Here is a 144,179-nt window from a genome sequence, read left to right as displayed (position 1 = left end):
AACTTGCCTGGCAGATTTTGTGTGCTGTCTGATTTCCTCATTCTTGGTGTTTAATCTGTCATATCAGAACGTCTGGCTTAGCACACGGTCGGTACCGTCTCGAGGAGTTGGAAGGATGGCGGGTGAAGCCAGCAGACGGTGCAGCCCCCAGCGAGACGAGTCACAGGGATCCCCACCTGCTGTCAAGCCTGATAGGGACGAGGGGGGCGAGTTTTCGGCCAGACGTTTTGGAGGAGGAGGGTTGATGGACGGCTGCCTGCTGATAGCAGACACTGGTTGGATCATTGGCATTCAGTACAATGCCCTCCTTTGGGTAAAAATGATAGAAGTAGGATATCTCTGTGCAGGATCGTTGGCTGATTACCCCAGTGTAATTGCCAAGCAATCCTAATTGCATTTGTTCTTTAATCCAAAATGTTCTTAACCAAGTCACTCTTTAAAGTAAAAGTATTTGTTTCATTGCTGCTCTAAAAATAGGTAATTCTCTTTTCCCTTGCTCTTTTTAAACTAGTTGAGCAATACCTTGACTCTGTTTTAAAGCCCTTTTGCCAAGTTTTTGTCTTAAGCACCAGTGACAAGAATATGAAAGGAATTAGAAAATTATTATGGGATTAAGACAGAATCTTGCTCATACACAAAAGACATGTTGATTCCTTGTCCTCCAAAGAGAGCAGTATAGGTTCTGCAATTAAATCTGATGTAGCCAAATATAAAAGGAGCTCATGTGCAGCAATGTATGTGGTAGGTAGGAAGTTATGCATGGAACAAGCTTTGATTAAAGAAAAAAAACCACATGCACCCCAGAACCCCCAAAACAATCTTTAAAGGAATAGCCAAAAATCTCCTTCAGTTTTCAGTGAACTGAAGAAAAAGTATTCTTCACCTATATTTGTGAAGAAATGGTTATTTCTCTCTGTGGTAAATAGGAAAAGTGAGTATGCTTCGGACTTACTGATTTTATAATGGTTTGGTTTTGTCTCTCTTTCTCATCAGCAAAGAGATGTTTTGCTGCATGGGTGGACATTTTTCTAATTCCGTAATAATTTCCCATATAGGGTAAAATTAGATGGGATACAAAAATGATTTCTTTGATACGTCTTTGAGAGTTATCCCCCACATCCAATTTTCAGCAAATAGAAATGCCCCCTTCCATAGCCTCTTCCTTGTAACCACAGATATGTCCACAGTTTTCATAACAATGCCATGTACATGAGAAGGAAACTTTTTTTTGTGGAAAATTACATACAGCGCTCTGGATTACTGTTTGTTACAAAATCTGGCCAAAAAAATAATTACTTTAAAGCTCTACTGAGTGGACTTTCAGCTATTTGAAACTCCCAGTTAACTGACGGTCAGTCTTAAACCATGAACTCTAAGCTTAGTGCTTGCAAACCATAAAGTTAATGTCAATGGGAATCTTGCATCACTGAGGACTTCAGGATGTGGCCGTGTGCATTACTCTGTTGCTTATTCCAGTTCCTGTTTTCTTCTCCCTTTGAAAGTCCTGTTTGAAGTTGCTTCTTAATCTCCTAAGTTGTTGACTTGAAAGTGCGTATCAGCCCTCTTAAGTATGAGTCACACCAGCCCTCAGTCATCAGTATTGTCCAGAAATGTAATGTTTCCCTTCTCATCTCTTCTTACCCCCTTAACCAAGGGCAGCTATGATTCATACTGTAAAAGGGCTTGATTTGCATTTGATATGAGTCAACAACTAATTCAAGATCAAGAAACAGCATCAAACAGGCCTTACAAAAAGGGAAGGAAGCTTTCTTGTTTACCGTGGCTGAATCAAAAGTAGAGGCATAGACATAATACTTGAAAAATCAAAAGGTAGATTACACTGTTTTGAAAACCCCTTCACACAGATACTGCACATGTTTGAAGATATTAATGTATGTTAAAATACACTATGTTCCAAGCAAATCAAAATGTTGTTTCTTTCTTAAACATCCCTGCTGAGGAAACATTTCTGCTTTTTTTCCTTTACAGAAATCTTTGTGCTAGACGCTTTACAGTTGAGCAAAAGAAGATGAAAACAATCTCCCATAAGAAATCCTTTCAGGAATGCACTTAAAGTGTGCAAATCTCATCTTTATTTTCGACATAAGTAATTATATGCTTACCTGCTATTGATGTCTGTAAGCTTTAATCGCCTCTTCAAAGTTAAGCACATTTATAAATTGTTTTCCTCCATTGAGGTCTAAATGCACAGAATGGGACAGGGATCTAGGGAGCGGTCAAGACAGGCCAAATGGCTACAATAAATCCATAGTTCCCTGCTTGCAAATCTAGAAATTTACTTCAGGGATCTTGAACTACTACCATTGATCAATTCTGGATGAGTAATACAGCTGGCACCGTAATGCACCCCGTGGTTTCAGGGCCGTTTTCCTTGGTGCAAATTAATATATGCACCATGAATCTTGTGTGTCTTTTACCCTCACTTTTTCAAAACTCACTTTGCCCAGAAGATGACTTGCTTTTTTAAATCGCCTTGAAAGAAGATGCTGGAGGAGATGGCAAGGGAAATTTTAAATAATATAGTAAAGGAATTAGTATGTCTGTTTTACTTCTGCCTGTCTCTTAATATCCAGCCTCTGTTGCTTCCCTTTTCCCACCTGCTATCATCACGGTTGTCTGCCTGAACTGTAAGGTCTGTGAGGCTCGTCTTGTGTCTTTAGGTGGTGGCCAACAAATCACTTGGCATTTTCAATATAAGCTAATGACTGCTCAAAGGAAGAGTTCAGGAGAAAGGGAGATGGATCCCTGATCAAAATCAGGTCGCTTACATTAATAGCTGTAAACTAAGTAGACAAAATAAGGTGTCAGACCTCACCGAGGACTTTCATTTCTCCATGAAGGAGGGGAAAAGATATAAGTGACAACGCAGCAAATTCTGCATAGCTCTCCCTCAGGCTCTGAGTTGGTGCTCCTTTGCTTGTAGCTCTCCACAATGTTTTGTTCAGTCCCTTAAGCCACTGTTGGCTGATCCCCTCTCTCTTTTCTAGTCTGCTCTGGTTTGGATCTCTAAGTCTCAGAATGTTTGTCTTTCCTCTTTCTTTTGTGCAGGTTTAAGGTGGGCACTATTTTTGTGGACTTTCTCAGTAATCTCCTCAGAGAAATCAATAAACTTGTTTTACAGGAAACAAGTGATTTTTATACCTGCATTTGCTGCCAAATACCTTGCGTGTGCTATTTTGTGACTACAAAGACTTTAAGTCATGTGATATACTGTCACAGTATGTCTTTTGCTTCAATTTGTGTCAATATATTTATAAAAATTTACAAAAATGCATTAATAGCCTCATTGGTTCTTCAAGGCAGGTAACTTCTATGCAAATGGAGATTTTATATGTGAGATCACATATTGCATCATTCCATACTCTAATGGTGATATTTCTGGAAATTAGGAATAATAATCCACATCCAAAATATGAATAGTTATTCAACTATGTACATAAACCTATATGCATCAAATATGGCCTATAGGTCTAACCTAGTTTAAAATTACAATCAGAGTTTCTTTTTTCCCCTCAGTGTCTGAATGTTCCTATTTTTGACATTTGTTGTGGTGGTGTTGGGGTTTTTTTTCCCCCTTTATCTGCATTAATTCTGAGGCAAATACCAAGTGTTTTTAACCAGTCTTCTTCATTCCTGGTGTCCACACATCTCTCATGTACTCACTTTTGTATTTCCTACATTAAAATTTTACACACTACCGATCTAGAACCTTTGAGCAAAGTACCATCTGCAACGTAAATTTCTCCTCCAAAGCTGTTAAAGTAGGTTTACTTTCAGAAGGCCAACCAGCCTTAATCACTGGTATTGCCTTTTGCAAAGTCTCATTTTTGCATTACGGTCTGTTGCAGTGACAGACCGCATCCTGTCTGAGACCAAGAAAATTTTCTTGAGCCTATTTACATGAACAACATCAGACTCTGGTGTTTGTACTACCTCTCTTTTATTGAAAGCTCAGACAGCATGTCTGCTGACACAAGGTCTTTTCCAGGTTTATATTCTAGCTATAAATCATCCATCTGCAATTGAAAGAATAACCTTTTCAAGGAAAGTTGTGTTTGTGAAACCATTTTCTCCACCATTGTCGTAAGTGGTTTGCAGTCTGCTTCTGCAAATGAGGAACTGGATTTTTGTGCATGCATAAGCACCGGAGACTTTTCATTTTCCTGTCAGTATTCACTGGTATTCAGCTTAAGTTGGGTTTCCTGCGGCATTAACTACAGTCTCTGGTGATTCCTGTTGTTGCAAAAATGTTGTTGCGAGGCCTCACATAGTGGGCTCAGTTGACAACTTTGTATAGCAATTACCATTAGAAGATCAAAGGAAGGACGTCTTCTTTATAAACTGTTCTTAGGCTAATTGTTATGATTTGCATCTTTCATACATTATCCATTTTTTGCAGATAAAAGTTTTTAGATCAACAGTTATGGCAGTCAGATTGGATAGAATTTTTTCAGCCAAATTTATCATTCCTGTGTACTTTCCTTCTCTGTAAGCAGAGAAATATGGATAACCATCTACAACCCGCCCAAGGCCTAGCAGGGCCCCTAGATCAGTCCTGGTTTTCCTACATAAGTTAATTATTCACCCCTACATTTACATTGCCATCTGTTAAACTCCAAGCTTACACTGCTGGCTCCATGTCCGTGATACCATTCCATTCTTTAAACTTACAGCAAAATACCATCAGTAAACTTCAGTATCTTCCCATGCTTGGATATCCTTTTGTGAAATGATATAGGTGCAGAGCATTGCCTAAAAGTTACGGTAAAGCGCTGTGTTCAGCAGGCATGAATTAAAATTTCACAGACATGAATTCTCTTTCTAAAGAAATTTTCTACAACCCAGTTGAAGTACTTAGGGTAAGGTGAGAGGGAAAGTGGCAAAATACATTTATTAAGAAACATCTTTCCTGGTAGATACATGGAGTTCTGCACACAGTCACTGGCTTGACCCCTTAGGAGGTAGGTGTAGGTAGCGAGTTTCCCCTTTCTCTTCTGGAGCTGGTAAAGGCCCCTTCTAAAGGTGCATCAGTGCTCTCTGCTAGATTCAGAGCAGTAAGTCTAATTTCTTCCTTAAGTTTTCATCTAAGTACACTTCTAAGTATGTGTTGGCGCACATATAACAGGGAAATTGAGTTCTGTTAACTTTATTTTATATTCCGTTGATAGCTTTTCTATGCCATTAAAAACATCTGAGAATATATTTTCTACCTTCTAATGACTTCTGTCCTCCTACTGTATTCACGTTCTTAACAACCTAATATCTGTCATTTTCACCCCTTGAGTAAGTACTCCCTTTCCTGAAAATGTTTTATAAGAAAACAATTATAAATGTTATTTCTTCAAGATTTTGTTATACTTTCACATGGAGTTCATATCCACACCTAACGGTTTGATTTCACTCTAGTGTCATCAAAGAAAGCTTTTATCAATTCTTTTTCCTATAAATAGGTTTTCTTTTCAAAACCATTTCTGTAACTTCAGCTAACTAGTAGCCTGTACACACTCTCTGGGTGTGAGAATAACTTATACACTGAAGTCTAACCTATAAAACCATGATATTTCAGTTACTGGTTGTAGGCATATAGGAAGAGTCCCACAACATTTTCCTCTCTTTTTCTTTTCACAGTACGGACATTCACACTCTGTTTCTTTTTGTGCTGGGGTTTGACTATGTCAAAGCCTTGCTAAAGCCAAGATACACAACATGCATTGCCTTCCCTAACTGGCCTTTGTCCACAGGGCTGGTCGCCTTGTCAGAGAAGGCAATGAGGTTGGTCAGCATGCTCTGCCCTTGGGAAATCTGCGCTGGCTCCCCCCAGACACCTTCTTGCCCTTCTCGTGCCTGGAATTGGCTTCTGTGAGGATTTGTTCCATAACCTTTCCAGGGACCAAGGTGAGGCTGATAGACCTGGACCATCCCCCTTGCTACCTTCTTGCAGAGGGCTGTGGGATTTGCCTTTCTCCAGTGATCAGGAATCTCCATGGACTGCCAAGACCTTTTGAAGAGGACACAGAGCAGCTTCGCAATGATGTTGGGCTCCTCCTTCAGCACCCTTGGACCACCTGTATGTCCAGGTGGGTTAAGTGATCCCAACCTTCATCTTCCTCTGCTTCATGCCCATGGACTCTAATAAGAGGTTCGGGGACCTGGGAGGTCTGGGGGAAAAGCCTAACAGTGAAAACTGAGGCAAAAAGGTGTCATGTAACTTAGCCTTTTAGATGTCCTTTGTCACTAGATCCCAATGAACAATGGGCCTATGCTGTTCTTCGCCTTCCTTTTGCTGCCAGTGTACTTACAAAAAACCCTTCTTGTATTTCACATCCCTTGCTAGTGCCAGTTCCAGCTGAGTTTTGGCTTTCCCAGCTCCATCCCTGCCAGCTCAAGCAGTGTCTCTGTTCCTCCTGGGTTGCTTGTCCCTGCTTCCACCTTCTATGGGCTTTCTTTTGGTATCTAAATCAGATCAGTCTTCCTCTTCAGTGTTGGTTCTGTGGATCACAGAACCAAATCAAAATCTGATTACAAATTTAAGCAATCACAGTCAAAAAAATTGTTATAAATACCTCAGAAGCCTTTCCATCTTTTTTATCTCGCCTAGGAAATTTCTATCCCTGTAGCTTAATTTTTCCTAAAACTGTATCATTATGATTTCTGTAAATTTAGATTGGCAACTAGTTTGCTCTTCTCCTCAATAAATCTAGTGCTTCTGACCCAGATCCATAGATTTTCTATGAAAATAATAGCTACAGTTGCCTTCCCCCAATCATTGTCTCCATGAAGAGGAGAATGTTGCTTGAAACTCTTCCAGTTGTGTGCCAGATGTATTGGAGCAGTGCTGTGACTGACATGAGCCCTGCACTTACCACTTTATCTTCTCCTCAAGTTCTAGAGGCCACTTCCAAATTTATGGTTCCAGATAGTGCTCAGGAGTGATCATCACTCCAGTGAGAATTTTGCATTGCAACTTACAACCTATAGTGAGTTTTTTCATAGAATAAGCAAACCGTGAAAAGAGGGAATTAGTGAGAAACTGAGGCAGAGAGGGCTCTCCATGAAGTCAACTAAATCTAAGGGTGGGATAAAATTAAAATGCTCCCTGCCTTTTGAGAGGGCTAGTGCTCTTGCAGCGTGTGTCTTCTTTTGCTCTAACCCACAAAACCATTGCCATCGTTCTCACAGGAGCAATAATACGGGCTTCATTTTAATCATGTTCCAGTTACTCTTGTGCTTGATCTGGAAAGGAAAATACATGAGGCCAATACTTGGCAAACGCTTTTTGTGTAGTAGTTAAGAATAAATAGCTGTACCACTGTGCTAATAGTCAGAGAAAATTTATATCCGAAGCCAATTGTGAAAATATGTATTCGTTTTTTGAAAACATTTCCAAACTTACTTGCCTTCCATAATATTTCAAAGGAACTGTGTTAATTAAGATTTCTCCAGTTTTCTCTGTGAACTATCTTCCTCTGGAATAGTCCACAGATATTCACTGAAGGTGTTGATACTTAAGATGATGTTCTGCTCTTTGTCAGAGACTGCTGCTTTATCATGATTACTTACATTGCATAGATTATATTTTTAATGATTTTGGGCATACATTTTGAAAATTATTTTACTCCCGTATTCGAGCTTTTGGGAATTCACCTTTTCCCAATATGCTTTGTACTGCTCAAATATTGGTTGAAGGACAAGAAATAATCATAAACACAAATGAGTAAAACATAATTTTGCTTTTCTAGTGAGTTATTTACTGATCATCTCACCCCCTTTTGCAGTGGAGAAAGGGCAAAGCACTTAATGATAAAAGCTGAGTGCCTGTAAACTCATCTTTTGTTTGTATAGGATAATGCAACTGTCACACAGTTTCAGAGGAATGACACAGAATTATTTTTGTATATTTGTCTGTAAAAGATAGCATAGGTTGTAGAGCTGGACTGATTTTGATTAAAATAAATACAAAGTAGAACAGGTTGAAGAAAGAGATCAGCAAAACCTGAAAATTTTTCTACATCAGAGCATGATTCAGGTTTTACAATACATCTCTGCTCTGATGGCTATAGAGTTATGCTTATGCATTGCCCATGATCTGTTTGGGTCTTGCATTTTCACTTTAAAGAAGTTTACAGGAAAATTTTGATTTCTTAAGGTACTCAGAAGTTAAATGGATAGCTTGAAAAATGCCAAGTGAAATGGCACCTTTCAGTGTTCACAGCTGATTTTCCTATGTTTTGGAGCAATGTAACTCTAAGCCAATGTGTCCCAGTACATGAAGTTCCTGTAAAAGTCGGTCAGGATATATCCTGTAGGATTGTTATGGAGCATGCAACCACGAAATATGGATCAGAAACGTAAAAATGGACCCAGAAATCTGCAACTAGTTAGGGCTGTGCAAGATGTCCACAATAAAAACAGAAACCGCATGACATTTGTTTAGTTTAAGGATTTGTTTAGAAATTCAGAATAAAACCTGCGTTTGTCCAAAGGTTTGTTCAAGTTCACTAACTTGCCTACTGACTCCAAATTAATTTTCAGATAAACCTGGCTTGATTTATAAACTGGTATCAAAATCACACTAAATTTATGGGTTTGTACAGTTTAAACTGGGCATGTTACTAAGCCAAGTAGCACTCGATGGTTTCAGTTGGGTTTTGACTGGCTATTTTGAGTCCATTAGAGCCCCAAGCTTGAGGTGGAAAGCCTAGAGGTGCCACCCCTGCCCTGCTCCCTGCTTTGGCAGGGCTGCAAGAGTCACACAGGGGAGCTGGGTGGGCTTCTGCAAGGACAGGACTATAAGTGAAGGAATCTGTCTTTCTCGTGGCAGTAGAGGCACTTCTGCGCTCGATCGCAGAAGAAAGCGCGTGTGCGTGTGTCTGTGAATTGCTGAAAAGCTGATTTGGCGAGTATGCATTCAGGCAGGGAAGTAACTGCTGCGAGTTCAAGACTTATTTATCCAGTTGTGAGTTGAGAGTGTTTCTACTTGCGTTATTATGTCTACTAGTATTGACCTCTTTCATGCCAGATTTTATCAGCAATATATGTTTTGAGAGACAAGTATCTATTTTTGGAATGGGGCTTGTGTTTCTGTGACCGCTTCTTCTGCATCTGTCTTTGGTGATTTGGGAGCAAATTTATCCACTTGTCTTCGCTGAAGTATAACCTGCCATGCTTCCCCTCTTCTGTGCATAATTCCACATAGTTAAATTTATTTCTTGTGCTGTATTTATTTTAAAACTTTACTCAGTCACATGTCTCTGTGTGCATTTAAAAGGAGCCTCAAATATTTACAGGCCAGTTTTAATGCTTACCAATTGCTTTTGTGGGGCTTGGTATTAGAGTAGGTACTCCAATAGCTGTGGTTGTATCAACCTTGGCTGATATTTCCTAATTACTCATATCTAGAAGTGTTATCAGCCATCACAGAGCGTTACCAGCATCATTTTAAACTCTCTTCACCTTCTTCAGTCTGGGTTTTATTTGAAAAGCAGACATGCAGTCCCCAGTGAGAATTAAAGTAGAAGCATTAGCTTGCAAAATATATGCCAATGACCTAATGATTCTGACATTTCCACAATACAAGCTTTACAAGAAGGCATGCAGACAGCAAAGTCTGTTTTTCTATCTCATATTTTTTTAATGGCTAAATGTTTGGAGGAAACAAAATGGATTTATTCTGCTCAATCCAGGGTATAATATCAGGACTTATCCGGTTCCGGGCCCCAGGGCTTCAGACAACTAACAAAACACATCTTACTTCTGCTCTGCTAGTTCTCTGTTATGCTTTTCACATGCAGGAAGAAAGAGTAAAAGCATAACCCAATTGAATAAAGCAGCATGGCCTGCTATTCTTTGCTTATGAAGCATCACATGATAGACACCAAATTAAGAAGAACCCCCCACCTGTGGTTAAGTATGTATGCAACCATCAAGCCGTTTTATACAATATAGAGGGAATTTTACCATCCCCTTTGCTGCCAGAGTGCATATGTTAAAAATGTTAATGTATTACCAAAGCATCCTTCATTATTTTTGAATAATCCAGTGATTTTACGTCATTTAAAGAAAATCAAAGATGCTGCTCCCCAATCTATTTTGAAACGCTCCAGCCTTTCAAAATTTTTGCTCTGATATATGGAAAGAAAACTAATCTGAGGTTCTCCTTGTAGAGTTTAAGCTGCAATTTGTTTTTTGGCTATTCAGTAGCTGTTTATGTAAGGATGTATTGGGATAGGGCTGTCTGCCATGATATGGTAAAAAAAAAAAATCTTTTCTAATAAAAATAAGATGCTATTTAAACAAGAGGTTACAGGAAATCTTCCTCTTCATTGACCTTTCAGACTGTGGTAAGCATAGAACATACAGTGCCAGTTTTATGACACAGTCGCATCAAAGAGATTGTATGTGATATATATTAATTGCGATTTCAAAGGGTTTGATGTAAGAGTTAGAAAGGAGAACTCATTCGAATGTGTTCTTGTTACTTCTCATACAGCAACTTCATGGACCAACCACCTAAGACATGCCATATACAAGAAGATTCCCTTAACCACGGGGTTTTCTGGTTCATTTGCTTGAAGTACTCCAAATTTTTCCTGTCGTTGCTCTGATAAGTCATAAGCAAACCTGGCGGTGCTGTCAAAGTCTTAGGGGTGTCTGGCAGTTGTTTGGATACTGAGCTGGTAATTTTGTCTTTTGTGTTTTTCCTTCCTCTCCCTCTTTTACAGGCTTTATCTACTTAAGTGACGAGCGAGATGCAGTGATTTCTCATATCTACATATATCGGGGTCCTTGCAGCAAAAGGGCTTAAATTTCAGAGGCATCCTGTGTACATTAAAACCCTGTAAATCTGGATTGCTTTCTTGTGATACAGTGTTCAGTAAATAAGCAATGAAGGAATTGCTTCAAATTCATTGGAAGGATCTGTACCACAGTTGCCGTTGCTGACTCCTGTGACAGAAATATTTCAAATACCTGGCTATAGACCAAGGAAATGCCAGCTTCAGAAGTGGCAGGTCACTGTGTGCAAAACCCCGTCCTTGCTAAGCATAAGAATCATTAGTTGCTTTGGGGGATTTAGGCTGGAATTAAGGTGACTCCTTTTCTTCTGAAATTTCCTCCCTGGAGTTGCTGCTTCTCTCTGTGCGTATCGAGGAGAAGCATTGCCAGTGCCATCATTAGCTTACGGCGTCTCTTTTCTTTCTAATGTGGGCTTCTATTTGCCACAGAGGTGAAAGCTGTGGAAGGCTTCTGCCTTTGAAGAACTACTTAAGATGAAATGGTTCTGAAGTGCATTTAAGGGTGTTTACTTTAGGCACTTTATTTTTTTCTTTATTTTTATTCCTATTGGAATTGGCTAATGTTATTCATTAAACTAACAATTTCTCCCCTGCCTGTTCTTAAGTGTGACTTGTGACCTTGCAATCTGTGTATTTTGTCATCACAATGTGTTACCATGGAACTGATTTTGATGTCATGAATAAGGGCATTGTGAGTTTCCACGTTCCCAAGCATATTTGAGACACAGGTTTGGAAACAAAAATGACTTCACCAGTTAAATATTGTTAGATCCTATAGTATATCAGAGGTAAGAACACTTGTGCCCTATATTCCTTTACATAGAAGAATCTAAGGTTAGGAATTTCAAAGCAGGTATATACAAGAATGACACTACAAATAACATTTCACAAGATTAAATATTTTGTGAGAGCATTGAACTCTAACCCCTTTATGTTACTGTAGACAAAAATCTTTCATATTGTTCGTGGAGACTTCTCAGACTGTCTAATACGGAGCCTATATAAAGAGGAAGAAACGCAGCGTGCACAACAGCACTGGGATGCTGCTGGGACTTAACTCCTTCAGGACAATAGTGGCCAAAGGGAATTTTCCGCCTGAGATCGCTCACAGGCAGGCAGAGGGCAATGTAACATTGCTGGGTTTGACGCTGAGAGTAATATTTGGGCATTTTTCAGAAGAGAGCCTTAAACAATGCACAAAGGAAAAATATACTTTTGTTGTGCAGCAGAGTGCGTGTATTGCGTGCCTCAAATTAAAAAAAGAAAGCAAGTTCCCTCAGTGATCTACCTACCAACATGAGGTTAAAAGAGTTCAATTGAATCTCTTGTCAGGCTGTTCCCCAGGGTGTTTAATTCATCACAGTTAAAGGCTTGATAAGGTTCTGCAATAATGAAAAAGTTTGAAAAGCCTCAAGTGAGGTTAAAATCCTGGCTTGCATAAAAAGTGCTGGTATATCAGTAACCTCAGATACATTCCTGTTTATTTCCAGATGAGACTTACCCATCCTTTGCATTTTACACTCTAGTTCAGTACCATTTTGCTCCTGGCACCAGGCAAATATGTCCTCATTAAGTAAAATTTATGCTAATACCATTCTGATTAGCCAGCAGTCATTGATATTCACTCTCATTAGCTAAATTGGTTCACTGGAAGACATCCCACTGAGGATTTTTTTTTTTTCTGTTTTAAGTGGAATATAAAATGTATGGATTCGCAGAGATGACAGATGATGATAATTATACCCTGTGTTTACTCGAGCAGTTGTGTTTTTCTTTTATCCTAAAGGCTCCCAAAGTACTTTGCAGCATTTACATCTGCAAGGAGAGAGAAGACTCTTTTTTTCCCCTTCTGGTTTCACTGTTATTAGGACAGATTGCACAAAGGAATCTTCCATTCTGAATTCAGGAGCACTTTTTAATGAGACAAAATGCAGGTCAGTTCATAGGAAATCTAGCTGGGGAATAAACTCAATTCATGCAGTAATGGGACTTTCTACCTACAATCTTTTTGGAGTAACCTTGAGACTCTGACTAAACATCTCTGGGAGTTTTGCCTGCAGTAATATTGCAAAATTAACCTCAGTGTGAACCTTTCATCAAAATGACAAGGATTCTGTCAGCTCATCCTTACACATCTTGGTTGAGAGGACTGATAATTGCAGCTGAGAATTTTATTATGTTTTCTTGTGTTAAAGCATATATGATTAATTCAAGCCATGGTTTAATACAGTCTGGTGTGATGAATTATCATCCATTTTCTGTTAACTCTCTTGTTATGCAGGGATGACCAAGTAGGAAGCTGTTATTTCCAAGGTGTGATAATCTTGTCATTAACACTATTAGAGCTAAGAATGTGTTTCTCTGTACCAGAACCTCCATTTCAAGTGCAATATTTTTTATATTTTAAAAAAATCTCAGTAAATGTCTGTCTATATGTGCAGGCATATCTGTCCTTTAGAAACTTTGCCCCTATATTCTTCTGATAAAGCTCTGTTTACCTTTAAATATTGATACTTTGTATACAGTGTTTTCTTTAAAGAGGAAGAACATTTCTCTGGTCCATTCAATCCTTGACTTAGCTAGAAGAATTATAAACAAGGATGTCTCTTCATGCTAATTTTTTACCTTTTGAATCTGTAATCAATACTACTTCATTTAGGCTGCCAAGCAGCAAGCAGATGGCAGCAACCATCGACCATCGGCAACGACAAGATGGGAAACGCTGGCCTACAGTGACCTTCGACTGGGCTTGAAATTCCTCAGTTTGTCTTTGAATCCCCCACTGCTGAACAGTTCACATCACTCCTGAGCAGTAATTGCAGTGTTTTCACATGTGCTCTTCTGTTTCAAATCGTCTCACTCTTATATTGATCTAATCTTTTCTTCAGTAATCAAAACTAATTTCACATCCAAAAGATGCTTTGGAGGGGAGATCTGTGATCACAAACGGTAACGTGAAACCACCCAGATGCAGATAAATTGCCATTCTCTCTCACTGCGCAGAGAAATTGTGTCCTAATAGTATGGCAATTACTTTGTTTCCATGGTGACGTGTGTGTGTGAGAGAGCACTATAAATAATGTTTGATGTTTATAAACAATTCAGTTTATACTGAATTATAAATACTATTTGTATGCTAATATCCAGGATGCACTTCTAGTTATTTCACAGCAACAGAATCGAAAACAGAAAGCTGAAAGTTTTGGGAGCACGGCAGTGAACCATGTGATTTATTTTTTTTCCTTGCATTTACATCCAAAGGAAAAACTACATGAGATGAATCTATTTCCTTATCATAATCTATACACTTAATAACTGAAAAAAATACCAGAAAGAAAAACTCACAGAATTAACAGATTTTTTTGCTACCCATCGTCATTACTATACCAGGGGTTTGTCCCAGAGGTAAAAAACATTTAGGTTACAATTCAGCAAACTGTTTCTGTGCATGTTCATTTTTAAGCCTGTAAACTGATAACTTATCTTAGTTCGATGTTTTAAAATTACTTTTTTCCCCATTATTGTGTAATAGCGAAATGTTTCCTGTGCTGGCATTGAATTTTCATGAATGCTGCAAAACCAACAAAGAGCCGTCAGCATTTGCTTGAATAAGGTAATAAATTCACTTCAGTAGAAGCTTGTTTGCTAGTCGCAAATAATTGTCAGGGAAAAAAAAGTGGCTGTTGCTACTATTTAATATGGTTGCAAGAATAGTTGCGGTGGAGGGAAATTTTGAGAATACACACGTGAATTTCCCCTGGCAGGTAGAAACGCGCGGGCACAGGCACAGCTCTAAAATGAAGGACCACTGTCGATAGCAACACATTAGAGGCACGAAGGGAATTCCTCCTCCTTCCCCCTCGGTGGCTGGGGAAGCACAGTTCACTTCTGCAGCTCCTTGGCCACCGGCCAGCGCGATTAAAACGCTGCACCCTACCTCGACGTGCTTTAATTGCTGCCTACACACTTTGCGAGCGGTGTTTGTACTTGTTTAGCTTGGGACCTTTGATAGGCTTAGCAGCCAGGCTGGAAGAGGGAAGCAAACACAAGCGAACAAATTTATGTTAACAGACGGTAAGTGTTCGTACTGCATAACACCTGTGGGCAGACACGTAGACAGCGGTGGGTATGCCATTTAAACATCAAGAGAGTGCCATTTACCCATTGTTTAGGAGTAAATGAAATACATTGCATTAAATTTGTTCCTTGGCAGTCATCCCAGTCAAACTGCCATGCTGGTTAGCCGTGGACGCCCCTGTATTTACATTAAAATAGTTTGGAAAATTTCGCCTTTATTCAAGCCCTGAGTCTGCAAACACGATCTCCCCAGCACGAGCTGGGGGCAATGCGGCGAGGTGTGCTGAAAGCTGGGCTTACGCCTCGCCGGCTCCTCGGGCTGCGCCGTGGCTGTTTGCTGGCGGCAGGGCAGCCATCCCAGGCCGATCCCCTCAGCGGATGGGGTCCTCCGTGCCTTTGATTTCTTGACACATGCCACTGCCAAAATGACACAAATGGAATATTTGCTTATCAGGTGGGGTGGGGGGGTTGGTTGGTTGTTTGCCTCATCCACGCTTGGAGGGTGCAACCTGTACTGAAGATGTGTAACAACACGCTCTCATGACAGCATGTTTGTTTTGCACTGACTTGTCACTGGTCTTGAAAAGAAAGACATTTGCCACCAGGTTTTGGGAAAGCACCAAGGAAACAAATATGACCCAAGGCTTTCCAAATCATAGAGGCTAAATATTGTGGGATCCAGTAGGGAGCTGGTAGCATTAGTAGGACTGCAGTGTCACTTGAGAAGAGCTCGGTGCTTGGGCACCTACTGCATCTCGCTCTTCTCCCTCAAATAATTTCTCCATCATTGGCCACCAAGTGTTCTGAGCTGAAGCTGCGATAAGCAGAAATGACCGCGCTGATGCCAGAGCTCTAGTTTTCCAGCAGTTCACCTGTAGCTCCCAAAATCAAGCCTTGGAGACTTGCCTTCTCCCCTCTTCTCCCCCAGAGGATGCAGAAACAGTCACCGCTCGATGGTGTGGAGAAGACAAGCACTTCTCATGGCTGAAAATAACTCTAGCCGCGAACTGCCTATGGTAAGGCTGTTGTTATGAATATTTTTGTGATTCACAAATAGCTGTGGTCACGTTAAAAAAGCCATCCTGCCACACCAGGCATGTGCTCCCTGGCTCCCCAGTTTTGATTTGGTCTCCCTGAAGTGTCCTCTGCTACACCTGACCTCAGGATCGAGTTCTACCAGGGTTTTCTGAATGAAGGAAAAGGTGAAACTATCCAGTCATTGGGCAATGTTTCACAAATGAGATCTCAAGTCTGGCTAGTAAGCTCTTATTTAATCACTTGTGTTTATTTTAAAACTGTGAGAGAATATGACAGCCTGGCTTTGTTTTAATATCAGGCTTCTACTATTTAAATGTTGGTCGCTGCGGTTTGTTTTTTTTTCTTTATATTCCCACTGCCTTTAAAAAGTACTCTTAACACCTTTCAGCTTTATATATTTATCTAAGATGAAGATGACGGTATATTCCAGTTTTGTTTGTTTCAGTGCCTGAACTTGGAAGAATGACATCTTATATACTATATATCTGAGAAGGCTTAAAGAGGAGAAAAAAAAGGAGCTGTCTTCTTTTGGAACTGAAATATGAAACTCCACCACTGTCACATGGTGGGTCTTTTTACCAAAGTGGGAGGGGAAGAAAGACTATGGGCTCTATTTGAACCGAAATGTTCAAAAAGATAACATACTCCTTAAACTAGGAGTAAAATGATTTTCCCAACATGCACACACCCAAAAAAAAGAATCCTGAAAAGTATTTTCTTTCCAAAGGAGCACAAAAATTTATAGTTCTGGGATTTCTTGGATCTAAGATAGGGTCTAGTTTAGACCAGCCAACTTATTTCATTCTGATAGTTGTGAAATCTTCTTGTTTCTTGTTTCTTTCCCTTTTTTGAGCTTTTAGCTTAAATATATTAAAATATATAGATAAAATTAAAAATTAAAACATTAAGGTAGCCTACTCTAAAAAATTTTCTCACTTGCTAGTGTCCCATTTTTAGGAACAATTTGAGAGATTCATCCCAACTCTACCTTATTTTGGTCTTGATTAACTTCTCTTTTTTCACCAAAGGCATTTTTTTGCAAAGTTCTCTCACAGGTTTGGAGGCTTTTTTCCAACCAAGGTAAGTGTCTGAACCTGTTATAGGATAGATGAATGTGTGCAACTCTGCCAGCCTCATAACTGTTGCAATTATATACAGTTAGGATCTGTGTTAACGTTACTGTTCTGCACAGACTCCATCTTTTCAGTACTTTCTATTTTTTAAGCTTCATGTGGCTGCTTTTATGATTTTTTTTTCTTTCTGGTGCTTCTGTTGAGCGTTTGAGCTACATTATCAATTTCAGACTAATCCCGAAAATCCCTTGTTGAGAGGTCTTTTTTCCAATAGGTGAATTACTGAAAGGTAGTGAAACATGGGAATTATGCTGAACAAAGCTTTTAAACAAAAAGTGTTTCAAAATTTTCAAAACTGAAAGGGATATTTAGAATGAGGTGTTCAAAAATCAGAGGAAGTTAATCACTTTTGAAGCTGGACTTAGGAAACCCTCTCATTTAGGTCACGGCATCCTCTAGTCCAGCCCTGCTGGACATAGAGTCGGAGCTGAATTTGGTGATAACTGTCACCGTTGACAAGTTTCGGATCAGGAGCCTGAGCAGGGCCTGGTTTGATTTACTGCTCCTTAAATTGATGGAGCTTACCTTGCAGTCATCCGCAGTTGAAGGGTAAGCTCAGTTCCCTCCTCTTTCAGCTGGAGACGATGGGAGCAGGCAAACACTTCACTGCTCTGAAGTGCCAGCAGAAAGGCTTTCGGGACTGTGGCCAACACCCTCTACAAGTACTTTTTGGATCTGTCTCAGCTTGAGTAGAGACATTTGAACAGGCATCAGATTGTGAGGGAGTGTCGCTAACTAAAAAGCTGAAGTGGAAAAAGAAGCTCAAGTGAACCCATCTAGGGAAAAGAAGCGTCTCTTGAGTGCAAAAGGTTTTAAACAGAAAACTGGGGGTACTGTTTTTAAAGAAGAGCAAATGGAGGTCCTCAGGAAATCACCCATTTGGCTAGTTTTTAAAAAATGTGATTTCTGTTTGTCCTCTTTGCTGGCGGGTATTTAGGGATGGGGAGAAAATTTCAGAAATACCTGAAAACAAAAATTGTCGGTGCTGGTTCTTTCACTGAAAGTGTTTTGCATATACATGAGTTGCTCAGACAGAGTTGAAGACTACAAATCCAGTTCAAATACTGGTAGAGGGCATCTGACTTATTAAATCTTAATTTCCACTTCAGGAAACCATCACCGAAGGGGTGTATGATCTCTTATTATCTGCTTGTAAAAATGCATTGAATGAAAATGAGTACTCCCCCTCATTTTAAAAAGTAATATGATTTTTTAAATATGCACAGATTAAAGATAAACATTTTCCATACATACATTATCATTTTAATATTAAGTTTGCAAATACAGTCAAATCATATAGTAGCACTACCAGGAAGTGCTTATGGCTCATTGCTTCCTACTTCAGGTCTTCGGGACAGAAAGTTGGTATTTACAGATACCTGTAAAATGGAGATACCTCTAGATGAGCTAGTGGGAGCATTACATGCACTCAGGAGGTTCTCTCTTATGAACCTGAAGACTAGAGCAGCTGGATATGAATAAAGTCATTGGGAACAAGGAAATTTGGTGTTCTGACCTGACACCTGTGTCCTTTTGCTACTACTTTTTCCTTTTCTAAAATTAATTTGAAAATTTTATTGGATATCACAGGGATTATTTCTATTTCGTGGAAACTTTTCAGCACAGAATATATGGACTGTTGCAAAGGGTTTGGAGATGAAGAGTGCTAGGGGTATAAATAGTCAAAATTAGTGTGGGTGAAAAAAAAAATCCAGGATATTCAACTTCTGTAAAAAGACCATCAACCAGAATAAAAGAATCTTGTTCAGAGGCTTATACCAAGTATAAAATGTATTATTAATGCTGAGGAGTGGCTCTGTTTGACTAAGAAAATGCCATTAGAACCAAGTATTTATGACTAAACACACTTGAATAGAAAACATGCAGAAAAAACTCTTGGTAGTTCATTTGTCAAAAGCTGGCTGAACTGTAGCCCTGTAATAATTATGTACTGGATATCACAGGCAGAGAAGCTGGTGACCGCAAACTGACTTCCTCATTCCTTCTCCTTCCTCCAGGAGTGGTTTGGATTAGGTAGTCAGCTGAAACTTCCAAAGCACATATTTTCTTACCATGCTGCTGCGACCTATCTCCAGGTATTTCTTGCTTAGATTCCCACTAAATGCTTTTATTTTTTTCCCCCTTTTGCCCATGAAATGAAAAGTTTATTAGAGCATCGACTTAATTAAATGTTTCCCAAGCTCCCCTGCATGCGTGCACACACACACAAATGCACAGAGAGGAAAGCAACCTATGCACTGAAAAAAAAAAAAAGACAGCTGGGCATTGCTGAACGTAATCCAACAACTCTCTGGTTCCTTGTCCTGAACAACAGATATTCTGTATCACCTAATATTAACAAACAAAAGACTTTTTCCCACGCCATTATATATTTACATTAGCCTACTGTTCAAGCTTGGCACGCTGGCTTCCTAAGACTATTTGATCCCAGATGCAACTCTGTGCCAGAATTGCTGGAACAAAATGCAGTGGGTGGACAAACCTGTCCTGCTGCATTGCTTCTAGCCTTTTAAAAACAGAAAGCATTTCTCTGACTCATTACTGTAAATGTACTAACAGAGCATACCAGTGATGATTTTCTGACTGAAAGTGCCTGCATCTGCTCAAAAGGTTAATACGGGTGCAAAGTAAGTGCACATCATGACACATTTGTTGATACCAGCCAGGGGCAAATATTAAGTAGCTTATCTTTTAAAGAGAGAGATAAGGAAGAAGGGTTGTGAGGTGCTTGCCAATAAACGTATATTCATCACAACTGACGCTCCCGTATATTGCAGTAACCCTGGCGGGTAGGGCTGGCAATTAGAGCACCCATCCGAAAACCACGACATCTGAGTTGTAGCCCTAACTCTTGACTTCTGCTGAGGCCTTTGGCAAGTGATTTAGAACTAAATTAGGCTGCCTCCTCTTCCTGACTAGGTGAAAGGGGGCTGGGAGGCAGGTTTCACACATCTCCACCTTCTCCGACCGCAAAATGAGAGATTTTTTTCTTTTCTTCGAGACCTACAAACAAAGAGACCTACCAATGAAAGAAAGAAGTGTTATCAGGTGTTATCACGGTGCTGAGGACACAGTATATCTGGAAGGAAATGTGAAAAATTTGTATCCCTGTATTTCAGTAAGAGGCCACAAAACCCACTCCTCTTGAAAATGGAAGAATTGGGGAATTTCTTAGAGAAATTGCTCTGAATATCTGCAGTGTGTATTTTTCAAAGATGCACACACATATATATATATTTTTAATATATTTACATATATTTGTGTGTGCGTGGAAATACAAGTGTGATGCGTGTGCATTTTAGGCTTTTTACTTGGGATGTATGATACAATCTGAGGAGTGCCTTTCTTCCTCTCTCTGGGTATGCTAATTCTTTTTAAGTACTGTTATGTATATGTTACTTTGTCTTTAAAGGATCTAATACTTACCTCAGAAAGGTGTTGAGACAAGGAACCGTATTCTGTGTGATGGCTAGCATTACTGAGAATACGTGACTGTTAAATTTCACTGCCTTTTTAAGAAGCCTAACCCGTAGGCTGGGCTCAGCTTCAGTGGCAGGGTGTGATCCGTGCTGGTGATTGGGATGCAGTTGCCGCGGGAGCCTTTCCGCGGAGCCTGATGTGCTCTGATGAAATAACCAGGAGAGCATTGCAGTGGACACCCATTCAGATCCTTCACAACCAGTATCGTAATACTATTAAACATTCACCCCTTTGGATTAAAGTTCTCTGCACAGCACGTATGTTAAGAGGAAGTAAAAATCATAAATAAGCTGCTTTGTAGGAAACTGCTTCATCAAATCACTGGATAATAGTCTGGCTTTTACAATTCTCTCTGAAATCATTTCTGCAGGGAAATAGCTCATGCATAAAATCAGGAGTTGGAGACTGGTTGGAAGAGACAAGAACAGGGTGGCAGTAAAAAGGAAAAGCAAAGCCAATTTAACTGACATAATAGAGTATCTATTCCACAACGCATAAAATAATAAAGCTTGCAGTTAAAAAAAAAAAACAAAAAAACAAAACAACACACTAAGGAAAATATAATTAGTGCCCAAGAGCATCTGAGGGAAATGGTAGAGGAGAAATGGGAGTTCATTCACACGACACAATTTTTGGTGCTTAATTTCAGCAGATAAATTATCTGGCATGTCTCCCTGGGGTTCTTCTGCAGTTGAGAAGGAGGAGAGGGCCTGTCAGAGCTGAACTAACGCCTCCCCCAGAGCAAGCTTGCTCTCCCTATTGTAGAGGGAGTCCAGGGAGGCTGTCAGCTCACTTAGCCTGTCTTTTAGTCTTTTAAGTTGAGTGGTGTGAATAGTCTTCAAAATGCCTTTGGGTTTCCCTTTACCCAAAGATTGAGGGAATGCTCCTTTTCATTCTCAGCCACAGGAATTAAACAATAAGATCAAAATCTTGTAATCTCCTTGGGAATTCCTTTTAGTTGTATGGGATCTAAAATGCTGGTTTTCCCTTAAATTGCTGGGCAAATGAAGGCAGAGGCTAATCATACAGCTGGCTTTTGATGCAAATATTTCCAGTGTCTGGTGCGGTGCCATTTGTTTGGGATCGCCTATGAAGCAAATATCTTAATTGTTTTTAATACCCATACACAAGTTTAAATGTCATTAAGCTGATTCTTTATTGATCTTATGGTCTGTTTACAGCTAGAACAAGAGGACCCAGAACCAAAGTAATCTTTCTTATTCCCATTTTTTTGGCCTTTCATAGTACCAACTTATGAAAAGGACCATCCTATAAAACGGAATTATGCTAGCATCTCCAAACAGGTAATATTTAGTATTTTGCTTTCAGTAAAACCAGCATGACTAGAGATTTTGAATTTACAGCAGTAGTATTCCCTCTGCCTCAGCCCCCTGTGGAACACACTACAAACAACGACAATGTATTAAGTGAAAACTGCCATCTTTATTCTTCACCAAACAAATCTTTTAAAGCACGTGTATCTGTACTGCAGGAACGTGCAGGGAAAAATTTCCTAGATCTTCATTTAAAAAATGAGATGCAAATTTTAAATTTGCAACTGCGTGTCGCCTGTCCGAAAATGATCCCTTACAATTTCCTAATAGCAAGTAGAACACCAAAAGGAAAATACTTGCAAGGCTTTGGGTGTACTTGTTCTCCAGTGAAACACTCTGAATGTGTAGAGATGCAGACAGGGACTTTGGACTCGAGGGGAAAAATGTTTGTGGGTGAAGTTCAGCCTACAATGCGGTTTGTTTTGCGTGCAGGAGGTTTCTTACAATATCAATCTCACAAACTGAAATTGCTTACAACTTCCCCTGCCTTTCCAACTTGGATGTTTTTTTCCCTTAGACATAGTTTCAGTTGTGTATATCCCATCGTGTGGCCGTCACTCGGAGAGAAGAATGTTGAGTCTTTACTGTACCACTTACTGTACCGCCTTCGCTGTGGGAACTGTCATTGCAACAAAAGGTCTGAAGGACTGAGAAGGAAACATGCAGTCATTCTGTCCAGTTATGAAAATTGCTATGAATGCAAATTACCTCTAGCTTTATAGAAGGCGTTTTCTGTTGAACGCCAGTTGTGCCTTCAATAGTGAAAGGCTTATCGAGTCATTCGCATGGGAAAGCTGGTATAAGGGAAGGTCTTGATCTGTTACGTTGGAGGTTTCTACCTTAAACTAAGAAAGAAATCCATGGAAATATGTTTGAAACTTTAAGTGACCTACTCGCAACGTGCTTTAGCTTTGCTAAAAGATTTGTAAACCTTTTGACGAGTTTCATCTACTTTCCAGATGTCATCATAGAAACAAATGTAATATTACCATTTGCTATAAAAGCTTCCTGCAGCTCTATTAACAAGTTTCCCATGATGTAATTAGAAACAAGGTGCAGTGTTTTCTTTGGCATCCGTGGGTAAAATGCTGTGCATACTTATGCTGCTATAAACCCAGGGCAACTCAGTTCATTTTAATGAAGTTATTTTGGACTTAGTTCATGTGGAATTTGGCTATACCTTTATCTATAGCTGGTTATCTTCCCTGAGGGGCAAATACAACAAAGGTTGTACATTTTCTTTAGATTTTGTATAGGAAGACACTATTCTCAGCATCAAGGAGGTTGCTACTATGCTGGCCAAAGTAAATGCTGTAAAATCTTTTAGGTCCAGATTTAGGTAGAGTTTTCAGATGTGCCCATAACTTGTTTGATTGAGCTGGAGCATGTGCAAGTGCTGAAGTCAGGGCCTTCAAGACTCTCCTCTAGGCCTCTTATTCCTCTCCGTTCACTAATCTGTTACGTGAGGTTCATGGTCAAGAACCATTTTGGAGTAGGATGCCACATTTCTATACAAAAACATTTATCTCCTCCTCATTTGAGCCAACTGAAGTCTCTGGTATTAGCAAGGTTGGTGCTTGTGCTGGTTTCTTTGTACCACTGGTGTAGGTAGACGACTTTGGACTCTGATACCAAACACAGGCAGGTTCATTACTGTTTCTCACAAAAAACCAAAAACTGCTTTGGCCTTGGAATCTGCCTAACATTTCTCATCCAGAGAAGCCTGTACACAAATGGCCTTTGCATAAGGCCTTGTTGCCTTCTTTCTGATTTCTAAATGCATAACAAAGAAAAAGAAAAGGAACTAGAAGGGGAAAAAATTAAATTTTAATGGAAACACATTTCATCTTTTGTTTTCTGCTTGCCATAAAACATTAACATAGTAAACAAATTGATCTTTGCTGTTAAATTCTTTAATAACATACAGTATTTTGAGTTTTGTCATGGCTAAGGTATGGTTAAACCACATTGTGTTGCTGGTCACATTCAAACCTCTATTGTCACAGTTCTCTGACATCAAACTACATTTTTTAAAATAAAAGTTGCATGTAACCCACTTCTGTTCATAGACACCTTCATTAAAAGGTTGCCATTTGGGGGGCATCTCTCAGTACATTAGTGGTAATGGTGTTTTCTGACCAAAACTGCTTTTTCTTGGGACATAGTTCAAAGTCCATGCGTTCCCGTGGTCAGCCCCTGCTTTGTGCCATACAGTACCTTTCTGAATGCTGCACCCACACACGAGCAAAACTTTTATAGGATGCTCTGAAATGTTATATTCTAGACAGCTAATCCAATTTTAGGACTGTTACCATGGTGTTACAATAGCTGACAGAGCTATTTGAAATAGGGGTATGTAAAAAAAAGAGAGAAAGTGTCACTTTGGTCCACTTTTCAGAGTGGTTGGTGTTATAATATATAACCTTTTTTTTCTTTTTTAACGCAGTGTAGTTCACAATAATTTAAAATACTCTATAGACATTTAAACGATATACAATAATATAACTTAATTGGATTCCTCAATTGTACTTAACAAATACTATTCTAATATATTTACAGTATCTAGTACCATAAGACTGTGCATTACTGTATTTGGGAGCTTAATTTGCTTCCTGTCAAGAATGTAGTGAAAGTACAGTATATCACTATTATTCAACAGCAATACCCATGAATCAAAGGGACTTTAAATCATATGGAGTGACTCCAGCATTTTGGGGGGCCCCTGTTGACTTCTGTGGAGTTGCACTCATTCACGCCAAGGCTGGTATTTAGAAACCAACAGCAACAATGACAAAAATGGGCTCTTCAGTTTTGGATCGCTCCGTGGGAGACTCATCAAAGGGGTCTGATTTTCAGAGGGTAAGTGCTTGGGGTCAGAAAGGCAGGTCCTCATGAGTGTTCAAACGAAGGTCCCCAAGTGGTTAGTTACTTTTGATAATACAGGCCCATAAATTACGGAGGTAACCCTGGCTCATTCACATATCCAGCATGGGAGCGGGCAGAGCGGTAGCTCCACCAGCCCCTTGCCCCAGGAGCACCGTATGGTGTGGCAAGTGCTCCCATGTCAGGTGGGGAGGGCTCATGGCTGTGCAGTCCCTCAATAAAAGTAATAAAATGGAACAAAAGCTAGAAATGCAGATATGCAGACATTGGGAAATTTTTAATCCAAGTTTTCAGAAAATCAGGTAGGGACCCTTGCTACAAGCAAACATTTATGTGATTAAATTTGCTGTGTTAGAAGTGGGCATATCTGGCTCTTGGGATTAAAAACTCTAGATTTTTTTACAGTAGTAAAATATCTGAGGATTTTTTTTAAAATCTCTCATAGTGAAAAGGTGTGTGAATTAAAATTGAGTGCTGGTGTAAAAAGTCAGCTTCTTTCTTAACATTCATGTATTTACCAGGGGGTATGTTATTGCCAACCTTAGAATAACGACGACACAGACTAACTCAAATTTTAGCTTTCTTATGCTCGTGAAGCCACCACAGCTCACAGGTTGCAGCAACCTAGAGCTCAGCTACCGTATTTTTATTACCTTCTCAGTTCATACTAGGCATAAGTTATTTAAAACTATTGGTAGTATTAACTTTCAACCACTAAAGGCAAAATGCAATGCTTGGAAGATCCAGCTAGTGCATTTGACGGCAAAGCAAAACCTTTGATACTTGTCGAAGCGTGTCTTTGTATCCTAAAACTCCCTACGAGGAGCTGAGAGCAGGTGCTCCACGCCTCAAGCCTGAGTCTGAAAAGAGTCATTCTTATTCAGGAGGCAAGCGGGAAAAGTCTTTATCAAGCATTTGTAACCACAGTTTCGCGTGATCTTTTTGCTCAGTTCTGGTAATTGCTTAAGGCCTACAGTAATTGAACTCTCTAATAGTGGAGTGACAACAGATCAGTAGCATTGAAGAACTTAGGGAGAACCAAATACAAAAGTCATAAAGTCAGAGTTCCAATAAGTTTACATTTAGTACAGAATTAAGACATAGCTACCCGTTAGTGCTTAGAATTTTTTGATACTATTAAAAACATAAATAATTATTTTTAATGTTCATTCAAAGAGTTCCAGTGTCACTGGCAGCTGATGTAATTTTGTGAACGTTATTTTTTTCTGAACTGATAGTGGAGTGTTTCAGCCACAGATTTTGTCTCCCTACCAGTTGTTTTCTCTCTACCTGCTTTCTTAGAAATTTAGGTTTTTGCAGCAAGAGTGCTGTGTTCTAGTCAGTGAAGATTTCATTTCCTTAAAAAAAAAAGTCTTTATTTGCACAGGGCTCGGTGGTTTTGTTGTTGTAAAATAGGAGAAAGTGTCTTTTTCTTTTAAATTTCATGGGAGCTGCAATGCAATCAGCTTCTCTGATATGTATAACTTAAAACACATACTAGGAGAACTCTACAACACCCAGATTGTAGTTAAAAAAAAAAAAAAAAAGAGAGAGAAAGTTTCATGTGGTGGTCAACATCACCTTAATCCTGTTGCCCTGGTTTCCAAAGCAGTTACAACAGCCAGCCAGCCAAAATGCACCATCCTTAGAAGTGTAAGTAGTGGGGAGGGAGTGGTTGTGGTGGTGTTGGTTGGGGTTTTTTTCCCAAAGAAGATTAGATGTGCAAAATGATGCTGTCGTCGTTTGTTGTACTCCACTTTCTTCACTCGTGGTGATTTGTTCTGTTCGTTTGCACATGATGCCGTTATTTGCAGGTGAACACCTCTGTCCGCTCGCTACACGTGTTGCACTTCACAAAGCAGCACCAGTGGAATTTGCAATTACACTGCCACACCTTGGTGTACTGGTGTGTGTTGTACCCTCTTCCACAGCACATCATGTCACACCCATCCGCGTTGGGAGAGGTACGGTTGCAGAGTCGTCCCTGGGTACCGACGCTCCCCGTGGAAGCATCTTCCTCACAGTAGTTGGGTGACTTTTCGATATACACTAAATCCGTTTCCATGGGTTTCTGGTAACTCTTAATCTGCTTGATCTTCAGGAAGGTTGGCTGTCTTAGTCTACTGGCTCGTACCACCTCCACTTGCACTGCAGCATTGTATTTCTCTTTCAAAATATATCCAATCTCTCTGAATTTAGGAAGCGTGGTCCAGCAGGTCTTAGTTGTACAGGAACCTGAAACTCCGTGACACTTGCACTCCAATTTCATTCTCTCTTCGAGAACCTATGTGTACAGACATTTGCATATTGTTACTTCAGGAAAACAGTATTGCAAGCTTGCCTAAACCGCAGTCTGTTCAGTTCATATGACTAGCCATTACTGCATTACTGCTGGTTGAAATTTTTCGAATGAATGCTTATCAATCTTCTCACCTCCCAGCAGAATGCTCGTAACACTTTTTGTTTTATGTGCCACCTGGTCGGAAACACAGTGTTTTGTCATTTCATTGGAAAACATTTGCATTCCGTTTCCAAATATTGGAGAATATTTACTTAAATTTCAGAAGACATGTCTTTAGAGCCAAAGTAATTCATGGGGTTTCAGTGACTTAAAAAAATATTGTCAAACCATTTTCATTTTGAAATTAGAAAAAAATACTGTTCTTTTAAAACATTGTAAGATGCAGAATATTTAATCTTAATTGCTTTAGGAATGTTTTTAAAAAATTTTGACCAGCTTTAATATCACAGAAATATATATATTGTGTGTCTGAATAGGTTCATGTTCACTGCACAATTAAAAATTTTGCCTATACCAGCAGTGGGAATACTAGCATACCTATTAACTATTCAACCCACAGAGCATACCATCCCCTTTAAAAGCAGCACTCTTTGCAGTATCTAGCCCAACTATCAAGTGAATGTTCACCCACAAATACATTTTTTGCACCAGGGCAGCAATTGCACAATGTTAGAGGAAATAAAATCCACTGAGGGTCCTGCTCAGCTGTGAGCCAAATTGAAATGGGAGCATTTATTATTGCTATTGTTAGGGGAGGTTAATCTAGGAGAGGTTAATCCAGCATGAAATGGTCCCTAGAAGGTACCCAAACTGGTGGGTGCTGGGGCTCACGCTCCGCTCCCGATCTCCCGCCTCCTGGCTGGCACATCCCTCCTTCCCTGGGCAGGGGTCTATGCCCGGGGGGAGGCAGGCAGATACCCTCCCACTCCGTGTGCTCAGCAGAGGGGAAACCGGCCTCACGGAAGCGCCTCTCTGTTTTTCTGCCCTCACGCTACCACTTAAGCCTGACCACAATTACACCCACAGTCATCATTAGCTTATGAAAATCAGGGCCTAAGAACAAAGCAAACTGATCTTTCCCCTTCGCAATGGGATGCTAACAAAGAAATATGAGCTACCGAGCTTGTCTTAAAGCATTACTGATGCTGCAGACCATCTCCTGTAGTGGTTTCGTTGCAGATCCCAGAACATGACTGAAATGGGCAAAGGATAAAAGGGCCGAAATCTGAGTACAATGGCATAATGAAGTAGAAGGGAAGTAAAAAATGCTTACTGCTTAAGAAACTGGCCTTAAAATAAAAGCTGTACAGATCTGGTTATCCCTGCAAATAGAGGGCACCCTCCTGAGTTGTTCGAGTTTCACTTAAATTGTATGTTTTGTTTTTTCCCAAATTTCTGGGGTTTCAATATTAAAGAGAATATTTGGTTTTGATTCTCCCTTGCCAACGTACAGTAGCAAGTACAAGATAGCTGAGCATCCTATTCAAAAATACCTTAGACCTTCTGGAACCACAGGCTTTTCCAAGGTCAAGGTCAAGTTAGCCTGAGGCAGAGAAGCTGATTCCCAGGAAGGGTTACTGGGTTAGGGAAGAAGTTCCTATAGCTGCAACTACTATAAAAAAGAAAATCAGCAAGGCTGCAATGAGCTGCTTTTTTGTGGACACTGGAAAGCCACTGACAGGCTGTATCACCTTCCTGTCTTCCTTACAGAAAAAAGCAAAAACTTGCCACCCTCTGCTGCAGCAGCAGCGTTTCAGTGGCAGCAGGTAGAGGGATACCTTATGAAATACTCCAGGGTCTTTCAGGGGTCTCCTCTGTGCAGAAGGACATGATTTTTCAAAGATCCCCAAACAACATTCCAATCCTTTTCCACAAATTTGGGTTAAAACAGTCTATTGGTATTTAGATGTGCATGTAGATACGTCTAAAAGTTTTGCTTGATATTACTGAAATATGTTTTTTTGAAACTAGCTTGTTCCTACAGCTTTCTCAACCACTAGTCAAGAAACCAGTGGCTGCATTGCAGCCACAAGAACTACAGCAAAATCCATGACAAAAGGTGGATGGAGGCAACCTTCTCTACACCTTCACCGAAGAGCACCAGGAGCTAAGGGCTTCCAGGAAAGCATTACCAAAGAGACGCATCTGCCACACCTGACTCATGCTCCTCTTCTCCCCAGGTAGTAAATCTTGGTGAAGAGTACATGTTTTGTCATGTTTTGCATGTGTTTCTGATGTCTGGTTTTTGGTTGAAAAGGCCAAGTCAGTAACTCGTTCAGAGAGTGGGAGGAAGCGAAGCTTGTGAGGCTCCTTATGCTTCCCTGATGCAACAGAACGTGTAATTTTTCCTGAAAGACAAAGATATCACCCATTCTGGTGTCCCAGGTGATATCTTTGTATATGCATGCATATGTATATATGGATGTGTGTGTGTATTTGGTTGAGATGCTGCCATTTATTTACAGCACTGCCTGGCACCTCTCTGTAGTGCAATCTCCAGCAACTTTATCCTAAGTCTTGCTTTCTTTTTTTGTTGTTGTCTTTCTGAAGGTCCAGTTTCATGACTCATTTTGCTGTACAGAAATCTGATTTCACTGCTGTATTTTTTCAGAAGTCGCCACTGTTTATGGTGGTGGAAGAACTTGCAAATGCAAGCCACACAGGCTCAAAAAAGCAGAAGTTTCAAAAAGTATTAATTCATGATCCTGAAGCCAATCTCGCAGGTTTTTTTATTTTTTTGGAGGCTTCTCTCATGAATGTGGAATGCTTGGGGTTACAACACTGAGCGCAGGCCCAATCATCAGGTAGTTAAATTCCTGAATGCTATAATTTGCGTGCCCACAGTCAGCTGTGGGTATAGAATTGTGCCCAAAAACTTGGAGGTCAGGGAATACAAGGCTCAAGCTAAGCAGATTCTAAGCAACATTTTTTTTTTCCCTCTTTCCACCCAGATGCTGCAGAGCGTTCCTCTTTGCTGACAAGCCAGCACACTCTGGCTTTCCCAGAGGTACATCTGTCTGCGCGGTATCTCGAGCAGCCTCCCACATGCCAGCAAGGTGTCACTGGACCTGGAAAGGTTGGCAGGATTTCACCTTGTTCCCTCAGTGCTGTGACTGAAGAGCAACTAACGTTTTTCTTCCTAAATGTCCCTCCAGCTCAGTTTTCCTCAGCAGAATTCCCATCAGACCTTTGACCCTGAGCCTTATTTGCTCACATCTAATGCACTATGCCAAGCTAGGTGCCTGATTAAAGATTGAAAATCATTAGCTCATATGACCCACTCTTGCAGCAGTTTCATTTGTCATATGTCAGTGCCTCGTATCTAATCTTAAGCGGTTTACAGCAAGATCTACCTCCCAGAGCAAATTCCCATCGTTGGACTGTGCTGCCTCAGACTAATCGTAGGAACATTCCTCAGGTCCCTTTTCCACATACAGGCCCACTCCCACCCCAGTATGATCTTGCCAAGTAAAATTTTCTAGCTACTGCTACTTTGTTAAATGAATTGTGAAATATAACGTTAAAGATTTCTTATCCCACATATTTTTATACCTATATAAATCATACACTGAAAATGCAATTTGAGGGTTGTCCGCTGCCAGTTAAGTAGAAAAAGACTTGCGAAGACTGAAATAAAGCAAAATGATAGGCATGAAAAGAAATTCGTTCTTTCAAGTTCCATATCTAGACCCAACTGCTTAACATCAGATACAGTTTCTGTACATATTAAAAATCCTATCTGGATAAAATATGTAAAAACAATAGTAACATTTTGTGTGTGTTTGTTTTGGCTTGCCTTTTCTGGTTTGTGTTTTCCTTAGTGGAAATGCACATTTTTGGACCAGATGTTGAATGTAACAAAATCCATATTACTTTTTGACTGCAGTATCAAAAAGAAATAGAAGACGTTAGGAGTTTTCCTCCATCAAATATGCAAGTGATCATCTTTTGTTTTGGGTAATAACAGTACCAGAAGAGATGGATCCTGGTCGCAAGATGTCACCACCCCTTTGATACTTGTGCGGCTGCAGCCGCGAGAGCTGATGGCTTGCAGATGATGTGTGGGCACTGGCTAACCTTAGTCTTGGTGCAGCCTGGGGTCCACTACTGCTGACAAAATGCTGATCTCACGGACCCATCTGTTGGGTTTGTTTGGGTTTGGGTTTGAACTCAGATAGGCAGAGGTGTAACTAATATTAGTAAGGTGTAATGCTGCTCTTCTAATACAAATGTCCTGAAAATATTCTTCATTAATAGCAGATCACAGAGCCCAGAATTGAGCAGTTCGTGCTGTCTCTCCTCACATTGTGCCCAGCCCTGTGAAGAGAAGACATGGAGCCAGCAGGAGAGGAATACAGGTGCTTCAGCTGCGTATTTTTCTTTCTGCCTCTCTGTGAGGCTGTTCCATCAAGCACCGCAACAGCGTTTATACTCTGTGGGATGGGAGATGAGGAACTGAATTACTATGCTCACTCCTTCTCTTGTCACATCTCTATTTTTCTTATCGTTTAGTTCAATGGGAGCAGGGAGCCTCTGCTTTGCAGCAGGTCAGTATCCAGCCACAGCATGAGATGGTTTTTCCCTGGCACTGGCTAGAGTTCAGCAGGGCGGGGGACCCTCTAAGTTGCCAAGAGGCATCAATTCACCTTCTCCAGCCCTTCACCTGCCTCCCTGTGTAAGGCATCCTCTCCCACAGTAGTCCCACTGAATGCATTTATAAACCTGAAGAAGACCCACTAGTCTCTTTACCCAAGTTCTCTTCTTGGCTAGCAGGAAATTAAACCTGGGATTTTGGGTCCTGCTGCACATCAGATGAAAGTCCCTACTGTTATGAGGATGGGCTATAGAGCCTAACCCATCTGTGCCTCTTCCCTACCTTCTAGAAGAGTAAATAGCTGCTAAGTTTGAGCAACAAACTGCTGCAATTGGTTAAAACTTTCAGAATTTTATTTTTACAGTGGAATGTTGCAAAAAGTGAAAGTCTGGAGAAGCACTCTTCAAATCATCCGCACATCAAGTATGATTGCAGTATTTCACTCTCTTTTCTATGGAATCTGTCATAAAACTTAAAGGTAAAATTTTAAATATCGTCTGAAAGGGTTAAAAATATTTCATTGCTGTTTTTATTCCGTCAGGCAGCATAGAGATGTCAGGTTTGAGGGGGTGCAGTAATATTTTACTAGATGGATGATATCTTTCTTGCATACATTGCATGGTATGCATGGGCATGCGCATTTCTAGAATAAAACCATTTAGCAAGTCCTAAAATATTTGGCTATTCCCCCCTCTAATTTTAAAGCAAAATGTTCAAAAAGTAGGATAGTACCAGATGTAGCTTCTGGCAGTCAATGTTAAGGGCGTGTTTCTGGAAGAAAAAAATAGGCTGGTAAATCCAGCCCAACTGGAAGCAGGAGAACTATCCTCATGAGATTTTGAGCCAAAGCTTGCATATTCAGGACATATGGATAAGCATTAGTTATCCATCTAACCCACCCAAGCTGTAGCACCAAACTTTTTGAAATTGGAGTTAGAGCTGTCTGCAAATCACTTCAAGTGGGAAAGTGGAAAGTCTGCCATGAAGCACAACTATCGAAAGCTTTTCTCTCATGAGTGTTCTCACAAGGGATGTGCACTGAAATAGTTTGTCTCTTTTAGAGAAAGAAACTTTCAGAAAATGATGGAATCAGGGCTGTAAAACCTGGAAAGTCACATTTTTTAAATCGCTGAAATGTCTTAGGAAACAAACTCACATTTTTAAGAATATTTTAGGCTTATAAGAATATAAAATTAGTTGGCTTTCACTTTTGAAACCGGGATTCAGCCTCCACTGTGACTTTGGAGCATTTCATCCAGAGTCTTTTTCTGGGTATTGCTTCTAATCTTTATGTCCTGTTAGGTGACAGTCTGCAGCATGTTAGGGCATGCTGTGCATCTTGCAGAAGTGAGCTTATTAATTTAAATTTCATGTGAGGTGAAGTGAGCTAACACTTTCTTACATATTTTATGGACAAATATCACATAAATATGTATAAATATCCATAATTATGCACACACACACTCTACATATATATATATATATATATAATGAATGGTGACCAACAAATCACCTCATTAGTTGTCCTACAGCCAAAGCATGTCAGCAAAAAAACCCTTCCCAGTACCACAGTCCTGTGGCGCCAGGAACTGTGAGAATGAGCCATGGCTTAGATAGAAATGTTGTCCCAAGTAATTGAATAATCTCCTCTGAAGAGAGTCTGAATTATTTTTTTTTTCCCCACACTCTTATTGTTTCAAATGTAAAATAAGATGTTGTCATCTTCTAGGCATTCCAAAAAAACAACAAGAAAAACCCATCAACATTACAAAGGAATAAATATTGGGATGGTACCAGGCTGAGTTGCTGGCAGTCAGTGTGATGGGTGTGTTTCTGGAAGGGAAAGAAATAGGCCAGCTTTCCCCCACATAACCACAGTCATTGTCTATCATAAAAGGCTAATTGATTGATAAACTGTTAGAAACATTTATTTTCTTCTTTTTGGTAAAAGCTGTGATCTGCTACCAATTTGTCAGCTTGTTCTTTTAGCTCCCCCCTTAAAAACAAACAAACAGAAAACCCCATTTTTCCAATTGAGATTGCCCACGAGAGCCGGTCATTGTTTTGAAGCTTTCAACAAAAAGTTAAGATTAATGGCATGCATTCCCAGATGTTACTATTTCTAAGTTCGTTTATCCAGACTAAAGATACTTGTTTCTAAAAATACATGGTAGAAAGCTGTCTCATAAAACAGCATCAAAGCTTACTTGGTTTTGTTGGTATTTAATTTTTCATTACTCTATCAAAGTTTTGCCCACAGATCTCTCTGTAATCATTCAGATTTGCAACAAGCCATTCTTTCAGTAACATTGGCATTAGACTTACACTAGTCTTCCTTCGGGGGCTTGTTTTCATTTACCACACTTGTACTTTCCATCCTGAATCATCGCGGCCATTTAGAAACCGGTGGTGAAGTTAGCTACTTCGCTTTTTTACACAGCACGGCGCTGTTTTGCCACAAAGCATAAATCTTCCATCAGCAGTGTCTCATGTCACCAGGAATCACTAAGCTTTTATTTCTTCCAAATGGCACCAATGGCAAGTTTATTATTTCGTCACTGGTGCTATTCATTACAAATTTATTAGAAAATTCACAAACTTGCCATTAGCTGAAACAATTCTTAGAAATGCAATGTAGAGCCATTAGGGGATGCAGTGCAGGGCAATTAGGGGATTCATTCTTTCCACAGTCGTCAGAAATTCCCTGAAAATCCTAAATATCATTTTCTTTTTTCCAAAGAGGTACTTTATCAGTGTTGTGCTCAACATCTCAGCCCCAGACTCAAGTTAAAGAGCCCCCCAGAACTCTTTCTTCCCTCATGTCTTTGCAAAGTTTGTGCAATTATTTATACAGCGTGCTGCCTTTTTCTCAAAGAGAAATTCCTCAGGACCCTATTTTTAACAACAGTGAAATACCAGCAGGCCAGCTTTTGGGAACTTCCCTATGAGAGCAAAACATTATAGTCACTGCTCATAAATGCCTCTGACTCCCAGGCGTGTCTGGGACAAGTGCTGCGAGAGATTGAGGATGGGCAAGATTGGTGCTTGGCACATGAAAATAGTTTAAGAGAGCATCCAAATAATTGCTCTGGGGACAAAACTGGTGGTCAGAGTCATGGATAATGATCCTAGCCATGATCTTCTGGACACCTGGTAGAGGTCTAGAGAGGCCATCAAAGGCCTTCCACTGACTTCAGAGCAAGTTGAAAATAACTCTAGATGGGGTTGGGAGCTCTTTGCATCGTTTTTTTTCCTCATGTTTCTGTCTTAGGAGGGTCTGGGATTTAAAGAGAAGGCTAAAATGAAGATAGCAGATTTATTGGCTAAATACTGTTGCTTTTACCTAACTCAAAAAGCCAGTTTGGTATGACTGAATAAGAACTGTGATCCTTACCATTATAGGTGTAAATGCAGGTTATTTTAAATAGTGAAAGTGCTGTGAAATCTCTGCAGGAAGCTACAAAACCATATATTTCCTTTACTGCCTTGGCATTACCACCCTAAAGTTGAAAAGATTATCTGAGAACTTCTGAAGCAAGAAAAAAGTAAAAAAAATAATCTGAGTTGCCTGTGGTCTCCTTCCTACCTTTTATTTCTATTCATAACAAAGGTAAAATATCCTTACTTTGGTCCTTAATAATAGCCATCATGAACCAGTTTGGCTCCAAACTGTTTCCAAATTTTAAGACAAGTCACATGCAGATCAGCAGGATGGTACTGACAGTCTCACTCAGAGAGGTACAAGCTTTTCCCAGTTGTGTTGTGAGGTATTTGGAAGGGAAAAGAAAGATGATGGAGGTTCAGTGTTGTGCTTCAGCAAGTGTCCAGCCATAAATGCAGTTATTTCTGACTGGTGTGTGAATAAGGACTGTGTGGAATATGTCAGAATGACATCCACACATAAGCAAAATCTGGTTTCAGATCTTGTGCCAGGCTCACAATACAATCTAGATTTACCCAGGACCCCCAAAACTGCCAAATTTCAGATTAATGTAGGTCAGATTTCAAGTTTGCCTGGATTCTCAGAAGGGAGTTGTGATTTCATGTTGAAATTGCACAAAAGTCTGTGGCTGCTTTTGGTCCAACCCAGAAACAAAGAAAACATATCCTAGTTTCCAGAGTTTTGTTCTAACCTTAAGTTTCAGTCAGTCTCGAATGCAAAATGTCTAATTTATACAAATAGCAGATGATCTCAGATGAAGCAAAATCACTATTATATACTGTACAACTTTGCATATTCATTTCACATGAATGTGTGTCATAGCACCAACATTATTTCTAAACATGACCCCCAAACTATCTTTTATATGAGCACATTCCTCGGGATTTGATGGATTGTACTTAAAAACAAAAACAAAAAGCTACACCAAATCCTTTCAATCATCCTTAGCTTTTGAAAGCAGTATGATACATTCATGATTACAATGAATATATATATGGGTTTAAATAACTACTGAAAAATGCAAACAACAAAGTGTGTAAATTCCAAAATACTATTTATAAAAAAGTGTATTTGGGGAAAAAAACCCTATATTGTCAGTATTTACAAGCCTTTTTATTCCTGTCTCAAAAACATGAAAGTCAGTGTTATCATTTGGTTTTGAAAGAACATTTGCAAAAAATTAAGTTTTTAGAAATGTTAGAAGAAATGCATTTGCATGAATGCTGCTACCAGAAATATCTGTAAAAACACACACTTCTTTGGTTTGCTTATGTCCCCCTGCTTATGAAATTCTGATGAAGAGTAAAAATATAATTTGCTTAATAAGAATCAGCAATGTGGTCTAGTGGTTACTGGGCTATATTTAGAACGAGGGGACCTGGGATCAGTGTCTGGCTCAGATACTGAGCCGCCTTCTTGGGCAAGGGACTTCACTGCTCTCCTTCTACACATCCACTTTGGCTCTTTTGTCCCTCTTTCACATCTAGGCTGTAACACATTCAAAACAGGACATTCATCAGCATCTCTGTGGGGGTGGCACAGTGCCCACCACGGAGGGTTGCCAGTTTAAGCAGGGATAATCACGCATCTAGCAGTAATAAATGCTCCCTTGCAAGTTTAACACGTGGCTTCCATCTTCTTTTTGCATCCAAACACGATGCATGACACCGACATGAAGTGCCCAGGCTCAGAGAAGTGCTAAGACCTGGATAAGTGTTAAGCGATAAGACCTGGAGCTGGTCTTCCAAGCTGCTGGTCTTCCAAGAGCACCTCATGCAGCAATATGAGGTGCTTTCACATTATGAGGTGCTCTTAGACCCGTGGCAGCAAGTTTTTGGAAAGAAGACTGTGCCCTTCTTAAGGATGTTTTTCTGTCTGGCTCTTCAGTCAGCTGTCTCCTTCACATCTGAAGACCTCAGTACTCAACCATCATTTGGGTATCGATCCTGTCTCTACACTTGAGATTATGCCTGGTCTCTTTCATTGTGTTGAATTTATATAGTAATTTCATCCCAGTGGATAACTGCCCACACACCACCTTCAGCTAACTTCAATCCCCAGGAGGTTTTGTTGCATGGACTGAGTGTTAATAAAGGAAATACAGGCAGTAAGATAATTGTACTGCTTCTGTCACCACCAATTCAACCCTCTGTGCCCACCTCAGCATCTAGTGCTCAGTGTAGGACAGAAAGCACACACTTTCAGAGGAGAAAATATCAGTCTAACTTTGGAGGCTAGGTGTGGAGGAGTGGTATACTGGAGTCTCCTACAACGCTGGAGGGTAGAAGCAGCATTTTTTCACCTGGGGGGAAACACTTCAAAGGGTTTAGTAAAATCTCTCCTGAGGTAGGTATATACTATGCAGAAAGACTTGTTGTACTTTTTAAAGGGCAAGCTTTGAGAGCTATGAGGATTGTTATCAATGGATATAAACTGGTGTAGCTCCATGATGTTTATTGTTTCCATTGCAAGCAACTCAGTCATGGTTGTGGGCATGAAACTGTTTCTTCTTCCCAAGTGACGCTTACGCAGCCGTTTGTAGCCCACCAGTGAGGAATGGACAATTGTGCATTTTCTATGAAGTGTGTATTTCATTAGAGCTGTGGTCAAAGAAGGGGTTTGGGTTTGGACAGAATAAATAGCTGCAAGTGCTGTGAGAGTTCAGCAATGCAGACACTCCGTCCTGTCCCATCACAAGCCCTGACATCTCTTGCTAGATTTTTGCACAGGAGATGAAAAGCAAAGATTTATCGTTATGCCAAACAGCTCCAGCAAAGTCCTCTCTGTTATCAGTGGGACCGGAAAAAAGGTTTAGGAAGCGGAAACGTCTAGGGGAGCATCTATAATATATGGCCAGCTCTGAATAAAAAGAAACAGCAACAAGATGTAAACATTAGGTGCCATCGGGTAACCTGCTGTGGGTGTGGGATAACAGCAGAGAGAGGGGTAAGTTTCCTGGGAATGCCTCCTGCCACCAAGCCAGCCTCCCCCCGTCCTCCAGCACACACATTTCCCCATCCCTCATCCTTTCTGGAATACCTTTCTTCCAGCCTCATTGTTGTGCAAGTTCATCAGCCTCCGTGCATTCTTTTTGATTTCTCGGGCATCAACAAACCTCCGGGAGAACTCAATGCCGTATCTGATATCCGCAGAGCAGCCTCCCCACTTCCAGCCCTCCTCCTGGTTGTAGTAGCCCTGTTTCTCTCGGTCACAGCCACAATTGCTGAGGTTGCCCTGGCTGCAGGCGGCCGTGACAGCGTGTGCAACCCCGGCAGCAGTAATGGCATAGGTGAACGCAGCCTCCCTGCTTCCTGTGGAGAGAAGCCAAAAGCTGGTGGGTTGGCAGAAAGGCAGCACTTACTAAAGAAAGTACATAAATTATCTACGGCAACAGTGTCAGGCAGCAACGTGAGGAGGGCATAACTACTGAGTGTGTATTTCTCGTTCTTATAGAATTACATATTTAAAATATTTGGTTCAGCTGGGCCATATTACCCCAGGTAAGTACCAGCCATATGACAGTGCCACCTAACCTCCCTCACCAGAGGGGAATTTGGCAATGAGTCTGGACAGTGGTGAGGTGAGGCAACACGATTTGTTTTTACACTGTCTAGTCGGGTTTGCAAGCTGAACTTTATCTATTTCAGATGAATAATAAGCGAGTCACTGGTGGCAACACTCACCGGAAAACAATAGTTACCTCTAACCATTGGCACTGCATGGTAAAAGAAAAGCATTCAGACAACATAAAAAATACCAGACCCTTTCAGATGTGTGAGAGGGCTAGGACACAAATGAGGAAGATTAATAATCCACTTTTATAAATGCTTCAGTAGCATCCATTAGTGATGCTGAGTGTAGAGTATTGCAAGAGAGGCCTATAGACACGGGAGCTGGGTAGGTTTTGTTTTCTCTCACTGTAAAGTAGAGGCTACCCCTTTCCCTTGCTGACTTCTCTTGCATCTTAGTTTTGCTGTAATGACCCTTTTCCACTCCCACTCTGACTCAAACCTCTGCATTACCTTGGCTATTGAGCATACAAGGGGTATGGAAGTGCTGCAGCAGCATTATTTCCTCTCCAAAACAAGTAAGATACTATCATGGAAGCACAGTCTTATTTAGAAAAAAGTCCTTTTAGAAAAAAGTTCTTTTTGTTTTTCTATGATGCCACTAGTTGCCAAGGTTCCTCATTCCCAGTTCCATGTTATAGCTGCTGATACTGAGTATATGAAGAAAGGAAAATAACCCCCTTTCTTTAGTAGACACTGGCTGACTTGCCTGTGGGATGCACATAAGCAAGAAGATACAGAGGCAGAATGAGCAAAAGAGAAGCTACAGCCCATTCATGCTCTCACATGAGACCACATTCTGTCACTGGCTTCATTTAGGGCTGGATCATGGCCCTTGGTGTTTTGCTGTTCTTATTTATAACATTTCCCTAAAAGTTCCCTTCTCAGCGCTATCCTCATTTTCATCTGTGCTTTTATCTGGTGATAAACAGACAATCTGGTAATACTGCAGTCAAAGAATAACTGTAAAGAATTTGCAGAAAGTTGCTGAAATGCTTTAATGACCACACACAAAGCTTTAACATCGTTAATAGATTTGGGAAGAAAAAAAAAAAACAAACACATTTTTCAGAGGAGGAAAAAAAAAACACTAAAAACTTAAATGCTATTTTAATTTTTTTTGTTATTTTTAGGATTCACAGATATCATAACTATTCTGGGATGACCAGTGCACAGTGGGGGAGGGTGGTGGTGGTGTATGTTTTATATTTCTTATATTCATAGATAGCTTCCTGAAAGGTTACACCTCTGCCGGATATGAGAAAGATCCTACAAGAAACAATCATAAACTGGTTTTTGGCACCATTTACTTGTTTCTCCAAAGCAATAAAAAAGAAACTTAAGGTAAGAGAAAAATAAAAGCATGCTGCGTTCTTCAGGTACCAAGAAGGTTAAACTGACTTGTGTATTATTTGAGTACATCGTGCAATAGAAGGACTGACTTTGCTTTCAGACACAGAAGTGTTTTGTTGAGGTGTACTATGTGTGTAGTCTGGTTCAGTGGTTCCCAAACCGTGGTCTGCAGAACACTGGTGGTCCAGGAGGCGACGGTAAAGGGTTCGCAGCTAATCCGCAGAGCCATATTAAACACTGTTTTTAATAGTGTTTTCAATTAAAAGTTTGATGATAACGATGCCTGGTGGTCCACAAGAAATTCTGAGGGTTGATTGCAATCCAAAAGAGTTTGGGAACCTCTATTCTAGTTCCTAGTGTGTTCTCTAAAAACACCTATCTATATTCACTCCTCTCTTCTTCACCCGCCAGCTGAAGTCAAAGCCAAGACCGTGTTTTAAAATGTATCCTGTTGACTTGCAGGATTTCTTTCTTCATCTCCTTTCAAAAAAAACTCTATTCTTATCCTATAAATTGAAAGATTGGAAATATGAGATATAGTGGAAACTACATATATAGATACATTTTCCTTCCTCTTCGGGATGAAGGTAAATGAAAGTGCAAAATCAGACCCAGGAAAATTTTTGAGTTCACACATCTTCGAAACACATGTAGAAACGCTTGTAAACAAGCAGAAACATATTCCTGTCAGGGAACATAGCAATTGGGAGCTACAGTTCAGTAGATCTACTCAGAGATTAACCAGAGAGAGGCTGCTTACATTTTAGGCTCAATGTATTCCACATGTACCCAGAGTGGAACGTAAGCCATTTTATCATGGCCACTGTGCCTGGGACCTGTCTGTGAGTTTTCACACGGCGCTTCCCTTGATCAGTTTTGTAAACCTAAAGAATATCCTGTCTTCATCTGCCTTTTGCTCCCCCTCATTCCAGTGATACCCCTGATTACCTTCAGGAACAGAGGAAAGTATCTTTCCTTCACCCAACTGAGAGCTATAGCAGCGATGGAATTAACTCAAGTCATGGGATAATACCAAGTGGAAACCATATTGACTCTCTGAAGAGAGTACTCTTCTGTTTCAATGCAGCTCTAAAATAAGAAGGGCTCGGAAGGAAGACCTGGCTTGAAAATCAGATTCCTTTTGAAAGTTAAGTTGTCCTGCTAAGAATTGTTTTGGGTTTAGTTTTTTTTTTTTAACCAGAGGATGTTCCAAAACTTCCCTTGAACTTCAACGTAAGCATTACCTCAGCAGTTCTCTAAAGTCCTAGGATCAGTAGAGTCTATCAGAAAATGCTGATGGGGGAGGGAGGGGAACCTCTGTGCTCAAATAATGTGTCTGCTGTACACAAAGCTTTCCATTAGCATGTCATCTCTTGGAATCAGTTCTAAGCAAGCCTTTGTCAGGCAGCTAAAAATATTTAAGTAATGTTTGCTGTGATACCTGAATGGAGAACAATAATCTCATTTTATGGAATTTTCTGAGATTTGAAAAATATACTTGTTCGGCAACAAAACAGAGACAAGTCTTTCCAGAAATATTCGTGAAATGGAGAAAGATTATAAATAGCAGAAGAATTGGGATTTGACCCAACTTTGAAGCTAGATTTTTCTTTTTCCAGTGAATATCCTGGTCACCTTGTTATTTGGCACTATATATGTTCACTATCTATGTCTCAGAAGAAAAATTCTTGTTTGACTTTTTAATGTTTTCTGCCATGTAGACCAGAATAATTCTGTCAAGATTTTATTTGGGTGGAAAAGACACTTTTTTGTGTGACCCTTGGATTCATCCATTTCCCTCAGAAATGCCTGCTTTGGTGTCAAAGAAGAGAGTTCTGATTTAATTCCCAAAACACAGAATGAATGTTTTCATGAGTAATGTGAATGTTACTCTGTCTGATCTAATAACTGTCTGATCTGATAACTGTCTGATCTGATAACAACTGTCTGATCTAATAACTCCAATAGGAGATTACCACCAGTACTAATTGAAATGAAGCCTTTTGTCGTTGGTGAAGGTGCTGAAGGTCACTTCTTGCAATCTGCCAGGCCATGAGAGAAGTCTTGCCTGTGATCTGCTGGTCTGCGTTACTGCCATTTGCTACCGTTCATTTGCATTCTGAAAGCTGTGTTTTAGAAGTTCTCTAATACCCAGCAATGCAAGCGGTTGCTGCTCAGACAGATATTGGATCACTGCTTCCTAAAATGATTGATTCCTGGCAGGTAAGGTGAGAAGAGACTATTTATTTGTCATTGGAGTTGTGAAGCAGCCTATACTTTACCCTTAATTCAGATGTCACCTCTGACTAAGTTTTAGACTGCTAACTGAGCACTAAACTTCATATGGTCTGATGTGGAAATTATTACAAGTTCCATAATTGCTGTAGTTTACTACATTCTAGCATGCACACATTCAGCAGCATATTTTCAGCATGTAACCACAATCAGCTGAGACTCATATGCTATATATATGTATATATATATCTTGATCATTCAGCTGTGAGTGCAGGGTTAAAGATTTAACTGTTTTCTAGTTATTAGCAAAACATCTATTTTTCTGAGTAACTGGATGAGAATATTACTATTCCACACATCATTCTGAAATGTCTTATGTCAGCAGCTAGATGAATGAGTGCCACTGAATGTCAGCCATTAGAACTGTAATTTAACTTAAAGTATTAAACTGTAGAATATACATTGTTTAGCCAGTAATTTGGTAAATCTTGGATCAACAATGATAGAGAAAAATACTACACGCTGCTGTTAAACAAAACAAACTCTTCATGTCCTTACACCATCTGTACACACCAGATTGATTATATGACACAATACAATATAGGTCAGTGGTAAGAAGAAACGAACCATGGCAGAAGTTTGATTTTTTTGCCAAACCTATCTTTTTCAACAAGTCTTCTTTTGCAAGTGAAAGCTGAGGACACATAGAGTTTTTTACTGGCAAAAGACAATAAATACACTAGGTGAGTAAACTAAAACTCAGACAACAGCACCCCAAGTAGGGCTGGATGAAGACTTTTACAAAGTTTAGTTCCTTTGTAACTTTGCATTTTATTCAACACACTCATTAGCAATTCTCAAGGAAAATAGTACAGGCTCTTCTCTTTGGGTTCGATCCAAGGGCAATAGAAGTCAGTGAGAGTTTTCTCACTGTCTGGAGCAGATCCTTTCCCTGTTTGCATTTTCAGCTTAATTAATTTGGGGCTTCTTGGTTTATAATATAAAAGCAGGGATTGGTTTAATTTCTCTATCCCTGTAATTTACTACACCCAGTGCTGCATGTCAGAATTACAGACCACTGAAATCACTTTGTGCAAGCAGAAAAAAACATCATAGAAAAACAGGGTTGGCAGGAACCTCAGGAGGGTCTCTAGTCCATCCCTCAACCCTAACATAGGCTAATAACACAGGTGTCCTTCACAACAGCTTTTTGTTTTTTCTGTTCTGAAAAGGGATTCCACAATCTATTGCAGTGCCTCAGGACCCCTGTTGGTACACATTTTACCAATATTAACCTGAAACTGTCTTTCTGAACGCAAACCCACTGCTTCTTCCTCTACAGACACTAAGAACTGATTGTTCCCTTCTTCTAGCAGCAGCCTTTAAATATTTAAAGTCTTCCACCCCTTTCTAGACGTGTTCCATCGTCAGTCCTTGCAGAGCAGTTTCAGGAGCTCTGATCCTTCCCGCTGCTCTCCGTGGGCTTTCCCAACGGGCTGGCCTGTGCCTTGCGGTGCGGTGCCGGAGACGCGGCGGGGAGCTCCAGCTGAGGCCTTGCCTGCTCGGGGCTGGAGCAGAAGGAGCACTTCACATGTCTCACATACTACACTCCTGTTTACTCATGCCAGCATGGTGTTTTCACAGCAGCAGGATATTTTTGACTCTTATTCAGTTTGAGGTCGTCTTCTGTGCAGCTGCTATCACACCAGATGTTTCCCATCTTGCATTTGTGCAGCTGATTATTCCCACGTATAGATCCCCGTGTATTTGTCTTTTGGATTTGCCTCCTCTTTCTTTTTTTTTTTTCTTTTCTTTTTCTTCTTTTCCAGATCATTTCTGCATGATCATTTTCAATTTTGACCCCAACTTCCTCCAACTTTCTTACAGTCCCTCCCAGCCTGACATAATTTGTAAATTCAATGTGCACAGTTTATTGCCTTGGTCAAGCCAAGAGTACAATACTGACTGGTACCAGATCCAGCACAGATCACAAAGGAAACCCAGTTAGTACATCCTTCCATTTTGATAACTACCCTCCAAGTATGATTTCCAGATAGTACGTGCCCATTCGGTTAGCTTTTCCTTAGTTTTCTTATGAGAATGTCATATAAAGCAGTGTCAAAAGCTTCACTTAAGTCCAAGATATATGGTATAAACTGCTGCTTCTCTGCCTCTGAGGCCCTGGGTGGCAAAAGAAGGAAATTAGATTGGTTTAACAGTATTTGTTCTTGACAGATCCTTGTTGACTGTTAGTCATCTCCTTGTTCTCAGTTATGAGCTTACAAATGTGTTTTTGTTCCCATATTTTTTCATTTACTGAAGTTAAGCTGATTGGTCCTATAATTCCTTTCTTTTTTTCTTTTAGACAAAGGCAATACATTTGTCTTTTCAATTCTTCTTAATTAGAGTTCTCCACAACTTTTCAGCGCTAATGTCTGTCAGGGCTAATGGGTCTAAAATGGCTTCATTAAATGTTCTGAGATGAGGGACAGCTAACTGGAAAGCATTCAGCCTGTACAAATACTTCCCTCTACCTAATGCTGAGATTGTATTTCTCTGTCAATGATATTAGTTCTATAACTATCTGCTCACCATTGACCTTTTTGGTGAAGGCTGATGCAAGAAATACTTGACCTTCTTGACATTATCCTTGGTTTACACTCTCCTTGGGGATCCACTCCACTGAGTAGTGGGCCAGCTATTTTCTTCATTTTCCACTCATTGACAAAGTACCGACTGAATGATTACTGTGTAGCCTGTTGTCAAAAAAACAGATACAGTCACCTGTGGTCATGAGGTTCTTCTTGTAGCACCTGTGCTCAGAAGTGCTCTTGAATTATGAACCTAGTGCAGACTGAATACCTGTTACTCTGGCAGGACCTTCTGGTCAAATCTGGTGGAGTCTTCCAATAGCCGCGTTGGTAATGTTCTTTTTACAGTATTTATTCATTTCCCATTTCCCCCCTAAAAATCTTTTTTTGTCTATTAGAGTTTAATTAAAACAGTCTTGTTTAATTTTGCTTATCCAGATAGAGCTAAAGCAGGAGTTGCACATGATTTCATCATCTTCTTCCTAGACTGCTCGTGATGTCTATTTCCAATTACATGTGGTTGGGACAAATATTGGAGATTTCAAAGCTGAGAACGTGTAGTGCTGTGACATAATAGTTTATTTACAGATTCTTCTCTTATTCAGCGTTTTTCATCTCTAGACTCCCACTAAGCTTTTATGGGAGGTGCCAGAATTTTGGCCATCAGTCTAGAATCACTCTGTCAACTGGATTGTTTTCTGTTGCTCATGTGGGTTTGTCAAATTTTCTTTTAGAATGGGCTGTACATGAGACAGATTTATTGCACACTTGCCTTTATGCAGCTCCTTGCTGTCACTATTTATATACTTTTGGAAGTATGTCTATTAAAAAGAGCTGTTTACTATGCCTCTGCTTTTCACATTTTTTCAAGTATTTTTCCAATTTCATGGTTATTTTCTAAAGACTTGGCGGTACTTTCTGCAGGGGTTTCTGTAATGAGGCTTCTAACAATTTACGGGGTTTTTTAACTTAATTTACCCCCTAAACATATTCAGTGAACTCCTGGCAACTGTAAACAATAGTCAGCATTTCTCTTCCAAAGTGAGCATAATTCTGTTGTGTTTTTTACTGTCTTTTGGCAGCACGTCCCTTGGTGGAGTTTTCTGGGACGGCTCCTGAGAGGTTAGTGAGTTAGCTGTGATCTCTGGGAAGATGTTTAGAAATGCCCAGAGAAATATGAAATTTTTGGTCTCTCCCCTGTAAAACTATATTTGTTGTAGCAAATATTTCTTACTAACTCAGCCCTAACAAACAATCTGTATCTCATTCTTACAGAAAATGGGGAAATTAAGTTTTGATCCCAAAGCACCACTGCTTGGTTTTGTCAAGGTTTAATCAGAACACGGTGCTAAGCACTCATTTAAAGAATGCACAAGAGCATGGCTTGAGAAATGCACAGTGCACAAAGCATGAGGGGTTAGTTCCCAGATACACTGTACCATTGAGAAAAGCCTGTGCAGTGTCACAGCCGGCTGTGTTTTCACAATGCTACTGCTAATACTGCCAAAGTAGCATGTGGGAAGCAAGAGCTGGAGCAGAGACATCGTCTCCTGCCTGTGTTCTCTTCTGGACCTTCTGACGTCCCATTGTGGGACTTAATGATTCCCTGCTGAATGTTTGGTGCTTTTTCTTTTCAACGATAACTAGTGGTTTGATATATCATAAGATGTGAAAGCTCAGCTGGAGACATCTTGCAGAGTATGGGGGTTTAAAAAAGTTCTTTGCACCCCTTGTCAGAAAGCACGGATTCCTGGAGGCATCTCAGAGAAACTGGGTCCTAAAGTATGCTAACGTCCTGAAATTAAATGGGGCTATGAGGAACCAGATGTTGTTACATATTCTATTCTATTCTATTCTATTCTATTCTATTCTATTCTATTCTATTCTATTCTATTCTATTCTATTCTATTCTATTCTATTCTATTAATTCAACTGCCTCAATCTATTCACGGTGACAGTTCTTATCTGTAGGATTTGCCAATGCATTACAATCTCTTTTTTTTTAAGGGCATTTCACAGGGAGAAATAAAAACAACATTTAAGAAAAAGGGAAGGGAATCTATAGCTATGTGGGCATGTATTTTTCTTTTCTTTTTTTTTTTAGGTTCGCTCTTGATAGTGTTCTTGCACTACAATATGGCCTGTTAAAGGTTTCTGAGATACCTGTGTGATGCTCAGCAAAGGAAATAATGTCCACTCTGATTTAAGAAATAAAAAATATGCTTGCCACATCATCAAAAAAAAAACCCCAAAACCCAGCAGAAAAGAAGCCACCACTATGAACCTGTCAGGGAAATGGAGGACGGTGCTACCACATTTTTAAAGTAAAATGATTTTCACGTCAGCTTCATGCTCAATTTGGTAAGATACAACAGCAGGGTAGGTTGCTACCAAACCATTTCAGTCCCTGAGACTTTCATGTGTGTGGATTCTATAGGCTTGAGCCTTTAGTGAATGAATCAGTTCAGAATGGCTGTTCTCCTTGGTTGTCAATAGAGGATCCTTTCAACCTAAATTATTCTGATTTTGTGATTATATTTGACTTTTCTATGGGCCCAATTTCACAAATACTCTGTCATCCCTACTATCGTGCTCATGAATATTAAGAAGTCATCACCCTGCAGAATCAGACCTTTTCAGTGGACTCTCTGTTGGGTCAGTATTTTAATTAACTCATTTAAATCATTTCAGTGGCCTGATATAAATATATCGTGTTGAAGAACAGCTCTCTAAAAGTAAATCTGCACTGCCATTTGCATGAAGTCATCTTTTCCTGTATCATCTTGTGTCACTTCTAACCTAGATAACAAATCCCTGAGGGCAGTGGTCATGTCTGTATTCTTTTGTAAATCACGGTGCACACCTGTGTTTTGCTGTAGAAACATGTTAAATAATAACACCTTTTAAAGGGTTCACTGAATTATCAGCAGTTGTAAGCACTAAGATCCTATACCTGGGCATGTCAGAGTGTCTGTGGGTGGGTGTCTCTGTGTGCGAATGTCTGTGTACGTTGCAGATGAAATTTCAGCTCTTGCTTCAGAATTTCTTGGGGCGGTTTAATTGAGCCATGAATGTTACCTCAAAATATTGCGCAGAGCCTATTATTGGGGCAGTACCACTTTGCCATAATTATTGAATTACAGGTATACTAAGTGATACCCAGCTGGAATTGGTGTTAGACACAAATCTGGTTATGCAAGAGGTAGTTCTTGCCTTAAGTGTCTTTCAGCTGGAGAGGGCAACAGAAGAGAGATACTATCACCTCTCTTTCACAGGGACACAAGGAGGTTAAGACGTTTATCCATATGGCAGAAGGACCTGTAAGAGAACAAGCTGTCCTCTTGTTGGATTCTCTTTGTGGGAAGGCCACAGAGGAATTTAGCTGTAGACTTCTCAACCGACAACTGAAGCACAAATTCAACCCTGTTTTCAGGGAGGATGTCCATGCAGCTGCATGGTGGGACAGGAGAGCTCCAAGAAAGAAGCAGCAGCTCCTGGGACTGGATCTTCTCTGCTCTGCTCTTCCACATACTGTTCTAGCACAGTATTGAACTGGTCACCTAATGCCAGAGCCATAAAGGGTTTTGGACACAGCAGTGCTCAGCATCACCATGCCTGCCAGAGAAATACACAGCACTGGGAGTCCACTGCTAACGTTCTGCACTCACACCTCCTCACATGCCACACCTGCATAGCATTAGATCCACATCCTTCCTTGACTTCTAATTTGAAAAAATAACTAATTCAAGTGTCTTGCCAAAAGTTTTGCTGAGGTTGTATCTGCTTTTGTTTCAGAGGTGCTAAATGTTTCTATGTCCCCATTTGGAGTCGATAATATTTCTTGACTACTTGGTAAGACTTGTGCAACTTTAAGCAAGGTCTTAAAAGATGGCTGCTTCTATTTGTCAACACAGACTTTTTTTCTCGAACGCACTTCTTATGTTAGCCAACACAATTGTTTGATATATATGTATATATGTATTAATCTAGAAACTCCCTTTTGGAACTACATACAAAGCAAGCGCAGTAGCAAGCAAGCCCAGCCCAAGACATTTTGCAGGTATGAGGTACTGTTTTCAGATTAGACACCAATGTTTACTGTATACAAAATTAATTACATCTATAGGGCAAGAGCTAGGCACCTAGTGCTAAATCTGCAAAGGGATGCTAGCTCTAAAACCTGTCTTTTAGATGTTCTTCCACCTAGTATTTTCCATGTGGCCAGGACAGGAATCCAGCCTTACCAAGCACTGAGAGAGCAGACACCAAAAAAGCAAGACTTCCAGAAGCTGTCAAGCTGTATAGGGAACTCCAAAGCTGGGAGCAGAAAATGCAAAGAAAGGGTGAAAGTCTAAACTGATCCCATCAGAGAGTTAAGCCAGATTTCCCTTCACAGTGAGCCTTTCCAACTATGCTGGCAGCAGTCATCTGAGTGTAATTGCTGAGGGTATATAGTGGTTTTAGAAAAGGAGATCCCACCCTTAACATATTCCACTATCAGTCCATTATCCTGTTTTATATTCTGACTGGAGAAAAAAGATTTCATTACGTTAAAGGCCAGATTACTTTGTCGGTTTCACTGATTAGGATAAAAATATTCTACTGAACATAATATAACTTCTTCTAGTGTATTTTTCTAGTTTGTTTCAGAGTATCGTTTAACTTGATTCTATCAAGTACAGAATTAGGATGATTTTATATAAAATAAAGTACTAATTCTTCTTAGTCATGACATTTGTAAAATAAGGTTTATGAAGTGCAGCAGCATCTTTTATTAAACTGAATCACATACACTAAGCATCTACTTGGTCTAGACAGGATCTAATAAATAAATATTTATTTAAATTATTTGTCAGATTTCCAATCTAAATCCAGAGAAATATCATAAAATGGCATAACCATCTGTCACGTTATAGCTTTCAGTGCAACAGCAATACAAGAGGAGTATTATGTCAAATAACTATGAAATAATGACATCTAGAAATACCTTGATATACACACCCTTCTGTGGTAATAGCAATGAATGTGGAGGAAGTGCTGCCCAAGCTCAGAAATGGAGACAGACAGGCTAGGGGCTCTGAAAAGCATTTCAGACTACTGGTCATGGAGAAAGAGCTCTTGCGTGCCTGGGATAGCACTTTTCAGGCACAGAAATTGTTATGCTTCATCTTGTCCAGTGACTCTGCTCTTCAAGGTGGCCCTAAGATATTCTTCAAAAGTGTGTAGGCATAGACAAAAGACTGTTTCCTATGCTTGACAAAAAAGGAAGAATAATTTGTATCAAATAGTGTACCAGAATGTTGCCTTTTTCTGTAAAATTCTGCACCGGAACGTAGCAGAGAGGTTCTTGTTGCATTTGCTGGGAATTGCTGTTGGATTGTCTCCTGGAGGATAATTCTGCATATTGTTCTTTAAGGTTGTCCTACAAATCTGTTGCTGACATAAATTCCTGGCATGTTTTCTGATGGCAGGCAGGACACCTTAGAAGACCAACTCAATATGTCAAATTTCACAAGCAAATCTGTACCGTGAGCACTATCACCACTTGTGACTCACCATTCATCCTTTAGGTGTGTGGGCCTTAATGTGTTTCTCTGGTGCATTCTTGGCAAGGTGGGGTTTGACAGGTGAGACGCAGAGAGTCTTGATGTGGCTGTTTAGGATGTTACCACTCCCTTGATAACTCCCATGGCAGCAGAAGGACCGTGCCTCATTGGCTTTAGCTTACAGTCCAGCCCAAACCAGCCCTTCCTTGGTGGTTGCAGCAGAAAGGCTGTGTTTGCAGATCATCAGGACGAGCCTACATTCTGCTCTGCTAATTCTGCTGCAGAGATCACATCTTCCAGGCGTAGGGCAAGCAGCTGGGCAGTAACCCCATAAGTCACTGGAGTCCCCTGTCAGAACTCATCTTTTGTGGAAAGCAAATGAGAAAGTTCTGGTGAAAGGGCTGAGTTGAAAGTTGCTTTTGAATTTGCTTAAATATTTTCCAAATGCTCTTACACTCCTTGTGTGTCTGCATTCACATTTCTGATACATTTGACTTGCCTGACAATCCTTCTGGGAGGAGAACTAGTACAAGTAATGATGGCTATGCTTCTTGGTGTTTAAAGGGTCTTTGCCTGGTAGTCAAGTTTGTAACCCCAGTGAACAAGACATGGCACAAATCACACATATGAAAGAGATTTAAGAGAGTAAAGAGCTCAGAGGGTTTTGGATAAATACACAAAGTTTAGATTCTGGTCCAAACCTCTCTGGTTTGCAAAATGAGTCTGGAAGCATCACAAGAGCAAAGTCTTTTTTTTTCAGCTCTGGAGTTTCTGGTCCTGACAGGAGTTGGGGATTGACAAGATTCACTTAAACAAGGAAGAATCATATGAATCTGCTCAGGACTCAAGAAAGCTCCTGAATCAGTGTTTAACCTGAACCTGTTCAGCTAACCCTATCAGTCAGGTTGTCTTATCTAGTAGGTTAGTGGTCGATATTTATTATTTGTGTTGTGTTAAGTTTGTGTTTTGCCAGGTACTGAGCAAGCTCGCCCTAAAATGCTGATCCACACCTGCAAGAGTTTGACAAACGGGTGGATGCTGGCCCTGTGAGTTAGCTGCCCTTTCAGCTAAAAAAAAAAGTTATGAGGATAAAAAGATCAAATTTCTAGCCCACAAAGAGCTTCCATTGTTTTTAAGTGTGATATCCTAGAACTGAAGGATGAGTTTTAAACAAAGATGAGAAGCAAAATCTGTAGGTTTTTAAGATACTCCAGCTTCAGACCAGGATCCAAGCTTTGTGACCAGGAAAGGAGAGACAAGACCCTTTCTGCAGTATAAATATAAGAGTATTTAAATAGACGGGCATTAACACCAGTCTTCAAGATGCTGCTTACGTAAAAGTACTTTTGAAAAAGGCTAGCAAGTGTCTCTACTGCAAATCCACCATTAAAACGAGATATGGGTCTCATTAAATAATCTTTTCAGCCCCCTGCTTTGTAGCAGCCCATTTCCAGATCTGAACTTTGAAGCTGACCCCTGTCTTTGTGATGGGCCAAACCAAAAGCCAGATCTGAACACCACTGAACTCTGGGAAAGTTCAAATCTATCGTTTGTGGTTCAGGTTGAGCTCTAATTAAAACAGAGCAGTTAGAAAGGCAAATGTCTTAAAACCAAAACAAAACAAATGTTTCACGTGAAAAGTCTTGCATTAGGCTATATGGTACCAAGTAGTGTTTTTGTCTATCACGTGATGTCATGTTCCTCTGGCTAACGCAAACTGACAGCATGCACATGCTGCTACATGAGATATTCCATGCAGACACTTTGAATTTTACTTCGAGCAGGACACAGTATTCACAGAAATACTTCATGCTGTGCAAAAACACATCAGTAATCTTACTGCCACTCAAATTTGAGGGTAGTCTGCTGCCTTTCAAACTTTCCATGCCCATCCCTAGTAGTACAGTAGTCTGGGGTCTTTTAAAAATCAGTGTCTTGCCTTCTTTGAGCGAAGCTTATGCCTGATTATGTCAGCAGTATGTGGAATATTGCCACTAATCCCTGAAAACAAACAAGAAAGTGGTGCTGCAGAAACTTCGGTTGTGTAAGAGGGCAGGGAAATCCCAGCTAACTCCCCTGCTAAGAGCTTCTGTTTATACTGTAGTTAATACTACAGTGTCTGTAATAAAGCAACATGGTTGATCAATGGACAAGGGAAAAGCAAACAAAAGGGAAGGGAACTCAGTTTCAGCATTACTGAACTGGCAAAGTAAAAGAAAATGGGAGAAAGCAAGGAGAAAAAGAAAGAGAAGGAGGGGAAAAGTGTTCAAGCCCCATCGCTGGTGTCAGGATGTCACTGTGCACCAGTAGGTAGAAAAAGAGGGTCCTAGACAGGAAGATTTACTCGAAGAATCACAGCACACATCCAGCAAGCGTACCGTAAGTAACCAGCAGTTACTCTCCCTGTGGGCTTTATTCTCTCTCTTTTATGTTACATGTAAGTACTGAACATTTCCTCTTTGTGAAATTTGAGTTTAGGCTCTTTGTGGACAACTGCCTAAAGCTTCCAAACTTGCTTCTTATGCAGACTAAGCTAATAAACTTACCAGGCCTATTCTGCTGAGATTTTTTAGTATGGTCTTTTTTCAGGCCTGGACTTGCTTTCTAGAAGACCAAATCCCTCCACGACATTTCTGTCCTTTGCTTACTGTTTGGATAAGAAGACTTTTAACACCAACCATTTTAGTTTGAGGAACCCAGAGTACTTCACAAATGTTTAAGTGGAGGTTAGTCCACATTAATTAAGCTTTTCAATTCCCCACTGAAATTAGTCATCTTTAGTGTCCACACTGCAAAATATGAAGTGACTTGCCCAAGGTCAGAAGAAAAGTATATGGCACAGCTGGGAACAGAGTCCAAGTCCATTATCTCCTGATCCATGCTTTAACCATAAAATGATAGTTCTCACATTGAACTAGGAGCCACAGGGTATGTGAAAAATTATAGGAAGGGAATTGTATTGAGCTTGTTGAGGTGACGCCTTCTTCTTGGCTTGGACAAAGAGAATGAAAAATCATTTTGTCCATTCTGAATGAGTACTTCTCAGGTTAAAGACTATTCAAATGTTTTCACTTTTTGCTCAGAGGAAATTTTCAGTTCAGACATGTCTTTACTGGTCAAGTTGTAATTAAAAAAACAACCTTTCTAAATTTCTAATTAATCATTCTCTAGCAATATATTAAATTCTATTTACAGCATCCTTTAAAACATACCAAAACAATAGAAAGCAGTAAAAGACATACCTATGCAAAAAAAATGAAAGACTCACAATATTTTCTTCTGCATCAATTTTGTAATGTTCATGAAAGAGGATTGCCAGGAACCTATGTATTACTTTAGAAATTTCTTTAAAGCAAGAAGTACAGCAGAATGTGAAGAGAGACCTACTCGTGTCCTACATATGATAATGCATTGATTTACAGCAAATCTAGTTGAAAGAATCACATGGTCTTGTGACATTGTGAGAAATATGGCAGAAATTGTATGCTTATCGCCTTGTGCTAAGCTTTCTCTTGAGTATGAAGTACCACAAGCGCTTAGGAACAAGAAGCAGTTAGAGAATAAAAAATGCTTCACTGTTTAGGAAAGTTCACCACCTTTGCTATGCAGTTAATAAAATATCCCATGTGTTTTCTCCTGGGATACTGGCATTGGCAGTTTTACAAAATACTGACTTAGACATCAAGACTATCTTTTGGAGATGCCCTGACCTCAACCTTCTCCCAGCTACCTACCATTAATAGCCAGGACTAGCCGAACTTAATGAAAGAGCAATGCACAGCTGCTCCGTGCTGATCACTTCTGATTTTGGAGCCTGCTCGTTGCCATTCACCGTTACCAATTTTTCCTGCTCCTGGCCCATCTCTCTTTCTTTCCTTCTCCCTTTACATGCATTCATAGATCTGCTACACTCTTTCCCACTTCCTCATGTCCCTAGCCAGGCCGTTGAAAGGCTTCCATCACGGAGATTGAAAACACACTCCATATTAAATGTAACAGAATAGTATGACCGGCAGGTCCATGTTTCAAACACATTCAATTTATATCACAGCTGAGAATAAACAGCAGGGGAAGCAACTTGATGGGTTGCTGGAAGCTGTGGCTACCCTTTCTTGTGGAACATGTCTCTGTCACTTGCTAAATAGGTGCACCATCTGGTGGTAATTTTGGACTCCCACTTGTTCTTAAATTTCCAAATAGCAGCAGTGGTTATGCCTGTGGTCGTGGCATTTTTTTTTTTTTTTTTTTTTTTTTTTGCCAGTATCTGTCTGAAAATCCTCGGCTAAGACAACTTTTTCAGGTACTACTGGTGAATAAGTACCAAGAATAACTAGGAATTTAAATGAAGATCAAGTTTCCATGTCTATGCGGGGCAAGCAGGTATGACTTTATGAGAGGACCACATGGTCCCCTGAGAAACATACGTGGAGAGGTGGAAAAATTTCATAGACAAACAAAAATTAGATATTAACAAGCTTGATACCTAATTAGGGAACCTAAGCTCCCAGGATAGTCAACAGGGACCTCCAAACAGTCATGCAGTCAAATTAAGATCCAAATCACCCTCTGGAAGTGCTTCTCTCTCTTCTTTGACCATACAAGGAATACAGGCTGACTAGGTTCCTATCTTAGACATCTCATGCAAATGCCTGGAGCTATGTGGTATGAAACTGGGCCAAAGAAAAGAAGAGAGGAAGGGGCTCCCCATTTTTCTGTCTTTGTTGTCTGAAGCCCTTTAGTTCAGCAAAAGAGACAGAAACCGCTGCTACCTCTTGTGCCATTCCCCTCAGAAACTGCAAGGTTGCACTGACCATGTCAGATGGGACTTTGCATGGACACCTCTTCTGAACAGGATGGGTGGAGGCTGAATCAGACAGAGAACAAGTTTCCATGTTATCATAAGGAAATGAGTGAAGAGGGAAAAATAAATCATGATTCATGAGTAAACTTTTTTCATTTTAGCAATTCGAATAGATCTTTCCAGTCTACAGCAATTCAGTCCGTGTCTGTGGAGCTTCTATCTAGAGATAGAAGTGTCTTCTCCAAGGGCACCAGTGAGCTTTCTGTGGTGAGAGCAGATTACTTAGAGACTCCTCAGCAACAAAAGGTCACTTTTTACACTGACACTGTTTAAGTCTTAGGCATCATCTTTCTTTCACAATCCCAGAAATTGGAGATTGAACCTCTTCAGTGGAGAGACCATTATAGATAGCAACGGATTCCGCTTTGACTAAAAGTTGTCTCCTAGATCCACTTCAATCCTAGGGCCAAATCTGATCAAAAATGGATAGGTGTGACAGTTTTTACTAGTTGAGGGACCCATCGTCAGCTTGATCTTGCATGCTGGCTGTCACTCTGACTTCTGTTTTCTGCAAACTACTCGGGCATGCATTTAAAGTGAAACACTTCCAAAGCATCTTTAATAGGGCTTTAAACAGTTTAAAGTTAAGCACATATTGGGTAAACAGAGCACGACTAAAGTTGTTGGCCAGTTTGAATCCTGAGAGCTACCTTAGCACTAGCATGCTAGATTCATTTTTTCAAGCCTCCAAATAATAAAGGATATAGTCCTCTTTCTTGCTTGATTTATTTCTTTCATTTTAATTTGACTCTTATGTCAGTAACAATAATATACTTCACACTTATGGACATACAATACGTCAGTAAGAAACAAGCTACAGTCATGGGTAATTTAATTCAATGCTAAAAAGTCATGCACGATACTCAAGAAGGAAATTTTGTCAATTTGAAAATAAGGTATTTGTCAGATGTAATATTTTGGAATACGCCAGCCACTTCATTAGAAAAAGAAATTGCTCGTGACTGGAGGCAAGACAGCAAACTGCACGGATCGGTGCTCTAACCCTGAATGCTGAAACATTTGTTTGCAAACCAAAATGTACAGATCAACGACTGCTGTGTTTTTTGTAATGTTTGTAAATGCCTCTCTGTGCATTTCAAGCTTTTCAATTTAGAAACAGATGGTTTACCAAACAGAATGTATCCCAAAGAACAGAGGAGGAAAGGGAGGGATGCTGCTACACATGTAACTCTGAAGTCTAATGTTATGTTTAGCCTGTCCTGCTTGATGTAGAGGTTGAACTAGATGACCAAACCTATCATCTGTAATTCTAGGGAAGAGATTTTGACAACATAGTTAACCGCAGTAGTAAAGCTCAAGGAATCTCCAAAGTCATTAGAACCCCGAGTTATTACAGAATCGCATACTGGCAGGTTAGCTGCCGTCCCACGCTACCTGTCATCTTACGTAAAGAACTTTCTTTGCAGTGGCAAGATTTGGCAGCATCTGCCTGTTTGCAAAGTTGCTCTGCACTTAAAAAATCAGATGTAATAAGGTTGATTTCCATTTAACTAATTAGGTTTTAGCTGAGTCCCTGCTATGGAATTCAGCTCCACTTTGAACTTCTGCTCGTGCCCAAAAGCCAGGAGACTTTTTAGTGGCTGTAAGATCCTGGCTCTGGTGAAAGCAGTGGCAAAATTTCTACTGACAGCAATAGCACCAGAATTTGGTCCCTGTCATTTTGGATTAAGCCCAGCACCACTTTATTTAACTTTAAATGTTATTTGCCTTCCTGTTTTAAGCATGCATTACGTTGTAACTCACTGATCAATGGGACTGGGACACTGGAAGTAACTAATTGAGTCAGCATGTTCTGGATCATTTGTAGCCAGCAATTTTATTACGAAGTGACATGAAAAAAAATTATGTTAAAGGAGCATTAACGTTCCAAGCGAGGCACTCAGAAGTAAGGAATTGCCAAACTTAATGTTGTTAAGCAAAGTTAGCCCTGTTGTGTCCAAATTTTGGTACAGTATTCAGTTAAATAACAGCCTAGAATTTGCATATTATCTTTTCCACAGGACCTCTGACTCACTCGTCCCAAGGCAGACCAGACAAGTGACGTGGAAAATTTTATCCTGAGTAGCTAAAGATGAAGTTAAAAGCAAGAGAAAAGGAGGATTATTTTCTGGCCAGTGCTAAGCAGGAGAAGATCAGAGTTACAGGTCATTACAGACTCTGCCTGTAAGGCCACATTATACATAAGAGTACCCTTTTCCACTACAGCTAATTACATATTTATTAGGATGATTGCAGAATGCCAAAAACCACAAGTACCCACCCCTTTCCAAAAAAATGTTTCTTTTCCATACCGACATTTAAATGGAGCTATTCCATTTAATAAAAAACAGGTCCATTTAGTTTTGAACCATTGAAACAAAATATTAAACTGCATCCCATGTCAGTCCGTTGTTTTTTGAGAGACCTGAGGTTTAAGGTCACAGGAAGAGAGTGTGTTATGCTACGTGATGTCTCTTATCAAGCTGTGTGGTGTGTTACGGAACTATATAGCTTAGAATACATACAGAAGCATGCGAGAGCAGAGCCCATGTGATATGGAGACTTGAGTCTCCCCAGTTACAGTTGCCTACACCAATTTACATCAACGCACTTAACTAATTTAAATTAAGTGCACTAACAAACCAAAATGGAGTTGTTCAGAGTCAAGTATATCAGTGTATTCTAGTTTGAAAATGTCTACAGAAAAACATCTGTTCCAAGAAAATCTTCATTTTTATATGTAAAAATGGAATGAAACAGAAGTTTAAAAAGTTAGGACTTCCCTCGGGATGGAAATTCCAGATTTCATTCAAGTCAACATCTACCACTTCTCATCCAGCTGCAAGCCATGCAGAGTTCACGAAGTAATTGTATTAACATATTAGTGTTTAAAATAAGGATGTCTGCCTTTTAAAGCAAGCCTGCTGCCAAAGAGGTAAATATTTAAATGGCAACAATAACATTTTAATTTAAGAGAACTTGTACTTTTCCTCAAACTCATGACCCTTGAGGGAAAAGAAAACTCAACTGAGCTACACCTGAACTAGACAGTAGTACCTTACAAAAAGACTAGGGAGTAGAAAATTCGGAAATACAAAAATTTGTCTGTTCATGATTGGAAATTCTTGTATGCTACCAATTATATATGCTAGACATTTCTTTTATAGGGAGACAAAGAAAAAGACAGAGATGATAAAATTAAATGTAGCAAAATGACATTTTTTCTAGTAAAGTCAAAATTTGTTACTGTCGACTCATAATTTACAAATGGTACTGTCCACTCACATTTATCTTTTCACCTATGATTTACACTGTGTTTTGAAAACATTACTAAAGCCTCACCAGATCTTTATGAGACTCTGGCATTAAGGAACTTTTAAAGCATAAACAAATTATCACCCACAAATTTTCAAATTGATTCACTAAGATGGGAATCGTCCATCCTCTCAAAATAGTATGTTTCCTTAATACAACAGTACTTCCTTAGAATAGAAAGGTATTATTTCTCTAAAAACCTCCAAGTGACAGAAACCTACAAAAATGAAGAAGAGTCTGAACCTACCACTCTCACAATAGGCTGTCTCCTCAGTTAAAATAATATAAATTCTTAGCACAGTAGTTGTTTCATAACTTTTTTACCAGTCCTTCCCAACCTCAGCTACCACCAGCTGGGAGGTTTATTTTCTTATTCTGGTTTGGGTTACTGTCTTGCTTTGCTACTTGTGATAGTAAAAAGCTTATCCACCCTTCTACAGTCAGAAAGTACGAGCTGCTTGAATCAGCTCCTTAATTTCCTCCAAAGATGATAATGCAAACTAAAATAGCCTTCTCACTTACTTTACCTTGTAACTACTTATCACAGCTTTTTGACAGTGCTTAGCTTTCCATCAAGATGAATTGCATTGAAAAAAACTGTCCGTGTAAGGCAGCTTGCATGCCTTATAGCAGTTACTGCCTGTAGGGTAACTAATATATGTGCGTGGGTCTTCAGGTGGAATAGCCCGGCTTTGTTCCAGAATGGCCTTTCTAGTATTGCAAGGCAACTTGTGGGATAGTCACTGACATAACCGAAATCCTTCTGCAATATTATATATCTAATAAGCTAGAACAAATATACTGAATATCCTAAAGGTTAAGGAGATTTTTGTTTCTCCGTCCAGCAGCATGTCAGTTGTGAAAAGAAATGCGCTGTTTGAGACATTTTAAGAGAAAGCTTTGCAATGAGTATTTGTGGTGTGATAAATCTGTCCTACAAAATGAGCACACTGAGGGCGTCCTCAGATTTTGGGTTTTTTTTCCTCTTTACCAGCTGCCTCTGCCTGCCTGCCTGTCAGTTACCCAGCCAGTATGGGTGGTGGTTTACTATGCAGGTCTTGTTATTTTTTTTAATTCAGCCTAATAATGAGAAAACTCTTTCTCTAAATAACCAAGAATTATACATCTTGTTATACACCTCTGTGCTTCTATTAAAAACTACCCTTGCGTAAGTGACAGCTCATTAAATTTGTTAATTTTATTTTGCTAATGCCATTTATAGCTATAATGCTATATTGCTAATGGTATTTATTGCTAATGGTATTTATAGCATCTGCTAGTTTAACTAAATCACACTTGCCAATGCAATGCCTCCACAGGCCATTTTGTGACAGGGACGTTGGCAGCCGCTCCAAGGTAGCCGTGTGGGTAATAAAGACCCAGTTTGTACCGGTCCTGTGTGGTCTTCTGGAAGATGCACACAGTCCTAGTACAGATTTCAGCTGATTGAATGCATCCTGTGCACCTCTCTCCTGGCATCCCAGGCAGCCAGCTGTGCTAGGACTTGAAAGCTGATGCCATCTCCTGAGAAGCCACCTCTCAAAGTGACATGCTTTTTACCATATCCTAGCACCAGCACAGACATCCAGTTCAAATTACTGAAAACAAGTTTCCTTCTGAGCAGTTGCTTAAACACTCAAAGGACATTGTTGTCTGGGACCGTGCTATATGACAACAACAAAAACCCAGAAATTTTTCTGCATTAAGTCCAAAAACCACTGTGCAATTGAGGTTCACAATAACTGACAGATGCCTAAACCAATCATAGCACCTACTGCTATGACAATGATTGCTGCCTTTCCATCGGTGAAGTGTGTACCCTGCTCTGTATCACATTTAAAATAATCTAATTCCAACTCATTTTCCCCCTCCAAATTGTTTCCAGCTGTATGATTCCTTTCTTTCCCCCATATTGTTTTTATTGGATATAACGCAAGTCCGTAAAGATAGATTTTCCCATAATAAATACACAGATGTTAGAATAATAAACATACAGTCAACCTGATATATGAATATTACTAAGCATTAGTAAATATATAACTAACGACATAAATTGATTAAAAAATCAGAAAATGAAAACATAAAGTAACAGAGAAAGAAATGGCAGGAGGAAAGAAAGGCAAAAAGTGAGATAGAAATGTACTTACTTTAGGAAAACTATCTGGATTCATTTATGGTTCCTTTTATTGATTTGCTGATAGCATTAAAGCACAAGTATGGTTGTAAAGCATTCCTAAGAATGCCGCGTGTCTTCATGTCTTGCAAGTTTTCTGCTCGTACTGAAAGTCAAGCTTTCCAAGTTGGCCAACTCATACCATACTAGATACTACTGTGCTAGATTAATGTATCTGCTTGGATGTGAATTTCCATTTTCGGAGAATCATGAGCCTCTCTACTCCTCCCATTTTTGGTAGGAGGTTTTTTATGAACATTTGGCATCTCGGTTAAACCACCATCATAGCCCAGAATAAAAATGACTGGATTCATATGTGAGCCTGAATCCAAATTTAATTAAGCCTATATATGGCCTGAACCAAGAATAATTTACTGACTGACACCCCCTCAGCATGTATAATAAGATGCCAACCATTTCTCCATGATGTCATCACTTTTTCATGCCCAATTCCCATGTCCTTTCAGGCCTGCAACTAAAACACTGGGATCCAATGTGGACTTAGTTACCTGTTTCCAGTGCAAATACAGAAAGAATCACTTTTTTTTTTTTTTTTTAATGAGTGTCTGTCCTTCAGAAGATGTTGCCTTCCCTCCCTTAATCTTCTGTTTGAAATTATGCTGTCTTCTTAAGCAGTTTATGTGGGCATGTGTATATAACCGTGACATTCAACTTTATTTTCTGACTCTCAAAATAACTTGTAAAGTCTTCCTCACCTGTGAGTTAACAAAATCCATGCACAGATTTTGTTAGTCTTTAAAATTGTAGTTTCTGTCCCATCCCTCCCCCTTTCTGCCTGGAGAGTGGACCAAAAGTTGAGTGAATGTGTAGCGATAGGAAGCTTCTTAAAATTATGTTCTTCTCTTAAATGTCCCATGGTAACCTGGGCTTTAACCTCCCTTCAGATGCATCCTTTCAACGTGCCAGAAATCTACAGACCAATACAAAAGGTCAGAGATTTTTTTAAAAAACTTCAGAACTCCCTTGGGTTTTGCCTATTTCTTGATTCTTCCCTGACGAGTGTATCAATGATATATCCAAATGAATACTAATCATGATCATTATCCACATCACGAGTCTGACAAAGGAGATGTCTACAGATTACTTTTGATATTTTAAAAGCTATATTTCTCAAAACACCTCATTTTTTGCCCTGGATTTAGCACTGATAAGAGCAGTCTGTTTATAAACACTTCAATCTGGAGAATTCCAGCAGAAATGGTCAATACACGAAGAATTAGCCAGAATAATCCACTTTCAAAGAACAACAGTAGGTTTGACTTCTGTTATTGATTCTGACTCCATACTTCAGAGGCTGTACTGCTTAGTTTTTGCTTGGACTCACTTGCTTTCAACTGTTACTAATGATCTGTAACTTTTAGAGGTACCTGCATGATAGATTGCTCCAACCATCATTTGGGGAAATAGAGACCAATCCTTAGTGCTGGAGCATTTTTGCATCAATAACTTGAGAGGACCAGAGGCTATACCCTTCCAGATCAGAGTCCTTGCCTTCAAAAAATTAGGACAATTATCTTTCATCAAAGGTTATCAATAATAACAATTGATATATCATTAACCAATTAATTTGTGGATCCATTTGCTAAAGAGGTAATCTTTAAAGAGGTAATTTGTTAAAGAGGTTTGCAGCAAGAGGAATGAGTGGAGAGTGCAAAAGATGATTTTGTGAGACACTGGCATGAAAACTAGGGATGAGTGCAGGAAGGTGACAAATACATGTACAGGGACAGGATGAGTAAAGTGAGTGTAGTAGTTACTTTTCTTTGGGGTTGGCATGACTATGGAAAAGTTCCCAGCTATAAATATACCAAAAAAAGCTATACGCAATGCTTGGCTAATTCATCCCATGCTACATCCTTTGTTCATGCTACTAATTTGGATTTCTCCATCACATTTTATCTCTGGCTGCTATAAATCTTTCACACCAGCATAAATGCCCCATGACTAACATAAATGTTATGTTGTTATTCTGACCTCTGAACTATTTCAATTGTTTTTAATACAGACTCCCATGTATTATATAGGTGGTACAACCCTCATTCACTGAAGTACCTCTTTGAAAAAATAGCTCAGCACCAATCCAGCTTAGCTAACTTTCTGGGGATTCCACTGGCACAGCAGGATCCCCAGAAGTTGCAAGGATGGACATTTGCTTCTATGTCTTGCCATCTGGCTGCTGCTTGGTTGTGGCTGGAAGACATGCATAGTTGGAGCATAATGGCACCCAAGAGGTTGTGTTGGCAACAGATGCACAGCTGTTGGAGAAGCCTCATGTTGGGGGAGTCTGGGGGTTTGCTTTGAATTTTGAGGGGGGAGTGTTACATTGGGATACGAATTAGAATAACCATAAATACGCACTTGTCAGTGCTCGTGGTAGAGCCTTGGCCCAGTGGCTAAAGAGTAGATCCTCTCTTTCCCATGCAGACTGAGAGCAATTAATATCATGCTGTCGTAGTTTACTTGCCCTCTCCACACTACAACCTGAATAACTTGCCTTGATCGTTCATCTCCATAAGCAGTTCTGGGAAGAAGCTAGATGAGCTTTCCTTTGGGGTGAAATGAAAACCATGCCTGTCTTTTTTAGTCTTAATGCTTTCTTCAATCTGTTCAGGCAGAACCAAATGCCTGGTTTAGTGTTTCTGTATGTGTCAGACACGGATGTGTTTTGTTACACGTGTGAATATTTATGCTTACAAGTATTTTGTACCTTTAAGTGGTTTGGGTTTTTTAAGCTTTGTCTTTTTTTTTACTTTTTTACCCCTCACTAGTGTAATAACACCACTTCCTAAACCCTGTCCTTTTCCTAGATATTGACCACATCATCTCTGGGTGCTACTCCACTAATAAAACAAATAAAGACATGTGGATTATGGGATCCTTTATAGACCTGCATGGAACTCATCTGGCTCAGCTGGCAGGGGTCATGTAAACCTTCTCCATCCGTTAGAGTTTGTGTGGTTTCACACCCAACAAATGTCAAAGCAGAACTCAGCTACAACTGCCAAGTTTTGTCTGTGTTTGGGTTAAGCCATAAAAGAACCCACCAAATTCCACATCAGTCATTTCAGAGTTGTAAGAAACCACCCAGGTTCGGTGAAGAGGTCAAGAATACAGTGATCATTTTGGCAAATATGGATCAAGAAAACCCTGTTTTTTCAAACTTGGTATAGTCTGACCAACCTGATAGCTGGTCCATCCTGATGCCAAACAATTTTTGTTCCTTGTAGCTCTTATTTTGTTTAGAAATGTTGAGAATGAAGGCACAGGCATGACTTGTAGTCCTCTAGGCATTTGGACTGTGCTCACTTGCAAGATTTCTGAGGATGAAAGGAGTCTCTCTGGTGAAGAGGATTATTACTCATGAGTACAAGGATGGAGCTGATGAGGTGCCACAAGATTCTCAGCTTGAAGAAGAAAGCAGGAGTAGTGAAAGCCTTTTCACCAGGAAGCTTAGTGATGACATCAACTCTGGTACAACCATCCAGAGAGTGACTCTTCAAGGACATGAGCGATCTCACAGAAGTTATGAGGACTTATTCGTCTAAGGGTCAGAGCATGCCTGCAAGTTTTGGCAGATCAAGACAACATACCACAAAGAAGTACAATGGTGGCATGCTTGGTAGCTGTATATTTTCTGGCAGCAATGTCATTTTGGACATCAACTTCACACAAACAAGCATAAGACCAACCAAGAAGGACCAGACCTGTGATTCTAATAGTCAAGGCAAGTGACTAGATGTTTTTCTGGTTCATTTAAAGTTGAAGGTAAAAGTCAAATGTTAGGTTATCTCCTGTATATGGTGTCTTGATAACGTTTAATGCCTTCCACTTACACTCTTTTTAAGAAACAAACGTTAGGCAAGAAGTATTACCTAAACAGAATTAGAAATATGTTAGAACAAATGTGGGAAGAGACACTAAGCAAATTCCTCACTATCAGCTTTTCAGCATCAAAATCAAATTCTACCAAACTTTTTTCTAAAGTTCAAAAATTTCAGGCTTTGCTTTTGCCATTGATTTGTTTTACTGAGTCTTTTTATTACTAGTTTTAGCCCTCTCCACTTCACTTCTGTGATTTGGTGTGGAGTAATGCTCGCAGAATGACAGATTCTTTGCAGGTGTAAGTCAGTTCCCCTGATGCCAATGGATTTATTCAATTACGACACTTCACAGCTGGGCCACTGTGCCCTTAAAAAGCCCAGACCTCAGCCAGACTCTCAGACTTGCATGTCTTTTGAAAAAATATTCAGTTCCATTGTTGACTTTTGGTGTTCATTTCACGAGGGTGTTGGGAAGAAAAACCAAAGCCTTGATCTCTAGTAACAACCAAAGCACCATATAAGTAGTTTCCTCTTTGCACAGATGGGACGCAATGTTATGCCTTTTTTTCACACAGCTTTAACGAGATCTTTTGTCTGACCACATTCAGTTGTGTTGGAGGCACAAGACTACCCAAACCAATGAATTCAAGAAAGAGGTGTCACCCAAAGAAGCACCAGGCAGAAGAAGAACAGGCTACAACCCCACTGAGAAGCTGGATGGTATCACTCTGAGAGCCCTTGTGAGAGCCACCCACTACAAAATGTTATCCCAGCACTGAGCAGCAAACAGTATGAGGGATGGTAAGTGGGCAGCTCTTGGGGGAGAGAGAAAAAGCCAGGAATGGGCTAAGGATACTTAAGCTGTGTGATGAGGAAAATAATGATCTCAGTGCTGGAAAAAATTTGCATAATGTCCCCTATGAAATAATATCAGATGTAGGATAAATGGAAAGTGATCAATTTAACTTCTGTCAGCTAACAGCTTGTCAGGCCAGGGTCCTGTATTATTTTATTTGAATATATTTCCTGCCTCAAATCATTTGCAGTATTTTCTTTACAGTATGATAGCAACACTAGAATGGTTATGTATCACTGTCATATATTGGAAGGCCAGTGTTGTAGGCATTATACTTCCATCAGTTAATTGAGACTCTGCTATTACTTAAGCTTGTGAGAAGTCTTCAGAGGGATGTTTTTGGAGCTGATTTTAGTTCCTTTTTGATTGGCCATAATATGCACTGCAGTTATCATGGCAACCTCTAACAGGACGACAATTGGAAATACTTTTGCATGGGGTGTGATGACTCTGCCCTTGGATGCCTGTGCAGGCATCTGGGTCATTGCTGGGTATGAAGTCACACAGCTATGAACGGCTTATTCCCCAGATCAATAGAGATTTAGTGTCTCTTGTCAGTTACTTTTCAATGAATGAAAACATACAGACCACAGTTGTTCTGGGAGCATCACTGTTGAACTCCAGTAGACAAATACTAGAGGGTTACAAACCTTTACAGGACCACAGTGAGATATCTAAAAGAAAACCAGCCCCAACATATCACTTCAGGACCATATTAGAGACACCCTTACCTACTCGAAGCTCTTGTCCAAAGACTGTTTTCTCTCCCAGCGCGGAGCAGTTCCACCTCCCGTACCGAAACTGGTACTGGCACTCATTGATTCCCATTTGTGCCCCTTCCCCAATCACAATGATGGCATCAGGGCGGCTCTGGCAGATCGCTCGCTGCCGAGGGGCCAGGCCTGGGATTTTGTTGCAGATGATATTAGCTCCTAAAGCCACCACGGATGACAAAGCTCTGAAGAAAAAAAGCAGAAAGACACATTATAACCAAATTGAGGCTATTAATTGCTTTTGCCATGTGCTGCCATGCAGGCACTGGGCAAAAGGGGAAGGGTTGGAAGTTGGGTTCCTGTAATTATGCCAACTTATCCCAACCTCTCTGGTCTGCTAAAAGAGGTTGGAAATCTTGCAGTGATTGCTGATCTGATTTGTGCCAGAAACAACAAAGAAATGGAATTTTGGCACTTCTGCTTCCAGTCCTACACAGAGCCATCAGCTGATGAGATGTGAAAAGCAAGACGTATTTAATAGTGATAATTGATTGTCCACAAATCTCTGAAACTCATGTCTGCTTTGAATGGCCTGTGTAGATTCAGGCTCAGTCTTTTAGTTACTGCAGCCAGTTCATCCATCCCTCATTTGAAACTGTTAAGCACAATTTAGAGAAAGACTTGACGCTACCAACCCTCTTGTCCGTTATTACCCTCAGGGTATTGAGTGATTAATGAAAGTTCACCAGCATATCTGTGCTTTTAGATCTGGCAAATATCATGGAGCACATTGGAGTGATCCTTAATATGTGCCATCCAGACTAGAAACATTTGTAGTCCTCATTCTTCAAGTATATTTTCAGAATCCATTATAAAGTTTGCTCATAACTTGCACCTGCCATATGTTTCCACTTTAGTGCGTTTATTTTTCATTTTTCAGCTCGCTTTTCAACATCTTTACAGGCTCATTTTTCAACATCTTTACAGGCTACATTTTAAGTGGTAATATTTCTGAAAAAATGAGACAACATAAGTACACGTTCAGTGATGCCTCAAGTCGCATCTACCGAGCACCAGCCAGGCCCATGCCAGGATGTTTCAACTGGCTCTGGCCAAGTCAGCAGGAGCAAAGAGAGCAGTACAGCTGCGTTAGCAAAACCAGCCTTGCTCAGCATGGTGTCATGGACCCTAGAAAAGCCCCTGCCACGCTGCCCAGCTGGCTGTCCCGCTCCTCAGCTGGCAAACCGGGGCGCCGAGAGCACCGCTGCTTCTCGGCACCTGCAAGGAAGGATCTCCACAAACCATCTCCCCTCCTTAGCTTGTCCCAGCTTAGTATTGGATCATACGGGTAATTTCATTTTCCCATCAAATGCTGTTGTTGGCTGCCTCTGTAATGTAAAGATGCTTGCCCAGATCATGCTGCAGCACCTTGGATTTAAGTGAGGTTTCACAGTAACAGAAGTCACCATATATAAATAGATTAGTAACAGGATACAGACTAACTTCCCCATTACCTTCCTCTCCATCTTGAACACTGACTTAAGCCTTTCTCAGTGTTAAAAATTTCCCACTGGCAATGCTCCTTTTGGAAAATGATGACTAAAGATAATTGAAGAATTTTATAGGAATTTATCAACTTCGTCGCAAAGGTAACACCAAAATTACATAAATGTTGCATTTCAACAAAATCAGAGTGTTTCATTTTGCCATTTCAATAAACTACAGTAAAGCCAAAGCAAAAAGGGTGAAATGGAGAACTCTTCCCTGGCCAAAATGAAATACTACTTTTACTGTGGAATGGAAATTCCATGATGATTCACTCTACCTTTAATAGGTATTTGTGCATCTTTTCCAAAGTTAACAATCCATGAGAAATTCGCCAGTTGTATTTTTTTTATTTATGGCTTGGGGGGAATTTATAGATATAGAGATAAGGTATTACAAACACAGAGCATGCATGCCATGTGGTACTACTACCTATTAAACAAAAATAAGAACAAAATGTGGTTGCAGCTCCGACCACTCACAGTGTTTGGACCCGGAGCACTCAGACCTGTAGCTTTAATTCATGTTCCTTTGGCACTGAGCAACAAAGCTGGAGCATCAATTGCAACCAGCAAGTCCCCAAGATTCATGCAGCTTTTGAGCTAAGGTTTTGTTTCTGGTCCACCTCTACTTAAGCAACTGAATAAAATACTTAAATTATGAAGTCTTTAAATCAGGGCTTTCCAAGAGATATGATAATCTTCAAAAAAACATTGTGAGTTTGATGTACAGATAATAAGATTCTCTGACCTTTATCACGGCACCTAATATATTAATTTGTGGATTCAAAAGTTAATGAAAATCACAAGGGAAAGTATCAATATTTCTTTTTTTTAAAATCAGGCACTTCTCAACACCAAAAAGTTAAAGTGTTGTTTTCTTTCATAGCTCATGGAGATTTTATCTCTCTGACTTCAGCAACTTTCCACATCAAGTAGGATGTACATTCTGAAAATGTTGCAGTAAAATGGAAAGAAAAGCATTTTTACTTTATAGCTGATGTGTTGCAGTCCGAAACATGTACTCTCTGATGACTCTAAAATGCCAGCACCCTTTCCCAAATCATGTTAAAATCCAGGTCTGACCCTTCCTTTTATATTATATATAAAAATTATTTGTATATGGCATAAATTTTTTTAATTAAAAATACTGATGAAAGCTATGAGATAACTTTCTGACATCATTTTTTTTAAAGTGCTGAGCCCCCAAGTTTCCACTAACTATTCTCTCAAGTTGACCAGCAAAAGCATGACTTTCAAAACAAAGGAAAGCAAGAAAGATTTGGCTACAGTATCTACCCCACGTATAATTTTCAGTTTAGTTGCTTCCTCCATACACATTGCTACTGTCTCATAATTAAGTTAAAGAGTGTATTCTTTGGTCTCCCATTGTTTTTGGAGCAGGCCTTGGTCAAAGTATTTTAATACAGTGGGTCAGTTTATTTATCCAGAAAATAAGCATGATCCTATCTGCCTCAGAAGGTATTGTGAGGATATCGTAATTATTATGTGTTTGTAAAGTGCTTTAAGACATTTCTCATTAAAAGAATTAAACTGCAATTATTGGGGGTGGAGGAGATCTTAGTTTTTTTATTATTACTTCCAGGGACTTCCCCCTCTCTGGCCTGAATTTACCAGCATATTCCCTCAGACTTGTTTAACCTACTTTTAAATTGTTACTATAATTTCAGTGCCAAAAGAAATGCTGAATCATGAAACTGAGGTTTTGGAAAACTTTATTTATATTAAAGAAATGCACCCAACAGCATTTCAAGCTTCCTCTCTGCTATTTCTTGCGGCGTCCCTCAGTTTGTGCATCTGTCACACATTCAGGAGGGTTGTGCCACGCTCCTGCCCCTTGGCAGGTTGAAGGCTACATTTATTTTTTTTTTTTTTAACTAGATGGAGAATGTTTCACTTTATAACTGTCAAAAGGCAGATCCCCATGCCACATTTTGGCATGTTCTCCCATCTAATCTTTCTCTGTCGTGCAAACTTCTTTGATTCTTATCACAAATCCTGAGTGCAGCATTTTGTTGAGATTTCTGGGGCAGTTTACAGTAATTGCAACCATCCCACACCACGACAGCCTGCACACGCTTCAGAGTTTTAAGTTGGGTCATCCACATGAGTTATCCAATTAAACATCATTAAACACATGGGTTATCCAACTAAAAAGCATTAGTGGAATAATGTCACATTTCCTAAGCAATTAACAGTAGTGGCTGGCGTATGGAGAGTCTTCACTTTTTTTCATCACTTACTTAGTCATTAATCCAAGGGAAACACCAGCACTGAAATTGAGCAACAGTTATAAACAGAGTTACATCCAAACTAAAATAACACTGATCTGGGCTTGGATAGGACCTTGCAGTTCAAACTTCCAACAAACTAAACCTGAGGAGCAATATTTTGGAAGGACGGATTTCTGCATCAGAATTCTGAAACATCAAGGTTTTCATTCTTTGAAAAAATAACTACGACTGCAGTCACAGCAAGCAAAAGTTCATGGCAGTGGGAGACAAGTTTCAGCTTATTTTCTGAAATAATGCTTGCTTAATTATGCAAAGACAGATGACTACTGTCGCAAAAAATGAAAATTCTCCCTCAAAATGTATTTCCTATTATAGTTGTGTCTTCTCTCTGGGACCTAAACAACTACAGCTTTCCTTTTCACAAAATTATGTGAAAAAAAATTGAAAGATCACAACCACAAAAATTATTATATATTCCAAGCAATTCATAAAAGTAAGGGTCTTTGAGAACACTTCCGAAACTAAACACTGAGGCCTAAAATCATGTGAGTTTTAAGAACATAAAATTTAGTGCAGTATTGCTTGTCGGAAGAGGACCATACTCCTCATTCATAATTTGCTTTCTTGAGTCTCTATTTTGTATTTGCAAATGTAGGCATTTGCTTAACTTGATCACATTAGTCATTTCATTGATTTCAAATGGTATTATGTTCTTGCAACTTCAGATGAATTTCACATATAGGAAGGTTGAAGTCACTTGAACTGTAGTTTATAGAGGGTCTTAGAGCCTTTGCACAAGTGGAAAACATATAAAGTAAATCCTTATAACAGACAGTTGTACAACCATATGCGCTACATGAGGAAAATTATGATCTTTACTGTTGTTAGAAGAATCTGAATTTTGACAAAATTATTAAATAGAACCAAGTATAGATAAACAGCAGTAACTAACCAGTCTTCAGAGTAGTCCCCAAGCTCCTGTAGAGGCAGAGATGTGTACTGAGATTTCTCCAAGGAGCTTAAAATTCAGTTCCAACAAATATATAACAAAAGAAGATGTAAAATAGAGAGATTAAACCAACAAATTTCATCCAGACAAAGCACTTAATAAAAAGTTGATTTTAACCTTTTGATTTAAAAAAAAAAAAAAAGGCCCTAAAAATTCTTCTCTAGCCTCCTTGCTCCCTGGGCAAATAACAATCTACTGCAGGCCAGGGGTGGCTTCGGGAGCTACACCTTCTCCTCCAACACCCTCGCTCATTTGTATTCCTGGCCACACAGCAGCACAGTGCATATTTCCCCCCGAGCTGCTGAGCCAGCCTTACTGCAAGGCCTTTGAATAGATGCCCATAGGGTCACTGTGATCTCACCCCTAATTCTGCTACTCGATATCCACCTGAAGCTGCTGTTGGGCAGGGGGTTCATTTTCAGCAAGGAATGAAGGGATTTAGCCACACGAATCCCATTAACAGCAGAGGAGCTGCAGAGCTTAAACCTCAGCGCACTGTACTGAAAACTTACCCCACCGTCTCTGATAAAAATCCCCATAATGGATTCTTTGTTAGAAGGAACCACCGAGATATTCTGTGGTGACACTGCAACTCATCTGAAACACTACACCACTACCGAACGGTTTACTTAATTAAGAATTCCTAAGTAAATATTTTGAGCGTGCATCAGTTGCAGAAATTGGCAGGAGCATCCCGGGCTCTGAATGCCATCTGCATATGTTTAGGCTTTCAATTTTGTTTTCCACTGCTGGCTTTGGGAAATCATTGCTCGGCACATGTGTTATTGAAATGGAAATCAAAGAGGGCTGCGTGGTACTGTCCTGCGGTGCACTGGTCTCTGCTGGAGCTCCAAGCCCAGCCTTCCAACCTGGGGGCCATGGACAGCAATGTGTTCGCTCCCATTATAAATGAAAGGTGGAGATTTCTCTGAGGAAATCGCCCAAGAAAAAGAGCCCACTATATTGTAGAGTGCAATTACTGGCATGGTCAAGGATGAAAGTGGTGGGATAGTTAAGCTTGAGGGATGACTTACACAGGGGCAGAGCGTGCCTCAGGCTAAACATTGACTTTAGAGAGGAGTGCGAACAAGGACCCCAACCCTGTATTCAATAGTGATGGGGGGAACATCAGCAAAGCCTTGGATGCAAGCCCTCCCCTACCTGCCAACTGGGAGGTGCAAGATGGCTGCTATGAAGCTGGCAGTGAATGATTAGACTTCAGGAGGAAGGAGAGGAGGCATTGCCTAGCAGAGAGACGTCCCAGCGCAGCATGGTGGCGGCCTGTGTGCTGCCCCTAGGACCCATGCTTACAGCAGCCAGCAACAGCTCTGACAAGGAGCATCCTCGGGATCCACATGTTTTCAACTCCTCGCAGATGACACTTTCATGCGATGGCTGCTGGTGTGGTATCTACCCCACTAGTTTTCTACTTTATACCAAAGAAAAGCTTACACCAAGTACCAGAAACAGCAGGTGCAGGTGTGAACATTATGAGACAAAACGGAGATGGTAAAAGCCCCATTACTCAGCAGAGCACCTTCGTCTACAAGAAGGATTTGTAGCCTGTGCCGTGTCTTTAGCTGCTGTGCAAAACCATGGGATTACCAGTGGTCCTGAGCCCAAAATGGAGGATAGCTGGGGAGTGGTACTCGCTTTGGCTTCCCAACACAAGAAACTCCAACTGAAGGCTCAGAAACTTCATCTAAAGAGCATTATGGCAGGGCAGGAGGACTGGGAGTGGTTAGAGACAAAATTTGACTCTGCAACTCACGAGCTGTCACAGATCCCATCAGAGCTTGGTACCAGCCTTTCACTAATTCTTACTGGTTGTGACAAAGCAATGGACAGCAAAAGCATCTAAGAGTCATGAGTATTTCTGGCATAATGTCTCCTGAGCATTACCCTCAAAATGACAATCCAGTCTGATTGCAAGTTGACTCATAGCTTATTTGGTGCATGGCTGGTCCACTGTAATAATTTTTATTCATCAGTCAGTGAGGCAACCCTTGATACATAACAGCATCTCTTGAAGACCTGCTAGATGTCTAGTTTACCTGTGTTCAATTTTTTTACACCAAGGGAAGACTCACAGAGAACAGAAATGCCTCACATGCCTCATACATCCTATTGTATAGATCAGACTAGCAAATTGGACATTTACATTGGACATTTACTGTCTTACAGCAGGCATTCTGAATTTGCACAGCAACCTACTATATAACAAGCTTTTTCTTTCTTGTCTCCAATCACATTATTCTAAGGGCATCTTGTTATATGGTGGAAAACATTCACATCTTGTATATATAAAAATCAATAAAAGTAAAATAGGATGTTAAAATATCTGAAGTGTGGGAAACGTTGATTCCGAAGCAATTTGGGTTTCAAAAAGCGTTTGATTTGCTAAACCAGAGTAAACTGATAGGCCTGTGTTGGAAGCTGCAGGAAGGCAACGGCTCTGCTGGCATGCATGGGGAAATTTGTGAAAGGTTGGAATAGTCCTGCTATGGTCTTGCCAGTGATGGGAGTGGTGACACGTGTGGCATATTTGAACTTATCTGAATAAGTTTCATGAAAAATTGTGTTGATATAAAATTGATTCCTTTTAAAAACCCAGGACCTTACCAGATTTAGAAATCAAACCGAAACACTTCTGTTTCATACAATTTTTTTCTTATGGATAACACAATTAACAGGACCTACCATGTCAGTTCTGCAGGCATCCACACACCTGTGTTACGCCCTGCAAAGTGCCAAAGAACTTCCACCATCAGTAACAAAAAAAATGTCCATTCCTGAGTGCCAAGATGGCTGCTGAGCACTTGCAGTTGGTATTACTGTCTTGCACTATTATTTGCCTTCCACCCCATTTCTGTTTTCCTTTAGCGCTAGAAAGAGTCATGCTGATATCTAACAGAAAGTTACAGAGTTTGCTGACTAGTGATCCACCACAGTGGAAAGCAAAATTACCTTGCAGAATAACTGTGGTGGGATATTGCAGCTCCCCTGTGGGGCAATACAGCTTTGAAATACCAAAACGGCTGGAAGAGATAAGCCGCGGATTTTCTGTGTCGACACAAAAACAATTCAATATCATGGAGAAATAAATTTTCACACTTGAAGATTTAAAATCCATGCTTTTGTTGTGTTGTTCATATAGCAAATAAGAATGAATAAACTCTCTCCATTGCATATGACATATGGGCATTTTCCAAACTTTATCAATTCCAAGCCTTAGTTAAGCACAACTGGAGTGCGTATTTTGGCTTTAGTTTAGCAGTCCTCTCTATTCTGTGGAAAGGTTAAAAGGGAAAGAGAAAGATAAAGTCCTTCGGGCAAAGTCCAAGACTTGGCAAGACCACACCCATCTCAATTTGTGAGATCTGATGAATGTGTGTCACAGTATGGTGTGAAACCGTGGTAGAAGAGTCCTCGTGCACAGAAGTATCTATTCCTTGGTTAGCTCACTCTAAAATGTCATTCCGTTAATAGCAGGTATGCATCGTGCGTTTGAAATCTTAAAGATGGACTGCTGGTGGAATCCATTTTAAAATACATGCTTTGTTATACTTCCCATTTAACATTTAAGTATATGATATATCTTAATTTTGTGGCTTTGCGTGCACAGGGCTTCCACGGATATGATGCAAAATCGAAAGAGGAAACCATGTAATTGTGGGTCTACAGGAAAGGAAGATACCTGCTTCCCAAAAGGAAATAATCTGGATTTACTGCTATGGTGGTTCAGGTAGGAACTCATTTTTGTTAGCCAAGGTCTGAGCAGTCAATGAGAATAAATTCTGAAAATATACTAATAAGCCATTACGTTGAAAAATTAGTCTTCTGTGTTAATTTTAAGACCAGTGGCTGTTGATCATGAGGATGAAATTATGTATCTGGCTTTAAGCTTCACCTGAAAAGCCATACGAAGTAGTCTCAGAGGTCCTTTTGAGGAAGGTGTCAAGGCCATATTGACCCCACACACAATGTGCAATTTGGACCAAATGACCACTGGAGGTTGCTATTTGTGCACAGATACATGACCAACAAACAAGCTGTCTGACTGGTCTTGAATTAGAAGCAGAAGGAAAAAATTAAATTCACTTTGTCAGTGACATTGAATTTTTATACACTGAATACACCAATATACTCTGAGGTACCATTTATTTCTTCTTTTCTTTTCCTCACCACTATTGCCATGGTGGTAAATCTTTGCTAAGGCCATGAGATATCAGGATATGAAATTAAATATCATCCACAAACAAAATTAAAACCTAAACCCATAGGCTTGATGCTGTCAGGTTTACTTACTGGTCTGTTTCTACATCTGGAATGGGTGCAGTGCTCAAACCAGTGGCAACGTTTGTTGCTCTAATTGACCCACTGAAGGCAAGACCGTTGTCTGCCAACACAGAGGACAAAGAGTGTGAGGTCCTCTCTTGATTTTTCTCTACAGTTGATGAAGCTTGGGATGACACACCAAGAGGGGAAGGGCAGCCTCTACTGCACAGGTGTGCAGGAGGAAAGGGAGCGAGTGTGAGGACTGGGTGGACGCTTGACAGAGCCCAAGTGTACCAGGCAGACCGTTGGCTCCTTGACATACTCCCAATTTGGTTGCAGGGCCTTGAGCCCTAGACTTTTTCCTCCTCAATGGCCCACTTTTACCTTTCCCTCAAATTACACTAGTTGGTGTACATTCATTTATAGTGAACACACTTGCATTGTTTCCAAGATGTGGGAAAAACTGGGAAAGAAGCACAAAGAAGCACCATCGCCCTGCCGTGAGCTCAACTTCATGCAGATATATCCAGACTAGCTTTAGGTGAAGTCAGAAGTTGCAGTGCAACCACATACCAGAAGTAGAAACTGTTGACCTCTCCAGGTTTGGCATGAAGGAAGATATTCTTTGCCCTTTTTCAGAGCAACTAATTACACCACAGTTTCTCCTGGGTGATCTGCTTTTGGAATTAAGATATTTTGTCTCTTCTAATATTTTTCTGTTGATGTAGAGGCCTCACACCCATTCTGTGGTTAGTACTGTCACATTGCTACCAGTAAGCAAAATGCCATGTCACATTACTCAGTGGTAGGTCGGCACAACCAGAAAAAGAGTCCATGGAAAATTACACAGGCACAAGCTAATGGAAGCAGAAGAGCAGCATCTGTTCAATTTTAGGTGATGTGACAGATACAGCCTCCCTCCCGTCCTTGGTGTTGGAGATGCAGAGGATTTGCCTGCCTCTCAGACCAAGTTACTTCCACACCATCGCCCTGCCATGAGCTCAACCTCACGCAGATATAGCCAGACTAGCTTTAGGTGAAGTCAGAAGTTGCAGTGCAACCACCACAGGCCTGAGATCAGCACGGGCTGATTGCCTGGCTACTTGTCCTGCTCCTGGGACAGGTTTGGCGAGCAGGAGGTTGTGCTATGGCTATGACAGGTAGCTGTAAGAGAGCTCACTAGGCTGGCTGCAACGTGAGCGTGCTCCTCAAACAGAGGTGCCCTGAAAGTCCCCTTCAGCCTGCACAGCTCAGATAAGGCCTTGTAAAGCCTTGATTGGAGGAAGGAAAATGCTGTTAGGACCAGCATATTAAATGAAAGAGATCTGTCACAGATTTCAACATGCTAGATGCATATTGACACCCTTTGCGCCATCTAGTCCTATTTGCTTCAGCAGGAAATTTGATATTAAGCCACAAGTCAGCCTCACTGAATGTATCAGAAAAGGTCCCTGCATGAAGACTTCATAGCAAACACCAAGTCCCAAAATGAATCAAAGAGGTAGAAGCTTTGCACTTAGGCAGGTAACTAATACGAAGTGCAGAAATGCTGCATTTGGTAGGTTTTGTATACTTTGAACAAATATTTGTTTAAAAGCAAAAGAAAAAAAAGAAAAAAGCAGTATATTTTTGAGCAAATACCAAACCGAGCTGCGCTTGTAAAAATATTTTTTTTAATAGCCTATTAGTGTATCAACTAATCTTGCCTTTTGTCTTCAGAGTCTGTTTGGTGACCTTCATTTCCCAGTGAGAAAATTATCCGCAGCCTCTCTGCACCATCATAACCAACTGTAAGCAAAACTGCTTACCACTTTTATGGAGCAGGCCTGCATTCCTTGCACCCAGCAAAACTCCCACTGGCTCTTGGTAATCATGCAAAGAGAAATTCTGATCCATCAGATAGATAATTTATGCTTAACTTCGTTACATGAATTATCCCACTGAAGTTGTGAGACAGTTTTCCTACGTGAGGTTATTCACGTTAGTAAGAAAAGGAAACAGGGTTTGGTTGTTAGTACACTATGAGACTCATCAGACCTTCAGACCTGTCCCCAGAAGTTGGACATTACTATAAAATGGCTGCAGTCTAAGAAAGCCTTGAGGATAAAAAAAAAAAAAAAAAGGAGGGGAAAAAACCCCCAGAAACTGTAGAATATAAAAACCATATTTCCTATATAGATTTCCAAACATTCAAAATGTTACTGTATTCAGCATGTGGGCTTTCTGCAAACAGAAACACTGTGTTTTATAATCTGAACTGTCAACGCTGGCGCAAAACAATGTAACACCCAACAGGGATATCCATGAATTTCCAAAGTTTCTTTCAGCCACTTATTTCAAAATTTTAATTTTGAGTGATGTAAGAGCCATGGTAAGCCACACAGTAACTTTTCTAGCTCCCTGGTTTGTTGAGCTTATTCCAGGTGTTCAGAAGGATCAGCAAAAGCCATTTTGAGTTGTTTTTCCAGAGGGAGTTTCTAAATTTGGTAGGCAGCCATAAAAATTGTGCATCTGTGTTATTATCCCAGTGGCCCATGTTGGGTGTGTCCCTGGCTTTTTGCAAATCGCTATAAGCTTCTGAAAGCAGCTGGATGAAACACTCCTTCTAAAATCTCCTCTCAAAAGATCACATGCACACTGACAGTCATCACACGTAAGCATTTACCTGCAGTTTTGTTACGTTGTATATTGACCCCAATTTAGCTGCTTCTTGCCTTCCAACTGAAGATGCTGTTGGCTATGGGCACCTTGCATGCCTTTTTCCTCTAGTTCTCTTTCAAATCTAGTAATTTGAAGAAGTCCCTTTATGGCCATGCAATCCAAAGAGTGAACATATTTAAAGAGGTAAGTGATAATAAACGTCTGGGATTCACAGCTGAGCCAGCAGAGGTGGTACTAAAACAGCTACATAAAAATGAGGTGTATGAAATCTATAGGGTACGTAGGCAGATGGTGTGGCACACACAGTGTCAGTCAGCGAGCACCCAGGGCAGGTTAAGCATGGCTTTTAAAAGCTACATCTGAGCCACACTCCAGCCTTCATCTTCTGCTGGCCTCACGCTCAGATAAATCTTTCTTCGCTGTTAATACTTACTCTGTTTTTTTCCCAATGCTGCCATTCTTTTGCCACTGATATTTTTAACTTCTTCACCCTTACATTCTATAGAACTTGATAGAGAAGTGTAATTTTTCTGTCTGAATTACATTTAACCATTCTAGAGAAGAAAAACTTAGGTTAACAGCAGTAGCATAGACTATAATTGTCGTGAAAGTATCAAATTTTCCTTAAAAGATACAACTTACAGATCATTAAGCCCTATGGCACTTACCCACTACTCAGAAGGTGAGGTTAGTTAAAAAGGGTTGTAATTATAGCCAATAGTCATCAACATCCTCTAAGGTGTGAAATCTGCAGCCTGCATCCTTAGTTTCTCCCAGTGCTTCCCCAGATGATGTGACATGCCTTTGTGTATGGTGTTAAGCCAACCCTGGCAAAACAAAGCACTATCTTTAAGCCTACCCAGCAGAACACAGGCATCAAAGGATCTATAAGTACATGCCAAAGCACTCTGCTGGACTGGCATCTGTATGCACAGCAGTGTGCAGGGCTGGCCACTGTATGCTCACACTGAAAGGCTCCTGCTAGGATGTTACAAGACCACAAATGCTGGAGACTGAATGGGCTGCATTCCCCAGAGAGAGTTTTGTGAGAAAGCAATGTGGTAATCGCTTCTGTCTGAATGGCGATGGGAAAGCACAGTATTAACAGAAGGGAGTAAATAGGACAGAAAGTGATCTGGAGGAGATGGTAGTCCATCCACCTCCCCTCAGGCAGGATCAGCTACACCTTTCTCACTCCTGACAGATACTTAGTACTATTAATAAAAACACCCTAACTTTATTTTCCCTAAATTTCTACAATCAAAGCTCAGTGCTTCTTCTCTGACCCCCAGTAGAAACAGAAGATTTTGTCCCCAGAGGTCTTGCACAATCTTTTATACTTTTTATAAGTCTTCTGCAGAGCAAAACAGTCCTCATTCAACTTTTCCTCTCAGGCATGAGACCTCTGATCATTACTGTCATTCTTTGCAATGTTCCCTCCCACTGGGCCATGTTTTTCTGCACAAGAAGGTAAACTGAATATCATGACTGGCACTGAAGGAAATACACTCCTCTCTCCTCCTCACAAGGATACTATACTAAGATAACTGGTTTTGCTACCTTAGTGCCATTCTGGATGCTGCCTGCTACCCAGTGATCCTGAGCTGCCCTTAGCTCTAATTTGGGCAATACCTCAATACAGCCGTGATCAGTGGATATCTTCTATATCACGCTCTCAGCCTTCCTTGCTCACCAACATTACATCCCAAATCAAACCCCAAAGTGTCCCTCCTTCCTTCATACCACAGTCTGAAAAGGCACAGAGCAGAAAAGGCAGGAGTGCTGCTCCCCTCGGGTTTGGCCCAGTGGAGAGCTGTCCTGTAGGAGGGGGATAACCGACTCCACTAACTTAAGTAAGGACCAGAGACCTCAGGCCATCTGCAATGCTGAGGCTCCCTGGCTACCCGTGTTGGCTTAACCACCACACCCTGGGATAGCTGTAGCTGAGGGGGAATGAGCTGATCTGAGAAATTGTTACCATATTGAGAGTGAAACTTAATATATGGAGTGTATCAAAACCAACACTGGCTCAACACTGAGGTCTTCCTTTGTATCCTTCATAGCTGTATAGGAGGAAAATGAAGCAAAACACTGCCAAATCTGAAAATACATACACGTGGAGGGAACAGAGAAACAGAGGTGAGACCTGAAGTGACTGTTTATTCCTCATTTTACAGGGAGTTTACATTGCTTCTGGCTTCCTCAGTTCCTGCACAGACCCAGTGTTAAGGCTATCCTGCAGCTGTGTCAAATGGGCCCTTGCAAAAATATTTTGACTCCTTGAACTTGTGTCGCACCCCCTCATTAGTGGAACAGTAGCAGTTGTGCAATTAGCATTCAGTTATCGGCACTCCTTTGATTTGCAAATAAGGGGAGTTGCAGCATCTGACTTTGAAAACATGGGGCAGATGGAGGGGAAGTACAGTAAAAAGTGTAGAAACACAATTTGCATAGATCATGCCTGATATTTACGTTAAAGGATCTAGTGTCTGAGACAGGGTAAACTCTGGCAAGTGAAAGTATCCTCACTAAATACTTAAAATACAAAAACTCATTTTAAAAACATCTATTTTGAGAGTTAAAAATATTGCATACATTGGCTCCCACCGATACACAGTCTGAATAAATCTAAACCACGCTTCGGTGCAGTATTGAGTGGAATTATGGCAGAGGAAACGAGTTTCCCAGCAAACGATAGCCAAAGTAGGCTTGACCTGGTTTGGTTTCATTGCACTTCCGAGAATCGGAACAACTGCACAGAACTGCTCTAATCTGAGATCTAAGAGAAATAAGGAGGTGGCATCACTTCCAGCCTTACTGGGTCATTCTCTCATGTCTCAAAACAAAGCCAAAGACGTTTTTGTTGTAAGGAATGACATGTCTTGGTGAAAAAGTGTCTTTCAGTTGCAGGCTGAAATGCAGTCTCTCTTTAATTTGTAGGCCAGTCAGTATGCTCAAGGGACCCTAGGAGTTAAGAATAAGACTCCAAATCGTTAGATGCTTCTGAATTTGCTATCATTCATGGATTTTCTATAGAATACAGTATAAAACTTTCTATCCAATACTGCTTTAAAGAAACATCTCTAGAATTAGGTCAGTGTTTACATTTTTTTATTCAACTTCTGAGCATTTCATCCCTAGTAAAAATCAAAGTGCCTGATTTTACTGGATTACCATTGCGTTATTCGATCAAAGTGAATCCTTAAACTCCAGTTTCTCTATCTCACACACAAAGGATTTGGGTCATATCCTCAAGCTTTCCTAGCTTAGCCTGTAGGATCCAAGATGAAAGTTTACTGTCATGGCAAAACAAACATGTAGCACGGGAAAGACAACACTGTAACATACAATTGTGCAAAAGCTGAAAGCCCAAAGTAACTTTGAGAGCTGGGTTTTGGTTTCTTTGGATCTTTAATTCCCAGAATGGCTCAATTTTTTTATCCAAATTGTTCACCCAGGTCTAATGACCATTGAACAGTCTAGCAGGCACTACACATGAGATAGGATTAGGAGGTCATGGGTTCAGTCCGTAAGTAGGACCACTCACCCCTGTCACAAATCTACTCAGTTGACAGACAATTCTTTGTGATAAGTTGGCCACCCATTTTGAGGGTCAACAGAAATCTCACTTATTTTGAAAATTTGACCATGAGACACAAACTGCCTTTCTGTGTGGGGAAGCCCACCCCACAGATGCCCAGAAAAAAAATTACAGTTCATGCTGTTCAAATCCATCCTCCCAAAGCTCTTCTCATGCTGGCTAGTGTTTTCCAAGCTGAGTGCTTTTATTCTGACTTCTGCAGTGTTCTAAAAAATACTTACAGAATGCTGTAAAAATCTTTATTTTAAAGGAAAAAGTAGTTGCAGTGAGTGAACACCATACATATTTGTTCCGTAACTTTAATAAAGAGAATGTTTTGAATGCTTTCACAAAAAAAGGTATTATAAAATAATACCTTAATGCCATGTCTTAAAGTATACTTTAGACCTCTCTTAAGCATCTTGTTTGCTATGCTTCAAAACTTCCTGTCACCAGAAAGAAAAAAAAAAAATCCACAGCATTCTTTCTGTCTTACAGAAGTACAAGAGTAAGAAAATCGCCCCTTTGAGGTTTTTTGTTTAGTGTTTGGAAAACTATAGCTTCATGAAGGATCTGATAACTAACCCATATGGTGCATGATCCTGATAATACAGTCCAAACATCACAAACCAACTCCCAAATGCTAACAAGAATCAGCGTCTTTGTTGTAGAACAAAACAATGCGATCTCATGCTAACCCAAAATCCAGTTCCTCTGGAGATACCAAATGCCTAATTCACAATGAAAAGAGATGGTGATAGACGGTGACGCATGTCCTACAGTTTCATGTTGCCTCCCAGAGATGAAACAGAGGGCTTGATCTCTTGTGGTGTGAAAAATTCTCTGGCATTTTTTGGAATCAGAGAACTGATGGAAAATCAGATAATCGTACTTGCCTGTGTGAAATTCTTGCAAGTATTAACTATATATTGTATTGTCCTCTTTCTGTTTAAACTGTTTTTCTGCATTTGGTCTGTACAACAATCATCCTTGCTTTTTTCTGGTAAGGCTGCGGGCAAGAAACCTGCTGAATACTTGACTAAATGTGATACCATTTCCTGCTGAGCGGCTCATATTTTCCAGTTCTGAATGGAATGATTCTACCTAGGAAATTAGACATGGTTTGGTATTTAACTCTGTGGCCCAGTGGGACAACCCTGTGAATGTAGAATCGAGCACACATGTCAGAGGCCATGCAACTGTTTTGGGACTTCTTCAGAAGGGACAGAAATATCGTACATTCATGACTTAGTTATAGACAATGCGTACGAAGTGTACGCGCATGTGTCTCTAACTCAGAAAGAAAAGGTGTATGATTTTGTGTGTTTGTTAGGATGCTTTCTGACTGGAGAAGCCAAGTGATGCCAGGATGGATTTTGGCCATAACCTACCACAGAGGAATTGTGGGTGGCAAAACAGCTGCCTTACAGTACGGCCAGACTTACAAAATAGACTTATTACTTTTGAACTTAATTCGTGTATTTTGAGGGACTCTGGGCTTTCTAGAAATGGCATTGGATGAATCCACACTGCACAGAAGAGGATGATCACCCTTCTTGTTTTGCTAGTAGAGGAAAATGTGATTCACAGAACTGGAGACTTCAAACAGGAAGCTTGACATGATAATCATTTTTATACCATAGACACTTTTTGAGCCATAGATGTCATGATCAGTCCTCTAGCCAGTTTGGTTATTTAGCTCAGAACCACCCTTGTGCTATTTCAGTGAAAGACATAAAAAATGACAGTTTCTTGGTGAAGAGGTTATTACCAGTTCTGCCAAACGTTCAGCACAGTGTATCCTCTGTTTCTACACAATATCACTACATAAAACTCTAACGCAGACAAAAGTTCATCAAGAGTAAGAAATGTTTCCCATGACAGGAAAATCAGTCACTCAGAAGGAAAACATAAACCCAAAAGAGAAATAAAATTGTTTGTGGTATAAGGTCCTAACACACTGCAGCCCACTAAAGTCACTTTTACCGACTGAAGTCTACAGCAAGACCTGGCTGAAATGATAATTTCCAGGAATGAGATAGGAAAGACCAGAGAACACTGGAATTCTTGGGAGAAAGAGACCTCATAGACCAAACCTGCTGCCCTCCATCGTTAGAGTGTCACCTGTGTCCATAATGTACTCACAGCTGTGACAGCAGCGTGGGAAGATCTATGCAGGAGACCAAGCAATGTAATGAAGGTAGAAGGGAACGCAGTCTGGTCTGAGGAAGCTGCACTTGGTAGGGCTGCTAGTCCACGTCAAGCACCATGCTGAGCTGCTAGTGGTAGCCAAGCTAAGCAGGGTCTGGTGATACCAACAGCTGCAACATGCAAAGGGCAAGAGTGATCCCAGAAAAGATGTGCGCTATGGCAGAGATGACGGAGCTGCTCGACCTTAGATGACTCAGTGTGACAAATATTGCAAAAGAAAATAAAACTCTACGTAGCCAAGATTTAAAAAGTGATAATTCAATAGTGGGTGTTTGCCTGATGGCTTTTTTCCAGTTATAGAAGAAATCCTCCTCCAGCTCTTCCAAGATATAGTTTGTGTATTTTTTTAATTTGAGAATGACAGGACAAAAAAAACCTTTTGGCATATTTCTTTTGGTAAGTTTCTAAAACTGATGTTCTCCCTCCTTTATTTCCCTCTCCACACCCAATGACTGCAGTATTCAGCGCTGAACTGGAAAAATCTTCTCTGAGGGTGAAAAGGTAGTTCCTTTTTTATAACCATTCAGTCCTTGAATTCTGTGTAGAAGCTGTCAATGAGGCAGTGGCAGATAACGGCAGCTGTGGTGTTCTGGGCTGCCGGAAAATATCCCAAGGCTGCTCAGACTCACACCATTCAAAACTACTAGTTTCATCACGATCTGAATCAATGGTGTGAAAATCAAAAGCTGTGTTATATTTGCCTGCAGAAACTTTTCTCCTTGCTCACTGATTCCTTGCAATAATGTCTTTATGGCTTCAAGAGTTTAAAATTCTGCACCAAATACTGCAGATTCCACCAATATCACTCACACTTCACTTAATTCTGTAAACTTACACAGAAGTAAGCGAATATTTTCAAACTGTTACTTCAAGCTAGAGGGGATGGAATTGCATATCCCTTACTCTGAAGCACGGTAAACTGTTGGGTGGCTTTTATTTTTTGTCTTATTGACAGACTGTCTTCCTAATGGATGAGATCCTTGGGTTTGATTGCAAGTTGTTGACTTGCAAGCTTACAGCTATCCTGGCCCGCGTTAAGTCATAAGGAAAGTTGTGTAGGAAGCAGCCAAATTGTAACCTGACACTGGTATAGATGACTAAAAAAACCACATGAACAAGTAGGTCCCTGTGAAGATCTTGTGACTTAACTGCAGCCAGGAATCAAGCTGGACTTCTGCAATTTCTGTACAGCAACTTTATCAAGGAGTTGAGTGCTGCTGCAGCAACTCTACACTTACCCTTGCTACAGTGCATTAGTTTCCATTATTTTTTCTTAATTGGCATCAGCCAATTAAGAACCCAACACGTTCTGAACCTTCCTCTGAGCATGGTAAGACACTGTACAGGCAAACTAAAACCTTTTCAAACCTGTCCTGTCTGAAATAAAGAAAAGCCTAGGGTCTTAAAAAATCAGGGATTGAAAATCCACAGCAACAGCAATAGATGAGAAGTGGCACTGTTAGAAATGTGAATACTGAGGCACAGAACTATGCAAAAGACTGTTTGTTTTTAATCTGAATGTGGCAATTAATCCAAAACATCGTCTGCTTCACAAAGCTTTTGATGGAAAAGCTGGAGAAGAATATCTTAAATGACTCCCTACCATCTTAACTTAGTGAAATTTTTCACATGCAGTATCTTTGCCAAGCAAACACTTACTCAGCTCCTCAGTGCTTATTGAAACTTGCAGAATTACCCGTTCCCTCTTGGGGTTGAGTGATTCCAACCATTATAGCACAATGTAAAAGGAAGGGATCAAAACCCCACACAGAATTTTGTAGAAAATTATTTGCTATAGTTTTCAATAGATATATACCTTTAGATAGGATCGAAATCAAGCAGTTGCTGGACACTAGATTAAGTTTTGCTAGTTTTAGTTGTCTGCCTCAATATCCTCCACATTATAGAGGCTTGAAGCTTCTAAATGGCACGGGAAGCCTCCCTGGCATATACTTAGTGCAGTATTTTACCACGTTTACCTTCCTATTGTCTTTCTGAATGAGAGACCTTAGCACTATAATGTTAAATCAGGAAGGTGATAGGCCAGATCATCCCATATGTTTAGGATTTGAAACAGAAATCTGTGAGTCACAGACTCGTAGAAAATCAGACAACCCGACTCAGGGCTCACGCTGCTCTGTTCACATCTAGGGTATCAGCTCATTTCCCATGTTCACAGCCTGAGCCAGGTTGTGTGGGGGATGTATCAGATAGGAGCAGGTTATCGAGAGTGTCCTGGTCCATTTTTCCAGACACAAGATGGAGAACCACTTCTCCAGTGGCTCAGATACTGGGTCAAAATAACAAGATCTGGTCCTAGTCTTGGCTCTGATTTGCTGTGTATCTTTGGGCAAGCCACTTCATTGCCTCGTTCTTCTTTCCTACTTCCTTTCATTCATCTGGTTTACCTTCCTGGATGGTATGTGGGCCAGGACAGTGACTTGCCCATTCTTGTAATCTCTGCCACAGTACAGACTCAGTGCTAGGCATTAATTTAGTTGAAAAATTAATTAGAAGGCACATACCAACTGACTCCCACATAGGTACCACCAGTAACAAACAAGCTGACAGTAAAAAAGGCAGGCAGTGAAAAATTAAAGAGTACCATCATTTTTAGTGCTTCCTTCTGCCATCCAAATTATCCTTTTCAAAATCTTTTAAATGATCCTGATCATTTTTGCTGTAGTTGCTGTTATTCATTTGCATAGAAGAAAGATGTTGGGTTAGGATTTTGTTTTGTCTTTCTAGCTGCCCATAGGTTTTTTTCCTAGCTGCGCTTATGTTGTTGCCAAAGTAGAAATTCTAAAACAAAGCATCCTCTTCATTTTTGCTAAACATATGTCATGTTTCCCAGCTCCAGAGTGTAGGTATAACAAATCTTAAAAGTCTCCCTCAGGTGGCTCAGCAGTACCATCTTAAGAACCATTTTTATATTCAGGTATGTTAAACAGACTAACATTGACTAACATCTTAGTTACGTGCCTAAGATGTTAATGTTGGTTGGTGTATTGATTATCTCCTACTAAAGACAAGGAGGACATACTGATTATAGTATAGCTCAAATTCTTATCATAGATGCAGCCCAAGAATAAACTCAGCAGAAGTTTTGTGAATTTATAAATGTTGACTCCCCACTTGGCAATAACACACCTCTTCTCTGCTTCGCTGTCCTTTCCTTCCTTGCTTGCTGCACATCCCCCTTGGTCGGGAGGAGCTGAGCCCCTAACGACAGCTGCTGTGCTGTGCCTTGGCGAGTGCAACCACAGGACGCCCATACCTGCACTGCCTCTCACTCCTCCACCTTGCAGGAACCAAGTGGCTGCATGCTGCCATCTAAAACTTTGTAACATCACCCAAATCCTCTTTTGACCCTTAAAGAGGTCAAAAATTACTCAACTGAGAAACCCAGAACTAAAGCACATGGTGGAAAGCATCCAGACTTTACGTGAGTGCTTCCCAAGGTGAAGAGCCCATCACTCCCCTTAGCAGTTTGCTCTAGTGACTCCTGTTGTAACGTTGGCTGTCATAAAAATCTGAATGATTCTGTTTTCAGCTTCCAGTCATTGATTCAGACACTAGCATTTGTCACAGAAGAGCAAACAGCAGTCAGAAAGAAAACCGAAACCTCTGAGATAGGAAATTTAGTTCCACCCTATGACACTGACAGTAGCATCCTATGATATAGTTGCTTTCTCTTTCTTCAGTAACCAATCTCACTGCTTTTCCTCAGGGTAGTTAAACGGTGAGATAGCAAATTTAACCCCTTGAGTCCCATGGTTCTTCCCAGCTGCCTACTCTCTTTGGGTGTTCAGAGGCCAGAGGGTGTTACAATGCTCGCTCTACAAGTTTAGCCACAACCTAGGGGCCTCTCAGAGGGAGAACTCTCACCTTCCCAGGCCTGTCTCTTAGCCTTGGAGCTAAGGCTGGAAAGAGGGGTGTTAATTACAGAAGAGGCTTGGTGGGACCCACGGGAGAGCTGCTGTTAAGTTACAGCATTTTCTCCTCAACCACCCACCAGCCATGGTGTGATGATGTCTTCCAACTAATGCGGCTCTAGACAGAATTTGGCCAGATCACCGTGAAGGTGGGAGATCTCTGTTCCATGAGCTTTGGTCGACCTCAAGCCACCACTCTCCTGTTCAGATGTATTCCACGATATTCTGCTTCTACTACCACCCTTCTTCATTTACCCTGGCCTAATGCAGCCAAGCTGGTTTGCAGGCTGCACCTTTTACAAGTTTTTTTTTTTCTTAAAAAAAACCCAAAGCAAAACCAGAAATTGCCAGGGTTGTCTTTTTCTTTCAAATAATAGTTAACTCAACCTTTGTTACAGATACCTGCACACACACGCACACATACACACATACCTATGCTCACACACATCCAGCCATTCCCTTTGTTTTCCTTCTCTTGCAAAGTGTAATCACCTGTAGAAATTACAGTGTCTTCTAACGTCTTTATCTAAAAATACACCTTGTTTTATTAAGACCTAGAGTTTAAGAGTTAGGATGGATTTAACCAAGAGCTTATAAGCAGGGTGCAGTCTTCAGCAAACTGCCATGTGAAATTATCACTTAGCGGTTTTCTATCAGCTATGTGGCAAAGTTTTAATTTGCCCTGTGAATGCTTTTGTTTCTTTGGCAAGACACAAAGTAGTTCTTTTTTTTTTTTTTTTCCCTGCAAAGGCATCCAAATATGTGTCTTCATTTATTGAGTTGTTGACACAAAGGAGCCCAGTGTAATAAACGAAGTCGATGTATCTCTTCATTGTGAGTAAGACTAGCAGGATTAACCTTCCAAAATGAAAGGGGTGCAATAAGCCAAATACCAAAGTCATTAGAGTAATACGAGGGATGAATCTGGGCAATGCCTCTAAAATCCCAAACTGTTAAATTCTAGGATTTAGCAGACTTCAATTAACTCACTAATTTAAAAGTGAGTGAGCCAATATATTATGATACATGTCATAGAGGAAGCCTCAGAAGATCAAGTATGGAAAGACCTGTTCCCTAAAATGCAAGGGGGAAAAAAAAAAGACAATTTACATCAGGGTTTCATGCCCTAGTTCATTCTATCAGTCTTTCCATTTAAACCATTATAAGCATACATAATATCAACTGATAGAAAGCAACTCTGCACTGACATTTTAAGGTCATGAGGTCAAGTACTTGTAAGTTAGGAAATGCCAGAACAAGGACTGACAATGAAACTCAAATTCAACTGTCTTCTGTGTGTGCACAGTGATACAGCCTGAAGTTCAACAGCAACACAACCTTTTTATCCACAGGACCCTCTCCTCCACTTAGTGCACAGGGTGGATGCACTGCCTTGATGAGAAATTGCTCTGTCTTGTTTTCTCCTTGTTCACTGTGCACACCCCAGGTTTTATTAGTTCTTCAAACTCCATTTTATTGATGAATTCTGAGCTTGACCTTGTTTTTTGTATAGTACTGATAAATACAATGTGTGAGAGAAGCACAGAAAAATTATTTCATTATACCCCTTTGAGGAGAGAAGACATGGTTCCTCCCACCTTAGAAATTTAGCAAGATTTAGCTATCAAGTATTCACCAATCCAAGGAATTCAGTTTGACAACTCTTAGGACACCAGCCTTCAAAATAATATTTTGGTCTGAAACACTGATCCTTCTGACTTCTGCTGTATCTGGGATTGCTCCCCACTTCAGCAAGTCACATCCTGGGAACCCAAATCAAGCAATCAAATACAGGGAACAGCTACTATTAACTTGGGGGGAAAAAAAAAAAAAAAAGTTTAAATGACTCAGCCAGCAATACACAGGCAGTTGGGCCAGGGGAAGAAATAGGACATAGTTCCTGATAGCAACACTCAAATACTTGACCCACAGGAACCCCGCACTTCCCCGTGCTCAATCACAGCCCCAGGAGGAAGGCCCACCAATCCAAAATCACTCAAAGTAAATGCCTCAGAGTGTGTACTCTTGAAGCAGGGATCCTGTAGAAAAATGTGACTGTGAATTAAAGACCACACACTAATGCCCACTTTGGTGGGAGCCACACTCAGGATCCATTGGCAGTTCTCAGGAAAAAAACAAATAACTACTAAACTGAAATTTTAACCCAAACTTGGAGCTTTCAGAAGTCAAATTTGGACACAACTCTAATACCAATTGCAAATTCCTGTTCAAGAGCATACTAGAGATTATGAGAGAAACAGTCACGAAGCTCGGGGCAGTATCTTTTTCTGGTAGCCTCTTTCTAGGAGTATTCTGAATTGTCTTGTCTGAAATTACTGAGACAGTCACAGAACAGGAAAAATCTCAACACCAAATTAAATCCCTCCTATAATCTCAGATTAAAATTCTCCCTCCTTGCCTTGGCTTGTATCTATAGTCCTAATTTATATCAATTGTGGCCCAGTTTCTCACCCTTCTATCCGTTCTGAATGGTGCTCTACTTAACCTGTAGATGGAACCACCTGAGAAGGTTTAGAGTCCAGCGTTGACAATTATATTTGAAAGTCACTGCAATCTGTCCTCCAGAAAAATTTGTTTTAAAAAATCACTTCTGCATGCTGGGTATGCCCAAAGTTTAGGCTTTATTTTATAACATTCTAAAAGTCAGAGAAAACTCTGCATTTTCCTAGGAGTTGTACTGCTGCCTTACCTTCAAAGATGCATTTCTACCATTTTTTTTCCCAATATCTTTTTTGTTATTAAAATCAAAAAACTACGTAAGAAGATTGTTATAAAGCTTATAATTTCCTTCACCCTCCAGTGCATTTTCTGAAGAAGAAAAATGAGTCATTGACGGGCTATTGCACCCCACAGGGCAGGCCCTTGTGAGAGATAACATTGTGAAGTAAAAGTAGTAAAGGGTGATCTCTGCATCAACAGAGCTCCCCAAAAGCAGGTTTCAGAGTTAAAAATATTTCTGCATAGATTGTAAGCCTCACATTTCAGTGCCATCTGAAAAACAAAGCAAGCAAGACACATAAAACTGAAATGAAGCAGCACTTAAAAAAAAAAAAAAAAGTATCTTGCAATGCTTTTTGTGCAAAACTTACAGAGTTATGGAAAGAAAAGCCACTAGAATAAGAAGGGTTTTTCTTGTATTGTTCATGCATTCTAGCACTCTTTAAATAAGAGATTACTGGGAAAACAACACAGCATCTTTCTGGAAAAGCTAATCATCTGATCTTGTTGTCCATGCCGCATAATTGCTGCTAATCCATATTCCATTACGTCATACTCCGCAATACCCCTTCCCTTGCATTCACAGTCCTGTTATCTCTTTTTCCTCCACTCACGTCTTCTTCCCTGGTCCATCTAACCACAGGAAACAGTTTTCATTTACTACTTTCTGAGAGTTTGTGGTTGCTAAAACCTCTTCAGTATTTATGATAAATATTAGTATCTATAGGATTCAATTGACTCACAGAGCAGCCCTCTGCTCTTTCATGGTATTTGCCTTCCACCCACATGCTCTACCTTCCCAGATTTGAGCTCACTTCTCTCTCTCTCTCTCTCTCTCTGTCCCTCCCTGTGACTCACTCTTGCTGCCTGGAAGTCCCAAGCACACTTCAGCAGCTCTAGAGATTGTGTTACCTCTCCCAGAACTGCTGCTGAACCCCTTACCTGAATTAGAAAACAAGTTTGCTCTGCCTCCTCCTCAACTGTACACTGACCAGGCACTGATAACCTATAACAAAGGCTGAGAAGTTATTTTTTCTTCAGCAATAACAGACTGTTGGTGTAAGTGGGTCTTCACCACCCCACCTTCAAAGAGATGTTGCTGTCTATCAGTGCCATCACCCTACTCGGTCCAACAGCCTAAAGAACCACTGCTGCAGGGCCTCAGGACTATTTTAATTTATGAGGAGCTTTTAGAGCTCCCATTCATCAGTCTGAAAATCCTTGCAGCACAAAGACTGCCAGTGCTGCATTTTTCCTTACACTACTTGTGACCCACACGTACCTTGGGATCACGGGCACAGAGCAGACTTTGGTCCTCTGCCTCTTTAGCATCCATCCCATTTACTCCCTTCTAACTCTTGCATCTCAGCATTCAGGCAGCCAGGCTAGGTCTAATCCATTTTAATGGGAATTAAAGAAAGATGTTTGGTAGGCTTCTTCGCTGGGCCCCATCTTCTGGGCCATTCACAGTGCTGCCAGAGGTGCCCGAGTTAGGCAACCAGGCACCCCAGGTTTCCCTCTGCCATCAAGGAAAGAGCCAGCCACCTCCCAGGATGATTCAGAAGGGAGGTGGATTGAATTACCCCATGCACCTGCCTGTTTCTCCATTAACTATAGGAGGCACCCAGGGAGACCAGACTCCTAACTTGAGAGCCTTTCCTCATTGCCTAAATTTGGTTGTATGAATCCACCTCTGCATGTTGCTGCAGATAAACATTCAAATGGATTGCGACACGCCGCTGCCTTTCATGGCTCCTTTTGTTCTTCTCTTTGTCTACCTCTTATCATGGAGCAATTGTGGTTTCCACATATTGAATTTTTCAAAGGAAAAATCCTACACACAAATATGTATTCCAGTTGACTTTGAAAACAACTCTGGATATTAACACTGAGGCCAATTTTCTGCTACTCCACAGCAAGTCATCTCTGAGGAGCCACTCTGGTATGCCTTGGCTTTAACAGGAGCTACCAAATATGAGCAGAAGCTGCGATAGCTGCCATCCTTCTGGGCCACAGTTAGTGCTCGGTGTGCATTATCAGCCACTCCTGGGCTTGGTCCTAAGCCTATTGAAAACAGCAGGAGTCTTTGCACTAGATTAGTTGGACTGGGAAATCAGCTCTCGGATTAAAAAGAGTACTTTGCACCTTCATCGGTATGTGACAGACAGGTGGGTTTCAGGTGTTTCATGAGAAAGGGGTCTGAGCTATGACTGGATTGAGGTGTCAGTTCTCCAAAGATCAGGGGCCACTTGGGGCCACTGTTACAATTTCTAGTATCTATACTTTTTAACGCTGCTGGTGGTGCACTAATCTTCATTTGTTAGGCTGGGGATGACTTGTCATAACACATGAGTGGTTTAACAAGTGAAGATAAGAGCCTTTTCTAACACTAAGCTCTTCTATATCTGCTTCATACAGCATTCTGCATTTGAATAACAGGGCTGTCGAGTAATCTCAGACTTGCACTACCATTCATGGCTTAGCTTTCTACTTTTATGCAATTAGCAGAAGTGGTAGCAGTTATTTGCTTTTAAAAGAGACTATTCCCTCTTTCTCCCTCTCACTGCAACCTCCACACCCTCTCCTTCAATCAGCTGTGTCTCAAACTGGGAGGGAGCTGGAGTAATTTGACTCACCCCATTAAAACAAATGATTGTATCAAACAAAGGTGGCTTGTGCCAAAGTCCGTTTACGTCTACAAGAGTCTCTGGGGACTCCAAGGAAGTGACTGTCCTCACTGGCAATACATATATAGGTAACCAGGGCTCATGACTGTTGCCTTAGTGTTCCTGTCCTGTGCAGGACTTTGCCTCTGCACAGGTTTTTCCTTTTCCTTCCCTGTTAGACCAGGGGTGGGTAGTAGATGATGAACTCCACTGGTGCTGGTGACTGGCCCTGCTAGAAGCCATTTTGTATGGGCAGCTGTAGAGCAAAGGCCCAGCTTAAAAATAAATAAACAGCAAATGTTAGAATGGCACTGAGCGGGAAAGGACAATGCTAGGGGAGGACCTAGAGCAGAGCTGGAGAAGACCAAAAATAAAGGGTCATGCCATGTCTCTGCATACGGGGTGGGGAGGCAGCTGGGGGTGCAGCTCTGTGAGAAGAGGCACTAGGAAGGGAGCCAGTGCTATATGCATATGCATCTTCAGCTGGATGTACAGACAATTGCACACACATGTGAGTGAATGAATGTTCTCCAGGCTTTCAGGGAAGGTGATTACCTTCAGTAAGCTTTTAACAGTGCTAGGGATAACAGCGGAAACAGGTAATTAAAAGGAAATCTGTCCAGCACCCAGATTTTCCAAAGAGTTGAAAGCTAGATTGCCAGCACAGGAGCAGTCTGATTTCCTAAAGAGCTCCTATCTCCTTTAGGCATCTACGTGACGTTACACATTCAGCATGTTCCATATGCAGATTTGTCCCTTTCGATTTTGACAGTTGCAGGCAGATTTCCCAAAGAGGTCTGAGCTCCTGCATTAAAGGCAGCTCTTAAAAAGTGACACAAGCTGTCCAAGCAAAGGCCTGAGAGCAAAGGGACAAACTAAACAACCCTGGTCAGGAAAAAAATGTAACTGAAAACAGTTTGGTGAAGCAACCACCCACCCAAGGGAGCGTGCTGTGACCAAAGCATACACGTCACCAGCGGCTGCTGATGGCACACAGCCTTTCGGTGTTCATCCCATGGAGCACGCTGGGCACGGGCTTTAGACAAGCTCTTAAGAGTGTGTGGAAAGTTTTAAAGACGCATATGTTCCCACTGAGTTCGAACCAGAGCCAGTGGGATACTCCCAGGCTTAAGTACTTTGGTGAAATTAGGCCACAAAACGTCAGCCTCTTGCTGAACTGAGCTAGGCGGGAACCCAATACAACAGATTGCTTTGTTCAGCACATACATTGATATCACTTACATTGTGGTGATATCAGCTGGTAAGCTGCGGAAATGCCTCCTACGTTACTTACCCTGCACCTCTCATACTCTCAGTACATTAACCCAGGCTTGCTGGAGCCACTTCTGAAGCTCCAAACCTAAGCAGCAGTTATAAAACCACTGGCGCATAAATAAACATATTTCCCCCCAGAATCAGTATTTCCTACGTCAGAGAGGCAGCAGTCAGCCTTGGATGACTGACAGGCTTCATGTGTCATATAAATTTTATAAGTCATATGTGTCTTAGAAGTCATTAACTGCTGGAAAGGAGTGCTCTGTACCACCGAGGAGCTAGGAATTGTCTTTTGTTCGTTTCTAGGCCTTATAGGATCATACTTATTGACTCTGGGACAATCCACATTTTTATGTAGATAGTGGCCTCAGGCTGCTGAAAAAGTGCTCCTGTTATGACATGTTCTCATTTGCCCCATGGACTGTAAAGTAGGGAACTTTTCGCACTTATAAAAATACAGTTGCGTTTTCTCATGGTTGCAAATAACTGCACTAGATAACAAAATATCCCATCCAGCATCAGGACCAAAGAAGACATGATTCTGAACTTCCAGATCTACAACAACCACCAAGTCATTAGGGCAGTGTTGGCTGAAGGGATTTTACACAAGTGGACACTTTCACGACTGGATGCTTTTGCAGCTCCGCAGTGCTGGTGCTGTATTACAGACAAGTCCCTCAACTCTTAGTATTAAAAACACCTGGCTTTAGAGGGAGATGGGCATGACCAGTAGTAAAAATAATATGTTTTATAACTCTCTCAGGTATTTCTAGCATAAATCTTTTTTCTGTACAGGGCAGCACACAAGAATATATGAAGGTGGGCAGTGCTGGGCATCACTCCAGGCACATCTGGCTGCAATCCCGACATACAGGAGCGCCCACAGGGTCTGCCTGGCCATGCGTGGGGCTCCAGGAAAGCCTTCCCTGGAATACATGATGACAGAGGCAACAAGGCTTTGCTGGCAGAAGTTACACACACCCAGCAACACTTTGCACATATGCTGGCAGGCTCTCACACAGACAGTAATTGGGGCCAACCACATTAACATGTCCTCGCTCACTCTTTGGAAGCTGCAGCACCATTCCGATCCTGAGTATTTTCTTAACGAGTTCATTAGCCCTTCAGCACGCAAACTACTGTAACCTTGCTGTTCCCCTCAGTCTGCAAAGAGTCTGAAACAATAGAGAGAAACGTGAGCTGCGCAGTTCATGCTACAAATCTGCTTTTCCTGAAATCTGGCGGAAATGGCGATTAGTGCGCTTAACCATTTCACTCCTAATAATGTAATCAAAAGCTTTTAGGCAATGTTCTTGTGGATCACTTCACATTGAAGGAGCAGCTAAAAGGGGTGCAGCGTGGAGAAGGTTCCTCAGAGTCATTTATGGTTGTGGGACTTAAGGAAGGAATTCAAGCTCTGCACCTTTGCATAACAGCCCTGCTCCACCTCCTGTCGAGAAGATATCCCAAGGGTTCAAGTCACCAAGAACCCCTCCAGTGTGTGAGAGATGAGAAACCAGGCCTGCGAGAAACTAAGAAAAACAGGGACGTGACACAGTGGAAGCCTCCCAAGTTCCAGAAGTGCCAATTCCCAGATCCTTGTCTCCAAATTTCTGCTTCTCCTCTGACAAACTCTTGCCTTAAGGAGGCATGGGAAAAGGATTAATATCGCATAATTAAAATCTGGAGCAACACAAAATGCCATGTATTTTATATCAGAATATATAAATGCACAAAATAAGTCTTTTAACAGCACAAGAGGTCATGCCCAACTAAATGTCTTATGTGACTTCCAGAGGTATAATTTAACTGCAATGTTACTGTGACACGTTTTGCTGGTGCAGGTATAGGCCAGGTGAGCACAGCTCCACGTATTTCCTCTCTCATAAAATTCAAACTTGTTTCCAAAGTCACAGTTCTAGTGGGATTGGAGATTTTGATGAAGAACAGTGTTTGAGTAGGTGCTTGGAGTCAGTCCAGCTCCAGAGGTGGTGCAGTACAGAGGAGGAGAGCAAGCAGACATAAAAACACTAATAAGAATGCGTGTAGGACCTTAAAGCAAGAGGTGTAGACGAGTATCGTTCTGATATTAGCTTTCCCCCTGTGCTCTGCAGGATGGTTAGCAGCAAACCCCAGCATTTTTCTATCTGGTCCAAACCGTGCCAGCATACTGTCAGACAATTTTTGAGAATTCCCTGCTCCTCAGTAGTTAAATTTTGTCCTTTGCAATTTTCAGATTTCTGACAGAACTGCTGGTGACAGTTGTAATAATATTCTGTAAAATGTTGTGGTGGTGATTCTTTGAATGCCTTTGTGGTTTGCTGTCCAGAGTTATAATAACCTATGTTTGCCCAGATATGTGTTCTCAACTTGGAAGAACTGGAGCTAGAATTTACTCTTCTGCCTGGGTGACTGCACGTGTGTGTCAGCGTGTGTTGCTGAACATGTGAGCGAGTTTCTCTCCAGGTATTTGCCAGGTGCTTCCTGGTCCCTGGGAAGGATATTTTTGGTTCACATCTCAAGAAAAGTGGGTGACTTGAGGTTTATTGCGAAGAGCAGGATCCACCGATGGGGATCATAGGTGGTTTCTGAGCCTCCTTTCAGTTTCATGTGTTTCTCTATTAGTTATTTCCTTCCTTAGAAGTTTCTTTTAGAAACAATAATGGAGGGAATAGAAGAGAGGGAGAAAAACATACAGCTCTGTGATTGCACGGCAAGACTGAAACCGGCATAGCTACACTGAGATTAGTTTTGATAAAATAGTTTACTTCAGATGACAATCTTGCTCTGTTCATCTCAAGGAGGTTAATTTGAGTTCCTCAGAAGGATGAGATGCAATAGCTAGCTTACATTAACATTTGCCTGGTCTTAGGTCTACGCATATATGTCCTTGGTGAAAACTGCTGAGTGAAACTTTGAGAATCAGGCTTCTGAGACATAAATTGAAATCATATATGTGTGTATGAAGCACCAATTTCAACTAAAACTGCATGTAGCTTTGGAAAGAGAACTCTAAACAAAGCTAAAAAGAAGATCCCCAAACCACTCATAGTCATAAAGGACCTTCTTGGGAGTCTTTCTATGTCTTAAAAACCCTTTATATATATTTGCATCCACGAAGAAAACAACAGAAAAGGACAAGGGATGTGAAATATGCATGGTACTGGACCTAGTTTTATATAAACAAAGATATTTCACAAAAATACTTTACAAAGTAAGAAACTAGACCCTGGTAGTGCATGGATGCTATAAAAGCCAAGGTCTCTATTCTGTGCCAAGCAATAGCTCCTATATATATTTTAAAAACTGGATCCCAGTCAGCTGAAATATTGAAAAGAGTTAGCTCTAGAGATGGAAAGAAAAGAGCTGAATTTAATTTGAGAATAAAATCCTTCATGGTTTGGCTGCACACAAACAATGCTATACCCCCTGAAAGCCTGGCTTTTGAAATTAATTCATGCTCTAGAGGAAGGGAAAGCTGAGCATCCCCTCAGCAGTGACTGTCCCAGTTCAGCCTTGCACACCGGTATTACACAGCATTTGCTGTGACTGAAGAATTGCAATATTATCTACTGCCATTACACACTCCAGTTGTGGACTCCCAAGCCAAAGAGTACATTTACCCCAATACTCACAAATAAAATCCTGTAAAGAGAGCCCTTAATCCGTGTCTTTTTTAACCATTAGTATTACAGCATTCCTGAATCTCTAAACTTAAAAGTGCACCCACACAAGGCTTTAGGTTTTGTGGATGGTAACATATTGGGATGATAAATAGTAAAATTCTCCTTAGGAGTTGAAGAGCCTCATCAGAGACCCCAAAATCCTGCAACTGTAGAGTTAAGCACAATTTATGTGGAGCAGCCATGCAGAAAATCTTCTTCTAAAGCCGAATTCTCTTACTGATGTAAACTGCGCTTTGTCTCTTACCTCTTTTACATTCCCTCTCCTGCACCTCTCCCCCTGCCCCCTCCTCAAAAGGGGGATCATCCTCTGCCAGCTGAAATTAGCCAGCTATGAGTCGTGCTCTGTCCTTTGTTGTCTCAATTCCTGGCCAGTGATGGTCAGTCTCATCCTTCCCGGGGACAGACAAATAAGCCTCAGCTGTACAGCGGGTGGCTCTGGGCTGAACAGCTCTGCTCGTGTTTTCTGATCATGCTTCCTAACTCCGTGTTTGCCTCCTGGTTCCAGGCTATGCTCCTCTCCAGACTGTTGTCCTCATGCTGAGTTGCAAAAAAGCTGCTCTCGAGTGATTAAATTTCTGACCAACTGACGGGGCCATGACTTAGACCAACAAGACAGGTTGAACGACGATCGGCTAAATGCTGAACCTCCCAAGAACTGCCTCCCTCTCTGGCAACCATCCTAAAGCCTGATTTGTTCTCCAGCTCCATCTTTTCTGTTTTCCATGCTTACCCGACTTCTCACTTTCTTCCTTCCAGCTGCTGGGCTCCTTCCCCTTTTCTCTTCCAGGTTCACTCACTCTCCTTCCCATTGGGTTTTCCACTGCACACTTCTCTCCATTCCCTTCCCCCTGGGGACCAGCCAGGCCCTGCCCTGGCTGTCCTTCCCCATCACCTTTCATCTCAAAACTCCTGAGATGGTAAGTTTGGTCCTTGCACACAGCCAACAGGCTGAAAGGAAAAATCTGACTTACTTATATAAACTCATATGCCCCAAGCTGAGATTTCACTGACTGACACTGTGCATTTTCAGCTCACTTTTCACGGGTTTGCTAGTGAAAAAGTAAAATTGAGAGCTATCACCAGAATTTAGAACTTGGTTTAGGAAAGAGCTAAGCATGTGTTGGAATCCCTTTGTACTCAGGGAACATGCAAGGGTGCTAGGTACTGTATATGTCCTGTGTTTTCTACATTTGGGACATGGTCTGCTTAAATATAAGTAAGTAACTACAAGCTCCCTTAAACCAATATGCTTACATTTCTCCATGTGTTTTCCTGAATTTAAGCCTTGGCTGATACTGAAAGGGAAACTTCTATTCTGGAAAGAGAAACTGTACATAAAAGGGCTCCAAATAATCAGAGAAACTTTGTAGTACTGCTTTTTTTTTTTTTTAAAAGATTTTTTTTAAGAATTAAAGAATTATGGTTTTTATACGTATCTATATGAATGCATATAATCTTTTAAACACAATTTTTCCCCTACTTTTTCCATCTTTTTCTATTTCTCTTAACAGAAACAATTTTTCAGAGTGGAAGGATAAATTGAATAAAATAATTTTTTGTTTATTATTTTAAACAAAATAAAAGGAAATCCAAAGTACGTGTTTCACAGCCTAATACCAATAAACCACTGTGAGATATCTACTGGTAAGATGCTCCTGACACTTTTCTTGCTTGACAAAAAGCGGATTCTACCAGAGCCTCACAATACCATCAGCTCAATACCATCATTTTTTCCTCTATCTGTTGCTTATGAACATCCACAGCTCTAATGGATGTGCTCAATATTTTCTATCATCCTAACAGTCACTCTTTGATATAACAGCATGCGTCACGTCCACATAGAATAGAGAAGAAGAAGGTAAGTGACTCACTGTTCTGAGGAACTAATGCAAACAAAGTAGTGCCTTCGTGCTAGAGTAAATATAAGTTACCCCCAGGAAAGAAAAACCCAGCCCCCTCTTAGGATTCGCTTCAGCTCAAGGCAGAGCTGGTGCCAATATTGCGCAGCTTTGTATTACCCAAGAAAGTCCAGAAAGACATTCTTTCAGCACGCTGACAGTGTGCTGCTCATCCCTGGTGTTCTCTGAGACTGGGTCTCTTCTGGGCAAGAGACACGGCCCCAGAAAAAAATACTGTTCATTGCCAACCAAACTAAGAATTTCAGCTGGCCCTAGCTCCACTCACAGGTGTGCTGAAGAGAAGAACTGCTAATGGCTTGGGGGCTAGGCTGAGATCAGGAAAACTCCACTCCAGTTGCCTGTCCTGCTGGGCTGTGTGATTTGAGGCAAATCGTTTAATCTCTGCTCCCTGCAGTTCCACAGCATCTGTGAAATAAGTCATCTCCCAACAAGGTGGGGTGCTAATGGGCATACACAAAAGTTTGTGGTGGGTTCAGCAACGACCACTGATGATATAATTAGCTGCTGGAAGAGCTACCAGCAAAGCTGGTCGATGACACAGACCTGACACAGATATCTAGGTATCTCCAAAAGAACAAGAGCAAAGGAAGCAACGTGATCATCTTCAATTGAATGGCAGTTTCCCTGCTGAGGGAATGTGTGAAAAGTTTGAAGGTGTAAGATCAGTCTTAGGTCCAAATATAATGCCAACTGAGGTGCCAGAATGTGCACCCACTATCTCCGAGAGCTCACTTTGGATCACACCACATGGATCCACCACCTGTCATCTTCCAAAATCTTCCCCAGCGTCTGAACCCTCTGCAATCAAGTAATGAAAATTATGCACCTTAAAGGGCCAATATGCACACTGAAAATCAGCAGATCAAAGGAGAGTCTAGGACAATAAATAATGTTTTCCCTCTTTAAAAAAATTATTCCGGGAAACTGTATGGCTCGGGGAATTGGTATTGGGATATGGAGCCTTTCATCGCTGATCCAAACATGACCCAAGTCAGTAGTGACCAAAAAAATGGTTACTGTTTGGCAGATGCTTTGTGGCCTAGAGTATTTGAAATGAGTTGATGGTCTTAATCCAGTTCCCAGTGGACGACTATCCACATCACAGAAACCACCACCACAATTGGCACCCTTATTGGCAGCCTTAGCAGGTTGGCCAAGGATTAAATAAGTACAGAGACTGAGCCACCCGCTTATGCCTAGCTAGAGGTTGCCCCTCTAGGTCATGGATGAGACACAAGGATGGGGTGGAGTGGGGAAGCTCACACACCCTCTGCTTGTGCTGTGCTGGTTTTGTGGGTAAGGAGAGGAATTCATTTTCCAGGGCTGTGATTCAGGCACCCTTCATAAGCAGTGTGTTCATGTACACGCATTTAAACATGAATTTTAAAAGGAGTCAGAAATGGAGAGAATTTCAGGATTTGCTCTGAAAAAACAAGGCGCCAGGTTCATTTCTGGGGAATTCATCAAAGTCAGGGTAATTATACCAGGGCTGCATTTAACAAAATGTGTACAAGCAACCTGTAAAGCGGCTCCACTTTGAGAAACATTCCTTTTGCTGTGCTATGTTGTCAGTCATCACTTTAATTATCTCACGAGATGTCTTAGAATGAACATAATCCGTGCCAGCTATTGTCAGAAAGGTAAAGCTGCTTTCTAATTAGATACACAATGGCAACTATCATGTAAGCAAAGATCTGATACACCTCAAAAAACATATCTGTGCAATATGAAGAAAATCAGGACTTTTGTTAGCACTGAAAGTGTTTTTCATTTTTGGAGAGATAAAATACACCAGTCCCTCTGATTTATCTTCACCCAACGTGGGACATCTTCCTCAGTGAGTTAATGGATTTTACCATTTCTTTCCAATAAACAGCACTCTCCTAACAAAACACTGCGACCTAAATCCTGCAGTTATTCAGGCAATGTCTGGATGAAGCCAAAATTTAAACTTCAACTTTAAACTAGGCAGCACCTAGGCTGGACGAGTGCAGGGCCAATAGCACAAGTTTTGCCTGTGCTTCCCTGTGTGAGGGCACAGAAAGATCTTTCCCCGCTGGCAGCCCAAGCAGGCAATGCTGGAAGAGGAACTGCAGCACACAGGCTTCCCCAAAGTCACACCAAGACCTTGGCAGCCCTTGAAGCTACTTCTGTGCTGTTTCATTTTATACCTCTTTTTTTTTTTTTTTTGCAGGGGCAGAAGACATGGCAAGCAATGACAGCTCTGCCCAAGTATAGACATGGGGAATGCATTCTGCAAGCAGCTGGAGGCCACCCCTTTCCTATTCACCTCTGTGATAGCCAGAGCATCTCATTGTCTGTTGGACCTTATTACACCAAGTCTTTAATAAGAAGGTAGGAACCTGTGTGAGTATCTGACTGGGATATTTCACTGCCAGACTGATTTAACACCTAGCTTCCTACCTACAGTAAGACTGAAACGCAAGCCAGCCTGTGAAAGCAAGGCATTTTCTACCTACAAGAAGGAACTGTCATCTGATCTTTGCTGCAGTACGGCCCTCATATATTTTAGGTTTTTAAGCACTTCTTGCAAAATGGAAATCCCAGGAAGCCAAAGTGGCAAACTCTTAAAAGCTTCCTTGTTTGTGACACGTACGAAACGGAGTGTCTCATCCCAGGGAGCCTTTTCCATTTAGTTCTAGTTGCACCTGAATTAATGCTCAGATTTGTGGGTCTTCGTGAAGGGAAGGTCCATGTTCAGAAATAAGCAAAGTGGTGAGAAGAAGGATCTCTTCATTGTTACTTGCAGGAACACCACTCAGCACAGTGCATTGCCTGACCCTGGACGTCCACATGCTCCTGCCATGCCAACACATGTTAGATGTGAAGAGCACCCTAATAGAAGTACTTGACCTAAACTGAACAAATTTCCTAATTGCAGTAAGACAACACTTGAGGGTGTGGTTACCACAGAAAAATCACACCCATGGACAGATTAGGAGCACCTGGCTGCACCTCATGCCTCCTAATGTCCCAGGGGCACGATTATCTCATCAGGTGCCACCTGCCAAGTCTTGTTGCTGAGGAGCTGGCTTTGGCATGCTGTGTAGCTGGGGTGGGGAGAGGAGAGGAGCACACAGGGGCAGGCACACATGCTTGTCTCAAGTGCATTCCTTAAAAGTGAGTATTTACAGCAAGACGATGCCTTCTGCGCAGGAGCACGTCTGCGTTTGGGGTTACAAAGGAGCAAGCTTTGTAACGGCACCCCCCTATCCTCAGCACAGCTTGCACTGTGTGTTACTGGTTCATGGACACCCCTGAACTCCAGCCACAGCTTTTCCAACCACGCAGTGCAGCCTACAAGAGACCCAATGAGCCTGGAAAATTGCTTGGCTGGCAATTTGCAAACTGGTTTGCCTTTTTTTTTCCTCCCAAAAGAGGACAAAGCCAAAGTGGGCTTTATGACTTCCAAAGTGCTCTGACCATGAAAACAGCACGTTGACTTCAAAGTAGATAGCGTGTGTCCAGGTGAGGTTATGCTGTGCACGTTGCCCCTGCATGCAAGTCCTTCTCATCTCTCCTATTCTCTTTCATCCCCGGTTCAAGGTGTGAAGCCTAACCTCCACGCAGCAATTAGTGGATCATGGCCCAGCAAGAGAAGACAGACCAAACCTCTGCCTCTGCCAGGGCTGTTGAGCTCCTCTGGAACAACGAAGGTCGTAAAACACAAGACAAAGCTCTGAGCCCAGAGGTACGTTACTCTCGGTCGAAAGGATCTGTCTGGGGAACAAACTTTCAGAGATTAGACTAATCCAGAGGCTGATGACCTTTAGGTCATAGTGCAAGAACTTCCTCTTTGATACATCTTTTACAACATCACCAGAGTGACATTAACAACAATAAGCTGACCCCATCCCTCCTTTCAGAAACACCTACCCTGGGCAGAGCTCCCCAGAGACAGAGAAGGGAGAAGAACAAAAGACTCCAGGAAGTCTACTAGGGATGTGCCAATCTAATTATTATGGGCAGTGCTCAGATACTGTGATGAGAGGAGCCAATAAAAGAAAACAACCAAAAACTGTAAAGCTAGCTGGTGTACCCTTTAGGCCATGGGAGTGGAGAAAAAGGAATTTGCTATGAATCAGATGAAGCCATATTTATTTGCACTCCCACCCTTAGCCCTTTTGATAGCATCAGAGTCCGCTGGATCTGAAGCTACCCTGACAGGTTTAGTGGTAGTCCACAGCAGTAGGGAATAGATTTAAGCCCAATCCTTTGCTCCTTGCTCCCTGTGCTGTACAGCAGTGCTGTTCTCCATCCAGCAAAATCCTCCTCTCCTTTAAGGCTCAGCACAACAGGTCTGATTCAGAAATGTTCCCCTTCCTCTTCATTCCCCTTGAGTTTCTCACCCTGAGTCATCGGACTACACTATAACTTTAATGTGGAAAGTTTTGTGGGTACGTTTTGTTTTCTTTTAACTTCAGAAAAGAAAAGGTACAACCAGAGGGGGGGGGAAAAAAAGTGTCTCATGGTTGAGAGGACTCTTTTAACCAAGGAGTCACATGGCTCCCTGGCAAGCAGCCAAAGGAGTCATGAGAGATGCTGCCATTCCCCTCAGCACTCTCTTAACCATGTCCTGCCTGCTACCCAGCTTGCCACCAGCCACCTCGCACCCCGAGGCCAGCAGCTCTCCTCAGCCCAGCCTGGCTCCACTGTTCCCGGGGTGGCTGGCTGGCTCCCGTGGAAGGAGGAGGCACCATCAGAAACAATGCTCATGAGTTCAGCAAGGCAACGCTTTCCCCCTGCCCTCTACCCGAGGCCGCACTGGACATGGTGTTGGAGTAGGCCGTCGCGATGCCACGTTTCAGATGAGACGCGATCGTGCCGTCTCTGCTGCTTGCGGTCAGAAAAAGAGTCACTGAAAGTAATGACGTGGCACTTACACCGCGTTTTCCGTTTTCAAAGTGCTGCAGCAGCTTTCGCTCTCCTGCCCCTCCCCTACCTCCAAGCCGTGCCAGCGTTGTTATTGCCCTATTAAAGCTGTGGGAAACTGAGGCAGGCAGAAGTCAGGATACTGCTATTCAGCATCTCAGGCATCGGTCCAGTCTCAGACCTTGACTATCCTCACCTCTGAGCAAATCCCACCGTGGAAAAGCGGAATCTTTAGAGGGGCCGTCTGGGCGCCCTGGCCAGGGTCCAGATCAATTAGAGATGCACTTGGGCTTTTTCAGATGCTTTCTTGCCTTGCTGCCGGGGCTGTTAGGACCGGTGCTGGCCCTGCAAGTCCATACAGCTCTGCTGGGTGCTCCACAGCAGCTGCTGCATTCCACCCCAGTGGTGAATGAAATGGTCCTTGCCCAATTCACTTGAACACTGGGAAGATTAATTCACTTACGATCCTTGAATGAAAGAAACTATTATTAAATAGTAGTCACATTTCATAATTGTGTCTCACTTCAGCCAGATTAGGAGGGTGGATACAATATCCAGTCCCAGTAGTGCAGCACTTAAACAATTTTAAATTAAATACACCTCAAGTTGTTTTCCAGGCCCTACTTGCAGGCAGACAGTGGTTTATATCTTTATGGCTTCTGCTCACTTCCAGCTTTGAAAGCTGGGCTGCTCCACAATGCCTTGCACATAACGAGCAAATGCCACAGTGCTTTTGAAGTGCTTCTCCCCTCAAAAAATAAATAACATTTTGTTTTTATGTCAGCTCTTACTGGCACCAGAGGCCATAATGATTCTTTCAATAGCCCATAGAACTGATTTGGGGTTTTCTCTGACATGGCCTCCTATTAATATTGCTTTCGCTGTATGTTCTTGGGAAATATGGCCACATTCCCTTTAAATTGCGTAATATGGCAGCCAGTGCCAAGGCTGTACTCGAATGGATACTGGAAGAACAAGGCTTGTGCTGACTTTCTCTTTGGTTCTCCTCTCACTTGCACCAGAGCCATTCCATTGAGTTGCTCCTGCTTTATTAACTTACTGAGCTGTGGACGTAAACCCACGGGAGAGAAGCCTTAGGTCCTCAGGGCTGAAAAGACAAGACATAAGAGCTTCCCAGAATGCTCCACCAATCTATAGCGATGGCCATCCAGAAGAAAATGCTTTTGAATGCCTCTGTTGTGTATTCCAGGTGCGTGCTGGTGGAAGGTGCAACTCATCAGCGTTATCTTTGCGCCACAAATCTGCCAGGAGAGCCCCCGGAGTTCAATCAGTTTTGAAAGATGTGCCACTGATTAGCAACACGGTGGCTTTACTTCAAATAAAAAATTTGGGACACACAGTACAGTGGCTAGTGGACTTGGTGCCACTTCACAGGGGAAAATTCTTCCGCCACATGTTAAACATCTGAGGCTAGCTTTTGCCCTCATTTGCACACTTGCTATACCGCTGGATGTCCTTTTTTTCATATTACTTAGGAACTCAGGGTGAAATTTGACCTTGGACAAAGAGCTGGAACAAAGACTATGTCACCATGATGATTAAGTGGGATTTTTGCATAAACGTGAATTTTATTCTTTGTGGGTTCCTGCCACGAGGGAAATCTGATCCACAAGTACAGGCTCAAAAGAAAATAAATGTTCAAAACTGTAACTATGACACGGGTACAAACTGTATGCACTATTAAAATTATTTCCAGAGAAAGATACATCAACTCTCTAATTTAGCCTGTCTTCCGATTTTCTAAAGAAGGTATGATTTGCCACAAAATAATTAATAGGTGATAATCATCTTGCTATCAGATCCTAGTGGAAGAAAGATTTTTTTATGATGAGAACAACTATTTGGCCATAACTATCTTAACTTTCTAAAAGCTGCCTATGCCCCTTTAGAACTGAATGAGGCAGCTAACTTTCAGCTCCATCACACTATCGATGCCTTTTAGAAAGAAAGCCTGAGAGGAAAGTGTAGAAAAGACAACTTTATCTAAAGGTGTGGCCTAACAACATTTAGATAGTAACAGAAGAGAGAAGTCATATATTGCTTATGGACAGAAAAACCTACTGAGAAAATACTTTAAGTCTCTGTATCTAGTATTTCTTCACATTTACTCTAGTTGAAGTATTTGCAATGCTCCTTATGCGTGTGTTGTAGCAAAAGCAAAGGAGCTCTCTAGACAAGAAGTAGCCAGCAAATCCTATGCAGCTCTCCACAACAGTGGGAAAATGTTTCCTTTTACCTTTGGGGGAGGATTGAAGGGAAAGTAAAAGAGAAGGAGAAGGTGCTAATAACCCTTAAAGGACCGAAAGTCATTCTCCAGGAACCCGCTTTTCTTCCAGAGCGCTCCTGTGCCTGAGCTCCTGGTCTTTGTTAGCCTCCCAAGTAATTCTGGGCTTGTAAATCTGAAGCTTATGGTGACACGTTTGTTGAGCTCGTTGCCCAGGTATTCACATGTGCACGGCGCAATCTCATGACCCAAAACTGATGGAGATTTTGCTTTCGTGCGTAGACATTTTGATCACGGTTCTTATGACTTGACCAAAGGCCTGGCTAGTTCCCATACAGCCCTTCCACGTAGTGCACTACTGTATACTCTATAAATTATATATCTGGGGCAGGTTGGGCTACTGCTGTACAGCAGAGCAGCCAAGCATCAAGGAGGAAAGAGCAAAAATAATGAGAAGAATCAAGCAGGTAGACCTGGAGTTGCGAAAAGCCATCTGTCAGGTAGTTAGCAGGTAGAGGAGGTTTGCCAGCATGCATGAAAAACACTGGTGAGAGTCCGCTGAGGGTAAAACGACATGCAAAGGTTATGGGCTGAAGAAATCGAGCTTGCAACATTAACCAGTTCTGTAACGCGTGGTGTCAGCACGCCTGCAGAACTCCTTTGATCTATAGCTGGTCCCAGCTTTCTGTTGCTTGTGGTGGTTTGGGAGAACTAGAGGGCTGAACTGTATTTTGGGGGTTAGGAATCTCTCTGACAGCATTCTAGTCCAAACGATGCAGTCCCATGCACGGAAAAAACACTTAGCACCGTTCTGCCTTTAGCATCCCATATTGCCAGGTACACATGGTGCGTTTTTTCCATTGCAGGAAATACGTTTGTCAGTCTAACTGTGAAATTGCAGCTCGCTTTGTTTAGCTCTTTAATACCTCCTTTGAAATATTGTCTTCTGTGGGTTTAGCCTCCTTCTTTGTTTAATATGCGAGCATATCTGCATTCAGTCTTACCTACTCACCTGAATATTTCATGTTGCTTTATACCCACTTGTTATATTATGTTAATAATGCAACATACATAATAATTCCACGCCGACATCCTGGCTGGATGCTGCCACCTTTCCTTATAATTATTTAAGTCACTACTTTTTTTTTCAATTTTAAGGCATGCTAGACATCTAATTCACAGAACCTGTTTGCCACAAAGGATTGACAGAGTTGCCTACATCCAAATGCATTTGGATTCAAGGATATTCAGGACTTGAGTGCTTGGCCTAGGCCACAGCAGGGAGAGGGGTGGCCAGTCACAGATTTACCAAAGCTCTGCTGGTTTTAGACAGGGAATTTTAGCCTGGGTCTCTCAGAGAAATGGTGGTCTTTATCTTCTAGAGATACCAAGAAGTCATATCACAATCACACTCCCATCTTTGTGTGGCTGCTTCAATACATGGAAATAGCCAGTATCGGGCAGGTAAGCCAAGCTCACGGCCATTATGGCAGCCCAGCATGAAAATATTCTTTATCTATCTTGTTTCTGCTGAGAAAAAGCATTAGCTTTAGGTGATCCTGAAAATAGTCAATACCCTTTGGAGGTTCACCTGTTTGGTTTCTAAGCCAACACATCTCTGGGGGACAGTAAATTTGAAGTCCTATTCCAAATCCTTTTACAGATTACTATTATGACAGTGCCATGTAAAAGGAGTATCTAAGGATCTCAACAGAGCTCTCCTCAGGCATGGGACACTGCCCAAACAGAGGCTGAGAGAGTGAGCGAGCTTGCCCTAAGGAGCGGACAGTCTCAGTTATAAGATGAACAAGGTGCAAAAGCAGGGGAATGATGGATTTACGCTGCAGTCCGGTGACCTGAGCCAGAGACAATCCTGTTCCCCTGACAGCCAGTTTTATCACAGAGGTCAACACAGCCCTGATCTAACCAGGATGGGAAGCGTGTGTCAGCCTTGTAGCCCTGCCTGTATCAGCTACTGTGGGAGCATCAGTCACGCTGGCTGATATTAATGGTGGAGCCGTGCCTGCCGTCCCCTTGAAGGCTTTGCCGGCTGTTCTCTGCTTGTGCAGCTCCCTCCCGCGCTGCACAGATTAAGAGACGAGCTTCGGGGACTGGCTCCAGCACTCTTAATCTTTAGGGATTAGGTATGAGTACTTTCCTGTAGGCATATGCAAAACATGCGTTCCTTCTCACCCGCTTCCCACGAGTGTGGAGAAGCCCCGTCGTAAAGGACATGGAATGGTGAGGGCCAGGGAGCACCAGCAAAACAGATGCAAAAGGTGCAGAGGGGTTTTTTCTCCCTCTACGTTTCCTACCCAGCCAGTAATATCTACTCACTAATATAAATTATCAGCTGTATTGTGGTGTTAGAATACATAGCCGCTTTGAAGATTTATACTGCTATTACTACCTACAGACACTCTCCCTGACGAGTTATTCCCAATTGCCTTATAGCAAATAACTGATTTAACTCTGTCTATGTACCAGCAGATAATCCCTGAAATAAGATGCTTAGGAACCGACTCTCACATTGCTGGTGAATGCATCCAACCCTAAAGAAGATGAACAGTGAAAGGAGTACACGAATGGAAAGTTAGACTAGCACCATCCTCTTTAGAAGAAGCTAAATATCTATATGTGTAGAGACACATGCACACTCAAACATGGACTGCAAGAAACGGTGCCAGACAGTATTATATATAATCCTGGTTTTTAGACATTTATACTAATTACATCAATATTATTAAATGTCAGTTTTATACTTTAAATATATAATTGGATTACCAAAATATGTCCAGAGCATTACAATGCATCAATCATCCTACTACCAGCTATTCTAGCTACAGTTTTCTTTTCAAAAAAGTCAGACACTAATTGTTTCTGGTTGTAAAAATGTTTACAGTGTCTCAGAGGGCCAAAGTTTAGTAGGCAAGCATGCCAAAGAAGATTACTTTGTCAGAGAGCATACCTACAGTGTAGAAATCATTTTTATAGAGGAATTGGTTCTTTAATTTTGGATGTAGTCTACCATAACTTCACTTTCTTCCCCGCTAGTGCACACAAAACACCGAGGCCCCGGTGCCTTTTTCATTCTGAGAATGAAATTTCATTTCATCACTGCCTTTTTTTCATTCTGAAAATTCCCGTTTCCTCACAACAGGATTTTTGCTTCACAGATTCTCTAGCAGAATAACGGAGCTGCACGGTGCCCCCCTCCCCGCCCCAACTCACACGCACCGAGAGGGACAGAGCACCGACACCCCGCAGTCGCTTTGCTCGTCAGCTACGCACTGTCCCTGGTAGGTTCGTCTTTATCCCGAAGGACCAGAAACTCCGAAGCCGAGGAGTTGTTCCCATACCCAAAAGATGAGGGAGATCTCGGGCAAAATCATCATAACCCTTGACGGTCCATGAGAACTCACTAACTAGCAGCTTGGGGAGCATCCTCCCCTCCAGAGAGCAAGGGCAGCAGACCCAGATAATGCTCGAACAGGCTCTACTATGCTTTAATCTTCAAAAGCTGCTATTAGGAAGCCAGAGAAGTATATTTACCCACAAGATAAACACCACAAGTTCGCTCGGCTACTATCCATTAAGCACTGAAATAACTCCTCTTGCTTTTAACTTTCAAACGGGAGCGGGGCGAAGCGTCGCAGAGCGCCCGGTTCTCCCCGCTGCCGTTCCCCGCTTACCGGGGGGCGGCGGAGGTGGGGGGGGGGGGGGGACGGGGGGGGACGGACACAGAGCTGAGATGCAGCAAGCCCGGCCGGGGGTGACACGGCGTGGGGGGGGGGGGGGTCCCGGGGAGCCTCTCTCCACCGGCCCCGGGTGCGCTGCTCCGTCCCTCTGGAGTGATGGATGGATGGAAGAGGGAGGGAGGGAGGGAGGTGCGCCTGGGTTTGGGGCTCCGCTTTGTTGGGTTTCACCTCCTGATCCCTTTCCCTTCTGCTCTGCTGGACTGCAATAGCCTCCGCCGGTCCAGCTCCCAGTGACCTGCCGCTGGGGGGGTGAACTGGGGATGGCCCAGGGAAAGCCGAGGGAGCATTATTTCTCCGCAACAACTCCTCATTGTCGCGGGGCAGCGTTCAAAAGATCCCCAAGCAGTTCGCTCTAAATAAAGCAGGCATTGCTTCCCTTGTATTTCCCCTCAGCAGTCGCCTTAGTATTATTATTATACTTCTATAGCTTTTGCTTTCGGACCTTATAATTATGTCACACAGCAAGGGAAACCGCTAGCATCCCAGCATCTGGTGTGCGGTTTAAAACTTTTGTTTCAAGATTTGAACTATTTATAGAAGGAAAACTTTGTAGGATAGTAATTTCCTACGGTTTTGAGAAAAATATGGCTACGCTTATATTAAAAGGGTGTATTTATTTATTTATTACGACTCCTTCCTCCTGGTTTTTTTTTTTTAAGAAAAAGATAGCACTGCAATATTTTAATTTTTTTTTTTTTTAACAAACTATGGTCACCTACCAGCAGACATCTCCCGCCTGTGAGCAGAAACAGGCAGCTCTGGCTATTCGGTTTAATCAGGAGCATCCAACCGAATTAAAGCTAACGTGCTTCCATAAATCAAGCGCCTTTAAAAATCGGTAGCCAAGGCATGTGCATTTCATTAAGAATTAAGAATGTAGAAATAAGCGTTTAGTTTCTTTTTATGGGTGTGTTTATTCCTACTTTTCTTCCACAGCGGTGGGTTCTATTTTTTTCCATAGCCCACAGAAAACACGCGCACACACACGGAGGAACCCACGCACACGTGCTGGTTTATGTGCATACATAGGGGAAAAAAAATAAATAAATAAAAAGACAGAGAACTATATAAATCCACAGACAGTTCAGCGGTAGGAGCTCAAATTTTGCACCCGCCGGGGTACGAAAAGATCCGAGCTCGGCGCGGGGGTGGGAGAGACGGGAAACCAGCCCGGAGCCGAGGGGAACGCGAGGCCGGGGCCACCGAAGCGGGGGGTCCCCCCCCTCTCCATCCCCGCCCGAGCCGAGGGGATCCCCTCTACCGCGGCCACCCCCGGGCCGGACCCGCTACGCTCCCCCGGGCCCGATCCCCGAGCCTGGGCTTGGGGTGGGGGGGGGGTGGGGGGGGGGGATGCTCCAGGGAGGGGGGAGAAGGGTCCCCGGTTTTAAACCGGCTCCACCGGCCGGGGGGAACCTGCCGCCCCTGGCGCCCTCCCCACGGCCGCCACCCCAGCGTGGTCGGGTCTCGCCCGGAGCTGGGGAGAGGAGAAGCCCTTGACAGCCGCCCGGCACCCCCCCACACACCCCACACCCTCCGGGCTCCGGCGTGCGGCCCCGGCCCCCCCCTCGGCACCGCGGGGACCCCGACCCGCCACCCCGGCCCCTTAAAGCAGCACCCGGCGGGGACAGGGACCTGCCGAAGCACGACGGCGAACACCCTCTCCGCAGCCCGGCACGGACTAGCCGAGCCGCTAACTTATCCACCGCAACGTTAGATACAGATATAGATATTAAAAAAAAAAAAAAAAAAAAAAAAAAAGAGAGAGAGAGAGAGACCGAAACTCCTTGCAGTCCCACCCACCGACTCTCATTTCCCCCACCCCTACCTCCACCCCCTTCCTCACAAGGAAAAGGTCCTGGAGCCAGCTCTAACTGCGGGACTGGAGATCCCTCCGGAGCCAAAGCAACCGGCTCCTAAGAGCTTCCGCGGCCGGGGGCTCTCCCCGGGCTGCGGGGCCGGTCGCTGGCAGCACCCCCCCTTCCCCCATCCGCCTCCCTTTTTCACGGCTCCTCGGGGTTCTCCGCGCAGAAACACGCTTTCCCCCCCCGGCGAGCGATGCCCATCTCCGCTTTGGCAGGAGGAGGAGTCGGGGTCGGAGTCCCCAGGGGAGCCGCCGGCCGCTCCGTGTGCCCCGTCGCCGCGCCGCCCCCGCTGCGGGCACGCCGGGCCCCGGTCCCCGCCGTCGGGGCAGCCCCGGGAGTTACCTGGCGGTTTGTACCTTCCCCCGGGCAGGGTCCGAGCAGCAGCGACGGCACCGGCACCGCCACGCACCGGCTTCTCCCGGCTCCCTCTGCTCGCCTTGCCCCTAGGTAGCTGCTTAGCGGGGGCATTTTCAAACAGTATTTTGAGAGAGAGAGAGAAAAAAAAAAAAAAAAAATCTGGATCACTTACAGGTAACTCCCACTGGTAAGGATGAGGAAAATCTGAGGGTAATACACTGAGAGTAACACACTGCGAGATGAAAAAAGGATCATGGCTGAATCCCGTTTACAACTCTTGGAGTTCGCTTCCTTGGTTATTCCTTTCTGGCCCCCCCTGGTCGTAATTCCCCACCCTTTTTGGTGTCAGCTGTGGCTTGAATCTGAGTTGGAATCCAGTCCCTTGGGCTTGGGGGGGCTTTGTCTGTTTGTTTGTTTGTTTGTTTGTATTGTTGTGTCTAGTATTCCCCTGGTGCTAATGCTGCTCCCTGTGCAGAGTATGTGCTGCTGCTGCTGCTCTCGCTGCTGCTGCTGCCTCTGGGCTCCTGCCTGTCATGTCTCAGTGGTTGGAAGTTGTTACAGTGGGTTCTCGTGTTGGAATGAGGATGGTTTAAGGGATTTGGATGGCAGAAAGTGCCTCTCTCTCTCTCTCTCCCTCTCTCTGTAACTCTCCTGAGACTCGGGGCTGCCATTGGGCAGTCAGTCACTGCAATCCGCCTACTTTTTTCTCTCCCTTTCCCTCTCTCCTTTTTTTTTTTTTTTTTTTTTTTTTTTTTTTTTTTTTTTTTTTAAAGGGGAGGATGACAATGGAGAGACACTGATCTAGCCCGGGCTGCAATGAATCCGCTCTCCCTGGCCGAGCCCGCTCCTCACCCTCTTCGCGGGGCAGATTTAAAGCCCGGCCGGCTCCCCGCGGCTGTCGCGGCACCTTTCAGCTCGCCCTGGGAGGGATCCTGAAGGAGCCGGCAGCTCCCAGCTCCTCTCTCGGTTAATTGCTTTATTATGGCCGGCTGCCCCAGTTCCCTCGAAGGAATCCCCTCCTCGGCTTGGGTCTTGTTGTCCCCGGTGTTGAAAATTAAGCTCCGGTTTCAGGGGGATCTCCCCCCCCCCCCCAAAAAAAAAAAAATAAAAAACTTAGATAAGTTGTCGTAGCCCGCCTGAGAGTGAGAAATAAAGACGTGCACACCCGTAGCCTCCCGGCGAGATTGGATTTCGCCTGAGAGGAAGGGAGGGAAAGGACTGGTGCGAAACAGCCGGTGTAGGGGGGCGAGCGGGGGGCGGCTGCCGGCGGCTCCCGTCTCCCCGCACCTCTCGCCGCTCCCGCAGGAAGAGCTGTCGCCTCCTCTCTTCCCTCTCCCTCTCTCCTTCCTGAGAAGATGTCGGTCCGAAGAGACGTTTCCCGGCAGGTTAGTTGCCTCTCCCTCGCCTTTCCCCCGAACCGGGCGGCTCCTGGCACCGCCGGGGCCGGGGGATGCTCGACCCTTCCCGCTCCGGCGGGCGGGAGCCCTTCGCCCCGTGTACCCCCAACTGTGCAGCAGACGGTCGCTCTTCTTCTTTGCCTCGTTGAGGGTTTGTCCTTTTTTTTTTCGGAGGAGGGAAAAGAAGGAAAAAAAAAAAAAAAAGACGTTTTAGTGATGGGAGAGATGGTGGGAAGGCGGGCGCTGCGGATGCCGGGGTTTGGAAACGAACCCCGAAAAAGAAACGTGCACCGCAGAGAATTTACCCCAAATGCGGCCGAAACGAGCAAGAACCAGGCTCCTGGGTCCGTAGGGTTTGTAAATGTTCGTCTCAGGTGAACTGCCTAAGGAGTGAAGGAGTTTCCTTGGCCAAGAGTTCTTCCAAACGCCCTGGGAACACCTCCTCCGCTTAACCAGTCCCAGCACATGGGTGCAGCTGGCCCCGCGACACAACGAAATATTCCTTCGGATGGCGTGGGCAATTGCAGAATTGGGGTAAAAACGTTGTCTGCTGCCCCAATACGCGATAAAAATCTTCTCGGGATTTGGTTTCATTGAACCACTTTCACCTCCAAGTTCAGTACAGTTGGGACAGTCGAGGTCCTTTGGAGAAACGTTAATCTCGATTAACAAGGGACAGGAGCTTAAGCCTTTCAACGATTATTTACATCCCAGAATCGTCTTATTTCTAATTCTTTAAGATTCTAAAATCGTGGTATTTATACTTCTGTAAGTGCGTGTGTATCTGTATATATATATATATATATACACATATAGATGTCTATCTCCAGTAATGCCCCTCTCGGACTCCCAGGTTGTGGTTGGGGCAGCTGTGCTCAACGTGAAATAGGAGAACGGGGAGCGACTTTTGATCTTTGATTTCTAGCATTTGTTCAGCTTCGGGTATATTTTTAAATGTGCATCTGCTTTTAAAGATGTGCCTGGGGGAAAAGAGAAGGGGGGGGGGGGGGGGGGGGGGAAGGTGAATGGTAAAAATGCAAAGTAAACGCTGGCGCTGGAAAAATTCGACCTGGTGCTGGTAGAGTTTGACCCGGTCCAGCTGAAACGAAGACTATTTACGAATCTCCACAATTTTCGGGTCGAAGCTGGTTTTGTCCACAGCTTAGCTGTGCTGTGGGAGGAAACTTGTATAAAAATAAGCCAGATGACGCCGTTTCTTTTCGGAAAGTGAAATTTTACTCTAAAAAGATGGGCCGGTTATTACGTCGGAAAATTAATAGTGATGATGATGATGATAACAATAATCTGCTAAATTCCATTCGAATGGTTTCTGGGCGTATGTCAGCCGGGGGTAGCGAGCAGTGCACTTGTTTTGTTGATTGAAGCCGGATATATTCCCTTCAATAAAATGATGTGGCACTGGAGGAGAGGGTATTGTCGGTAACACCTAATATGGGCATTTCAGCATCTGTCGTTCCTTCTTCCACAAACACGTGTATTTTGGACAAAATCGGGGCAGAACGGCACTGAAATGGTTGCTGACACCATGGTCGGGCAGGTGAAGCGGAGCAGGCACGAATAAAGTATTTATTTTTCTTTTTTTTTTTTTTTTTTCCTTTTATCTATTTGCAGCTGCGGTTCCTTTCTCACCCCGCACCCGGAGAGCGGCCGGCACAAGAGCACGTTGGAAGCCGGTAAGGACTTTGAAGGGACGCCCGGCAGGCACCGGGCTCCTTTCTGGTCGGAACCGGGTATTTCTTGTATCTCACCGAGCTGCCAGCCTAGTGCCAGGGGACAAAAAAGGGGGGAACGACGAGTCTCTTAAAATGAGCCCTGGGGAGGGCGAGGAGGGGCGGCGGCACGACGGAGGGTGCCCGTGGAGGGGCCGGGGAGCGCTTCGTCCTGTCGGGGGGGGGAAGGAAGGGACCGGGCAGCCGTCGAGGCTGAGCCCCAGCCCCGGGAGGGGAGGGGGGGAGGCATCCGGACCCCCCGCAGTCGGACAGCCCCGGGAATGGGGTGAGGCGAGCGGGATTTCGTTTGCTGTAAACGCCGCAAAGCCAAGGGCGAGCTGAGCCGTAGGGGTGGGGGAGCGGGGTCGGCTGGCCCCCTCCCCGCCGCAGAGGGAGCGGCGAGCTCCAGCCCCCCCTCACCCCCCCACCACCTCGGGGAAGGGTCCCCGCAGCCCTGTGCACCCCCAGCTCCGCTCGGTTTTGCCGTGGGGGCACGGGGGAAGCGGCCCCGCCGGCCCCCGCCGGGCTGCAGGCGCCTTTCGTTGCTCCCTCGGGCAGCGCCAGCTCCCACCGCCCGCACCCCTCGAACCGCACCTTGGCCTTCTCCCCGAGGGAAGGAGGGGGGAAGTCCTGTCCGCTCCCCCCGGCGCTGCCCCCACTTCTTTCCCTTCAGAAAAGATGAGGGGAAAGGAGCGTTTTGCCCCCAGAGCCCTGAGCCGGGCAGTGCCCGCGGCTCCATCTTTCCAAAGGTCACATCCCTCGTCCCCAGAGCATCCGCCGGGATTTGCATCTGTGGTACAGCTGTGATGTTTAACTTCCGACGTATTTATTAATTAAACCGGAGCCGAGTGCTCTGCGACCTTCGCAGGAAATATTTCTGTTTCAGTCCCACTGCCAGCCGAGGTCGAGATTTGATGGGATCTATTTTCGCGAGGGCATACGGGGAACGTCATCGACAGAAATATCAAAGGATGCTGCTTCACCTCACGCCTCTCTCTCTTTCCAGCAAACTCGGGGATTGGAAATAGAAATGGGAACAACGAGAATTCCCTGTGAGGGAGGACTACCTGAGCGGGATCGTGCTCTCTCCTCCTCCCTGGGCTTAGCAGCTTCTTTATGGTACCCTGCCATGTCACCCCAGGGGGAATACTGCTGTATTGCGTTATTTTCTCCCCCCTCGGTGTCATGTTTGCCACTGAAAGTGGAGCTTTTAGCACGTTTTATTAACACACGAACACGTGCTCCGCAGCAAAGAAAAAAAAAAAAAATCAAGAAAAAGCCTGCCAAGTCTAACCTCTTTGCTACCGCTGACACAGTGGCTCTCCCCTGCACGCTGCAAAATCAATCCAATGCGATGGAAGACAAACTACGTTTATCTGACTTCATTTCCCCCCCTTTTCTATGCAAAGAGCTCACTAGAAAAGGTATCATTACACTCAAAGGATATGGTTTCAACAAAATGGTAGTTCCAGTGGCTGGTGAAAGAGGAAATAATTGCACCCCGCATGCCTAGCCTAGAAGTAGCCCCTGGACCTCAGAGCGAATTTCTCTCCTATTGTTCAGAGAAAGTGAAGTATCCTCATCGCCTCACAGGCACGGTGATGGATCTGATCGGGTTTCTGTAAGGGATTTTACTGTTCCTGCCCTCCCCTCAGTTTTACTTCCAGGCTCAGTCCAACAGCATTCTTGTGATTTTTGCTCTGAACCCCCTTCTAAAACAGCCACAATCCATTTCGAAAAGAGATCTGCCTTCCAGACTGTAACATGTGCCCAATTTTCTGTTCCCTTTAAAAATAAAACCGCAGTGAGAGCGAAAAGCAATACCATCACCCTTATTTTGCAAAGCGTTTTCTTTGAGCTCGCCTGCCGCTCTGCGAGGGGGTGTGTTGTACGGAGCGCTCCAGCTACCGAAGAAGATGGGGTGCCCCCTTCATTTACGGATACACAGCCTCACCAAATCCCCTTCTCCTCTAAACCCCTCTCAATCCGAGCCCGGAGGACGCCGGAGCCCCCCGCAGCTCCCACAAAGGGCGGCGCAGGTACTTACACCCCCCCCCCCCCTCCCGGAAAAACCCCTCCTGTCTCCCCCAGGCAGGATTTGGGGCTCCCCCTGGCCATGTGCCCCGATCTGGACGCGGGATCCTCACCGGGGCAGGGCAAGGGGCAACGCGGGGCGGGGAGGGGGGAGCATCTTCCGCGCCCCCCTTCCGTCTCCGCGCATCCTCCGCGGTTGCACTTGTGGCTGTGGGGGCGGGCCGAGAGCCGTGCCAAAAAAACAAACAAACAAACAACACCCAGGGATGCAACCTGCTGGGACCCTCCGAAAGGCAGCCGGTGGCTGCCCCGCAACCGGGGGGAGCCCCCGGCGGGGGGGTGTGGGCGGGCACCGACCCAACCTGGGCAGCTTGATTTAATTCCTCCGCTCCACCACCCCCCCCACCCCTCCCGCCGGTGTAACCTTAATCCCGGGCTCTGGCGTGCTCCCTCTTGCCCATCCTCTCCCTTCCCCCGCCAGCCCCCTCCTCCCCGCCGCTGCCCGGGCTGCTGACAGCGGGGACGGGGCTGTCCCCGCCGCCCGTCGTGCTCGGGGCGGCCCCAGCAAGTCGCGGTGACCGGGAGAGCCGGGCTCGGTCATCATTTCCCCGTTCGGCGCTGCCCTCCCGCGACGGGATCTGCCCGTGTCGTGTCCCCCCCGCCACTTTGGGGGCTGCCCTTTGGCTCCCCCCCCCCCCCACACACACACACCCCTCGCCGCCGCCGCCTCTTCCCCGTATTGATTTCAAGGTGGGAAGCGAGCGTTTTTGGATTGCAACTCACCTTATGCATTCTTGATCATTTAAAAAAAAAAAAATCCCGCAGCTATGCAAAGACAGGATCTTTAAAGAGTTTGTAGCTCGACAGGTAAGGACTCGGCTGGGGCTCAGGAATGTGGAAATTCAACTCAAGTCAGCCTACTGCGACGAGCAATATTAATAAGGGCATACAGGTACGGGGGGGAGAGGCAGAGGGAGAAACTTGGCAACCGAAATAACACCACGATCTCGATCGCGGTGCTCAAATACCGAGGAGCACAGAGCCGGGCTTGCCGGGAGCCCCGCTGCCAGCCGGCCTGAGCCCCCCCCCGAGCCGGGCCTGAGCCCCCCGCCCCCCCCCCCCCCCCCCCGAGCCGGTCCCTTCGGCGGAGCCCGCCCGGCCTCCCGGGCGCTTCAGCGCGGAGGTAACCGGGCCGGTTGTCAAGTTAATTTCAACACGTCCGTGTGATGGATAGAAACGCAAATTGTGTCTAGGCCTGCATAAAACAAATCCCCGAGTGCAGGTTCAGAGCAGGGATTCCCCTCCTCCCGCCCCTTTCGCCTTTTTAATACTTAAGCTCTGCTCTATTGTCCCAGCAGCAGCGGCTGAGTTAACTCTGTCAGGCTGCTGCCTTTTTTTTTTTATTATTTTATTTTTTTTCCGAGGGTACTGTATGCCAGAGATAATATTTAAGTTCGCTTAAGCAGTACAAAATAGAAGGATCCGTCATCCCCCGCCACCGGCCGCCTCGGAGCGCCCCGTCGCCGGGCGGCCCCGCAACCGGGCATCGCCCCGCCGCGCTGCCCCGGAGGGTCTTCTGGGGGCTTGGACACCCGGGGGAGCGGGGCGGGGAGAGAGAGAAATAATCACCTTAATCACCTCTTCTTTTTTTTTTTTTTTTCTCTTTTTTTTTTTCTTTTTTTCCATTGCAACGTTTTGTTCACAACTCCGTAACAACGTGACCCAAAAGCCAAGGAGATTTGTCGTGCACAAGGACTTACCCTAATTTGACATAGATGACTCCAAAGCATAGAAACACGTAGAAAATCCACTTCCGAAAGTTTCTGTGCATGATCTAGAGAATGGACTGAGCCATAAAAATTGCACAAAAAGTCGAACTGATCTTGTCGATTAAATCCCAGTCAAGAGCATTGCTGAAGCTACCCAGGAGCAAAGCCGGCCGAACGGTAAAAAATCAGCACCGTGCAGACAGGCAGCTCTTCCCAGAGCCATGGTGACCGAAACCGGCTCCGATATTAAAGCTAAAGAGGGAGGAAAAAATAGAAAGAGCCGCTCCAAACGGTAAAACAAAAACCCAAGACAGACAGTCTGAGGGAGAAAATGAGCAAGCACTGATCTTGATCAACTGCCTCATAGAGCCCTGAAGTTCAATGTGTTTTTACTTGTTCTGACTTCCCCAGGTAACACTACGTATCTTGCAATCTATGGCTCCAGGTAGGAGGATCTCTCTCTCTCTCCCTCTCTCTCGCTCTCTCTCCTGCTCTTCCCCCCACCCCGTCTGTGTCAGGATCTAAGACATATCTCTTATCTGTCCGGGTGCATGTGCGAGTTATGCGTGTGTTTGTGTTTCAGAAGGCATGTCCTTAAGCCGGAGTGTTGGGGAAAACAACATGAAACGTGTCCAACAAGGGAAATAAAGGACTCGTCCTCTCAAACCGAAGCATTTTTTCATTTCCTCTAGTATGGTAACGCGGCTGGGTTTGCAATGTATGGACTTCGCAAAAGAGATTGTTAAAACTTTTTTGTCTTTTTTTCTCCCCCCTCTTCTTTCTAATCAAAAAGAAGCAGGCGTTAACCCCCCTTTGCTTACAGCTCTGTATCCTAAAAGACGATGTGTGTGTGTGGTGCCCAGACTATTTCTCTTTGGCCATCCGACCCTGTTGCACACTGACAAACGCCTGTCACTAAATTTGACTTCATTTTCCACCGTAAGAAAACATTCTTCCTCCTTTAAGAAACAGATATGCTTGGCTTTAAACACAAGTTTAGGATAGTCAGTTCGCTGCTCCTAGGGAGATTAATCACTGAGACAAAACCTCACTTTGTGTTCAGACACTAACAGCCAAGCAAGGCTTCCTTTTCTTTCTGTCTTTTCTTTCTCTCTTTCTCACTGATTCCTGAGCTGCTCAGTTTATTCCTGCGTTCTGCGGAATTATCTATTCCAGTCTACTACACACTGTGTGCCTGTCTGGAAGCATATATCTGCATGCGTATGCATGCTTAAATAGCACTCCAATACAAGTTTGTGGTTAAGTTCTATAGATATGGATAAACCCCTGCACCTATGCCCACTTATATACATTTATACACATGTAGTAACAGCAAGCGGGGATAGCTCTAGGCATCTAGAAGAGGCTAAACACACACCAGTAAGGGCTGAAAGGAAAGCAGGCAGTGACAAGCAAGCAAAAGAGGCTGAACACAGAACTTTCATCGTAAAGTATCCATCCTGGCGGAGAAAACAAAGGGGGTTTTAAAGGCCGGCCAGGCTGCCGTGCTTGAAGAGATGCAGTGTGCAATCGCAGGTCAGTTTTAGATGACTCCCACAGTCAACGCTGCCCGCACCTTGCCATCGCCCCCCACCCACCCACCGCCCGACAACAGGGTCCCCGCGCAGCCCCCGGCCGTGCCCAGGGAGGCGAAGCCGCGGCGGGGTGGGACGGAGCCGGGTCCGGCTGCGGGGCGGCTCTGCCGGGACCCCGAGGCCGCTCGCCCCCCCTCTCCGCTGCCTCTTCCCGCTGATCGGTTGCGCTCGGCCTTTCCCCCCGCATTCCTCACGTTTTAGCCTTTAATAATCAACGCTCCGGCTCTTGCGGGAGACCAGCCCTCCTCCAGACCGCTTCTGCTACATTTTTCCTAACTATGAACAATTCGTCCTTTTAAGATGCTCAGTCTTCACGCTCTTTCCTTTATATTTAAATGCCCTTTATTATTTTTCCCCCCTGAGCCGACACCACTTCTTTGTCGCATCCCCGCTATTTTTTAAGGATTTTGGGGTAAGACGAGGCCAAGTTTTGCAAAACCCTTTCTCCGAGACCCCCGTAGCGTTCCCCAGAGCTGCCACCCACCACCCAGCGGGCACTGAAGACGCAGCTCCCCAACCCTCACCCCCCTTTTCCCGCTTTTTGAAGCCTTTTGAAAGGCAAAGCGGCCCCTCAAGGCCCGCACGGAGGGGCCGAGCCCCGGGGCCGGGGCGGCGGGAGGCCTGAGGCGGTGTGTTGGGGGGGGGGGGGGGTGTGGAAGCAGCGGCCTTCCCGCCGGCCCGGGCGGGAGGCGGCGGGGGACTCTGCCCCAGGCCCCGTGAGGGCCGCCGGCCTGCCGCCGAGAGCGGGGCCCTGGGCGGCCCCGGCGTCGGGCGCGTCCCGCGGGGTAACACCGCCACCCAGGGGCGGCAGGCGGCGGCGCCGGGGGGGCGGCCGGGCCGGGCCGAGGAGGACCCGAGTGGCGGGGCGAGGGCCGCTCGCGTTCCCGCCAAACCGTGAGGGGCCCACAGGCCGCGGTGGCCGAGGCCCGGCCTTTGCCCCCCGCCCCGGGCCCAACAGGCCCCGCCGCCCCAGGGTTGAAGAGCGCGGGGTCTGGGTGTCGCTGGCTGCCTCCCTTCCCTCCGCACCCCCCAGCCCCGCGCACAACCGCGGGCGTGGGTCTGAGGAGCGGCGCGGAGCGGGCACGTCTCCTCCCTCTGTGGAGCTGTGCCGCTCTGTGTGCGGGAGTGGGGCAGGAGCTGGCCAGGGAGACTAAGAAAGAGTGAGGGGCTCAGCGACACGACTATGAGTTGTTACAATTCTCCTCTAAAGATCGCTTCGACGTGCTCATTTGCCTTTTTTCTCACAAAACCCGTGGAAGTAGGACCGCAGGTCAGATTGCCTGCGACCCCCAACGACCGTCAGGCTAGCGCGTCCTACGCTGCTTCTTTGAACTAGTGAGTATTATTCATGTTTCCATGCAAACCCAAGAAGTTTCAGCAACAGAAACGAAACTAGATTGTTTCTAAACTAGCTTGGAGACAGCATCGTTTAGAGGGCAAAATCTTTTTGTATTTTTGACTCCTACTCCACTGTTACCTTCAGCTAATTGATTTGATGATGCTTGACTGGGGAAAAATGGTAGATTTTCTTTCCTTCAAATATCAGTTTTAACTATTGCTGAAAGCCTAGGCTGAGGTTAAGAAGATTTCATGAAGTTTAATAATCCTGTGATTTAAGGAAAAAACCACCCTAGAGTATTAAAATAGGTAATGCTCACATCAGCATTCAGAAATTCACGTAGTTACTTTATAGGCAAAATATGTAAATCTCATTGAACTGCTTTAAATAAATACCACCTTAGAAATGCTAAAAGACTTCCTGAAAATAAGGTTATATTCCTGAATACAAAAGCATTGGGAGATGTGGGTTGAAACCATTTGCTGAGTGCTCTTCTAGTGCACAATCATTATTTATTACTCATCCAAAATAATTGGCATAGCAAGTGAGATAGTGGATTGAAAATTCATTCATTTTTCCACCCACGCCTGCTGACAAAGCTTAACATTGACTCCTCAAAACCCGCAGAAGGAAAGGTCACCTATACCACGCTGCTGCCTGCTCCCCAGAGCTCCCCAAAGCCTTTGGATAAAATGGCTCCAGCGGTAAAATGTTTCAAAAGCCTGTCGGGACTTTCACAATCCATCACGAATGCATCTACCTCCGCTCCTTGAATTGGAGAGGCTTTTCCTGCACCTAGGGAGGAGAACCCGAGTGACCTTCAGAAGTCAGCAGCCAGGCTCTGAATTTACCCGACAGCTTAGTCAATGGGAGGTAACTATCAGGTGTGCAGTTTCTCAATGGTAACTTGGGTAACAGATTCTTAAAAAAAGGAGATGACAGCAACAAGATTCAGAGGCCAAGACACGGGTCTTATTTTATTCCAGACTGCACATCACCCATACTGTGCCACAAAGGACACGGTGCTTAGTCTGACCGGGGCTACTACGGCTTGTAGGGCCTTACAGCCAGGGGACTCTGTCCCAGCCCGAGGAGCAATCCTCACAGGATGAGTATGAGTCCACTGTAAAGCTCTGTAAATGGAAGTATGAGCAGGGTGGAGGGGGAAAGGAATTTTAAACTGTCGGTCATAGCTCGCATTGTCTTCCCTAGAGCTTATTTTCAAGCATAGGGTTCAGAATCCCTTAAAATTTCTGGGGAACGCAGACAACAGGGATAATTCCTCTGTGACAGGCTGCATTACCCACCTTTCTCTTCTTTCTGTACTGCTCAGATCAATCACGGGTAACTAGCATGCTTGTTCCGAAGGCTTAACGACAGGGAAAATCCAGCTGCATTTATCCCAGCCAGCCACTGTCTGGCACTGTTGCTCCACGCAATTACAGATGAAGGCCCCCATCTAACACTAAGAAAATAAAATGTGAAAATGTTCCTCCGGGAAAATACACAAAGTATATGTCGTTGAAAAAGAGAGAGGAAAAGAATTAAAAGAAGAAAAATTAAAATAAGAAGCATACAAAGAGAGGTATCTTATATCTGACCAGGATCTTCCACACAATTTACACGTGTTCTTAACAAATGTATATGTATATGCACTTACTACTAGTCTTTAATATTTTCTATGTATGTTACCAGGCACGTGAAGTCTTTTCTTAGATTACTCTCCCTCATTTACCCAACTGCTTCCTAGGTCTAAGATGTCCATTCTTTCTGAGAGACTGCCAAACCCCCTGTCTGCCTCTCGAGATTTTTTTTAAGACTCGGGATGTCCTGCCGTGAGCTTCTGATGCTGAGCCCTGTTGTCAATCATCCGGTCCTTGAGCTCTGATTCAGCAGAAGGACATGAAACTCATCTGATGAGTGACCATGCTCTTGGGACATACATCTGGCAAGGTGTCCAGCACAACACCAATTCATGGCAATAAAAACTTTGCACCAAGGTCAAGGTTTGGATCTGGTCTTATAGAGCAACTAAACTTTCCATCGCTACTCTTGCTTGTTCTCTCACTTGGTATTACGCAAATCAGCATTTGCCCGCACCTTTGATTACCACTGGCTTTCATCTCAGGTCCTTCCCCATTTCCCATTCTCTGTTTCTCTCCCTCTTTTTCTTTCCTCTCTTTTACATCTCATTACCTGGAATATGTTCCACTTCTCAGGGTGTCTGTCTTCCTGTAATTCCTAAGCCTGTTACCATTTCATCAGTTTAGCAGACACCAAATTAGATTAATAAGTAATGTAGGTGTCCATGCTCAGATGCTTCATGTGTTTCACATTTTCAGGTTAATCCTGGTTTGAAAATTTTTGTTTCGTCAAAAACGAGAGGCACTGTTCAAGCCACAGAAATGTATAATTAGATACGTTACATGTGTCTGGAGTTCCAGCATGAAATGGAACTAACAGGCTTTCTCCCTAACTCCTCCCTTGCTAAATGGATCTTTATTGGCTTTGTTGCACTGGACTTTATATAATTTAAGATTCTTCTGTTCTTCATGGACTGGCTTCTTGCTCCATTGACTATGTTAGTCTGAAAGATTCTCTGCAGAAGCAGGTTCAGCGGTTCAAATGGAACATCAGTCAGCGATATCATATAGTTGCAAAAAAAGTTAAATACTCTGAATAAACTGGCATGTTGTACGTGAACTAATCCTTTTACTCTTTGCAGCAGTGGGAAGCCGAGAATGATGGATGAACTGTGTCTTCTGGGCGGCATACTGCAGGAAGAATATAGATCAACTGGAGGGTGAATAGGAAGATATGTAGATGACATGATCCATGAAGAAAAGTTGAATCAGCTGTGTTTGTTTATTTTACAGAAACATGGACTGAGCGGAGAGAGGATAATCGTCTTCAAATGTGCAAAAACATGTCACAAAGACGGCAAGGTAAGGAATCGTACACAGACACAGACGAGAAATGGGTTTGAGCAGCATTTAGACAAAATTAGTTTAAGAATTAGGGAAAATCTTCCCAAGATTTAAGATCAGGTTAAGTACATCTACAGAATTTTAGTAGTACAATATCCTACTGCAGGCTACACGCATCAAGGTCCCTTTTAGACACGATGCCTATGACTCTGTGACTCTGCTTTCAACCACCGTGCTGTGAAAATGCTATTCTCCTTCATAAAGCATGGCGAGATATAAAATAAACCTTTACAACTTACTATGAAAGAGTTTCAGAAAGCATACAGCTTGACCAAGGGAGTTGCAGTTTGTATCCAGGAGTTCAGGGGAACACCTGCAGCCGTTGGCTCTAGGGTATATTTCGTGAAGCGACCCATTTCATCCTAATCTTCAGTAACAAGTGCTCCCACCGATCCTCACAGAGGAAGTGTTTAATAAAAGGAGGCTTTGCACGTTTCCAATTAGTTCAGCAATTCAGACACTTAAGGTCTGAGACTTTAGGTTTTGAAACTCGTGAATAACTTTCATTCCATGCTTCAGGTGATACAGTGAGACAACCTCATTGAACCCAAGTTTGCCTAAGGTAGCCTTACTAAGGCAGCCTGAATGAATGCAAACTAAATATTGAGTTCAGCAAGGTTTATCCTGGAATCAAGATAAAATAAATTTAGTCAAGTAATTTCATCTGTAATCAGTACAACCTTCTACTGTTGGTTTTGGGTTATTTAAAGAGGAATCCCTTCTCTTCCCGTTTTCTAGGAGTCATTTCAAGTCTCTAGGTCAACAACTACCTGTGATGCAACAAAGGAAAATCAGGACTCAGAAAGTAACTTCTGTTGTGATTTACATGATCATTCCTGGTTTTGAATCATATTTTCAGACATGTCTAGGTGGGCAAACATCTTTTTAGTTATCTGTGTTTTCAGATGATGAGTACAAAAGGTACCATGGTGGGTTTAGATTACACCTACCCCTTAAAATGATCTTTTCAAAAGCTAGGTGACTGAATAGTTTTATGTGACATATTATTTTTTTTCGCCTGCCAATTGTGTGCTGGAATTTTTATAATATTGAAAGGGAAGCTACACATTGTTAAACAGTCTGTAGGAGAGTCTTCTCTCCTAGCTGATCTTCTTCTATTGTAACCTTACTCCATCTGATGCAAGATTCTTTTTGGCTTCTACAAACTGCAAGCCAATAAGCACTGATAATCAGCCTGTGAAGATTAAAGCTGTGCCTATTCTGTGTATTTGGCCTGATGTTTCATCCCAGTGAAACTGCATGACTGTAGATTTCAAATATGACTTAGGAATTACTGTTTGCATCACAGGAACAAACCTTGAAATCTTGCTAAGGCAAACCTCATCTGTGCCTTGGTTCAGATACAGTGAGGCACACAGAGTGTTTCTCACTAGGGCAGCATCCCAGAGGGGCCACAGCGCCAAATGACGGGATAAGGTTGTAGATGGGGAGCATGACACTCTTCTACCAATGCTAAGGGGAGATTGCTTCCTTGCCAAAATATGAAAGAAATATTTTTACCCTTTAATTACCAAACAGAAAACTCTACTGGGCCTTTCCGCCACTGCAGCTGTCCCCTCATTTAATGTCAGCTCCATCCCTATTATGTGTAGCTAGATTATGAGTCTAGAGTTGCAGGTCCTTTTGACTCCTTCTTGGGGTCACCCTCTGCAGAAGTACTTTTCACTGTAAGAAGCTGAGGCACCTTGGTAAGAATCATCAAAGGTATACAGCAGAAATACTCATTAAAAAAAGAAGTGGGAGAAGTGGGGGTGGGGGAAGAATTAGTGATAAATAAAATAGTACAGTAGTTCTCTTCTCCAATTGGGTCAGACATTTGGAGCTCTAAGGTCTAGTGAGACCCCACCTCATCTCCATCCATCCATGCCCCTGCCTCATTGCTAGACAGTGAGAGAGAATTTACTCATTTCTAATTTGAGCCATGTGGAGATTACTCACTTCCCGTTGGCTTGACCACAACATGGATGAGTTTACCTCTTTTTTAATTTATCAATATAGCTGGTGATACAACTTAATCATGTGAATCTTCTTTAGCAGTTCATCTTCTTGCTTTCAAAGGTATTACTCATAATCTCTCAGATAAACCACTAAATGCATTTCTGTCATCAGAAGAAACACACGTCTCTGTGGCATTGCCACCAGACCAGTAAATCATCACTGCATTTAAGCTTACAAAAATCTTATAATTTTGCTAATTGCAAATACAAAAATCTTATAATTTTGCTAATTGCAAATACAAAAATATTGTAATTTTGCTAATTGCAAATAACCATATTAAAAAATGTGGGGAAACAGCCTTTTTGGTTTTTTTTTTTTTTTTCCTGATTTCTAAACTACATTTCCCAGAAATCTCAGGTCTAGAGTCAAAGTGCGCATCCGTCTCTTGCTAGAACAGCTGTAGCTATCTGGTGCAGCCTCCTGTTAGGGAAACATCCTGAAAGGCGAACAGTAAGTGCAGAAAACCATATAATAGCATCTTTTTTTTCTCTCATACCAAGAAAATATTCAACAGGTTTCAGCAGCCAGTAGAAACTTTATAACGGCAGCCACATGTTTGGGTCATATTCTGTATCTTGTAATTGAGCTTTTAAACATCCATTTTTTTCCTAAGAATAACTCATTAAAGGACTTGATAACCATCTCTGCATAAAAATACAGGACTTCATAGGCTTTATTCATATTGAAATTATTAATTTGTTTTATTGTATACTGCTTACTAGTTTCAGATAAATCTGTATGAATGCATGCTCTCGTGTTTGGAATAAAAGTATCATCTCTCAATTTTGTGTACGCTCTTTTTAAAAATGATCTGATGATCCATATTTATATGCACTTGACAGTACATCATTCCCAGATTTCAAAAGCTAATCGCATGCCTTCCAATGCTTGATGTTTTTAACTAACAGATGAGATGAGAACCTCTGGATTTTTTTTTTCCATATGTGTGAGATGCCAAGAAAAACTCGGAAATGTGATTTTCTTTTCCCCCTCCTCCCAGAAACTGTGATCTTCTAAGAAAAGAAAACACATCTAGAATTGCTACTTTTAAAATTATCTTGATTTTTTTAAGTAAATCTAATAATGGGAGAGGGGGAGGGAGAGTCCAGGCATCAGTTTTGAAAGCAGAGGATTGATGATCCTAATGTTGCCAACCTAAACAGGAGGACATGGGTTTGTTTAGCTTCCTGTCTCTTCCACCCAGCCATCATCAAGGACCATCTACTGCTCTTACCTAGGAGGGCCTGCATTTCATTTAAAGCTACAGCAATGACAGTGCTGAGATATATGTCCATTCATTAGCCTGCTTCTTAAGAATTTGATCTACTTCTAGTGTCTTAAATCTAAAAAAAATGCCCCATGAAAGACGTTTTCAGGCAGAGATGATGCCTAGTGAGTAGCTTTATAAAGCTGTGTTCAACTAAACTTGCCCTTCGTTCACCCTTCATCTGTTTTCCAAAACATTTATCTCTTTTACACTGATATTTTAAACTTTGCCTCCATGTATCAGGTTTTGACTAACCTTGTTATGTTGTTGCACTGCAGCTCTATGATATAATTGCATTGGATATATTAATTTAGTTATACAGAAATGGCCAGGCTTTGGAAATAATCCAGAAAGGTTTGCCGCTCTTCCCTTTGCCGTTTTCAGCGATTCATCAAATAATGTTGTTTGTGTCATGTCCTCCCCCAGGTCACTGAATTATAATGGTCACTTATCTACAAATCTTTCCTACATTTTCTTTCTATTACAATAAGCCTCTCTTTCATCAGGATTATCAGCAAAAGCTGCAGGATATTTTATCTGGCTGCAATTCAGCTTCATGTGGGGGTGCTCACATGCACCCTGCGGTATTTTGTGCAGTTATAAGCAATTTATGAGATGTTTAAAAGTGCATACTTTACTTTTCAGATTTAACTCTTTGCTTGAATCCAGTGTCTGATTAATTTCAGTACAAGATTTCTGTAGAGACCAGGGTCTAAATCCTAAGTGGTGTTGACTGCCTCTACTCTTTCATCACCTTCATTGGAGCTGAAGGTTTCCAGCATTTTTTTGGATGCAGCCTTAACATACCTTATATGCATTATAAAAGATGTTAAAGAAATTCTTTCCAAATCAAGCACAGGCTTACTAAGAAAGGGCCCCAAAAAGGCAGTATCTTCCCCATTATGCCTTTCTGGCACGACACCTGCACTCCTGCACTGGGGGTTGGACTAGATGACCTCTAATGATCCCTTCCAATCCAAACCATTCTACGATTCCGTGATTATCTGAAATCATGGTGTGGCCACCATACGTTGGAGAAAGTATAAACAGTTCCTGTAGGATGGACAGGTTTCATATCAGGGTATAAATGAAATTATTTCAGTTCTCTTTGGGTGCAGACAATGACTTTTTTCTGCACACTCCTACAAGGGTTAGCAAATTGGAGACTAACTTTGTGGTTGTTGTGTGATACTGTTATATAAACACGAATGCTGTTTGTGCTAGTAGGAAATGGTGGGACAGTATTATCTGTCCATGGAGATTTTTTTATATAAAAAAGAGTAGCTGTAAAGTAGCTACGTTCACTCACAGGGTCCTAAACAGAGAAAATACATACTTCTCACCAGGAAATACTTTGCAATGGTCTCGGTATGTATGACAGTGCATGTAATCAATGGGTTTTTAATGATTGTCTATTGTCTGGTCTAGCTAGAGAACAAATGCAATCAAGAATCAAGGAATCCTGACTTCTAGATTGTTTCTTGTTTCCTCCATTAACCTATTAGACATCCTCTTCATCCTTCCCAAGCTGGCACCGCAACACAAAATTGCTGATTACCAAGCTTAAATGGTTAGTTCCCAACAGCCTTCCAGAGTAGAGCCCCGAAATCTGGTACCACTCTGTGGGATGTTCCTCACCAACTCACATTGTGCCTGCAGGGTCTCTGGATGCAGGGGAGTTTTGTGCTGAGTAAATTATTCCCTCTAAAGTGATAGAAAGCTTTATTCACAGAATCATTATGGGCTTGTTTATGTGCATGCCAGAGTTAATACGGTCTTTTGCCTTTTGCTCTTTGATTGGTATAACAGGGATCTTTCAAACTACAGTTGATTGTGAAGCTATTGTCTACTGAGTCTCCACGAGTCATAAACTGAGAACGTATTTATTGCTTTTACCAAACACAGTCTCTTGGCTAAATGTCTCATTATATTTTTTTGCTCCCTTTTTTCTTCTTTTATAAAGTCATAATTTGGTTTGATTCTAAAGGCAATGTCCCACATTATCCACAGACAATGTCTCTCACAATCAGTGTGAGGTAAGGGGGAAAACCCCTCTTTTGGATGACACCTGTAGGTGTCTGTTTACTTTTGGCAATTTAAAAAAAAAAAAAGACATAGAGTTTCTCATGAGACCTCGCCAGTGTGTCCAGCTCTGGGGCCCCCAGTATAAGAAGGACATAGACCTGCTCGAGTGGATCCAGAGGAGGCAACAAAGACGATCAGGGGGCTGGAGAGTTCAGGTTGTTCAACCTGGAGAAGCGAAGGCTCCAGGGAGACCTTAGAGCAGCCTCCCAGGACTGAAAGGGGCTACAGGAAAGGGGGGAGGGACTCTTGATCAGGGGGTAGAGATAGGACGAGGGGTAACAGTTTTAAACTGACAAAGGGGAGATTTAGATGAGATCTAACGAAGAAATTCTTCCCTGTGAGAGTGGTGAGGCCCTGGCACAGGTTGCCCAGAGAAGCTGTGGCTGCCCCCTCCCTGGAAGGGTTCAAGGCCAGGTTGGACGGGGCTTTGGACAACCTGGGCTAGTGGAAGGTGTCCCTGCCCAGGGCAGGGGGTTGGAACTAGATGATCTTTAAGGTCCCTTCCTACCCAAACCATGCTATGATTCTATGATTCTAATTTTCTAGAAGTGTCTTTTCAACTTCCCTGTTGTTGTATGGGTACTTTTTCTTTGTAATGTGGAAACCAAATCTTAATTGTCTGTCATTCCTTAGAACTGCATTGTGTCAGCTCTTGTAAAGATTGCCCTATTAATAAATCTTATTTTTTCGTATCATAATACAGAGCAACCTGTATGTAGCATAAGTACACGCTTTGGAAGAATTTGATACAGGACAATAAGTATTCAAAGGGCTTTAAGAGTGGCTATTATACCTACTTACACATTGACAAAAAAAGACTGTAAGAGAACAGAAAATGTAAGGTAGTAATTTCCTGAGAAAGTGGGAAAGGACAGTGATATAAGAGAATAATGGTGTGCAGAAGAGAGCCAGCAGATAGTGAAAAGAGATGTGTTAATTGGAACAGGAGTGAAGGAAAGAAAGATTTTGGAACCAAATGAAACAGAAGCACTTTGGTAAAATGAACCACTTTATTAAAAATGTACAGGAAATACACCATTTCTTTGGTATTTCTAAGAATTTGTTTGTAACAACAACTATATTTTGAAAATAAAAATGAAAGCTGGGTTTAAGAGTGTAATCCTACAGCAAGTGTAGTATTTCTGGAATCCACAAGACCCTGTTTCTGCCAATAATTTCCATGGCTATAGCTCCCTCTTCGAAATTAGAATCTGTTAGCTCTCCTTCAGAGTGCCGTGGCTTTTCTGATGGTCGTCCTTGCAGATGCCGACAGACTAACTTTGTTCCAGTTGTTTTGAGTGTATTACATTGTCTGTCAAGGCATCCTGCTGATAATGTAGTAAAATAATACAACCCTTACCCGTAGAAATCAAACAATCGTCAAGTGGGCACCTTCTGCCTTTTAATTCTTTGTCACAGGTTAATTCAGCTAGTCACTGATCATGTAGTTTGTCCTGACGTTAAGGAAATTTGAGTCCACTGAATCACTGGCCTACGGAATGATTTTGTGTGAGTCATTTCCATCACCGTGCCTCCTGCCTCAGCAAGGAGATGGGGACTTTCATGCTAGTTCCTCCTCTACGTGCTTTGCTATCTACTCATTAGTAGTGCTATGAAAGACAGCGGCGGTATTATTAGCGAGGCAAAACCTACATGTATGGCAGTAGATTTGGCTGATAACAAAAGAGGCAAAAACAAACCCAAAGGATATAAATATATCACTGCCTTTGGATGTTGGAGCCAGTTTTGCTGAATGGGAAATGCCAAAATTGTGAGCTAGACCTTTGCATTCATGGTCTGCAAAAAGCAACAGGGATGTTTTGATGTTACTGCTGACAAGATTGTTAACACTTTCCTACATAAAGGGTAGGGTATTGGCCACTCTTGCACGATTGGTAATGAAGGCACTTCTTCAGAAGTCATCTGTAGACGCTAGTGACCCCATCAGTTGTTGCTCCTTAGAGGGAACATTGCTGTTGGTATTCTCACCTAAGAGGCCTTCCTTTCATTATCTGTTCAATTGCGGATACGGATGAAACAGGGGAAAAGTACCATTTCCTCCCAAGGACAGAAACAAGTAAGGAGACCAGGCTTATCTCATTGAAGGCACTGTATGTGTTTTGCAAGATACACCAGTACTACCTGAATCACTCTTGGCTTGTTCAGGGAATTTTGTGGAAGTACAAGGCTTCTGCTTTCGGTGGCCATTTCTACTGCCTTCATAAACTCTGGATACTAAAATAATGGTTTACCCATCTTACCCAAAACTACTGAAGTTTCCGTAGACACAATCTCATTACTTCTCGGTATGCAAACAGTCTGTATGAAAAAATACTTTCCTCTTCCAGTTACAGAAAATGAAAGAGTAGATTGAGTCAGACTCAATTTAACCAAGATCAGGGCAATACTGGTATGTAGATATACCTAAGAGAAAACAATTCAGGCATGCTCTTGATGCAGAAACAATTTTCACAGTTCTGCCAAAAGACCCAGTGTGTTTGTTGCACTAAGCACAAAATATTTTAAAAAACATATATACTACACAAGTTTCCTTGGACCTTAAGATGTACAGAGAATCCCTCCTTTTACTGAGGGCTCAACTCCAAATCACTGCTTTAAGAGTAAACCATTATTCAGAGGCAAGAGCATGAGAATGGATACACAGCATCAAAACAAACTCGGGTTTATGCACCATTCTGGGTTTTGGTGGTGTTTTTTCTTTTTTTCTCATTTGAGCATGATTCATTGAATAAAAGCTTCACACACAGAGAGAATTCTCATGGCACAAGACAAATCTCCCGCCAAGTAAACCTCAAGTACTCATCTAAAGGGGCTCACTTGTATTTCTTTTGATAGGTCTACAACTTTCCATTTCTCTTCCTCCAGTTGTTATTGTTTTACCACTCTCTATGTTCTGCATCTGGGTTTACAAGATGCTACTGACCACACAAACCAAATTGAATATCCTTTATTTGGATTCCTACCAAACCACAAGACCATATATCCTATTATATTTTTGCTAATTTTTTCTGTCTCTTGTTTTTTCTTTTATGTAATTCTCCATCTCATAAGAACAAGCACAATTCTTTCTGTGGTGCTGCACTAATGTAACTGAAACTCAGATTTACCCCTTAGAAATTAGAAACCCAGTTTCTTCTGTTGATACCGATAATACTTTTTCCATAGACTTCCTCATTCTCCCACTATTGTTTTATGTTACAGCAGAATATTATTCTAATTCAAACATTTTTCAACCAACCTAATACAGCCCAAAAGTGGATTAGCCAGCAGGCGCTGGTAGACTGCACATCCCTCAGTTGACAGCTACAAAATCACTGGATAATTAAATCCAGAGGGAGATCCAGAAAGGGAAGGGAAGGAACAATTCATTTGTCTCCTACTTCTCCATCTGTTGCTATTCACTTCATACAATTGAAGATCAGCTCCTTGGCCTTTCTTCTCCCAGCCACCCAAAGCTGGAAGTGACTTCCACCCCTGGGGCAGGAGAAACAATGCTTTGAGAAACTGAATGCGACATAAGGGAGAAGAGGAGATGTCTGGTCCCCCCACCTCCTTTTTGTCCCTAGGCAGGAAGTTTCTTCAGAAGTCACACCAATACTACAGTATCTACAAAGGCATTTGCCCCGTGATGGCTGAGTTGATGTAACTGCAGCACAGCATGCGACCCTACAGCTTGCAAGCCCTGAGTGTGGGCATTCTGTAAACCATCTGTAAACTGTCCTAAAAGCAGGACAATATATGATACCTTACTGTTAGACTGAAGTAAACAGAATGCCATCATTCCATTACTAAGCGCTGACGGTTTTCTCCTTTGTGTGCATTTTTTATGATGGGCTTTTTTTCCTTCTTCACCTTTCATCATGTTTTGAGAAAATAAGGCGGTGAGTCAGATTTTCTTATGAGCTTAATTTCTTTCTCTCTCCTCTCCCTTCCTATCTCAAGTAAATGTCACCAGAAGATGCAAGCATGCAGGTTCTCTAGTCATGATTTCTTTTAATCATGTTCCTTTTCTAAGCGGTTTTTCTTAGACTGCAGAAGTTATCTTCAGAACAAAGAATGAGCTTGACCTTGTATGTTCTTTTCATAACAGGATGTCTTCCTTCAAGCTGGCTGAAAAACACTGTGCTAATACTAATGCTAATGCTAATACTGGTTAGGATGAGCATTACTATTTCTGCTCTTTGAGGCGGCCATTTACTATTTGTAAACAGTAAATTTATATTTACTATAAATATTTTCTATGTCATTTTCTATAGAATTAATTGCATTATGGTGTTCATCTAACCGAATGTGGCTGGTTATAAACTGTGCAGACTTTTTCCCTGCTGTACCGGTATGCCCCATGCTGTCTTTTCCTAACGTCGTCAGAACTGCCACACTGTAAATGCTACTTAATCACCACTCTTGTCAGTGAGTTAAAAAAATAAAACTTCAATGAAAGTAAGAGGTCCCTTTCTCCTTTTGGATACCTGCCAGCAGATTAGTTGCTGGAGGAAAGGTGGTTAGGGTTTGGTTTTTCCTTGTCCTGCTTCAAGTAGTGGCTGTTGAGGGAGGCTGGAGGAAGCTACAGAAACTAACGGTTTTGTTAGTTGCTCTGTGTTCATGAGACAGATGCTGTAGCACATTTTTGTCAGTCTGAAATAAAATAGCTTTCTTAATGGCGTGGACCCCTCCCTGCTGCCCAGAGGGTGCCTCGAACAATTGGAGTGGAACGGGAATTCCGGGGAGGGAGGAAGATGAAAGAGTCACGAGGACTCCAAAGGACTCGGGCTGCCCATTCCACAGACCTCTAACTCTTGTCCTAACATTTTAAAATAATCCTCTGGCATTTAAAATAAACCTAGTTTTCTTCTTCTTGGACCACGAATGAAGTAACATTACTCCTTAACTCTTCAGATCCAGCTCTTTTGACAGGCATACAACAACTCCCTTTCTCCAACTCCAAAATGGCGTTTTGTAGGATGTGGCTTTATTTCTTTAACTGATGGAAGGGACTCATGATCAAGCAACATCCAGAACAAGCCCACCCACAAAACTTGACTTTCTAATTTGCTGCATCTTAAAGCCAGAAGCACCAAAGTGATGGACAGCTTGTGAGCGACCCTTGAAGCAGGTGCCAGCCACTTCCCGGCCACCTCACAGAAGATGGTGCCGCGGCTGGCCTGGGGTGGGATGGTGGCAGCCTGGCAGGGCTCCACCGCTCCCTGCCCTCAACCTGGCTAGTTTCAGGGACTTAAGCTCAGCTCCGCATTAAAATCTATTAGTTGGAAGGGTCAGGAGAAGGTCTTTCATAACAAATTATAGTTACAGAATCACAGAATCATTCAGGTTGGAAAAGACCTTTGGGATCATCGAGTCCAACCCTCAGCCTGACTCTGCAAAGTTCTCCCCTACACCACATCCCCCAAAATCTCATCCAAACGACCCTTAAACACACCCAGGGATGGTGACTCCACCCCCTCCCTGGGCAGCCTATTCCACTCTCTGACCACTCTTTCTGGGAAAAATTTTTCCCTAATGTCCAGTCTGAACCTCCCCTGTTGCAGTTTAAAGCCGTTCCCTCTTGTTCTGTCACTAATCACCTGTGAGAAGAGACCAGAACCAATCTCTCTACAATGTCCTTTCAGGGAGCTGTAGAGAGTGATGAGGTCTCCCCTCAGCCTTCTCCTCCTCACACTAAACAGTCCCAGCTCTTTCAATCGCTCCTCACAGGATTTATTCTCCAGGCCCTTCACCAGCCTCGTTGCCCTCCTCTGCCCTCGCTCCAGCACCTCGAGATGTCTCTCATATTGAGGTGCCCAAAACTGGACACAACACTCCAGGTGTGGCCTCACCAGTGCAGAGCACAGGGGGACTATCACCTCCCTACTTCTGCTGGTCACACTATTTCTAATACAAGCCAGGATGCTGTTGGCTTTCTTGGCCACCTGGGCCAGTTCTACTGGAGTAAGTCATACTAATGGCACAATGACACTTGTGTATCTGGGAACTATACAGGTGTAACCGTCAGCTTTAAATAAGGGATTGCTAATTGAAGTATCTAAGTGTGACTACAGCCGCAAAAAAATTTTTTTGAGATGTATACTGCGCTCACTGTTGGTGTTATTTTGTGGTACTTCTGACAGCATCATTTATTAAATGACACAGTGCAGCGTTTATGTGCAGAAGCGGAGCTGCTCCATGTTACGGTCTGCCACCGCTAGACTTGTGTGCTTTGGCTCCCAAACCCAACGGCATTTCGGTGTCTGAGCGCTAGCAAAGTACTGGGGAACGGGGCAGCTAAATAAAGCGCTGGGACGCTGTGTAATGAATGCAGCACCTTCCTGGAGGAGACAGACGCCGGAAGGCACCGGGTGGCCCCCCTGGCAGAGAGAGGCCAGCTCCGCTTCACAAAATGGTGGAATTAAGGGTCTTCCTCTGGCCTCTCGCTCCGAGCTCCCTCCTCCCAGTCTGAAACAGCCTCTGACCGCCCCACTTCTTCACGGCCCATGCCGTGGTACATCTTTTTGTACGTGTCACTGCGAAAGGAAGGGGATGACGAGTGCTCGATCCTGACGGAGGACATCCTTTCCTCTGGCAGGACAGCGGGTTGCGGCAGCCGCCGTGGACCGCGTTCCTTGGTTTACGCAAGGCACGAATTCCTCCGTACCCCTTTTTACTTCCATGAAATCCCAAACCATTATCGTACCTTAAAATACGTGTTTCAGTGCATGAACACAGCAACACTGTACACAGTGTCAGCTAATCTTTGCTTTTTAAAAGTAAACTTAGAATAAAACCTTGATTACCTGCATAATTAATCCCCATCCACAGCAACTTGCATGCCTGAATAATTAAAGAATTAGGGCCTAAAAATGAAAAGCGAGCAAAGCCTGCATTTTTGTACTTGAAAAGCTTCATCGGCAATCATGATAGTTCACAGCACATAAATAATTCAAACTGAGCTTCCTCGGCTTTTTTTTTTTTTTTTTTCTTGCAGAAATCCTCTTAGTGCTTCCTAATTAAATGAAAATATTTTATAAGCCATCATTTTGTGACATCACAAGAATATTTTAAACTCCGGATTAGACAAGCTGGATTTACATTTTCGGTATTTGCGATCTGATATCCAGAGCTGTTTAATGGAGCAATAAACCCAGCACAAAGCGGTGATCAAACGGGCACGTACTTTCAAAATGGAATGAAAAAAGCAAAAATCTATGTTGTGCTCGTCGGCTGAGTTTAACTCAACTTTTGATTTCACTCAGCAAGTCAGCACTTTCGCCTTAAGTAAATAAATTTGGCAAAATCCTGACAAAAATTGTACAAACAGCAGGTGGGGCGGGGGGGGGGGGGGTGAGTATGCATTTGTAGGATGGCAAAACAGCTTTGAAAGATGAGTGGCTTTTCCTCACAAGATTATTAAATTTTCCATTTCTAACTGTAACCGTTTCCCCGCCGGCCCGGAGCGAGGGCCGGGCCCCCAGGGCGGGGCTCTTCCCGCCATCCCGGGAGGCGGCGGCGGCAGCTGCGGGGCGTGCTCCCCCCGGGCGCCAGCAGGGGGCGCCCTCCGCCCGCCGCGCGAGCCCGTCAGCGCGCGGGGAACGTTCTGGAAGGGGCGGGGAAGGCCCGTTCCCCGCCGTGAGGGGCGTCCCCGCCGACCGGGCGCCCCCGTCCCCCGCAGGCTCTGACCTGTGGAGGGCACCCGCCCGTGGTTATCCCTCACTCCGTGTAGCTGCGGTTTACCCCGTTCAGCGTCCACAGGCGGGGGAGGAGGCTGCCCGCCCGCCCCTCACCGTGGCAGGAAGCTCGGGTCGCTCCGGTGCCCGCCCGCCCCCCGCTCCGCCTTCGGAGGCGGAAAAGATCCTTCGCGCCGCTCCTCCCGCCCGGGTCTCCGCTGCCGGCTGCGGAGCGCCGGCTCTGCTCGACCCTGGTGGCAGCCGGCCCGGATCCCGCCTTCCTCCATTTTCTCTCTCCGCCCTTTGCTGGGCTTTCCTCTGCGTTGCGGGCAGATGTCCGCGTCTCTCCCCGGCGGCCGCCCCCAGCCCGCCCTTTGCCGCCGAGGGGAGGGAGCGTGCGGGCTGTCACAGCCCGGGGGTGCCGCGGGAGGGCGGCGGGCCCCGCTGGGTGCCGGCCAGCGAGCCCCGGGGCTGGGCTCCGCCACCGGCAGCACGCAGACATCTTTATTTTCGGTCCCCCCCCCTCCAAACTCCGCCGGGCTGGGTTACAGCTTTGCTTTCTTGGAAGGCCCTGCCTGGAAATGCAGACTCGAAGGGGTTGCGATTCTCCTCCTTTATTTATTAATTTTTAATTAAAAAAAAAAAAAAACCACCAAACTTTTCGTCGCTCTGAAACTGCAGCGCTCGCGCGGGGCGGCGGGGCGCAGGGCTCGGTCTGTCTGTCTGTGTGGGAGCCCCACGACCGTGCCACCCCCCAAAGGACGGGGGTACCCCGCTCTTCTCCCCCGCCTCCCTCCTCAGGCCTTTGCGGTGACCCCGCAGGCGGGACCGGCCCCCCCCGGGGCAGGGCTGCGCCGCGGGAATCTCTCCCCTCGCCTCCCCCCCCGCAGTTCCTCGGCTTCTTCTCAGTCCCCAAATTAATGCTTTAATCACTATTTGATGTAACCGTACCCTCCTTTTTGATGCGCGGGGCCTTCGTGGCGACTTTAAAATGGCGAGGTGCGTGCTGCTTGTGCGGGGTGACCGTCTGTTCCTGCTTCTGGTCTCTTTCGTTTTGCGCTGCCTTATTTAAAAAAAAAAAAAAAAAAAAACCACCGAAATGCGAACATCCAGAGTGCCCGGGTCTGCCCTTTGCCTCCCAAGTAATTGCACACGTAATATTCAGGGCCCCCGAAGTGTATTTTAAAGACAAGGTTGCTGAAACCACACTCATTCTTTAAAAATAATCACGCCGATTATTAAAAAATACATGCATTGCTCCCGTGTCACAATTTTTTTAATGAGCGTTTATCACTGCGCCTCCTGAACTCTGCATTTCTTACTGTTTGTGAAGGGGAAGGTCAGACCTGGGATTTAAAACTTTCCCCGGGTTAGATTGTGCATTTTAATTCTGGCAGGCAACCCGCGGTCGTTAGTCATCGGCAGAGGTAATAACCGGGGAATGTACCATTATCAAATAATCCGGAGGTATTATGTAGAGAATGGTACGGTCATATTTTATCACTGCGGTTTATCACACTGCTTAGATTCACCGAGGGATCGTTCTGTTTAATCCATTTTACTAAGCACTGTATAAACCAGACATAAAGACAATACCCGGCTAGAAAAGCTGCTTCTGTTACTGACTTTGCATTACCTCGGGTCTCATTTCTTCCCGATATAGTTAAAGATACAGGTTTTGGTTGGTTGGTTGGTTGTTTTTTTTTATAAAATAAATGTCAATCAGAATATCTCAGTTATGGGCATACCCTTTATTTAACACTGCCCTGTTTTAGGAGGTTGGACAAGGCCTAGCGCAGAGATAGGGGATTCCTGCCTCGTGCAGGAGAGAGACATTGCAGGAAAAAAGAAAAAAAAAAGGTTCATTCCCTCCGTGGTGGAGGAAAATCCGAGCAACAGTTCAGTGCGGTGTTGCTGACCGCCCGTCCTAAGCTTTTATTTTGGGTTGGGTTTTTTTTTTTGGTGGTGGTGTTTTGGTTTGTTTCTTTTTTTTTTTTTTTTAAAAAAAAAAAACCTTTGCTTTACTGAGATCTCAATAATGTTTTGAGTTGAGGTCTGCGGTAATTCTTTTAACTGCTTCTGTTGCTAAATTAACCCTCGGGGAAGGAAGCGTGCGGGCCCGATCCTGCAGCCCTGCCTCGCCCCACCGGCGGCGAGTCCCGGCTGCTGCCCGTGGCCGTGCCGCGGTTTTCCCGCTTCCCGCGTGGGTTTAATCTGTTCCACTCCATCTGAAGCCCCCAAGCGAGGCTCAGAGCCGGCTTTCAGACATATCACGGTTAAGTTTTAGAGGACTGAAGGGTCTGGGGGTGGGTTTTTTTATGCCCCCGCCTCGGAGCAAAAAAGCTGATGGGTTGCAAAGGCCAGACCCGCCGACAAGAAACCGTGGGGGTCGGGGGGGGGCATTGCTCGGTTCTCGTCCCCCGGCAGTTTTGCTACGGGGTGGGGGGATATCAATTGGTGGCCCGTGTTCCGTAAATGCCCCCTCCGCGGGTGGGTGCCGGTGCCGCGGGGATTTACGGCCGCGTGTAACTAACACCGCCGGTACTCCTCGGAGGAGGGCGGCAGGAACGGGCTGGCTGTGATTCCAGAGGGAGGGAGCCCGTGCTCCAAAGTGCGGCTGTCAACTGTGCTAACATCCCCTAAAACAATTTTTTCGTTGATGAGAGTTTTCTTTTTTTTTTTTTTTTTCCTTTGGCTTTAACTTTCGCGCACTGTTTCCGCAGGGCTCCCATCTGTTTATGTCATCTTCGGAGAGTGGTGCAGTGAATCGGGGACCGAAATAAAGTCGTAGGGCTTCTCGTTTGTTAATGCAAGTGCTTAAAGTCAGGCGATTTAAATCCATCGTTAGGCCTTTATTGAAAGGTGGCCTGTTTTCTGCTAAGGCTTCAGTACCCAACACCTTCCAGGGAGATCGACAGTGCTCAGCAAGTGGGAAAATACTTTCATTTGTGTTGAAAATGGAATTAGGAGTCTAAGTGTAGCGTTCGTCTTGCAGTATGTGGGACTAACTCTGTGTTTTTCTAGTTGAGAGCCCTCTCGCTTTCTTCTAACAGTGCATATTGTACCCACGGCAAGTCGGGAGGGACTGCAAGTTGCAATGAAGTTTCAAATAAATAAATAATAAATAAAATTAAATAACATAGGCCGTTCAAACACTTAACGGGTCGTTAATAAAATCATTTATTGGAAACGCGAATGAAAGCAGGATAGTGCGGGGTGCTTGATAATTCAGTTGAAGCCCCTTTCACCCCGCCGTGGGAAGAACATTTGCAACCCCCCCCCGGCTTGTTTCTGCGGCGTGGGAATAGTGGTTCGCTGCGAAACTCGCCAGCACGCCGGCTGGCAGCCGGCTAACACGGCTGTCAGTCCGTCTTGCTGTCCGTAGGTCCTGCTCCGGGCTCCCTCCAAACCCAGGCGACAACCGCTGCCACGCGTGTCCCCTCTCCTCTCCCCACGGTGCTGCCGGGAGAGGGACGCCGGGGAGACTTCGGGGCGGATTTGTACCTCTCGGGCTGCCCCTGGGTGCTTTAGGGATCCCACGGGTTCGGTGGCCACCGCCCCTCGCCAGGCTGGAGGAGGGAGAAAAGAAAAAAAGCCAGTTGGCTCCTGCACAGGGGACACCCACAGTAATTCTCGTGGGGCCTCATTCTCTTCCCACCTAAGTCCACAAAAGTTTTGTCTTTCACTTCAGTGAAGAAGTATAGTCAGGCCCTCCTCAGCGCCTCTATTTTTTTTTCCCCCTGGAAATTCTTAGTAATGGTAATAAACATGGATACAAAGCGGTCAATTTAAAAAAAAACCCAAACAACCAAACAAAAAACCTCCACAACAGTAAAAGCCCGAATTAAAAAAAAAACCAAAAAAACCCAAAACCCCAACCTATAAGCAAAAATACTGAAATCTTGTTTTGTGAAGTCACCGCTGTGAAAATAATTCATTTTTTAAAAATCAATTATTTCTGATTAAGGAAAATGAATAGCTATCGTAGCCTTGTTACCTAAAATGCTTACTTCTTAAAGCGTTAAGGTCATATTTTTAAATGTTCCGTACGTCTGTAATAGCGTGTTACTAAGAGATCTTTAACATTACGGTTTCAGCCAATATTTTAACTACAAAAATAACGATTAGGTGATCGGGATTTTTAGAAACGTATCGTGTGGTGCCTTCTAAGTACGGGGACAGTGGTTTCTCCCCCCGCACTATTTTTTTTTTTGCCGCCGACTGTCAATTCTTCAGCTTCAACAGGCTTCCCTGGAAGGTACTGACAGTTTTCGGGAATGGTCTGTTACTTTCCAGTCATTTCCAGATAAACTCCGATGTGGTCTCATAATTAGTCCCTGTATTTATATGTTTATGATTTAAAACTAATTGCGGCAAAGCAGCCCTGGATAGTTGAACGTTTCTAATCTATAATGTTGATTAACATCCCAACAGGGAGCTGTCGTCTGTATTCATTCCCCCCCCGCCCCATTTTACTACTGCTTCCAAATAACCCCGCATCCTTCCAGCAGAAAAGCCGGGGGAGCTGCTTTTCAAAAGTTATTTAACGCGAAATAACGACGCGTTTGAGCATCACAGAGTGCTGATTTCCAGTGTCTGTCCTTAATCCATTACCCCAAATAACATCCCACGTTGGTTTCAGGGCAGGCGTTTGCTCTCCCGGCTCTTCCTGTGTCCTATTAATAGGACAAATCCGCCTGCACATGACCCTTCCTACAAATATTCAGCGACAGTTTGCTTGGACTTATCGCTGGCTGCAAAATGGGTCCTTTAATTTAAAAAAAAAAAAAAAAAAATCTCTTTTAACTTTAAAAACACTTCGATGAGGAGCTTGGGGTGGAAGAGTCGCATGTGTGTATGTCTACAAACCAGTTTAGGTGCGGAGCCTCGCCCGCACCTTGACAGCGGAAATCTGCTGGCTTTTATTAAATAAGTTGTGTTTAGTTTTGTAATTTATTCCCCCCCCCCCCCCCCCCCAAGGAAACGTGTTTTGGTTGGTATGCAAAAAGCAGAGCCGCCATCAGGGACTTGCCGCTTATTTCCCCAAAGTTTCTTCTCAAGCGTTGTCGGGGCGGGAGGTGAAAGCACTTATTTAAAAAACCTCTTTAAAAAAAACTAGAAAAAAGAAAGAAACAAAACCAAAAACCAAAACTGCAAAACAAACCACACGAACCCCCCCAAACCTATTTTTTTAAAATAAAATACTCCTTAAGAAAAAAAAAAAAAAAAAACA

At 42.7% G+C, this 144,179-nt stretch overlaps 1 protein-coding gene across 1 annotated transcript; it reads right to left on the bottom strand.

Moving 5' to 3' along the window:
* Positions 1-23,701: 23,701 nt before the first annotated feature.
* Positions 23,702-113,449, bottom strand: WNT7B (Wnt family member 7B). The gene is made up of 4 exons (XM_074872113.1): positions 113,218-113,449; positions 66,191-66,417; positions 38,158-38,429; positions 23,702-27,064 (listed from the first exon to the last, which is right to left on the bottom strand). The coding sequence occupies exons 1-4, from the start codon at positions 113,298-113,300 to the stop codon at positions 26,585-26,587; spliced, it is 1,062 nt and encodes a 353-aa protein (XP_074728214.1). The 5' UTR covers positions 113,301-113,449; the 3' UTR covers positions 23,702-26,584.
* Positions 113,450-144,179: the final 30,730 nt, after the last annotated feature.

This window comes from Strix uralensis, chromosome 5 (genome assembly GCF_047716275.1).
Source record: "Strix uralensis isolate ZFMK-TIS-50842 chromosome 5, bStrUra1, whole genome shotgun sequence".
Lineage (NCBI taxonomy): Eukaryota > Metazoa > Chordata > Aves > Strigiformes > Strigidae > Strix > Strix uralensis.
Note: the sequence above shows the minus strand (reverse complement) of the source record. Positions and strands in the feature narration are given on the sequence as shown.

Coding starts and splice junctions, on each gene's coding strand:
- WNT7B (XM_074872113.1), bottom strand. CDS start 113,300: ATGATCCTTTTTTCATCTCGCAGTGTGTTACTCTCAGTGTATTACCCT. Junction 38,430..66,190: donor TGGACAAGAGCTTCGAGTAG/GTAAGGGTGTCT, acceptor TTCTCTCCACAG/GAAGCAGGGAGGCTGCGTTC. Junction 27,065..38,157: donor ACAATGAGGCTGGAAGAAAG/GTATTCCAGAAA, acceptor CTGTACACATAG/GTTCTCGAAGAGAGAATGAA.